The 144,179-nt window shown below is 41.4% G+C and overlaps 1 protein-coding gene across 1 annotated transcript; it reads right to left on the bottom strand.

The window, feature by feature from the left end:
* Window positions 1-28,391: 28,391 nt before the first annotated feature.
* XKR4 (XK related 4) lies at window positions 28,392-110,516 on the bottom strand. Its single transcript, XM_034762935.1, has 2 exons — window positions 110,321-110,516; window positions 28,392-31,328 (listed from the first exon to the last, which is right to left on the bottom strand). Exons 1-2 carry the CDS (start codon window positions 110,442-110,444, stop codon window positions 30,382-30,384), a joined length of 1,071 nt encoding a protein of 356 aa, XP_034618826.1. The 5' UTR covers window positions 110,445-110,516; the 3' UTR covers window positions 28,392-30,381.
* Between the last annotated feature and the right edge of the window lie 33,663 nt (window positions 110,517-144,179).

The raw sequence follows: 144,179 nt of genomic DNA, 5'->3' as shown, positions 1-144,179 counted from the left end.
GTTTTTGTTCAGCTGTGGCATTGTCACAGTCCATTAGATTCAAAGTCAGCACAAATAGGTTACAGTAATTGAAATTTAGTCTCATCAAACACTCCAGATGGCAAAATACTCAAAGCAACAACAAATCACAAAAGCAAAACCAGAATAATATAAGAGACAAGCATACTTTTGGAGTCTATAAAGAAATTAAAGGAGAACTCTTGGGACAGAATTACGAACATTATCAGACAAGCAAAGAAGACCAATAAGAATGGCCAAATGTAATAAAGAATGTTGAAGTGCAGAATACAGCTCATTTAATATGAAGGAGTCTCTAATTGTACTGGAAATAAAAGTTATCAAATCGTTATTCTTTGTTTATATTTCAAAAGAAAAAGAATTAAACTTCTGCCCAAGATTTTGCAATCTGTGTTCTAGGTGCTACATAGAGGAGCAAGACAATGCCCAGGAATAATAACAATAATAAAATTCTTCACAATTGGGATTTTTCTCAGCCCATGTTACAAATATTAACTAATTATTTCAGGCAGTATCCTGTTTCATAGGTAAATATGAATTTGCACTGTAGGGATAGGATTTTACATTTGTATTAAAGGTCATAACGTAGTATGTATCAAATGTATTAATGTATGACTTGAGTTCATCCTGCCAGCCACCCTTTTTAAATAGAAAAAGGAATGACCCTCTGGGGCATTGGTAGGAACGCATCTGACAGACTGCCAGTGTCTGTACTGATGTTAAGGCAGAAACAGACCAGAACAGTCCTTATGACTAATTATGGTCACCCTTCGTTTTAAAATAAGCTGTATTATAAAAAAAATGGGGTTTTGTTTCCTATATGCATGGGTAGCGGTGTAGTCACCCCTCTCCAGCCCTGAAAGGGTTAAAGCAGCCCTAGAGAGAGCTGCAGCTGGGAAAAACTAGGCTGATTGAGGGAAAGCAGCCACAGGTGGGGTCACACCCCAATCAGGCCACAGCTGGCCCTGTAAGAGGGCTGAGGGCCAGAGCCTGGAAGACACTCTCTCTCTAGCTTCTGAGAGCGAAGGACCTGGCTGCTTGTGAGCTGAGAAGGGTACTTGAGGTGGAGCAGGGCTGGGGAAGGGCAGAGGGAACTGGTGAGCTCCAGCCTGATAAAGCCCCAGGCTGCAGGCTTGGTGAAGCCCTATGACAGGGTACTGGGGCTGCAGAGGGGCAGCCCAGAGACAGGCAAAGGCAGCAGGTCCTAACCCCCCTTGCCAATGATTAGTAGTATGCAGACTGTAGTCTGCCCAAGTGAACAGCGGCTAGATGGAGACTGGCAGTAGCCAATGAGGCAAGGTGGGGATAAAGGGTTGGGGGGTCCCAGATTGGGGGTTACTGTGGTGGGCAGAACCCCTGGGCAGAGGGGCACCGGGGTCTGGGAAGGACATGGGGGCCAGCGGCAGGCAAGCCACTGGCTTGCAGAGGGCGCTCTGGGCTGGAAAGAGCTAATTCCTGAGACGGCCAGCAGGAGGCGCCGTGCTGGTGAGTCATCACCCCACCACAGCATTACAAACTGGGCCCTCTAGTCATTTCTTTGTTTTAAGGCTTAGTAAGTAAAAGACAGAATCTTGTATTGTGTCTATGTTAATTAAATTAAAGGAATGTTGGGGGCCTGGGCCACAATGTGAACTGCTTTGACCCCAAAATTTAGTAAGGTTTAATTTACAATGCCTTTCTTGCTCAACATAAAACACTGCTGTTTGTATACCTTTGAAGGTCTCTGTAAAAAACTGTTTATGCGAATAAGGAGTGTATGCATCAGAAAAAAATAAGGTGCAAAGGCCATTGTTGGAGCCAAATAATCAAAAAAGAAAAAGTAACAAAACTTATCGATGCCAAAGAACCATCAACGTGTATCCATGACTGAGGGAAGGCAAATTGACAACCCTGAAAACAAAACAATTAATTAAATCAAAACCAGAACAGAATGACCCTCTCGGAGGTGCTTTGGAACGTTAACATCAAAAAATAATACCAATTAAAAAGTAACTGGTCATAAACTGACACAGCAAAATCCATAAACTTCAACACACACAAAAAAGACTATAAGAACAGGGTGCTTTACCATGGGACTTTGGGTTCATCTTGCCACTACTCCAGGAGCATTGGATTGTGACCGACCAAGCCTGGCTCCCCTCTGTGACCAATCTGACTGGCCACTAGATTGATCCAGACTTTATAAACATCCACTGGCGGGACTGTGTGCATGGTGTGTGTGTGTGTGTGACTGAAAAGCAGATGCTGAGTGCTGTATTCTCAATAAATGCGGTGTGTTGCCTTTCCCCTATAAAAAGTTCACATGTGCTTTGGTTAAGCATAACAGCACTTCAGAAGATTGGGGCTAAGGCACATGAAGGTCAATGACTTGTATTTTCACAAATGTTCTGAGGCAATGCTGGATGCTTCAATTTCTGGGTGTCTAGTCTGAGACAATTAGGGCCAGATTTTCTAAAGGTACTGAGCACCCTAGTCAACTTGAGCTGTAGCACTCAGTACCTCTGAAAAATCCAGCCCTAGCAATCTCTAGGTGGCCATCTAAAGACAGAGGCAACCCAAAATTAGTGGACACGTGAAAATTTAAGCCGATGGTCTTGATCCTGCAACTTGTTCCATGCAGGCAGACTCCTTCACCTCCACAAAGCCTGGGGCCTCACTAACTTGCAGAAAGCTAGAGGTAGGCAGTATCAGGAGTGCTGGGCTCCCAGGCCAATGCTTAGATCACTATGCCTCTCTTTGTTCTGAGGGATAGTCTTGTGGTTATAGAGTAACTCCCTTAGCTGACAGCAATTGTAGGCAGTTATCTTCTTGGTGGGATGTGTACATGTTACACAAACACAAATCCATAGGATGGACCCAATCCAAGGTGAGAATCTTTTAAGTGTTAACTAGGTAGACACCCAAAAGATGTGAATCTAAGAACTCCTTTGTTCCATTTTTGGAAAACAGAAACCGTAATTAACATGAGACCTATTCTTCTTCTGGGCGATGATTAAAAAGTTAGATTATGAATAATATAGGAGAACAAGCTACAAAAATGTGAGGGATATTTTTAGGGATCTATGTTATTGCACATGATGATCTGAAAAAATGCTATCATGCTGTTGTAGCCTTAAATTTTACTAAGCAGTGGAATGAGCAAGCGTATGCCTGATTTATATTTATGTCTTACTTTGCTTTGCTGGAGAGTAGGTAGGAAAGCTTAATCACAGTCATTAGTTACGTCTGCAAAAGATGCTCACTGTCACCTTGAATTTAACAGGGCAAAGAAAAATGTCACTGTTTATTTGAAATAAAAATATAATTTGACATGTTTAATAAAAATAACAATCAGCCAGCCACAAGACAGTGACAGGGAGCATGGCTATTTGAAATTGTTTTGGAGAATGGACAACTTCATAATTGCTTTTGCTGTTCGTTATCCTCTTCTTTGTGTTCCAAAAAATCACAACGTGCAGCAAATGCCATAGTGGTGAAGAATGGAAGATGTTTTCCATGAACTATACTGATTATTTGCTTAATCACTGATAATTACAAGGTTATCTAGACACTAGAAAATTATTGAACTATATCTCAAAATTATTTATAAAACCATGCCAAAAAGCAATCTGTTGTGAGGAACAAATACTGTAGCTTCAAGTGTGGCAAACCCTATTGGGAGATCTGAAAAGCAACAAGAATTATAGCATTTATGAAGTTGCAGCTATGTTTTTTCGAAGACTAGGGTGTCCCTTTGTAGAGACTGAGAGTCTCAGAAGAGACAGGGGGAAAGAGGGTTGGGAGGAGTATTTTGTTGGGGATCAGAGACTTATTGGAGGTAGGGAAGAGGAAATTATTAACCCTTCGTATAAATATGAGAGGCTGCCTCAGGTGAAGAGAGGCGGTTGGTTTGTGGGTGTGTTTTTTTGTTTCTGGGTACTCGTATGCTGCAGCCCGAAGCATAATTTCCAGTTCAGGTAGACGTATACATGCTAACATGTTAAAAATAGAAGTGTAACTACAGCAACTTCCTGGGTACATACTCGGGTGGCAAGCCCGTGCCAGTGCGTGTGGTGCTATAGCCATACTGCTATTTTCAGCACATTAGCTGAGACGAGGAAGTGAGCGTTCATCCACTCAAACCAGGACTTATACCTCCCAGCTGCAGTGTAGATATACCCTTTGTTTGTACTCGTGTGTCTATGCCTTCTGCTGATGTATAACGGGGCATTTTTAGGATGAATTTTGTACCTTCCCTGAGAGGAAATTGTTATGGTGCCCAGTGGTTGTGGCCATTGAAGCATCTGAAGGCCCTGTTGATGGTGGTGGTTGTTGTGGTTCTTCATTCTCTCTTGTAATGGCGAGAGGGTGACAAGGCAGGAAGAATCTGTGATAATCAAAGAGTTTAATCTCAACAACATGGGTTTCACCTGTGGTTAATTCTTGAGAGGCATGGGTGTTGGCAGATGTCAGTTCTTTTGGATTGGTGGCGTTAAATGCAATATGAGTGGTTACCATGTCAGCAGGCCATGATTTAAGTACAGACGAGGCCCCTGACCTTGCATGTAAAAAGAATCCTGATTGGATGACACTCTTGGGCTGATTTTAGTGCAGTCGATACCATCCAGACAATGGGACCATAGTGCTTCCAGATGGCCTTGAGGGAAATTATGGTTCCTCCACTCTATTGAAGGTTTGGTTGGATTTTATAATAATCTTTTATCCTTCACCATCAAGAGGGGAACCTTCTTCTACAACTCAACACTCACTGGTCAACTTTGTTTTGCCTGCAACAGGCATGAAGGCAGATGGCCAGAGCAATGGTGGTGGAGACTTCAGGACAATTCTGACGAATAGCTTTATAAAGACTTTTTGAATTCTTATGCTACAGCAATGCTGGAGGAAAGAGGAGGCCCTTTTTCCCCATCACAGTGTCTGCAAAATCCAGTATTGCCAATCCCAATCATTCAAAAATCATGAGCCAAGCCTAAGAAAATCAAGAGCTTGGCTTAAAAATCATGAGTAGCTCTAATTTCAAATTTGGGCTGATGTTTCAAAATTAAATAGATTCCAATTCTAAATCCAGGAACTGGCAAATCAGTTTCAACTGATTTCATGCTCCACTCCCCCATCTCCTCCTCCAATATTGTCTTGGTTTCAAATAGGTTCAGCTTTGATTAATTGCATGTCCTGTTTCATTTCATTGTATCTCCAAATCTTTGTTTCCCTGGATTTTAGGAGACATTCCATGATCTTGCTTGAATAAGCTGATCTTCTTGGGTAATAATATATTCCTGGGAGAACAGAGATAAAACTGAATTTACATAGGTGCTATTGGCTTTTCATCATGTAAACGTACTCAGCGCCAAGCAGCTCAGCTCAAATCTTGGGGCTGGTTATCTTTACACATTAATTGGGTGTTTCTGTAGGAGGACAGTACATGATCACAGCATATTATCAGAAATACAAATTAAAAATAAATGACTAATTGTTGCAAAGCCCAGTATATAAATACATCTTTGTCTTCAATCTCACATGTAGATACATGTAAGCAAAATGACTGCTCTGGCTTGTAAAAAATAATAATAATAATTAATTAATCAGCACTCCTGTGCTCAGTTTATAGATATTGGTCAGATTCTGAGATCAGCTACTCTGGATTTACGTTAGTGTAGTTGAATATAGCTCATTCTTTGTTTTCCATGACAATGAAAGTATTTTTTTACTAGCATTAGCATGGGAGTTAAAGATGAAACGCTGCACAGTCCTTCCTATCTCATTGTATTTACATATTGCAGAAGTCACTGCATAGATAGGTTTTATAAATATACAACACATAGGCGAACCTAGACATGATGAATAAAAGATAATTTCCAGTCTGTCTTGACTGAAGCAATTGTAAAGTAACTATCACCATAGTATCTATGCACTGCTTCCACTTACAGTACCTTGCATCGAAAGATCTCCAAGTGCTATACGAGAAGTAATTATTTAGACCCCATGACACTTCTGTGAGATATGTATAATAGGTGAATAATTTTGCTTAGGCTAGTTTATGACGGGTTCTTAGATGCATTGCTATATACTTTTTCACTTTTGGTTTGGTTGTTTTTGGCTTCACCCATAAGCATTCCTTGCTACTCCCCTTTAGGAGTGGCTCAGATGAGCAGTGGCATGAATAACACTAGCTCACTATCCTGCTTTTTTTTTTTTTTTTGGCATGTATTTGGGTAAATGCCCTGCAGCCTTTGGTTGCCCCAAAGCAGGGGACAACTTTAACTTCCTTTTATGTGGGAAGTACAAATTAAAAATAGAGGACTAGCGTCATGCTGAAATCTTTTCCCAGGAAGTCTCTGTTCAGAACTTACTATAGTCCCAGGAATGTCCCCTCCTCCTCCCAGGAAGCCTGTCTTTCCCCACGACGAAACCCCAGGCCAGCTGAATGCTTGCCACTGGGTCCAGAAATGGGTGGAAGATGGTGTCATGAAGGCAGCAGCCACCCAGGCCCAAAGCCCCAAAGGTATTACACACCTAATTCCCACTGATTTTAATGGGAGTTAGGCACCTAACTACCTTTGAGGGCGTGGGTTGCACTCCCTTTCACACAAACCCATATACATAGGGTAAGATCTGTATGTAGCAAATCTTACTGATCTCAGTAAGCTCTAAATAATTTCTCTTTATTCTTGAGTCCAGATCATTCCCCATGTGGTAAAACGCTCTGAGACTGTGCCATTGCCATAGCGATAAGGAGGGACAAACTGAGGGGAGACATCAAAGGAAGTAAGAACCAGTTGAAAGAGAGGGCGATGCAGCAAGCCGAAGTTACCAAATAGCCACCTCACGCCTGTGGTTGTCTGTCTCTGCCAAATTTAAGTGGCTAGCTTCCAGAAAGGCATGCTGGGGAAAAATTCCCACACAAGGGCAACTGTACACTAGGGACTAGTCTATTATAAAGGCAGATATTCCTTGGAAAGGGGAGGCTGCTGCATGTTGTGCACCACACGTATTTTGTGTACCAATTGAGCAATCTCTAAGGCAAGCGCCCCTCCTGAGACTTCTCTCATGCAGTTTATCTTTATTAATCCTATGGGAGATGTAGGGTTCTCACCCTGTGCTCACCTGGATGAGCCAAGCGAATCGAGAGGAGGCCAGGGCAGTTAATGAGGAGGCCTTGTGCTTCCACAGATGCCTTTGGTTCCCAGTAGTGGTGGGGAATAATGCAGTGGCTGTGCTCCATTTGTATGATAGGAGGGGGATGGGCATGTTGAGGATCTGTGTGTTGATCTCAAGGTAATGATCTTGGCTTGGGAGTTCACACACTTATGGCGAATTAGTATAATAACCTCAAAAAGTGTTCAAAAAGCAGGGGATTAAAAATAACGTTGGGTTCTTTTTATTGACCTTTTTGAGCCTTTAGGGTGCACACTAGTCACACTTCCAAGCTTTTCATAGTAACCACGTGGGCTAGAAAATTATTTTAAAAAAGCAGAGACTCCCTTGTAAATCACAGGATTCTGGAAGCTGAGGCTTTAAGAAAAAGTCCAAACATCACAAGACTTTTGGTAAGACTCGTGAGGGTTGGTAATATTATTACTATTTTCCTCCATTGTCATTTAGCAATTTTGAAGCTTTTCAAAAATCTTTCCAAATAAGTCAACTCCACCATCCCCTGATTATTTTTTAGGCTTCTTTTCCCCTTACACTCCACCTAGATTGGGCTGTCTAGCTCTCTGCCTTCTTTTATGCAGTGCTTCCAATGACATTTACAAGCACAAACCGTGGAGGAAGAGAGGTAACACGGTTTACTCTATTGGTTAAAGCATATGAAGGCTTGGAGATTTGGGCTCTAGTCCTTTGTTCTGCCATAGACTTCCTGTGTTACTTTGCGCCAGTCTCTACACACCATGCTTCTTTTGCTGGTGTGTCGTGTACCTAAGCACGTAGCCCCTTCTAGCACAGCAAAAAATAACAGTGTAGCTGGTGAGGCAGTGTAGGTGAATAAAGACATGCCTGAAGGGTGCGGCTATGTATGTCAGTACATATCCTACACAGCTCTGTACATGGCCAAGTCATACCTCCCTGTCTACACTGCTATTTTTAGCAGTGCAGTATCCTGCTGCCTTCCCGCTGCTGGAGTCTATCCCCTCAGGGACTGACTCCAGCAGTGAGGAAAGGCTCAGGCATGTGGGAGGCCGTGGAGAAAGTCTCTGCTAGCTCCCTGCTGCTGGAGCCTTTCCCCTCCTCAGGGAATGACCCCAGCATCAGGGAAAGGCTCTCACTGGGGATGGGGGCAGTGTTTCCCCCTGCCTCCCCTTGCCAGCCTTTCCTCCACCAGGAAAGGCACCAGCAGTGGGGAGCTGCTGGTGCCTTTCCCCACTACCTGTGTCTTTCACTGACACATAATTACATGCCACAGTGTGGACACAGTTGGCTTTTTTCTGTGGCATGTACCTACCCGCTGCCAGAAGTGGTCTGAAGTATAGATTTGTAAAACTATTTAGGCACCTTGTGGGATTTACTTGAAAGCAACGAGAGTTAAGTGCCTAGGTGCTTTTGAAAATCCCAGTAGGCACCTAAATATCTTTAAAAATCTGACCTTTAGCCCATTTGTGCCTGAACATCCCCATCTGCAGAATAGGGATAATATCACCTACCTTACACATGTTATGAGGTTTAATTTATTCATGTTTTGAAAGAGCATTGGGACACTTGTATGGAAGTTGTGTATTAAAATAAATTAATATTAATAAATTATTATTAATAAGGGACAGATCTTACAAACCATACTGAAGAAAACTCTCTGACTTCAATGGTCTGTATTCTATTCTCAGTTACTTGGTTTAATTGCAGAATAAGTCCACTGATTTATACAGATGTAACAGAGCAGATTTTGGCCCCATGGGAGCTTTGCTTCAGTGAGAACTGCAAGATTGAGCCCAAACTATGGTGCATTGCCATTGCCCCATCATAAATAAAGTAAGACATGCATTAAAATGAAACATAGTACTTATTAAAAAAGAAAAAGAAGACGCAGGAGGCCTGGTAAAATGACCACAGTGTACTTTATTTAATGATTTTGGTACCTTGTGTTGCAATAAAATAAAAAAAATCTACAAAATCCAAATATATAAAATTTTCAAGTTTTCCTTTTAAGTTTTACAAGAAAAATCAAGTTGTAACCAAGGAAATTTGTTAGTATGAAGCACTACTTTCAAATTCATTTCATCACAAATTGCAACTTACTTAACAGACCAAAAGAACTATGGTACTGTAGTACATCAAATACTTCACACACTGTGTTCTTTACTATAGCACATGTAACCACTGCCACGTGAGACAGCAGTCTCTAGCCAATAAAGACACTCTTCACAATCTGGACTCTAAAGGAATGTTTGTATACATGGAATCTGAATATATATATTTACAGGAAGATTTTTTTAAATAACTATTTTGATTCTTCATTTCAAATAAAATACCAAATACATTTGTACAATGTTTACAAGTCAAAGCACAAGTACTGCCATGATTATCATTCAACTCAAGTCACTGTGCTTGTAGTGGGGGGAATATCTACACTGTTTCATAAACATAAATGTGATTTTTCATAACTTACTTCTGTAATGGTGGCTAAGGAGTAGAAGCACAGTAACACTTATTTAGCACAATCAGTGTATAATGCAACAGTTTACAACAGACAACTGAGAAACTATTGGTTCATTCTGTTCCTTTTGCTATTCATCTGCCAATTGTTACTTTAGTTTTTGTGATTTAAATGGGGTACAAGATAGAGTTAAAGAATACAACTTGAACAGGAAAGAGCACAAATCTTTTAAGGCAAATTAAGCAAATATAAGCAGCTTATATGGTTTTTTTCTGGATTCTTAGATAACACCCCAACAAAACCTAGAAATAAAGTGCATGCCCTACAACCGTCAGCAATTATGTTTTGCTAAATGTCTTCTATAAATTGCTCAACATGGCTTTGTTTGAAACAGCTTTTTGCAAAATGGAAAGAAAACAAACCCTGCAAATGACAAAATGCATGACTTAACATGCTTCAAAACAAAACTGAAGGCAGCTGAGGTAGTTGGATGTAAAATGCATTTACCTAAAATAATCAGCGAACCAAAACTAGGACATTGACAATAAAAATCCCACTCATTTGGAATTAGTTTTATATCATGCAATGATTTAATGCCAAGCAAGAATCTATATAATTTCTAAATGAAAAGGTTCCTAGTATGTTAACCATTAGAATGAGCATGGACTATTCTATTTGAATTTGTGTCGATTTGCATGTACATTTTTCACAGGTCTTTTATTGTCTCAGGGAGCCATTTGTGGGGCTGACATGTGAGATCTTGTCTTCTTCTGGGATTTCAGTTCCTGAATGGCAGAAATATCACAAGCCCACCAGATCTCATGTTATTCGGGTTTCATAATTGGCTCTTTAAACTATTAAAAGTACTAGTGATAAACATACAGAAACACAAATGCTGAGATATTCATGGGTACCTGGATCAGACTGGAAGCTCTTTGGGGCAGGGAAAATCTTTTCATTGTAAGTGTGTACAATGCCTAGCACAATGGGGCATCCAATCCCTGACTGGGGACTCAAGGTGCTACTGCAATACAAATGATTAATCATATTAAATAATAACCATGTTCAGCTTTGTATGAATTCGTGTGAAACATGCACAGACCCAATTAACAAATGTGGCCTATTCTTCTGATTTGTTATGGATCCTCACTATATTATTGACTGAATCCCAATAACCCAAATGATCATTTATGTAACTAATGTTTCTGCAATGTTAGTTCATTGCAATGGCAGTTAGCACAAACTTTCAATCCAAATAAAAAAGTATTAGGAGAGGAGCCTCAGTTCAGTAAAGCACGTAAGCTTAAGTGGCAGTTGAAGGTGCTTGGGACGAGAGTATCTGACCTGCAAGAATATATGTTTTATGCTTCTGAGAATGTTGATCATTTACCTTAGCCATAAATTCAGTACATTAAGGTTTAAAGGTAAACTACACAGGGAGAAAAACACGTTTGTGCCCCTTTTGGTTTCTTTTTGACAAATAAGGAAAACCTGAAACGGGTTCTTTCCCCCCCTGCTAGTTTTTACCTACAAAATATTAGGAATACAGGCCAAGATTTTCAAAGTGTACCTCCATTTTTGTCTGCCTAACTGGAGACACCTTAAAAGACCCTAATTTTCACAATGCGCTGAATTCCTCCCTGCCTCTGAAACTCAAGGCCCTTTAAGGTGTTTCAAATTGGGCTCCCACAAATGGAGGAATCAAAACTCAATTGCTTTTTAAAATTTTGGCCCTAAAGCTTTCCTGCTTTTGCCAGAGGATTCAATGGAATTCTTGAGAACTGGAGTGTGATATAGCTTAGCTCTCAAATGAAAGAGTGGAGTGTTGAAACTTTCTCTCGCAGTTTGTCAGGAGTTCCTTCTCAGTTATTCGGGTTTCATTTTCTTGTGATGCTCCACTAATCTCACTATTTTTTCAGTTCTTCAGCAAATACAGAGAAGTCAAGACTTGATATTTCTAATGTAAAAACAAGCAGAAAAAATCCTTTTTTGGGGGGAGAGGGGGAAGAGAAGAAAATTCCTCAGCTTTCAAATCACAAAGAAGCAAACGGACACCCCTTTAAAATTGACAGGTATCACAAACGGATAAATCAAGGTATTTTTTCCTCCCATGAGACAATCCTGAGGATGAGTCTCTGGTTTTATAGTTTTTCTGTATTCTCATCCATATAAGTATGAATTTGCAAAAGAAAAAAAAATCAACTGCATCTGTGTAGGCTATATTATGTGATCACTTACCAGGCAGTAGATGTTTTCCAGTTGCTATCACTAAGGTCTAGGCACAAAGACATGTATCCAGCTTGACATTTTACTATATTAGAGCCTGCCATTCATTAACTGTGTTGTAAGCAGCCTCTTAAAACAATGCTTCATAATTTCAGTTCCATTCTTTCGCTTTCCACAGAGCCATATTAACGGTTATAGCATGACACTAGGCCACACCGTAAGGCCCAGAACACAAAAGTAGCATCTACCCTGTGAAAAATGGGATCCTTCATTCATCATGGATCCAAATTCTACCAGCGGTAGCCATACTAGAAATGTCAAGATAGATAAAGGGTAGAGAAGCTCAGGCAAGTTCAAATATTCATTTAACCTTGCTCTGGGCAGATTTAGATGGTGGTAAAAATGCTTGGATTCTACAGGTTCCACTGTTGCTACCACCAGTGGAGCTGTGCCAGTGATGCATCACTGGGCCCATTTCTGCCAGTGTAGACAAAGACAAAGAGAGTTTGGAGTCCAGACTGATGGCAGGATGGAAAACTCATTCTTCTAGGGTAGGTCAATGTTCTATAGTATGGGACTAAAATGCCAGGCAAAAAATGGACAGACTCTGCTGAGCTAGAGAATTCTTATCAGGAAGAGAGGACAGTGTTTTAGGGCTATTTATGTTTGAGTTTCAGAATTGAAAGTACACAGTGAAAAGGACCTCTCAGCAATTTTTAAAATTACAGATCAGATTCACTGTGCTAGAGCTTCAGCTAGTAAAAACTGGCATAGCTCCATGACATGCCAGTTTACACCAGCTGAGCTCTAGTGCATGATATTCACTTTGATGCAACACACACACACTGCACGTTACTCCTGTGCATACAAAGCTATAAATGGCGTACAAACCCAACTTTCTTATGTAAATTCAGAGGTCTGGCGTTCAGCTGAGTTTTGGGCATTAAAATGTCAATGTTGCTAGATTAACCCTGTAAAGTAACTGGCTCAGTATTATTCATTGATTAATCAGATGAAGTAATTGTGTATTGCCTTAAAGAAACAGTATATTCCCCAGGAATTTCTACTGTAATGCATTACTGTATTGATAGCTATGTTATTACTCTAACATGTTACCGTACCAATCTAAATTTAGCAAATAACATACAGAAACCGTGCTGGCTATACTACACTCCCTTCTGGAACCACTTATTTCACAAAGTGGGTTTAACTATCACTCTATCTCTCTATAGCCCTTTTCTGGTTCTAGTCTCTTTTTCTACAATTGTACAGACACCCTTAATGCAAACTCTAAACATCTGTTATGCTCATTTGAAACATATTACTAAAAAAACAATTAACTTATTCAGGAATAATAGACAGCAAATGCTGCTTTGCATACAGTAGAGACCACTCCTGGAAGGTGCTTCCATAGACCTCTGAAAAGTTCTTAAGAGGTGCTCAGGGTCTTAGACAACTGAGCCCTTACCGAGAATGGCTTCATTTAAAAAAGAACTCACTGTTGCTTCTGAGCTCAAATGAACTAATTAGAATATGTTGGTTCCATCCGTAATTTTGATAGGGTGGGCCATATTCCATCTCCATATTACTCCATGGATCATGGGTGTAACTGGGAACAGAATTTAGCCTAATTCTGCAAACCAAGAAAAAACAGTGACTTGGAAATGTTTATACTCATGACCCTAATTCCTGTATTATGTTGTTATGCAATGCTCTATTAAAAACATTAATGGGAGCTATGTTTGTGAATTCCCCATGCTTGCATGGGGAGGACAGATCTTTTTACATATTAGCATAGATTTAAAGCATGGTGTTCCATTTCTCCCCCTTGCATTCAGGTTTGATTACAAATTGAAATTACAGTTACATGAAATGCTGGTGTGCCAATGAGATTAATGTGAAAAGGATGATTTCTTTGCTTTTTTACTTGTTATTTTCCAAACCCAATAAAAAGAGGTTTTAATATCAGTAAGTTACTATGAAGGAAGATATTCTTTGTTTGATACATTATTGCTCTTGTGTTACTCACAAAGCCCACTGAAATCTTACATGGCAGGGGGCTATTCTGCCCTCAGTGCCAGCACATAACTTCCATTAGCGTTTAATAGGGTTTAACTTAGGCTTCTGCACTAAGGGTAAAATACCCTTGGGCCCTCCACGCCACTTCGGTCCCATACTGGGTTTGTGGCACAGCCACAAAGTGCACCACAGTAAGAACCTCTGTGCCCACCTTGCGTAATCCAGCACAAAGAGTTATGATGGAGCAAACCAGGGTCAGAGTAGTGGATACACGTTCATGTGATTCCGGTGCCTCCAACGTCCTATGCAAGCAGCGTGGAGGGCTGCAGCTGCTTCGCCAGCTCAGAGGATGACGTTGGCTGTGGGGTGCATGGCCCTGGGTGAGGACAGAATTTCACCTTCAACTTGCTCAACCTTCTCCTACCTACAGCCCATTAATTCAGGTTTTTGATAGGAGACTTGGATTCCTCTTGAAAGAGAAGTTTATGGTTTGAAATGTCATTTTTTTCACAGAAAACATCATCCTTACCAAAAAAAAGTTTTCAATTTTGGTCAAGAATTTTTATTTACTACAAAACTCTGAAGTTCATCCAATAACCATCTCTCCAGCTATTAAAAGAACATCTCTCCCAAAATGTTTCAATTACATTTACAATTGATCCCTTCTTCCATGGAAGAGAATGTAAAATTCCCATTGACTTCAGCACAGTCAGGAATGGAGCCCATAACGAAACCTGATTACTGTCTGGTTTCACCTGTTGGTAAAATTAAAGTGAGCTGGTTTTTTTAAAAGATTTTACTTAGAAAAGCCCATATAAATAAAATGAAGATTTAAAAACAAACAAATCTTTATTGAGGGTCCGATCCAGCGCTCACTGAAGTCAATGGAAAGGCATCCATTTAGTATTCCAGTATGAATTGACTAGTTATACTGTACTTGTCAATTTATTTCAAGAGAATGGTATCTAATATTAGAAGATTGTAGAGAACTACAGGCAGTGGCGGATTAGCCAGTGGGTCAATGGAAAAATAGATGCCCCCCTGCCCTGACCTTCTCCTCTTGCCCACCTGCCTGGTGCTCCTGCAGGGCAAGCCACTGGGCAGGCGCACCAGGCGGACAGAACAGAGCAAGCCCCTGCGACCCAACCCCATTTCCTTGGCAGAAGTGCGGGAGGGCTGGGCAGGAGGGGGAAAGGGGGTTTGCAGGCAGAAGGGATGGGGAGGGGCCTCCACTTGCTCTGGCCAAGGGCCCCACAAAAACCTTAATCCGCCTCTGGCTCCAGGAACTTTTAAAGTGTGGTTCCACACTGAAAAAAATGACTCTAGAAAATTAGCATTGTGAGCTTGCATGTTTATTGCCTCTCAATGACTTCCAGGTCCAAGGTATTCAGCTTACAAGTAAAATGATGGCTCTCTTGGCTGCCACTGCTATAAGCTCATCTTGGGATCTGAAGAATCAAACTGGGTTCATCATCATAAACAAGAGCGATTCTAAAACTAGCATTTCGTTAACAATGCTGTCCAGAATGCATAAGAAACTAAGAATCCAGCTGCCACTGTCCAAATGTTCTTGACCTTGGAATACCGTCCAGGGAAAGCACGGCAATGGTCGTATTGGTAGGGTGCACAGTCACCTGTGAATAATATAGGACGAAGACTGAACAGCAAAAGCTCTAGTCTGTCTGAACTTTATTTATAGGCCAAAATTTGTAGGGCCAGAGTCAGCCGTCCCATTGGATTCAGTGGGAACTATACTCACATCAGTGCTAAATTGGAACCATTGTGAGGCAAGGCTCTATATTTGCTTATCAGATATTATCTTTGTTTACTGAACCTTTCTTTGATGTTCTGTAGTTGCAAAAATGATCTCAGAGACAAAAGACATTTACTATGAACATTTCTCAGCTTCTTTCTTTCTTTCCTTCTTTCAATACAAAATAGATGTGGCGCATAAAGGTACAGTTCTTTTTAAAAACTTGCTGGTTTTGCCTTGGATACAATAACCACGATTACTTCAGTATTTGTAGAATTAACTAAACTTTCCTATACTCATTACCTCAACTACTACAAATACTGAGGTAAAGCTGTCAAAATAACTAAGGCAGCATCTAAAGCAACTGGCAAGTTTGTCAGGGTAACCATGGTATATTCATCAGTAAGTTATGGCATAAGAAAGCAAAGTATTGTCAATGGCATAACCTATTTTCTCATTCTCTCATCGATGTGGGTTTATGTGATATTTCTAACCAGGAGAAGGATATGTAGATTGTGTGTTTTGCAGGAACAAAACCTCCCAAAGAAGTCAAAATAATAACTGATAAATTGCGTGATCTTGTTTTTGTGAATTTGTAAATAAAAAACAGACTTGTGATGACAGCACTGCAAACTTAGAGGAAGATGATGTATAAAGCTGTGGTACCCTGAAGTTAATTGCTGGTTCAGTCAGGGCTGATTCAATTGCTGATTTTATGCAAGCAAGACCTCGTGACACAGAATAACATGCTTTAAAATTCTTCAGCAGTGCTTTCCAGGCTGAGCTGACCAAGCAGCAGAACATCAAAGAGTAAGGAGAAATATCATTAAGGTCCATCTACCCTATAAGACTATAAGGCGACCACCTAACCATAATATGGCCATTACCATCTAACTTCTTATTCCATTGAACTACATAATTGTTATGTTTTGTTATTCTTTTTGGCCTATACATTTGAAAGTGCACGCACACTTGTACATTCTCCTCAGCTGTACAGAAAATAAGCTGATGTAAGTGTGAAAGTGAGGATTGTGCGCAAACAAGATATGTGTGTGTGTGCAAATCCAGAAACTGCAAGCACACATTGGGTACAGCATGTGTAACTAGGAGCATAAAAAATGCACACGCACTTGAAAAATGTTGAGTCTATATTGTCTCATGAAAGGAAAAGACCATTTTAACAGTCTAGCTTAAAATTAAGAGATGGCAGAAGCAACCTGCAACATAACGTGCTCTCTTAGTTTTCTGTAAATCTTTTATTTTTTAAAATTTAACAATAATCAACACATCCACACAAAATCTTTACTGCTAATGAGCATGATTTGCAAGGACAGTGTTATATTTTATTGTTAATAAGCAACCACTGTCTATAGAAATAAATTGACATTTTAAAGGCTATATTTTATATCCTGTCTTTCTTGTGCAAATTAATTAAAAACACATAAAAACCTGGAGATTTCCTCAAATTGAAATTAGCAGGGGGAAGCAGCTGTTGCATCTTAAAAATAAATAACTTTTTGGTATTGGGACCATTTTTTTATTGTTGTTAAGAGAATCTAGGTGCTTCTCTACATTGCCCCTAAGTTTTCGACTATGGGTGTGTGAATAGCAGTGCGCAACAAAGTGCTGCACTGTAACTCCCCCATACGGCTGCCGCAGGAGTGAACTAAAAGGTTCCTAGTTCGCATTAATATAGTCCTCTTCCAACAGGACTACCTTAATGTCAACTGGGAACCTTTTAGTTTGCATCTGCAAGCATCTACATGGGGGAGTTACAGTGCAGTACTTCGGTGCACACTGCTATTCACACATCCACAGAGGTGAAAGTAAGCCGGTCCGGTACGGCATACCAGCAAGAGCCAGTATGCCGGACCGGACCGGACTGGACTGGCTTCCCCAGGCTGGTGATTTAAAGGGCCCAGGGCTCCCTGCAGCTGCCAGAGCTCCAGGCCCTTTAAATCGCCTCCCAAGCCCTGCTGCTGGAGCCTTGGGGTAGCATCAGCAGGACTCCAGCAATGATATAAAGGGCCTGGGGCCTTGCAGCAGCCGGAGATTTCCTCCCGGGCCCTTTAAACTGCCCCTGAGTCCCGGGGCTTCCAGCCGCCTCTGCAGCTGGTAGCTCCGGGGGTGATTTAAAGGCCCCAGGGCTCCCAGCCGCAGTCGGAGCCCCTGGGCCTTTAAATCTTGATTTAAAGGGCCTGGGTATTTAAGGGCCCCGCCTCTTCTGATTGAGGCCATGCCCCCTGCTCAGGACTGTGGCATACCGGTAAGTCCTTTAAGTTACTTTCACCCCTGCACGTCCATAGTCCAAATTGCATGGCAGTGTATTCAAAGCCTAGTTCTAATTAAGGGGACCAATTTGAGAGCTCTAGAGACTGAAATCCACTCTTTATTCAGTGAAGACAGCAGTGCCATCTTCCCCACACTGCTCCACAAATGTGCCTTAATCTTGAATGGAGAGAGCGTTTGTCTTCCTCTATGTCCTTTCAATCTTATGCCTCCCTGCTGAGATTGTCATGATGTGGGTGCGTTTCCACAATAAACGAGAATGAGATGAGACCAACTGCCAATCCACAAATGGTAATGAACATTTTCAGTCACTCTTTTTACAAATTGTATTGAAAACTTACTATCCTACCATTTCAGTGCTTGTGAAAGGTACCAGAATAAGTACTTTGATGAGTAAAGTTCTTTGCTTAGTCACAGAGCAGGTATAGTACAGGCACCGGTAGAGACTTTCCTCACTCTGTCCCATACCAAAGTGTCTACATCCTGATCTGGTGTTACCACTTCTGGGATGAAAGCATATTCTCTCCAGGTCCATTCAATCCTTGGCCTCAGTGCTGAGGTTGCCATGTACTTCTGTTATGTGGACTTTTCTCCACTAGGAACTGATCACTTCACAAAGGCTAATGAACAGTCATGAGCTAGAAATACCTTTTTGGTCATTGTTGAGTTTGGCCATAGTTGAACAGAAGATCTAGTGACAAGGTTATGTATCTCATTCCCAATACCCTGAACCATCCCCACCAATCCATTTTTAATACAACTTCTTACTTGTATGAAACAAATCAAATGGATGAATGATTCATAAGATGAATGATGAGAAATTAGGCAGTATGAATTTATTAACATATTTCTTTTAGCTCTCTCTCTCTCCAGCCCTAGGCACAGTATGGCACAAAGCTAACCGTGGTGTTCTTTCCCCCTAACTGATTAATGTCTGCTTGCAGTAGCTTGATTACTTTATTAAAAGTTACAAATCTGCAAAATTAAAATGTCTCTTGAATTAATTAACTGCAAATCACCTTGAGTAATACTTGACAAGTTCCAAGGTGTTTCTTAAAAATAGAAAAGGGGGAATCAATAGCATCAGCAAATACATGCTGGCACTATGAGCCTATTAATAGTGACGGGTGCCTTCTCTGCTGAGATAAGATTTTTTGTATTGTTCACATAGTGCTGACTCTGGGCTAAACCCTGCCCTGACCAGGGCAGAGAGAGGAAGCACAGAGGACCCTCTAGTGTCATCAGTGAAATGTCTCCAGCTGGCCAGGGAAGTACTCCATGAGGAGCGTTGGGGCGCAGAATGAGCTATGAAATATACCTTGATTTTTCTATGAGCAGGAGCACAGTGTGCCTATGGCTAGTATTTGCTGCTGACCACAGCACATGCATTAACTGGCTGGAGGGGGAAAGGCTACCTCCATGCCTCTGTGTGTTATGCTGTGCAGGCTGGTGTGTGAGCCAGTTTTTCCCCTTGTGCTCTGTTGAGTTCTACTGCAGGGATTCTGCCTTACTATTTGTGCGTGCATGGGTGTGTGCGTGAGAGAGGAGGAGTGTGCTGAGGAGTGCATGAGAGAGGGGGGAGGGATAGCTCAGTGGTTTGAGCATTGGTCTGCTAAACCCAGGGTTGTGAGTTCAATCCTTGAGGGGGCCACTTAGGGATTTGGGGCAAAATCAGTACTTGGTCCTGCTAGTGAAGGAAGGGGGCTGGACTCAATGACCTTTCAAGGTCCCTTCCAGTTCTAGGAGATAGGATATCTCCTTTTGGCCTCTTCTCCCCCTTGCAAGTTACAGCAGTATTGGGACACTTTCACCTTACATATGTATATAATTCAGATCTCATTGGAAAGCCACCACATCTTTTCAACTCTGTCATTAATATGACCATTCAGATGTGGAGCTCATAGGTATTGCCCACGTAAAACTCAATGCAGCAAAGCATTTAAGCATGCACTTTACTTTAAGCATGAGTAATCCCATGCCTTCAAGAAGACAATAGGCCTACTCATGTGCTTAATAAGCTTTTTATTAAATTGGGGTTTTGGTATGCAGAAGCTTGTGAAGGAGTAAGGGCTTTCTTGATATACATAATAATGTAACTGCAAACTCAAGAGTCTTTAGCGAGCATGCCAGTGGTTTCCTCCTTAGCCTTATAATATATGTTTTAATTCTCATCAAACATAGGTTAAGACATATGGGTGCACTGAAAAAAATGCAGAATAAGAGAGAACAAAGACATGGCTCTTTGATATGTTAGTGAGTTGTGACTGAATGGCATTTAGTGGAGCAATGCAGTGTGGAATTGGGCCTCCTAACTTGGCTGGTGCTATTTGTCCTGTTTTCCTTGACTAACCAAATTTACTATTTATATTTAGCACCTAATCCTGCAATCCCTGTATGGGAGTTGTGTACATGCACAGCTTGCAGGAGTATTTATGATCGTTTCACTGTTTTCTACAGGTTAGTGTGCTTTTTTTTTTTTTTTTTTTACTTAGCATATTAGATGATTAAATATAACTGGAGGCATTTTCTATTCCCCATCTTTTTTTATTAAACTACCAGCATTAGATATTGTACAACTGCCTCCCAAAAACACTAAAAGCAAACTATGCTCTCCCTGTTGCAGTTATCGCTTTATTATTCCTTCACTAGACTTAGAATTTAATATAGATAAAAAACAACGAGCTGCCAGAGACTTAGGGCCTGAGTCTCAGTTACATTAAGGGCCCCTTACACTGCAGAAAAGGGCCTTAATGTAACTGAGACTCAGGCCCTGGATTTTTTCCCCACATATTAGACAGTTCGTAAAACAGAAATAATGATAATAATTAAGAAGACAACGATGGCATTGTAAATACAGAAGGAGAAATTCACCCATGTGAATACAAGGCATATGTATTATTTACGTTTTAGGCCGTAAGTGGCACTTAAGTAGTGCTCAGCCTTCTGCGGAGCCCTCTGCACATGAGGGATTCTCACCCAAGCCGAACTGTTTTACTAAAGATTAATCAAAATCCCAGATTAGTATTTTTTAATACTTTAGCCCTGGAAGGCTCAGTATATTTTTTGACCCTCTCAGCACACAGAAACACCAAATGCGCTACAAGAATAAATATGCACAACTTTAAAGACACTGTATGTTTGGGCTAGAGGTCTTTGCAATGTCGCTTTAAGTCAAAGGCTTAGGATGGCTATTTGAACTTTCTAGGAAACCGATGTTTTGTGAGGGCTTGTCTACACAGTGGGGTAATGCACTTTATAGGGGTGTGACGTCGCAAGCACACTAGCATGTTGTACATTAACTGGTCCATGTAGCCCGTGCTGGTGTGCTTTTAACATAGTGTTGTTTGAAACAGCATTATGATAAAGAGCACGAGGGACCCTTATAGGAAGGGCTACACAGACCACTTAATGCACAACATTAAACCCCATAGAGTACATTACCCTGCAGTGTAGACAAGCCCTGACATGTTTTCTCCCTTTCGCACACGCTTTGGATTCTAACCAGGGTGAGATCTTCAGATGGCATATGCCAGAAGCCACTGGAGCTATGCCAATGTGCATTGACGTACTTTGTCTCTTTACACTTCTACAGCATTATTAGCCGCAGACTTATTTCCACTGTGAAAACTATTTACTCTGTAATTTTTGTACTAGTCTGTGTTAGGGGCCAATTCTATTCTTAATAAAGTCAAATGAGACTTTTACCATTGACGTCAGTCAGAGCAGGATTGAACCCTAAGCAGCAACTTCTGCTCTCAGTTGCATTGTGTAACCCCACAGACTGTACACTGTTGGTGTGGGGACAGGACATTGCCACAATGTATACACAATGCGTTCACATTTGTATTTAACATAATCTAAACATATAACGGCATTAGGCTCTCCCAGATAACTATGTTCACAGTACCATCATTTTAAATTTAGCTAAGAAACTCGGGTGTGATCCAGCACGATTCTGAGCACATCCTGCTGTGCGCCCTCAGCGCCCGCTGATTTCCCTGGGAATCGAGGGGGCTGAGCACGTCGCAGGATTGAGCAGTACTTTGTGGGATTGAGTCTTTAAGAATCATAGAATCATAGAATATCAGGGTTGGAAGGGACCTCAAGAGGTCATCTAGTCCAACCCCCTGCTCAAAGCAGGACCAATTCCCAACTAAATCATCCCAGCCAGGGCTTTGTCAAGCCGGGCCTTAAAAACCTCCAACGAAGGAGACTCCACCACCTCCCTAGGTAACGCATTCCAGTGTTTCACCATCCTCCTAGTGAAATAGTTTTTCCTAATATCCAACCTGGACCTCCCGCACTGCAACTTGAGACCATTGCTCCTTGTTCTGTCATCTGCCACCACTGAGAACAGCCGAGCTCCATCCTCTTTGGAACCCCCCCTTCAGGTAGTTGAAGGCTACTATCAAATCCCCCCTCATTCTTCTCTTCTGGAGACTAAACAACCCCAGTTCCCTGAGCCTCTCCTCATAAGTCATGTGCTCCAGCCCCCTAATCATTTTTGTTGCCCTCCGTTGGACTCTTTCCAATTTTTCCACATCCTTCTTGTAGTGTGGGGCCCAAAACTGGACACAGTATTCCAGATGAGGCCTCACCAATGTCGAATAAAGGGGAACGATCACGTCCCTCGATCTGCTGGCAATACCCCTACTTATACAGCCCAAAATGCCGTTAGCCTTCTTGGCAACAAGAGCACACTGTTGACTCATATCCAGCTTCTCGTCCACTGTGACCCCTAGGTCCTTTTCTGCAGACCTGATCCAAAGGCCACTGAAGTTAGCAAAAAGCCTCCCACTGATTTCAGTGGAAGCTGGATAAGGCCCTTAGTGCTAAGGAAGAGGGAAGAGTCCTGGAGCATTAAAATTAGTTTGTTATATCGAATGCTGAGGTCCAGGAGAAAAATAAAATGTTTTCAAATGCCAATTACCAACTAGTTCATCGCCTATAGCGCTTCAGTTTGCCAGAAACACTTCAGTGACTTCCTATAGCACACTCTTTTGCTAGCGAGTGTTTGTACAGTGAGTAAAAAATACAAAAATCAAGGAAGAAAAAAGTGTAATTCTATTACAAATTCTTTGTGTAAATCTATTTCCATTGACAAATGTTCCCATCCAACACTTCGGGAATTGCACAACACAAAGTGTGTGTATATCGCTAGGTACACTTGTTATCCCCCCCCCACGTATAATAAAAAAAAAGAAAGTTAAAACTGTGTGTTTGATATAGTCCCAATGTGAGCCCACTGGTTGTGTAAGAAAAACAAACAATCTTCATAAACAGTATTGTTTAGGGCAAATATTCAGGCCTATTTATTGCATACCCCAGGGAGTGGGTCATTTGCACGCAACTTCCAGGCCATAGGCAGACTTCCCAGTGGAACAGTGACTATTCCACATGCTGCACTAGACTGTACAGGGTCTGTTCACCTTTAAACCAGCCCTTTCTGACCTCTTGCCTGCAAAGCAGCAAAAGTGGGCACATTGGGGCTGGAAAGGAAGTGCATCAGAGCTCCAGCTAACTTGTTCTGCCTGCTGGAAATGCAGAATATTTGCATAATAGCCACCGGTTGGATGTGGAGTTTTTTTTGCTCCCAGACTACGAGTAACTGCCCATGGAATAAGAGACTAGAAGCAAATATCCCTGTACAGGATCTGAAGTAAGGGGATGCAATATACCTGTACAATTGAAGGGCATAGCTATTTTAGGCATAGCTAGTGCTCCTGCTATTGTAGTTTCCACATGTATTAGCGGGTACATTTCAAATGGACCATGTCCTAATCATTTCTGGAGAACAAGGTTTTGGCCAAGTGTTTTTTATGAATAGTGAATTGTTTTTATCTATTACATGTGAATTTTCTATTATTTGTAAAAAGCAACAAAGAGTCCTGTGGCACCTTATAGACTAACAGACATATTGGAGCATAAGCTTTCATGGGTGAATATCCACTTCGTCAGACGCCTGTAATGGAAATATTATTTGGTAATTTATCTTACCAAATCCTAGCAAGCCCCCCCATCCCCAAATGTGATACCCACAACTCTCCTATAATATAGCTAAAATGCCTTGGTCCCAAAATTACCCCAGATCATAAATTCTAGATGTGTGGATGGCACAAATTACTCCATACGTATGCTGGAGGATGCATCTTTCTGTGCCCGTAAAGCTTACCACCAGACATCTCTTTAGCCCCCTTGTGTCTCTCCATCAGCCAGATACTTATTTGTGTATCCGGCATCTTCCCTCCAGGATCCAGACTAGACATGTGGCTTACTAGTGTGTACGAGATTTTCCCAGCACAAGTAAGTAAGTCCTAATAATGAAATCCAAAACATAATTGCAGGCTTGAACTCCAATGTTTACATGAAGTTGATTCTGATAAATTTGTTTGTTCTGTTCCAAAGTGAACCGTACAATGTTAATTTGAAATGACTGAAGTTGGATAGACATTTTTCAAAGTCCACTTAACAGGAATAGATCAACAAATACAAAAACGTAAACCAGACAAACTACAGCTATATTAGTGTCAGCACTGAAGAGAGAAAAATGATTAGCATACTAAGTCTAGAGTACAGTTCTCTGCTGTAGTTGAGTGATATTAAGTCCTGATCTTGCTGCCATCCGAGTCCGCAGCAAAGCTCCAGTTGACTTCAGGATGGAGCTAACAACGCAGACTGAGGGCCTGATCCTTCAAATCGTTACCCACAAAAGTCATCCTTACTCATACAAATTGTCCACTGAAGTCAATGGCTTTGATTCTGATCTCTTTTACATCAATGTAAATCAGGAGAAATTCCACTAAAGACAATGAGGTTACCACTGTAAAACAAGTAAATGAGATCGGAATCAGGTCCAATGGGCTACAAAAGTCTTTGCAAAATTTCAATATCAAAACATAGAATTTAATTCAGTGAGATTATTCCTATAAGGCCTATTTGGATGAACAAGTTTTTGCAGGTTCTATGGTGAAATTTGCATTTGATTGGACAGGTAAATCATCTTGGAAAACAGATCACTGCAGCAGTTTAGAAATGAGTAAAACTGATACAGAATTTCTCTAAAAATTTATTCATTCATACTAATTGCAGTAACCTGTTAAAAAAAAAAAACCCAAAGTGAACATAAAGAAATATGGGAAACAGTGCAAATGCAGAATTCCATATTCAGATCTGTCTGTTCTTAGATTTAAATTGGTCTGTTCTCAGTTTAAATGTCATCTGTTGTAGCAGAATAAAGAGGAAAGGATTCATATGTATAATAAAAAGACATTTTTTCTATAAACAATTGAGGATGAATTTCATAACATGTTGTTTATAGTGTATAAATGGCTGTTTGCCACTTATTCCATTTGGCTTTCTGCTGAGAGCGCAGGCTTCATGTGAGTTAGCCTAATTGCTACAATTAGCAACATTTAAATGGCTCATTGTGTTTTTATATAATTCTTCCCACATTCTGTGCTGTTGTACTATAGAATTAGTAATTACAGCGCTGAGCCTGTTAATTCACGAGCACATGTTGTGATTATTTTCATCATGCACCTTCTGCAGCAGCTCAGCCGAAATAAGCTTGTTTAGATGGATACTTGTCTGTGCATTCAGTTTGGATGAATGCAATTTACTCCGCTTCTTACCATGCACCGGGGGAACAGAGGCAGCACTACAACTCCAGCACTCGGCTGAAGTCATTTCCTTGGCATTGTGCAGGCCAGTGCAAGAGGTGGGGCAGCCACAGGGTAAATTGCAGCATCCCAGCCACATTGAACTGCACCACTTCAGAAAGTGAGCAGCAAAACAATAGCAACTTTGTTAGCTGAAGTAATGATGTAGCCAAGTACCACTCCATGAAGAGTGTTTTTTTTTTTTTTAAGGCTTTTGATGAGCTTTAAGGAAAGATGAACAATGAAGAATCACTTGAAAAGCTTTTTTAGAAACAAATAGGCTAATGGTGAATATTTATGATAACCATGAAAACTAAATATTTATATAACAGACTGCATTTTAAAATGACCAAGAATCCCTTTTCAAAGATCAGTGTTAGTGCTTAAATAACTGGTGTGCAGTTATTTAAATGTTTTTTTCTTAAACATATAAACCTACAAACTTTAAAATGCCCATGTTTCTGGACAGTGTTTAAACAGCTCCATTTCATTTAGATCTACTGGTAAATTTGCACAGCTCAATAGACAAGGCTCATGTGAAATTAATTTCTCACACACAAAGAGACAATACAATACTTTTCCTCCACCAGAGCATAATTTTGAGCTTTCATTTATTTGTGTTATGTCATTTTCCTGTTATTCTGGAATGGAATGTTAAAGAACTGATTTTTGATTACTTCAAAAGCAAAAGCTTAAGTTTTAACATTTCATTTTTCCTATTGCCATCCTACTTGAACTTCCTTGGTTAATCCTAAAACTATAATTTGTGGTAAAAAGAATAGTGCATGTCCATTATTAACTATTCATAAGGCAGTACGGAGGTTTCTGGACTGAGCTGTGTTTAACAGAGAGAACTCCTAAAAAAATGTTCTTACCACTATTTAGCTTGACTGTTCATGGCAAAACAGTCAGTCTATGTAGTTCATTGCAAAGCCAGATTTCAATGTGTTTTCTGATCACTTTCCAAGTATCAGTGATATTGACGAATGTGACAAATTAAGTTTTTGGGGATCAAAATTTGACTTACTATTAAAACACTTCTTTCTCCATGAACACAACTGGATTTATTTCTAGAGAGAGGGTGTGCATGCTACTCTCTATGACAGCATGCATATAGCAATTTTCTATGAGTTAGGACTTGCAATAAATCATTTAAAAATTGCAGGCATTTAAAAATTTGATTTTTTTATAAATAGAAAAAAAATGGTGGTAGAATAGAGAAATTGAACTCTAGAAAGTTAAAAAAAAAAAAAAAAACAAAGCAAAAATCTTGTGATGCAAAATTTGGACTTTGACAAAGTTCCTTTAAACAAAGTGATTCTGTAAGCCTCACCAAAACTTAGACTTAGGATTTGGAAAAGAACTGCACACTGTTTTCACATGTGCAGGTTTTTAATTATTCCAGTAGAAATCAATTTCTAGTATTGTTTTCAAAAGACCTGGAGCTAGATTCACAGGGGGATTTAGGAGTTAAAATGCTCAACATTGCAACACCTAACTTTTAGGCAGCCTGCCAACTAGTGGAATGCACAACCCCACCGTAGGCACTTATTCAATGAATGGGGAGAGTTAGGCGCCTAAAGAAGAGATTAATAGAAGCCAGCAAGCAGAGCGGGGAGCTACCTAAGCTAGCCAGAAGGAAATGCTAAGGAGAGCGGTGGGGCTTCAAAGAGATTTAGGCGCCTAACTCTGGGCAGGAGGAAGGTGCCTATCTCCACTTGGGATTTACAACTGTGAGCCCTCTGCTTGAGTTAGGCACTTAAACCAGATTAGTCCTTTCTCAGGAACAACCCAGGAGGAGGGGAAGGTGGTGGAACAGCTCCAACAGAACAAATTGACAGACTCACCCCAGAATACCCTATAGTCCAGTGGGTAGGGCTCTCATCTGGAAGGGTGGAGACCTATGTTCAAATCCTTGATCTACAGCAGGCAGAGGAGGGATTTGAGCCTGGGTCTCAAACACCCGAGGTGAGCATGCTGACTACTGGTAAAAGTAGGGGGAACCACCTCCTCCACAGGTCATCTTTTTTGTGAGGCTAGGCATACTCTGAACATGCCTACCAGTTGAGCCCTGCTGGGGAGATAGGCAGGGGAATGCCTAGTTTATGAATCCCACCAGGCTTATGATGCCAAGCTGCTCAGTGGTGTCAGAACTGAGGTGAACGTTTGCATGCCCAGCAGAAGAATGTGAGGGGCCTCAGGGACTTTAATGGCTGAAATGTAGGTACTTAGGGATTTTAGCACCTGCAAGACTAAATGGTTTTGTGAATGCCAGTGGGGCCTAAATGCTGGACTTAGCCACTGTGAATCTAGTTCCTGATGTTTCAGGTAAGAAAAACTTGGGGCTGCTAGGTATGTAGATTGACCACTTCTTTTATGTGCTGATCTGGTGTGTGCTTATGGAATGAAAGCTCTATTGAATTTGATTAGACAAAGGACTTGATTCCCCAAAACTTTTTAATTGGTTGTAGCAGCAGTTTCTGCTGACAAATTCAGACTAATGTCTACTGAATAATCAGGTGAACTCCTGTGGAAGGGGGCAATCACTTCTGATAAGATTTCATGTTCTGCCTATCAAATGATCATTTCATTTAAAAATGACCATGCATGCAACTAGCTACTGCTTCATTTGCAAACACCTATGCAAATCTTCAAACCTGGGGGATTTTTCTAGTGACGGTAAAATTTTACTATTTTTCTCTCTTGCAGATTCCTGCACTTCCAGAGATATTTTGTTTTGAGGATTTTGCCCCTACCAAAGAACAACAGATTTTGAACATTTCAGCAATAAAAAAATGATTTAAGTATTGCAAATAGCTAATTGAATGTATACAAAGAAACCATATGCTATGTAACTTCTGTTATTTCATATTACAAATATTATAACAGGAAAGACTGAACTTATCCAGGAACATATACAGCAGTGACTGCACTTAATATACCTGACAGTGGTTAAAATATCAAAATCACAGCTCTTCTCCACCCTGACAATGCTGCTTAAAACAGCAAACCTCCAGTTGTGCTCCACTTTCCTAAAATGGATAGACATAGTTATAGCGAGTCGTTTCTCATGGAAACCCTTTGGCGTCTTCACAACCCACCTATACGTGAAACAGGATTCACTTTTTATGGAATATTCTAAAAGTACCCATGTAGGCTTTCATATGGCATTACACTGCAAAATAAATCCATAACGTGTGAAAAACATGTTTACATCAACCTGTGGAGGCCAGTTGATATAATTTGTGGACCAGTTCTTAAATTCTGTCTTATTAAAGAGAATGAGATGTATTAAAAGATTTGCGGTTTATAAAAAGTAACACCGTTATATACCATATTTTTACTTTACAAAAATATTGAAATAATCCATGAGTTATTCACTCTGCACCAGCTTTAAAAAAAATACTATCAAATTTTGACTTGCACCTTTAATGCAACTGAAAGCACCATCAGGGGATACTTTTAACATAAAGAAGGATACCATTGACTTGATCATACCCTAGGGAGGTATAGTATTTAAAACCCAGAAGCTTGCAGCAAAAACACTCATTTTACAAGTGAGTCAACATCATTTTTAGATAGATATGGAACCAAGTCTTGAATAGTTTCAAGAGGGTTTTCCACATAGCTTGGTTTAATTGTACTTGACTGTATATACTTACTAACAGGTGGCTGAAAGCCTCTAAAAGACATCACTTTCACCTGGGGTGGGGGAAAAAAACAGAGCTGTCTGTACATGTGGAGAACTTGATTGTTCTTTCCTGCTTCCTGCTCTTGTAGGCCTCATGCCATTCATTTTCTGTCCCTCAGGCAACAATATCAATCTTGTAGTTATACAGTGTTTGGCACTAGAAGGATATGGCATGTTGCGTCTCTTATCACACCTGCATACATTCACACACAGAGCCATGCATTCTGAGTCCTGAAACAGATTTAAGTTACAATGTGTTCATATCCTGATGCTTTCCTCTCAGAATCTGAACATGGTCCTCAAAAGTTCAGAGTATGAAACCTACACTTTCCGTGTTCTTGCTTTTCCTTGTTCAAGTTTTTGCAAATTGAACACTGAATCATGATTATCATTTAATTTACATCACTAAAGGCTAGAGCTCCTTGTTCCTGCTGAAAGCCAGAGGTGAGCTGCATAGGATTTCTGTCAAAAGTAACTGAAATTTTAATTAAAATGAATCTTGAATTCTATAGACAACTAGCAGTTCTGTTGGTACTAATGCTTATTACCTGATTAATCAGACTCTAGTTTACTCTCCTTTGATAGGCTTGCAAACATGACACATGTACTTTTTTGATTCAGAACTATTTTGCAAATCTATTCTAAACTGAATGGCGTATCTGCTGGAGACTTAAGGATTATACTCCTTTCATTTTTGCAGAAACCAGAGTTTTTATAACAGCAACATTGCCTGGTACAGCTAAGCTATTTTGACATTTTTTTTTGTCATTAAATAAGCAAATATCAATCATTCATTTCTAAAGTAAAATGCACTACTGGTTAAAGTTGAAAGCTCTCATCAGAATCTTCCTGTTGATCATAAGTATTGTGTAGCAGAGTTTCATAGCAGCAAGGAGTCATGAGCTGGGTCTATTTCCCAGTTGATGTAATAGATTTTTTGAGGCTCTCAGGTGATGCTGTTTTATAAGTGAACTGCAGATAGACTGCATACGGAGGATCAAATGATAATCATGATGATAGCCAGACTATGAAAACTACCGCTTGCTGCTCTATTGTAGTATGCAGTTTAGTTATTGCCACAGCCCTACTGTCAACCCTTAATTTGGACTGTAACTTTGTAGCTTCTTCAAGTCTTTAATATTTTTTATAAAGTAGTTTCATATTCCAAGCGCTCCTGAATAAGGGCATCGTCTTTATACTGTAGCCGTGGAGGAGCGGGGGAACATTCAAAAGCTAAGATAGCCTTCCTCAGGCTTCTGTCCAACACGTGTCTCTCCCAGGCTGGGTATCTGTTCCTGAACAGATCAATTTTAATGACTGACTCTTCAATCCTTGGCGGCCGGGATGAAGGTGTTGAAGGTGCAGTGGGCCTTACTTGGAAGACAGGCACGCACCCATCCCTCTCTGCCAATTTCTGATCCCGATCACTTGTGACACTCCGATTGTTAGAGATAGACCTTAGAGTGTTTGTTGCCACTTCTGGGGGCATAGTGAAGGCAGCGACAGGGTCCTCACAAGCACAGCTTGGCGACTGCCCGAATCTTGGTCCATTGGGATGAAAGAAGGCATAGTACATCAGCATAAAAACAATGCCTGTTAAAAAGCTGCTGAACACCACACACAGTGCTGGTATGGCGAAAGCATCAGAGATCAGTGGGGCCTTGTACAGATACCAGAGAGCACTCAAGGCTGTGTTTTCCAAAAGGATCACAAAATAGTAAATGAAGAGCCTACAACGTGTCCTTCCTTCCTTGACATTGAACCAGCTAAAGATATAGATAATCCCAACAACCATATCAAACACTATCTCTTCCCATTTAGTGATGCAGAACTCTGTTTCACAATGGACGATCCAGAAGGTCATGATACACCAGTGGAGGACTATGAAGATCCCAAAGTACAGCTGGAAAACTGAGGCAAAGAGAGCAAAAGTAATGACCCTGGCTGCAATTGTGAAGAAATGCCAGCAAAACTGGATTATAACAGCCATATAACTGATGGGTTTCTTGTCATCGCGGGAGTCACGGAGGGCTTTCTGGTAGGAAGCCAAAGCCCAAGCCAGGGACACAAGAGATGCTGCAGCTGTAAGACCTAGAAAAAATAGGAGATGCAGTAAAGGGTTAATTAGTGCATTAGAACTTGGTTGGAGCCAGTGAAAATACTGCAGAACCTCCATAATCCACATTGTGCTAAACCACACCCTTCATAATTAACACAAGGAATTCATACTGTCTCCCAATTGCTCAACAATCAGTTAGGACGGATCTCATATTACTGAGATTTTAGTGGACTTTTGAGTTTTTACAAAGTGGACTGCATTATAGTTGTTTGTGTACTATCACGTTATAATGAGTGCAATTAAACTAGAGTTGACACCCTGAACAAAAAATATCCTGTGACACATTATCTGTGCCTTTCCATAATGTCTGGTAACTTGCTAATTCACAAAATTCAGTGATTTGCAATAGATCTCTTTATCAACAGTATGAGTTAACAATGTAAGTTACTATTATTATTATTTTAAAGAACACAAGTTTTCATTGTTTCTAAGAAAACTACATAACAGCTCAGTATAAAATTAATACTTCCTTCTAATTTAATTATTTTTGGTGCTATATGATAAATAAATAATCCAATTGATTAGAATTTGAGACTATGCTTAGAGCTTCCTAAAATATCTGTGATGGGGTGTTCACCCCACACTAGCCTAGAAAAGTTTAATGAGTCTGAGAAGAGGCAAATTAACTGGATATGACACCACTGAGGGGAATTAGATGTCCTAAGTAACCTCTGAATGATGATGGAGCCCATCTGAGAAGGAACAGGCAGGAATAGTATAAAGCCAGGAAGCTGGCAGCAGAAAAGGGCTGCAGTGAAGGATCCTGCAGCCATCCTTTGGATATTAGAGAGGGAAGGAAGGAAACATAGGGGGAGAGGGTGCAGGAAATGGCTCAGGGAAATGGCAGCAAGGGTTAAGATGGTGCAGACTTTGACTGCTGATTAGATGGTCCCCGAGCTGGAACCCAAAATAGAGGGCAGGCCCAGGTGCCCCTACTAGCTACTTGGAAAGTGGCATGGTCAAGGCAGTGGATTTGGAATCTGTCTGAGATGGTTTGTCCTGTGTGAATTTGATACCCCCGGAAAGGGAAAACACATAGTGAGATAGCTGTATGGCCAAGCCATGAAGAGGGAGCAGTCAGACCATGGAGAGACAGACTGCGGGGCTTGTAAACAAGTGATGGAAGGTGGTGTCAGACCTGGAAGGAACTAATCTCAGAGCAGCCAGGTGGAGGCATCCCAGCGGTGAGTAGAGGATCCTGTGACAATATCACTGTCATAACATAACACAAGAACATCCATACTGAGTCAGACCAAAGGTCCATCTAGCCCAGTATCCTGTCTTCTGACAGTGGCTAATGCCAGGTGCCCATTGTCAAATTATGCGCTATGGTTGGTTCAGTTAGTTTGTACTAATTTTTTGTCTAACAATCTAATTTACTATATATGGTCAAACATTTTTCCACTGAAACAGTTTTCTATTAGAAAATGCTGACTTGTTGAATTCAATACATTTCTCAGGAAAGCATCAATTTCATAGAAATTTCCAATGCAAAATTATTGAAACATTTTGAGTAGACTTTAATAGTATGATAATATAAAAATTAAATTGATCAAATCAAAACAAAGCGCTTCAAACTAGTTAATATGAAACAAAATGAAACAGCCTTCTCGAAGTGGAATAAAATGAAGTACTTCAGCCTTATTAAAGTTTTGATAAGAGTGGTTTGATATTTCCAAATGGAAACTTTTGTTTCATGGGAAATTTTGTGATTTCACCTTTGTATTCCAATTTGGGATGAAAGGAAATTTTCAGATTTCAGAATTTCACCCAATCATAATACCTTTTGGTAGAGCTGGTTAAATTTTTTTCACCACAACTTTCTTCAGAGAAAAACGGCATTTAATCAGACATATTTTCATGAAAAAGTTTGGTTTTGGCCAAAATTTTCAGGAACTTTGAAGAACAGTTTTGACAAAACTGTATTTTTTTTCTTCCAAATTATTAATGGCATGAAAAACATTTCCAATTAACTCTAATTTTAGCCTGAATAGCATATTACTCCAGGGATAGCTCATTGATTTCACTAGTGGTTATTCATGGAATGATGTATTCCTCCTCTTGAGGAAGAGGGGCAAAATTTAGCCCTTTATTTTACTTCATCTAAAATCATTTCCAGTTGTGTCTTGGAAGTGGTGGTGTAATGCAAAGCCCAGTTATTGCAACTGATGGATTCACAAAGAACAAACACAAATGGGTTCTTATCCCCTTTAGATTTTGCCCTTTGATTTAAAAGGATTCATTTTCAGAAGAGAACATTACATTGGTTCTTGCAAGCAACCTTCTCTGTCACTGGCAGGGTGTTAATTATGTTGTGAGCTACTGTGAATGCACAACATAAACAGAAGCCATCTCTCACATCTATTATTAGAAAGACATATGTGGTAACAGGGGTTCTCAAACTTCATTGCATCACAATCTCCTTCAGACAACAAAATTGCTACACAACCCCATGAGGGGGGACAGAAACCTGAGCCTACTCAAGCCCCGCTGCCCTGGGTGTGGGGGGTAGGGGAAAGCCAAAGCCCAAGGGCTTCAGCCCCAGGTGGGAGGTCTGTAACCTGAGCCGCACCACCCAGAGTTGAAACTCTTGGGCTTCAGCTTTGGTCCTGGGTTGTGGGACTTGGGCTTCAGCTTTGGCCCCAGGCACTGGGGCTCAGGCTTCAGCTCCGGATCCCAGCAGGTCTAACGCCACCTCTGGTGACCCCATTAAAACGGGGTAGGGACCCACCTTGGGATCCCAATCCACAGTTTGATAACCGCTGTGGTAACCTATCAGATTACTTTGAGGGACAAGTTCAAGATGGGACAAGAGTATTCTAAGATGACTGCTCTGCCAGTTGAGTTAAAGGAACAGCTCTACAACACCCAGTTCTGAAAACATTGAATACTAAGAGGTATAATGTATTGCCACTTCTCTGGTGCCCTCATTGGTTTCTGTGGAATTAAAGCTTTTATTTTTAAAAAGTTTCTAGTTATTATGATAGCTGAGGTTATTATCTGAGGTTATTATGCTATCTCACTGAATTGGTGGAGAGACTGAAATATCATGCCTCTCTTAGTGCTCTCACTGATCGAAAAGGGCTGCTAACTTAGATGCCTAACGATCATATAAAAATTGTCATGGTGTTATCTCTCTCAATGTCAATATATTTTTAAGAAGGACAGAACTGCCCTGGGATTGGGGGCACAGTTTTTGAGTAGAGTATTGCCACTTCTTCCCCTGTTCTGATACCAGGATACCAAAATAGTAATATTATTGGTGGAATCCTCCTTCATGAAGAGAGCAAACAATGAGACTCAGTGAGGAGGGCTGGGAGAAAACAGTATAAATTAATGATGTTTCCTTTTCTGATATGTACATTTGCTTGTCATGTTGGACTTTCTCTCAGTAATCATTTCTATAGGCAACATTAGCAATTGAAAGCATAAGCTCTCATGTTCTTATGGGAATGATTTTAATGCATCTGCCAAAATATAATTAAAGAATGTCACCTTTATAAAATGAAAAGTTTGGAGAGGAGGAGTAATAAGAGACTAATTATTATCACTGAGAATTTCCTCCAATTTTAATAAATACAGTAGTATTGAAAAAGGGTTCCTTAATTTTACTATTGGCATAGGACAGTATAACATATGGGAGAGTTTTTTTATGTTTTCTCTGCAAATCCTTTTTTTGAGGACCACACAATCCCCAAATATCAAGCATATATACCTTCAGTTTTATTTCAGCATATACAAGATCATTCATTAATTCTCACACAGAATTTTTCAAATAAAATACTAAATTCAAGGTCACATTCTCTGCTATTAAGCCACAGATCCTAAAGCTAGGTAGTTCTTTGTTATTTAAAACCTCAGTAATGGGGACATATCGATAGCTATTTTGAAACAAATGTAGAGATACTGAGTAGCTAAAGAAAAAATAGAGTAAGAGCATGTGCAATACAAAAGAACTGAAGATTAGGGTGACCAGATGTCCCGATTTTATAGAGACAGTCCTGATTTTTGGGTCTTTTTTTTATATAGGCTCCTATTACCCCCCACCCGTGTCCCGATTTTTCACATTTGCTGTCTGGTCACCCTACTGAAGATTCAAGTATTTACTATGTCTCATTCTTGTGCTATTAAAGGTGCCGGATAGGGATACAGATGTAAGATGAGACTGTAAACGTTTTATGATGGGGACTGTCTTTATTTTTCTGTATTATATATGGCCAAGATCACTAAGCAATTACTAAAATAATTAACAATGAGAAGAATCATATAAGAAAGAGTAATTTGATACAAATGGCTGCTAATGAAGAAAGAATTCTGTGCACTATCTGTAGCATCCTGGTCACTGAAGTGGCTGCAACAGTGTGAAGACTACAAGCTTGAGTGAAGTTAATTAACCAGTTGCTGTGGGGGGATTACTGACACCTGGGTGGTAATTGCTGGACTAATGAGTTAATTGGCTTAGTAATGGGAGTATATTTAATTGAGAGGAACAGGAAGCAAAAAGGGAAGTTCAGAGGGTAAGCTGAAGAGAGGAGAGAAGCTGTGTGAAAGGCTGGGGGGAGGGGGAACTGTACATTTGTACCTGTGGTACATCCTGCTGTGTGTGGAAACAGGTATTAAAGGTATATTTGGTGGAAAAGTAACAGACTGTGTATTTGTGGTTAGGAATCCATGACAACGGGCTAGGCAGTGCTGCTCACTGGGTAGCTGAAGAGGCACCCTGTGACAAATTCCAATTATTTTAGAAATGAATAGGTAATTCATTAATTGGAACATGTTGATGCATTTGCTAAGTATGGGGGGCATGACTAGAGATCACTGAATCAAGATTTCAAAAGAAGAAATGAGACATTTCTAACCCACAGACTGAAAAATAGATACCAAAATAATAGTGCAGTGGATGTTCTAAAGTGCCAATGAAAAATGCACCAATCAGCAGCAGCTGATTTGACCCTTGTGGTCCCTCTGGTTCTATGATTCTATGATCTTAAGTTATTTCACTAACCCCAGCAGCCCAGGGGGTATTTATTTGTATTTCAGAATAAACAAGTCCTCCTGCTAGATACAGAACAGTCCAAGTTTGTGGAAACTATACTGCATAAACAATTAGGGCTAGATTTTCTTCCTGTCGTCTGCAAGGTTGGTTGTATTTATTTTTTATCCAATAGCGGTAATCCAGTGGGAGCAGCCTCTAGCTTCTATCTGCCCTTCCCGCTCTGGTGACGGTGTGAGAGGATAGGCCCATGCACATGCATGGAACTCATACTTTTCCTGTTTCAAAAATTTCCAGTAGATCTGCTTCCTAAAGGAGCTAGAGATGCCATCAGCACTTAGAGATGAAAAGCGGAATCCTGAGCTCACGTCTTGACATGTAAGTAAGGGCCTAATAATACTGCCCTTGGAATTAATAACAGTGACTTTGGTAGGAGTGGGACTGGGCCATAAAGAACTCTTATTTTGCAATGTCCAGAATTGTGCTAGGCTCCTCACAGTATATATACCCTGGGCAAGACCCCAGCCCTGAAAAGCTTGCAATCTAATGTTACGCACAATGCAATGAAGGGACAACAGTGGAATGGAGGAGGGAGATACAATAAGGTGACATACTTACTCAGCAAAGACATACATGTAGAATGGTTGAATTATTAAGAAAAAATGTCATTTTTTTACTAAAAGATGTCTGACTCACTTTGTGTGGGTGGTAGAAGTGAGTCTTGGTGAACTAGGTCAGAGAAGGCATTCCATGCGTAGGAGGTATGTGGGTGTTTGAGTGGAGATGTGAAAAATGACTAAGTCAGATAACATATCCCACCTACTTATAAATAATAGTGGCGTAGGACTTCCAAGATGAAGACTAGATGTGGAGGAGAATCTGTGCTGAACACAGACTAGCTGCCAGTGTGAACAAGGACAAAATGCAGCACAATTTGAATCTTCAGACTTGACAACACCTGGGAATTATACTAAAAATTCCCACTGGTGGGAGCCCTAGTGTAGATAATGCTTTTGCTGGCTTTACCACTATAAAACATATAGAATTTAATAGTCAATGTTATTCCCTACTATAATAATATGTAGGTCTTACACAGCTTTTCATCAGTAGATCTCAAAACACTTATGAAGGCGGTAAATATCAATCCCTATTTTACAGATGGGAAACTGAGGCACAGATAAGTGAAGTTACCTGCCCAAGGTCATCTAGCAGGCCAATGGCAGAGTCAGGAGTAGAGCTATGTCTCCTGATTCCCAATCCAGTTCTCTCTCCACTAGACTGATACATATTTCCATAGATCCTAGATTTCATAGTTAGGTTTACAAATTCTATAGAAAAGTTAGTGTTCCCTATTACATTCTTATACAACTTTTACCTGTCTTTGTGTTTTCATTATTATGTTTCCACATATTTTATTAAGACTTCACCTTGTCTAACTAGTTTTATTGCTATTTTAAAGGCTAAGGAAGAATATTAACCTCTGAATCTTCACCAAAGTTATAATTGAATACTACTACTCTCTTTTCACTTATGCATGCTGGTAATGCCCCAAGGGTTTCTAAGGTGTTTGCATAACATAATTCTACACTTATTCTTTCATGTAACATACTGGTACTTTAAAAAATAGATTCTATTTTTGCAACTCAACTGGTAACATGTTATGGCAGAAAGAGAAGCAGGAAGTACATTGGTGTTTACAATATTCCTCATCCTCATTTTATTTAAAAAAAAATTAGTATTGCATTTCACTTCTGCCTGAGTTCTATAAAGTTCCACTGGGTGTTGATCTCTGCAGTGCTCATATGCTGCAGAGTGAAGCTTTGAAGAAGGTAATATTTTTAAAATATTGTTTTTATTCTGGATCTTCACCACAAAGTCAAACCAGGTAATTTTGTTTTTGGAAAGAAAGTACTTTTGATCCTTGTCTTTTATAAGATAATCAGGTGTTAACTAGATCTAGATGTTTTTATTTATTAGTTCATTGTAGTTCTGATCTCTATCCCATCTCTGACTTCCAATGGCCCCTGGACTTCCCTGCCTAAACTTCTGTGACCTGTGGTGCAGTTCTTCCTATTAGTCATACTTTACAAGTCCCTTGTGAGACAATTTTTTTGCTTCATGATGGATTCTGAGGCCTGTAAATAGGTCCAGGGGCAGGTTCCAAGTGAGATTCAAAGTGCAGAGTCACAGTTAAGCTCGTGGACACTGAAGGTACATCTGCACTGCAGTTGGATTGGAGAAATGATTGCCAATCACGAAGACATACCCAAGCTAGCTTTGATCTAGCTAGCATGACTACCAATAGCAGTGAACTGTGGCAGGACAGGTCTGAACGTGGGGTGTACTAACAGGAACAGCTGACCTGTACTGAAGCCCATGCTGCTGCAGCTTCACTGCTAGTGGTATTTGTGCTAGCTAGAATAAAGCTAGTTTGGGTATATCTATATGTACTGCAATCATACTTCCGATTGCAGTGTAGACATATCTCTCCCTCTCTTTTATACTAAGGGTATGTCCTCTCTCCATTCCTCTTATTTCTCTCCTCCTCTCTATTGTCTGTCTTCTCTCACCCTCCTCTTCACTTTCTTTCCAACCTCAGTTTTTAAATCATTCAATCTCTCACCCTTCCCCTCTTCCCTGGTCACCTCTGCTTTGTCCACACCATATCCAGTTACTCTTTCCTCCTCTCTCTCCTTTGTGCTTCCCCTCTTAGGTCACTGTCCCCATTTCACGCTTTCTTCTCATATAGTCAGTGCTCCTTCTTCTACGGGACCCCTTTATCCCTTACTTTTCTTCCCACTCAGATCTCTCAGCTCTCGTAATTCTGTTCTTTGTTCCATGTTGTAGAAGCGCCGTCTCAGAGCAGTCCTCCACTCTGTATGACGTGAAGTGTGGGGAGCTGAGTGCCAATCACAGAAGTCCTCCTTCCGTTCTGTGATCATCATGGAGTCTAAAGATGGGGAAAGTCCCACTTGGCCGTCAAGTTCATCCCCCTTTCTAGTATTTTGTCCTGTCTTGTGTGTCAGCTGGTGGGCCTTCTGTCCCTTCCTTTAGGAAATTGTTTGATGGGTTAATATATCTGTCTGAAAAACTTTCTTGGTAGCTAAATTTCCCCTGTAAAACTTCATCACATCAGTCCTAGTCATACTGACTTAAAATACTAAATTTTCCTTCTTTCTTCTAGATGTAAACATCCGCCAAGCATTCGTAGACAGTTATCGCGCCCTTTAGTCATTGCTTAGTCAAACTACATTTTTTAGCTGTTAGTCTTTTATCAAAATTCAGCCAGTCCAACAACCTGACAATTTGTTATTCTTCTCAACTTCTACTGTCCTGGATAATGAGACACTTGAACTGCATAATCTTGTGCTCTGAAGATTCATCTGTGCACCCTGTGTCTACTCTTTCTCTTTCCTGATTTCAAAATTTCGAGAGGTAGTGCCTCCAGAACAGTCCCAGAATCAATCAGTATTTTCCAGTGAACACAATGGATGAACATATAAATCCTTACTGGGTTTAGAGGTACCAAGATAGCTGACCTAAGCAAGACCCTCTGAACAACATCACTTTTCCCAGCCGCCTTGAGTCATTGTAGTTGGAATGCATAGAAGTCTTTCTAGGACAGTGACAGGTCCTCTGAGATACTGTATTAAACTGCTCTGAAAAAGTGTGTCTGCTGTAAATAGATTATAATGCCATCACTGTGTATCATAAGGAACATATGGAGGGAACTTTCAAAAATCAGCCTTTAAACTTGCCTCTCCAACATTACAAATGCAAGTGTTGAGGTATTCACTGGTTTGTGCACACATGCTGCAGTAACATGCGCACAAGGGACTCTGAATTCATGCTAAAACTTGTTTGGTCTTCAGGAACCAAAGACAATTATTATTCTGAAAAGGAAGTCAATATAGCATTTGTATAATTCTGCTTAATGAAGGAAAAACTAGAGCGGTTTATAGTGGTGGTTTTTGTATAGTACATAATGCTATTTGCTTCTAAGTTTCTGCAGCATCACAATTCTCATGTCGGTTTCTGCTGTATCTCTTCAAAGAACTTCAAATACCTTTTTCATGCTATTGATTGTCTGGCTATGCCGAAAGAATGACAGAAGATATTAGATATGGGTTTTATCAGGCCGCAACTTTATTAGATAGATGTCTGGGACTAAACTGGCAGATAAAATGTACAGTGTAGGTACAAAACTTGTATCCCTCCCGGCAGATTCACTGCCAGGACCCTCCAATTCCAGCCAATTTTTTTGGGAGCGGGGTGGCTTCCACCAGCTCCCCCCTTTTCATCCAGGTCCCTCCAGTAATTCCCTTGCCAGGACCTTACCAATTCCAGCCCATTTTGAGGGGGGGGGAATGGCATGGTGGCACAGCTACCCCCTATTTATCTAGGTCCCTCCAGCAATTCCCTTGTTGGGACCTTACCGACCCCCCCGCTTGTAGGAGGGATTAAGGTGGACTACAATGATGTGGAGGTTGGCTCCCTGCTGTACCAATCATAGGAGTCCCCAACTGCCCCCGGCTTGCTCAATTACCAAGCACCTCTCCTTAATTCCTTTTCCAAGCCATTTTTCCATTCTTTTGTGCCTTGAAGCAGCAAATAGGATTGTGAAGCAGCATGGCTCCAGGGGCACGGATAAGGGTGAGCTTGGGAAAACAGGGGGCTGTTACCCCCTGGCCCCAGAGGCAGAGAAGGACAGGCAGAGGCAAATTACAAGTAGGACACAAGGGGGCTGATTTAGCAAGTGAAACTGCTGCTCAGCATCTACTGCAGTCACAAGACAGCACAACTTCAGGCTCATGCAGAAAGGGGACAGTGGAAAGAAGGGGAACTAGCATCCCCCTGCCCCAGGTACTTCCACCTATAGACAACTAGGGTTGTCAATTAATGCCTGTGATTAACTGAAAGCAAAATTAACATGTTAATTGCATACCTGTGGGTGGGGCACGAGGCATTGGCAGTGGGGGGGGGGGCAGCCCCAGGCCACCAGTCTCTGGGTAGCATGGGGCCTGGTGCCCTGTGTCCCGAAAGCAGCTGAAGCCCCAAGCAGGGCTGCAACCCAGAGCCCCCAGCTGTGACCCTATATTTTCAAATATAGAAAATGCCCCAAAATATTTAAATGGTATTCTAATATTGTTTAACAGTGTGATTAAAACTGCAATTAATCATGATTAATTTTTTTAATCTTGCAATTTTTTTTAATTGACAGCCCCAATAGAAACATGTCACAATGTATTTTAACAAATATCTCCCCACCCTAATAATAACTCCAACTAATCACAAGCTAAGTGTTAATGAAACAACTGAAACATGTGGAAAATTAGAGTGGCAGTATAAGGTTAATCTTTCCACCATGCCTTTACTAAGAAGTGTATTCTGTTGCCTGAAGGCAAGCACATAGGTTAAGAGTGAATTTTATGCAGCTAGTATCATGGTTTCTCTCCCAATATTTAGTCACTGGCCTCTCCCTTAGCTCCTGTTTCCAACCTGATCTGATCATTCCTGGCTTCCAAAATTCTCTTGCACAATCTCAGTTGTGGGTCAAGAAGCTCTGTGGTGGTTTTTTTTTTTTTTTTTTTTTGTTCTATTAAGTGACTTACGTTCCAATTTTTGCCAACTGACGGGTATGTTCATATTGCACTATGAGTTTAGCACATACAATTCACAGAATTCCCCTCCTTAACAGAGGGTTCTAACCATGTATGCATTTAGATGCCACCTACTGATGTGCCTGATTTGTTGGGCTCCCATTTGTAGCCTTTTATTTTATTTAAAGTGAATTTAGTAACATGGTATTACACCTCCATGGGTCTGGCTCTGGTGGCTACAGTGAAAGTCACCTCTAGTAGTTGCTTCAGATTTATAGTCTCTGGGAACACAAAAACCAATGATAGTGACCACACATACAGTCACAAGAACACGGTCTAGTCTCTTTTACAAGTTTTATTAAAATTTTCAGCAAAGTTATGAATACCCAAGCATATAGAAATTCTATACAGACCTATACACAGGTTACAGATGTCAGTTATATTCGCATCCTTTTAGACCAACTGTGGGTCAGGACCCCAAAGTGGGTCACGGCCCCCTTTGAATGGGGTTGTCAGGGCTAGCTTAGACTTGCTGAAGCCCAAGCCTCACTACCCAGGGCCAAAGCCTGAGGGCTTCAGCTCTGGGCAGCAGGAGTCAGGTTGCAGGCCCCCTGCCTGGGGGTGAAGCCCTGGAGCCTCAGCTTTGTTCCACCCTGGCCCCTCCAGCCCAGAGTGGTGGGGCTCAGGCTTTGGCCCTCCCACCCAGGGCAGTCCTTTAATTATATCAGTTGGACTTTTTGTTTGGACTAATTCAATCTTTCTGTCTCCCTTTCATACCCTTTCCCATCAACATTTGTTATAGGTTATTATGACATCATATGAACTTGCACCAACTGTAAGATGAGTGTATAATTAGGCCAGGCGAGGGTGAGTGGACCCCTTAGTGGACTAGGGGATTGCAGTGGTGGGAAGGGTAGCAAAGGAAACATATGGGGGGGGGGGAGGAAGGGATGCCTAGAACAGTAGCAGTTGAGGGGGAAGGGAGAGTTGCTCCCCGCAGGGGCAGCGGGGGCTGACCATCTCCCCATACCAGATGACTCCGCTTGAATCCAAACACCACCTGGGATGCCAGACTTCATCACAACTGCCTGCCTCCCTGCCCTTGTGTGTCCTTTTCCTTCCCCATCTCTTTTTCCTTTTATCTAATAAGAGTCTGGTTTAGCTGGCCAAGACTATATTTTGTAACACCCCTCTAAGCCTGTGACCAGAAAAAGGCTAAAGGCAATGTCTTGAACAGCCTGATGCTGGTACGAATTTATCATATCTAGATATGCCTGATAAGACTGTGTGCCATGCCTGTATTCTTGCAGCAATGAGGTTGCAAATGAATGTCAACACCAGAGATAGAACCTGCATTTGATGCATTTACTTTTCTATTTTCTTCTGCTTTGTGTGAATTTGTCTTGTCTAATCCCCTTTCCTAGGAGACAAAACGACAGCTCCAGCCAATCTCAACTAACTTTTTCCCCCCAAAGGAGAGTTACCGTCTTTGTTACCATCTAAAAGACTCTAAAACAAGGGCTGTTTTTGTTTTTTGTTTTTGTTTTTTTTCTTTCTAAAAAACACTCTCCAACTAAAGGGAAAAGGAATGTTGTTAAAATGAAAGCCTTACTTAATACTTTACAGTTCAAATGCTTTAGCTCTTTTTCCTTCTTTTCTGTATTGTTAATAAAAGGTTGCAAGGATTTTAATGGTGTGTTTGCCATGGTTACTAAGTAGGCTGAGGTCTCTGCATGTCAAACCCCAGGCCTTGTTTAACACTGTTTAATGTTGGGCAGTGACTGGGTTATGTTCACACCTTTGGCCCATATATTCCATCTACCTTAATACTACAGTAGCTGCCAGTTTCAGGTGGGTTTGTACTTGGCATAGCTAAGCCATGCCTCCGCTGCTGCTACCCGTGCTGATGCAGCTACACCGCTATTTATACCTGTGCTAGCTGAATGAGCGCTATCATGAGGATATGTACACAAGCGGGGGACTCACATTCCTAGCTGGTAGTGTAGATGTAGCCTAGGATGACAATGTTTCCCCTTACATCTACATTATGTTCCTTTAACTCCATCCTGGTTGGCAATATTATACTGCTCACAGAATCTGTCCAACTTCCATAAACATGCTGCTTGGATATAGTGTGATTTGGTGTGTGTGTGTGTGTGTGTGTGTGTGTGTTTTTTTTTTTGTTTTTTTTTTTAATAATAATTTGCAATTCTAGACCTTTCATTCAAGGATCTGAAAGTGCTCTGCAGTCATTGAGTTAGTCTCACAGTAGCTCTTTGAGGTAGGTGAGTATTAGACCTATTGTACTGATGGAAAACTGACACAGAGAGGATATGTGATTTGCCTGACGTCACAGAGCAAGTCTATATCCAACTCAGGAGTAGAACCCAGGCTTTCTAAATGGGAGTCCATTGTTCTAATCACTGTGTACACCTTTTTCCATTTGGGTATTAGAGTTCAGTATGATTTTGCCATCTTGAATAATTGGATTTAAAAGCAGAATCTTTGGTAAAACTGCCTAACAATTTTAGTGCAAAGCAGATTGCTCAGTTTTCTTTCCACCAGCATAATCAGGCACTACAGTCAGTGAGTTCAGACTGGAATACAGTTTGTCTGCACTGTAGAAGTAAATCCTCTCTGTGCATTTGGATCTTTGCAGGTCTATGTGCTGGTAGATCAGCTTATTAAAAAGACAAATGGCTTTTATATTTGGGAGTTACTGCCACCTGAGTCCAGCTCACTTTACAGAAAGTGGTCAAGCTTGGAAAATAGGTCAGAGTAACTAGGCCAAAATGTTCATGACTTAGCCATCCAGCAGTGCTGTGGTATGCTAAAGTCTGTTTTGCCACAAGCACAAAATTACCGGGCAGGGTGCAGGGATCTGCAGGCTGAGGCCAGGGAAAAGAGTGCTGGGGCCCCAGAGAAATGGCCCAGGGAAATCTACTGTGGAGTCAGAGAGGACGCAGCAAGTGGCGGTCATCTTCAGGGTGCTGGGCATCAATGGGAGCTGCTGGAAGTGGCACGGGCCGAGGGATGTACTCACCACCGCTTCCAGCAGCTCCCATGGGCCCGGAGCAGCGATCCGCGGCCACTGGAAGCCGCGATCGGCTGGACCTGCAGACGGGGCAGGTAAATAAACCGGCTGGGCCTGCCAGGGGCTTTCCCTGCACAAGCGGCGACCCTTGTTTGAGAAACCCTGCTGTAATAGCTACACTGTTTAAATAGCAGTTTAAAAGTAGCATTTCCTGAGTAGGGACTGTTGGCTTGGACACATTTTCCAAGCCAGTTAAAATTATTGGATCCTATTGTGGGCCAAATATGTTTATTATTTTATATATATATATTGCATTAGAACAGAAACCATCATTACCACTAAATTGCTAATTTATTTTTCATAAGTCAAATACCACAGATTTCCCTTACCCCACAAAAATAAATGTACAGTAGGTGTCACCCTGAACTGAATTTTTATTTCAGAGTAATAGGGACCTCAGAATAGCAGTATACAATGTAAGTGCTTAAACTGCCAAAATATACGCAGGAGCATCATACAAATGTTTCTCTGCAGAGTGTATAAACTGCAGCAAGAGGAGAATATTTCAGGCTTGGCAGTTCCCCTGTTGGTGGTCTGTTAGTAAGTTTGACTGGCAGTTACACCATGAGAGATGGCTTTTTTTTTTTTTTTAAACCTCTGGGGAATCAAGGCAGGCAGTCAGTTTTGAGTGACAACCGAAGATAATTTACTTTCAGACTGTCACCCTACCCTGTGTTTCAGACTTAGAACCACCATCTGGTGTGTGGCTTGAAGTAACCAATTTATGTAATAAATGGCTTAATGAGCCATGCCTGCAAACAGAGCTGGGGAAAAAATGTGATTCCCAAACCCTAGGCTGCCAAGCACATGGTACTGACACCTTCTATACAAAAAACCAAACTGCTGTCTCCATCAGCTGTAACAAACATTTATTTATTTTTATTCATTGGAATTATATTTGATGTTTCTCTGGAAGAAACTTATCAAAGCACCATGCATACCTGTCTAATCAGAGCAGTTTGATGGGTGTTCTAAGTTGTGCCACATACCTAATGGTTGATTAGGCAGCTTGGGTTCAAAAAGGGTAGTGATGTCAGCCACGCCTACTTTCCCCCAGCCATGCTCCCTGTGCTGGTGGTGTATGTGGGTAGCTCCTCCTATGGCCACTACACTGGCACAAGGGCTGCTCTGCTCCAGGAGTTAGGCACAAAATAGCCACTGGTTATTGGAGGATTTAAGCTGTAATGTTAAGTGTAAAACCTTTTTTAGAGGCAAGATCTTGACAAAGGGTAAAATTTTAAAAAGCAGCTAAGTGACTTAAGAGCCTCAGTCCCATTTGCAAAAGTAACTTGGGCACCTAGGGGTGGGGTCACAAGGGGACTTCTGTGTCTACCTGCCTAAGTCCAACATTTTGGTGCCATGGGCATTCACAAAACACCTGTTCAGCTGCCATCTAACCTTGTAGATATCTCAAGTCCCTACGAGTCTAAGTTTCCACCATTAAAGTCCCCGAGATGCCGACATTTCAGTGGCTGGCCATGTGCTGATCTTTGTAGTGCTTTACTTCCCACTTGTGAATCTAGCCCTTAGGAATCGAAGTTCAACTGACTTCCTATGAGACTCAGGAGGCATCTGATACTATGATAGAAGTGTGCCTGCAGCATGTGTAGACATACCTGAGCTAGCTTTGATCTGTCTAGCTTGAAGCCATGGCAATACGGGCAGCAGCATGGACTCTACAATCCTGCCCAAGACCCGGACGTGTTCTCAAGTGGTTAACCTTGAAGCTTCACAGCTATTGTTGTTCGAGCTAGGTAGATCAAAGTTAGCCCAAGTATATCTACATGTGCTGCAGTCACTCCTCTGATTGCAGTAGGCATACCCTTAGTCTCCTAAGTGCCTAATTCATTTTTGTAAATGGGGCTTGGGTGCTTTTGAAATTTTTACCATAAATCTCATGACTATCTGCAAATATAGCTACTGATCTGAGACTTTGTTTCTGTGCCTAACTTCTATCCAGTGTGTCCTGATGTAACAGACGAATTTCTATCCATACTTTGCACCATATTAAACGATAACTCCTCAATTATTAATTGTTTAAAGCCAAATCCTGCTGTGATTTGTACAGTCAGGGGAACAGATTCTCTGTCTGCTGCATCTTGTTACAGGAATCCTCCCAGTCAGGGCAATATTCTTCAAGTTGAGATGGTGAATGGATTTTGGAATGTATCTTGCTGATGCACTGAACAGATGCAGCATATACCCTTGCTGAAGATGTATCCATGTCCATATGCCCTCTTCTCCTTTTGGGAGCCACTTCACACTGGGTAGGATTTAGCTCTTAATGTTAAGTATCTGAAAATATGTTGTGCCTATATCTGTTGTAAACTATGTGGAATGGTTAATTGCACAATAATGCTTGCACAATATTTCCCTGCCAGAGATATTGGCAGAGTGATGTGGTCATTTACTATCTGCTGGAATTGCCTAGGTGAAATTTAACCAGCACACGTGAACTTGAAAAGATCATTGCTCTTCTGCTGTACTGCAGCTCCAGTTTGATCAGCAAGATTAAAAAAAATCAAGCTGAGGTAAAAGCATCATCAAGTATGCTAGGAGGGAAAACAACTACTCCTTGAGAGACATGGGTGTTTATGAAAAAATCACCTTCACATGTTGCTGCCTCCTTTTGATCATCTACTCTTTCACCATAAGGGCTAGATTGTGGCCAAAAAAAAAAAAAAAAAGGTGAGAAAGGGGGCAACTACATCTTCCACCCACTGCATGCCTAAGCAAGGAGAAGCCACAATTTTGGTCTGGTGCTGACAGTGTGCAACTACTGCATAATGACCAGCCGTGGCTCAAGACATGAGGATCACCTCCCTTCTATTGGCCAGCAGCAGATAAGTGTGCTACGCATTTTCAAAGAATATCACAGCTCCTGCCCTAGCCTGTGCTCCCAAAGGCAGCCTGTTCTAATCAGAACAGAGACCTCTGTTGGATTCTGTAGCAGTACCATAGCCTCATGAAGTCCAAGAAGAAGTGTGCACTTTTCAGGAATTTTCAAGGTGAATTGTCAAATCCTACACTGAATCATATCAATTTGGCTGTAGTAAGTATAGGCTTCTGATCAGTGGATTGTCAACTATATTTATTTTTAAATTTGTATTCTTATAAGCACATCCAAGATCTATATCTAGAGGTGCCACTACAAAGCTGCAATGCTGCAAGCACTACTTAGTCACATATGGAGGTAAACAATTTTGAAGGATTAAACCTCTTGGACCATAATCCACCCTAACTGACGCCCTGTGAAAGCTGACTGATTTCAGAGGACTACTGTGAATAAGTGCAGGCTTTGTCAGGGTAGAATATCACCACTTGTTTGGATGAACATTTAAAACATAAAACATTTTTTTTTCTTCTGGTAGGAAGAAAAAATGGTAGATCATTATAGTAATGGTAGTAATACGGGCTTATTCACAGATAAAAGGGCTTTCCTGACAAAGACATGATTAACTTCCTCATGCAGCAGTCATGTGTGTTTGAAGACAAATTATTACATGAATATGTAGGGACAATATCCACACTTATAGCAAAAATAATTTAGTACATTGTATGATGCTGTTTTATTAAAATTAATTTTTAATTTTTATTTAAAAATATAATCCACCATAATAATGACCTAGGCACAGGTATAGGAATTCCTAAAACAATTCTCAAGGTACAATTTTCTACAGGCCTAAACTATATCTGAATCTCATAATCATCTTTCTTGAGGAAAAATTATTGGTCTTTTATTCGACATGAAGGTCAAAAGATTCAGGCTCTGTTGGACTTTTCTACCTACTTCTGTTTGCTCACTTTGCTATAGTACATACTACCTCACTGTCTCTCAAGTATGTACGGGTTTAACCTCAGAACGCTCCTGTGAGGCACTGAAATATCACTATGCCCTTATTACAAATAGGGAACTAAGTTGCAGATAGATTAATTGATATACCCAAATTCATACAGTGACTTTATGGGCTGTCTGTGAACTGTATCCATTTCTCACCTAAGTTTCAGGCCACTGCCTGAACTACAAGACTTTCCTTCCTCTAAAGGAGCTAATTCCTGATTCTCCAGACTAGAGAATGCTCTACATCTACCCCTTAAACATAGCTAGAAGTCTATAAATGTCTACAGTGCATTATAACACCATAAGTACACCATAATGAGTTTTAGAAGGAGAAAAAAGATACTAAAACTAATCAACAGATGCTGGCATATCAAATCCTATACACAGACTGATTATATTTTTATCAGATCACAATATTTACTGGGTCCAATGGAAAAATGTACAACTTTATTAACTAGTCCTTGAAGTGAATAAAACAGAAAATAATGTAGGGCTATAGTCTCAAACCCTAACTTATGTTAAGTAGCATCTTTCTCTACCAGTGGCCCCCTTGACTTCAGTGGGAATACTCAGGGACTAAGGTCCTATTCAGTGAAATGTTAACTTTCTGCAGAGCCAGAATGCTTAGCTGGATTGCTGTGCAGCTGTGGAAGTCTGTGATTTTAAACACATACATTTTAAATTATATATAGATAAAAACCATGAAGTTGCTTTTAAATGCAGATCTTTTTATCTATAGGCTTTAGCAGCATGCTAAAAATGCAGAAAAAATCTTAGAGATTTTCAAGAAAGTGTTCCCTGTTTTATTTAAGAAAATGTATGTCCGAAAAAGAATATTTTTTCTTTTATTCAATATCGTTATTACAAAGTCCATTTTCAATAATTTCTGCTTTGATTGGTGATGTTTCCTAAGGGCTCCATCCAAATGCCATCACCCTTCAGGAGAATTTGAGCCTAACTGGCCCTTGATGGTACCGTAGGCTACACATGGGAGCAATCAGGTGCTCCAAGGGGTGCCATTTAGCTAATTAGTAATGGAGCTAGAAAGAGGCTGCTAGAGCAGTATAAAGAAAAAGTTGTATAGCAGGAAGGGGGAGAGAGAGGGAGCTCCTTCTAGAGAAGCTTCGTGGGTTTGCAGGCTGGAGGACCCACTGGATGAGGGCTCATAGGTGACACTAAGAGTCCTAAGCAGCTATCAGGATCCCTGGGGAAGGAAGATAATGGAAAGCTCCTGTCAATAAGCTCTGGGACGAGAGCTGAAGTCTGCCTGTACATGACAGAGCTGATGCCTACAGTTTGAGGCTGGTCCCTGGGGAGGGAGCAGAAAGACCCACAGGCAGTGGAGCAGGCTCCTGAGGGAGGAGCCCCTGACTTAGGATCTACAAAGAGTAGGAAAAACCTCATAGGGAGCAGGTTAGGTTCCTCTGGGGGAAGATAGGACTTATAGGGAGACCCCAGAGATAAACTGCCAGAGGCTATGGGGGTGGGTGTGCTTCTATAACACCAACATAAACAAATGTGGGGTATAACAAGACGAAGACACCAACCTGACAAATTCAAGGACAATTTTCTGTATACTGTGAATAATGTGGTTAAAGTTTTCCAAGAGGAATAAAAATTAAAATATGCCTTTTAGCAGATCCTGTGCCATAGGCAGCAGGGTAGGTATTGTAACCGCCTTAGGGTTTAGAGAGCATGTCCTCTTTAAAACCTTGTCCTGAGGCAGCAGGAGTACTGGTTGTTCCAGGGATGTGGAGAGAGGGAGAGCGACAGGGTATGTGTATCTGTACCTCCAGCCAAGAGGGCTAAAGCCCTCAAAATGTTAAGCAGCTGAGAACCTGTAACCATAAGCCCACAAAAGCTTATGCCCAAATAAATTTGTTAGTCTGTAAGGTGCCACAAGGACTCCTCACTGGTTTTTGCTGATAGAGACTAACACCGGTACCACTCTGAAACCTGCGAGAGACAGAGCAGCCAACTGGGGATGCCTCAGGACAGGAGCCAGGAGGAGCACTGTGCCTGGCAGGAATCACTGGAGAAGGACAAACCAGAGCTGGGCCCTGTACCAGTGTTGCCCAGAGCTGCATGGGGCTGCGAGTACTGGGGCTTGTGACTTTGCATCTGGAATAAGGATGGAGGCTGTCTCTTTGTGTGGGTTTGCAGAGAGCAGCAGAAGAGGGCACTGGAGGTGGTTATTATTGAACGTTTACTGGCACCTAAGACTCACTGCCAGATTGGAACTCTGCTTGGTGTCTGCCCTTTCACATTGTGGTACCACTAGGCCTGTGGGGCCTTATGTTTAATGTAACCCTATTTTACCACTCCCGCTATCTTTCCCCGTTATTTTTCTTTGTTCATCTTTCTGTAAATAAATATTTCCATTTCCTATATTCATTGTACTATTCTGGTGTGTGTGTGTGTTTACTCCAGGGAGTGTGTAACAGGTGCCCCTGGGGTAGAAAGGAGCTTCCCTGCTTCGTTTCTGCACGCACCTTTTTTTGGCCTGAGCTGCCTGCAAAGCAGACTCCATCTTGGCCATGAGGGTGCTAACATTACAGTAGGTACTAACTTTAGGTGAGAAAACTGTATCAAAAGCAGCAGAGGAGAGTATTCCTGCTGTGCGAGGGAGCTATAAGGCAGAGATTCAGAGGAAAGAAGACAGGATACTGGTGGCTGCTGCTAGCAGGGTTTCAATTTGAGAAGGGGGGGAGTTCCAAGTTTCTCCCAGTTGGGATGCCAAAATGAGACACGACTCGTGGTAGAATGTACAGATGATCAAAATTTAATCACATATGATCTGCTGGGCTCCACAGGACTGGCTTCTTCTCAACCGAGATTAGTCACACCCACAAGCAGGACTGAATTAAGGCATAGACACAACAAGCACTCTGACTCCTAGAGACACGTTCAAAAACAACAAAGAGTCTGGTGGCACCTTAAAGACTAACAGATTTATTTGGGCATAAGCTTTCGTGAGTAAAAACCTCACTTCTTCGGACGTTGTGAGTCTGTAATCTCAGCTTTCATTAAAAAATGTGGTTATTGTTCATGGTTGTGAAGGAAAGGCTGAAAACATGATGTGTGTGTTACCTATGCAGCGACATTTGAGTCTGCTAATATGCACCAGCAGAGGGAGGAGAAGCAGCCAGCCTCATACCCACCATTAGAGCAGAATAGGCACCTTGGGTCAGGGTCGGAGCTTGGCTATCCCTGGGCTCAGCAGGATTGACTTTTCCTGGGTGGGGCTCAGATAAATCCCAGACTCTGCTCTTGCCTCTGGCTTCTAGGTTCAGGTCGGATAGAGGAGGGAAAAGGAGTACTACTCTTCCCAACCACCACCTATTTATAGGACCAAAATGAAACGTCAGGCACAGTACATGGTACAGATGCTCATAATATGATCACCCTCTCCTTTCTTCCATGCTGTGATCCTCAGTGAAACAGTTAAGGTTGTCATTTAAATAATCATCATGGAGCATCTGGGTTACTACAACAGTGACATGAAGAGGACATTTCACACCTCTCAGTGTTATTGTTTCAGGTTCTCTGCATTCTCAGGCAAACATCACTTCATTGGTTTATGCTAGTTTCATGGTTGATTTTCTTCACAATCATGTGGGCTAGAGATTTCAATTTAAAATAAAAGTAAACGGAGGTTCTGAAGAATTAGATGCCAGTCTTAAAGACCACCAGGTAGCCTTTCCAATTCATCCCAGTTCAAGTTCTGGCTGCAGCTGCAGTGGCATGAATTTATTTTGTTTTGGGGATTTCTTATTTTCTTCTCTATTGTCTATACAATTATTATAACAGTGCTAATATGCAGAGAGATGAGTTTCTATGGGTGCAGGCTGTTGAACTATGATCATTTAATTTTAAGTCATGGTACTTTAGCAGCATTGAAAAATATTATTTAAAAAGAGTCACAACAAATGAAGAGAGAAGTTAAAAGTCTGAATCTGTTCTTTTGCTCAACCAATTGTTTTGATCAGAAGGCAGAAAGAGGCTATTAGACCTATCCAAAATTTCGCCTTCTGAACATCTTCCATTACTAGACTTTCTGTTCCTGACCCTAACAGTTCTATCTTCTTCTCTGAATAACCACTATGAGTTAAACATAGTGACAGGGCTGTTGGACTGGAAATGTAGAGTTCTAGCACACAAACTGTGTAGGCAATTTAGTTGTGAGTTATCACTGGTGTTGGATCAAGGATTGAGTGTTACGTGCTTTCAGCCTAATTCTCCACTGCCTTCTACATTGGGAAAGTTATTTACATCTATGCAAAGTGGGTGCAAAATTCTGCCATTCTATATTGAGAGTGTTTTAGGCCACCTTTGCTCATATGTAAATGACTACCCAACGTGGAAAGCAATGGAGAACTGGGCCTTTAACCTGTAACTGGATATGTGCCACATTTGCTCAGAGATCCTCCGTCTTTATTGAATTGAAAAATACATAAAGTTATAATTCATTCCCAGTTTTGAAATAGGAAATACACTAAATAAAAGCAAAATAACAAACCCAAAACACTAGTTTGCTTATTCTATTTATTGTTTTATGACCAGGTTGAAACAAAAGTGTACATTCCTTTACCACTTTCTGTAACATTATTTGGTTCAAAATCTGAAAAATCACCATCTTCATACATGAAGGCAGTAGGGTCTGTAGGATCAGGTACTGAGGTAGGATTCATGAGTTCTAATCTGATCTCTACCACTGATTTCATGCATGAAATTCACTTCACCTCTGTGGCTTATTTTTCCCTTCTGTAAAATGATAATAATTTACCTGCCTCAAAGGAGTGTTGAGAAGATTAACGTTAGTACAGTATTTTCAGCATGGAAAGGATTATCTGAGTGCTAAGTATTAATCTTATAAGTGATAGGTTAAATTTGTTTAATTGATTTTAAGCCAGCTCTATGCTATATTAGAGAGGTGTGGTGACTGAGTGGTTAAAGCACCCAGCTGCAAAATGAATACCTGATCCATGGGATTAGGGAAGTCAGCTATGATGCTAGTCACATCATTCTCTTATGTACCATTGGCTATGGAAACGGACATGCCTTAAATCATGAGCCTTCTGTGGCTCAGAGCAGACTGACTCTTTTTTTTTAATTCACTATATTAAAAAGGAACTCCACTCTTTTCTCTGCCTTGCCTCTTGTGAAGTCATCTGCATGGGTGCTAAGTGGGTGTAAAATATTATCATTTTGATTTGGTACTGTTACTATAGTTATTTTCCCCTGTGCAAAGATATGTACTGTGCAATATGCTACCTGATCAAAATAGTAATGTTTCCCACCAATTTAGCAGCAGTGTAAGTGACTAAACAAGATGCAGGGCAGTGGAGAATTAGGTACTTTGTGATTTACCTAGATACAACTGAGTGACTTCAAAACAGATAAAAGAAGAACAGGAGTACTTGTGGCACCTTAGAGACTAACAAATTTATTAGAGCATAAGCTTTCGTGGACTACAGCCCACTTCTTCGGATGCATATAGAATGGAACATATATTGAGGAGATATATATACACACATACAGAGAGCATAAACAGGTGGTCTGACCTGGCCTCTCAGAGTTGGTAAGACAACTCCCACCTGTTTATGCTCTCTGTATGTGTGTATATATATCTCCTCAATATATGTTCCATTCTATATGCATCCGAAGAAGTGGGCTGTAGTCCACGAAAGCTTATGCTCTAATAAATTTGTTAGTCTCTAAGGTGCCACAAGTACTCCTGTTCTTCTTTTTGCGGATACAGACTAACACGGCTGTTACTCTGAAACCTTTCAAAACAGATAGAAGTTCAAGGAATTCTACTTCTTTTATTAACAGATGTTATTAACCACAGTTTTCAAGGACGCTAAGCAAATCTGAGCTGGATTTTTTTAGCTACAATGCATCTATCTCAGATCTACAGAAAACCATGTATAGGGCTTCAAAGGAATGTCACCTAAAAACCCAAAACACTAAATCCTATTCTAAATTCTGAAGAAGGGAAAGTTGCTTCTTACATGGTAAAAATTGTAGTGTGCTGCTTGTATGTTTTTCTGTCCTCTTTTAACATTGAAACCTCTGAAATGACACAGTGTCGATTGCCATGTATGTTTGTATATATATAATTCTTACCTTAAATCTGCAGCAAAATATTCCTTTTTCAACAAGCAAGAGAATTATTACTTAATCATTTTTACCAATAATTAAAGGAGACATCAAGTTTGTGCTGCCTATGGATCATTCTGTACCTGTTAACAGAAGTGCCTTCCCTCATGCTTGTAGCAACACACTTCACAGTCAATAGAACATGTTATTTAGTGAAGAAACACAAACAGCCAACTCTAGATCTCTCTCCAAGTTGAACCATCCTTCTCTGGAAAGAAGCACTCAAGCAAAACAAACCTGGGTAAAATGTTATTACAATCCTACAGTCCTTGTGCATGCAGAACTCCTATTGAAATCAATGGAAGTTATGGGCATTAGAAGCTCTCTCTGCATGATAGAGAGATACCATCCTCATACTCAACAATGTCAGTACATCACTGCTCTCTCTGTGTCAGAAAATTTAGTTATATTTATTTTTAACTACTGTCAGTGCTGACTATGTGATTGGGAGCCCTATATGAGACAAAAGAGCTTACAGTCTAAAATTGGTGGTCCTTATCTTGCATCCCTTCAAATTAATCTTGCATCCCTTCAAGTCAATGGATGCATTTGAACACTGACTTCAGTGTGTACAGGACTGGGCCCTATATCAGTATTAAAACCTTTTCTTCTCCCATAGTAACTTCAGAATGAAGACAGAGGGATTATTTTCCTGTTACATTGCCTCAGGAAGAACACTGTAAATCTCTATTGGAAAATACTTTCAATAATATGTTGATTTTGTATAGCTATTAGCATAAAAATGCAGCTCTCAGTAGCCTAAAACCCTTGTAATCAATTATCTAACATATTTATCTATGAACATTTTATCGGAGCATAAGTCTGTGTAGACCGAGGCCCAAGTTTTTACTGCATGCACATTCTTGTGAACATTTTGTTCACAAGGGACACTTTGCCTAAGGGTAGGAAAAATCATTTAAAAAACTTGATCAAGCTAGAAAAAGAAGAAATCAAATGTAACGGTGTGCTGTGTGCTGATTGGAGGTGAAGCATCCAATAAGTAGATGGACCTGTCATGGCATGGGCCTTTGGAGCATCAAAGATTGTACAAGACAGAAAAGGGAAGCATTTGAAGAGGATCAAGCTGGAGAAATTCCATCTAAAGCCATTTCAGGTTACCCTGTACAGTTTTTCGCATCAAATTTCTCAGCATTAAAAAAATAATTTGTTATATCATAACTAAGCAAACTACAGTTTAATCCAAGGTTGATATTACAATTGAGACTTAGAGTGCTGTTGGACTCTGAAAAGTGGCTGTCAAATGGCACTGTGGAGGTTCAGGGTTTTGTTTTGTTGTTTTCCCTGTCAGTGAATTCATTAACAAGTGATATGAAAGAGCCTTTTCAGTAGGTCTATTGAGTAACAGACTTTTGACCATAATCACACTTTAAAGAGAAATTAAATAAAAATAAATATAAATTGAATAATAAACTATACTCAGCCCTATCACTTAAGAAGTCAGCAAATGATCATGATTGATGAAATTGAAATTAATAATGTTGCTTTCAAATTCTTTCCTTCTTTGTCTGTGAACTACAGTTGCAGAAGTGATTGCTCTGTCGATTCCTTTATTCTTTTCTTTTGAATTTAGTTGAGCTCTCAAAGCTTGGATGAGTAAAGCATTCTGATTTTTTTTTCCTAGCATAAGAGCTAATAAAGCATATGTAATTGATGAATCTCCAAAGGTTTGGAGTTTGAGTTCAATCCAGACTGATTCGATCCAGTCTTTTCCATCTTGGCAGGGAAACAAAGGGTGGCAAGATTGGTGGTCATAGTCCAGGAGCTAGAAAGGTGGGAGAAGACAGTACTAGGAGATGGAAGCATTGGAAACACAGCATAAGAGGGGCAGGAGATGGAAGTGGGAATCAAAAATGGTTGAGGAGGGAGAAAAGAATAGGAAAGACCAGAGGGAGGGACTGGAATGATCTACAGAGAGAGAAAAAGGAAAAGAGGTCTACAGAGATTCCAAGCTGTAGAAAAGACAGCAAACCTGCCAGCCTACCACAATGACACCAGAAGGAGAATTGGGCCTATTGGACACTAGACCAGAGGAGGAGGCTGGCCACTAGATTTCTCTCTAAGAAAAGAGTAAAAGGAAGTTAATGTCTGCTTGCAAGAGGGATGGTTATGTTGAGGAAGGCTGAAGGACCTGGTAGGACCATCAGAATGTCCTCAAATCCCTACAGCTGCTGGGGTTACAAGGTTCCCAAACTCTGGTTTATTTGGACAATTGTTCCTGGAAACATTTGTCATGTATTGGCAATTATGCTGCTGTTGTGGATGTAAGCCCCTGAACAGTCGTGCAGTTGCATTCCCCACTAGCAGTAGGGAATGGTTTTGAAAGGTGCAGGCACCTGTTTTTAGTATGGTCCATGCAACTCAAGTGCCAATTGTTATTTGTTATCACAGTCCTGCTGTGCTGCTCGGAAATTCACCGATTAATTTGCATAGGGAATATAACTATAATGTTATTCTGGAATAGTCACTGTTTTCGTGCTAAGGCCTACTGTGGGCAACTTTTGTTATTTTTTTAAGACTGATTTATCATGCCATATGAACAATTTACACAGTCACATACTATTATGTGTGTTGTGTGAAATAATGTGGTGAGACTATGGATAGCTACAAGTACAGAATACCACTTACCTCAGAAAGTCTTGTCTTAAATTCAGAAAAAGCACCTGACACTTAGAATTTACAACACCATTCATTTCCCATTGTATGACGTCTGAATGATTTACTGTTTGAATAAAAGCCATTATGTACCCTTAACTAAAAGCAAACATTCCCACTATAATAAACACAGCACATTAGTTTTCTTGTAATAAGGAAACAAAAGGCTCTAAAATATTAAATGACCTTTTCCTGCTCTTGCTACATTGGCGGGTGAATGTACTAAGTGACCTAGCCTAGGAGATGTTTTCTTGCTCTCTAATTCCTGAAGTTCTATCCTTTATGACATATATGCTAAGTGAGTAATTGGGACATTCAGTGCCTTTTATAGAGCCCTGCAAATACGCGGATGTCTGCTTTATATCTGCAGACCATTTTTGCGGATCATGGCTTGGATGAGGATGCAAATTTTGTATCCGCGCAGGACCCTCGGCTGTCACCCAGACCTCAGGCTCCAGCTTGGCTCTCTCTTAATCACTCAGCAGCTGGCAGCTATATGTGACATTAGCACGTTGGACATTCTGGGAGTTGTAGTCCCCAGCTTGCTTGGATGGAGGAAGTAAACTACAACCCCCAGAAGGGAGCGTGACCGTGTGTTCCTGCGTAGTGAGTCAAGCGCTGTGTGTGCAAGAGTTGCTGCAGCTGTTTAGGGGTGTCTGAGCCCCCCAATGGGAGGGTGGCACTGCACACAAAGGCCCAGGAGTGTAGCCTCCCTTCCTGGAGAAGGGAAGGAGGTATGGTTGGGGCAGAGCAGACGGCAGGGCAGGAGATCTCTGGGGAGAAGTGGGGGTCAGGGGTTTGGAACAGCCCTGCATCACAGGCACACGGGAGCTGTTAATAGAGCCCTGAAAATCCAGATATCTGACCATTTTTGCGGATCGCCGATTGGATGTGGATACAAAATTTGTATCCACACAAGGCTCTATCTTTTTACTCTGTATGATGCCTCACCATGTATTAAAAGAGGTTTAGGTCATTTTTTAAATCAGTTCTGAAACATTCATAAATATCTGCACTGTATATATCTTTTAGAGAAGTTACATTTATAGCATCTCTGCATTTGCCAGTAATTGAAAGCTATGGCAGCTCTGATTAAAAGGGATATAAAGCATATTTCAGTAAGAGGAATTGTACATTGTTATAATTGGCAAAAATGTAAGCATTGTTCAAGACTATATTTTCATATTTTCTTTATTATTTTACTTATTTAGATTTATAATACAAAGAAATTTCCATCCATGTGTGGGGTGTTCGTACATAATTTAATTTTACAATAATTATAAACCCATTCCATCAGCAAATAAAAATGCCCTGGCATAAATAATAATTAAATACATTCTCTTCAGGGTAGGCATAACAATAAAATCCCTTCAAGCCTCATCCCATCTCCTACACAAATGCATGGGAGCAAAGACAGGCTTTGCAGTGAGCTTAGAAGGTTACTAAATCCAGACCCTGGTGGACCAAGTGGGAAATGTATTCCAAAGTTAAGGACCTTTCACGTTTTTGTTCATGAAGAACATCCTGCTGACAGTGCCCACTCATCTATCGCGGGAGGTCTAGTGTTTCTGCTGCTGTCACCTGTAGAAGGATGGAGTGGATACCCAGGCACCAAACTTACAGGGAATCAGTGCAGATCCCGGAGCATTGGTGTAATATGGTTCTTGCATGAGATGCTACTTAACAGGCAGGCAGTTTAGTTTCTGAGTGGTCTCAAGGTGCAGCCACACATTACAGTCCCAAAAGAAAGAAAGTGCACTTGGCTATTGCCACTATCTGAGAATCCAAAAGCAGCCCTAGGATCAAGTAATAGAACTCAGGAAGTTCACCTATGTTACAAATCAAATCACTTTTCCTCAGTTAGGGACTTCAGTATAACCTTTGTCAACTCCTTCGGCAGCTTCCCTGGACTGACTAACATTAACACAGTCTTATCTGGATTGACTCAGGAAATGCCTCCTAAAACATAGAACAGAAGGGAGTGATAAAGTAGTCCCTGGTAGTAGTCCACACACAAGAACCCTCAGGACAGAAAAGCAATTGCCTGCAGTTACTTGTTTGGTCATCTCAGAAAATAACATCACAACAACTCAAGGGCAATGCTGTCCACCCCATTAGTGTCTGCAACAATACCTTTTGGTGACTGATATCAAAGGCTGCTGATGGATCTAAAAGAATCAGAGCAGAACACTTTCCTTCTGCCATTGCCAGAACTGATAATCTGCTAACGCAACCAATGCAATTTCTCCTCTATACCCAGGTTTACATGCTAATCAAGAACATAAGAATGGCCACACTGGGTCAGATCAATGGTCCATCTACTTCAGATTCATGTCTTCTAATCATGGCCAGTGCAAGATGCTTCAGAGGGAATGAACAGAACAGGGCAATTAATGAGTGATCCATCCCCTGTTGTCCAGTTCCAGCTTTTGGCAGTTAGAGGTTTAGGGACACCCGGAGCATGGAGTTTCATCCTAGCCAACTTCCCTAGTAGCTATCAATGGACCTATACTCCATGAATTTATCTCATTCTTTTTTGAATGCAGTTATACTTTTGGCCTTCACAATGTCCCTTGGCAACGAGTTCCACAGGTTCACTGTGTGTTGTGTGAAGAAGTACTTCCTCCTTCCTTGAGGAGGTCAACAAACATGTGGACAAGAATGATCCAGTGGGTACAGTGTACTTGGACTTCCAGAAAGACTTTGACAAGGTCTCTCACCAAAGGTTCCTAATCAAAGTAAGCAGTCTTGGCATAAGAGGGCCTCTCATGGATCAATAACTGCTTAAAAGACAGGAAACAAAGGCAGGATGGACAGTTTTCAGAATGAGAGAGGTAAATAGTGGTGCCCCGATGGATCTGTCCTGGGACTAGTGCTGTTCAACATATTCATAAATGATATGGCAAAAAAAGGGATAATCAGTGAGGTGGCAAAATTTGCATATGATACAAAATTACTCAGGATAGTTAAGTGAGGAGGTACAAAGGGACCTCACAAAATTGGATGACTGGGCAACAAAATGACAGATGAAATTCAGTGTAGATAAATGCAAAGTAATGCACCTGGGAAAACATAATCCCAACTATACATTCAAAATGACAGGATCTAAATTAGCTGCTACCACTCAAGAAAGAGATGTTGGAGTCATTGTGGATAGTTTTCTGAAAAACATCACTCTTTTCAGTCAATGTTCAGTGGCAGTCAAAAAAAGCTAACTGAAGGTTAGGAGCCATTAGGAAATGGATAGATAATAAGACAGAAAATATCATAATGCCACTGTATAAATCCACGATCCACCTCTACCTTAAATAGTGCATGCCAGTTCTGGTCGCCCCATCTCAAAAAAAGATAAATTAGAATTGGAAAAGGTTCAGGGAAGGGCAGCAAAAATTATTAGGGCTATAGAACAGCTTCCATATTATCTTGTCAAAGGCTTTCTGGAAGTCTGAGTACACTACATCCACTAGGTCACCTTGCCACATCTTGTTGACATAAGAATTCCAATAGATTGGTGAGGTGCGATTTCCCTTTACAAAAGCCATATTGACTCTTCCCCAACATGTTGTGTTCATCTAAGTGTCTGATAATTCTGTTATTTACTATAGTTTCAACCAATTTGCCCGGTACTGAAGTTAGTCTTATTGACCTGTAATTGCTGGGATTGCCTCAGGAGAGTTTTTAAATAATTGGTGTTACATTATTTTACAGTCATCTGGTACAGAGTCTGATTTAAGCAAGGAAGTCTGATATCCGTCAGAAGTCAGAGTTGCCTTGGTATCACCATCTTAATGATCTCTCTTAAAAAGGGAGGTCAGGAACAGGTCAACAGTTACCAAGATTGTCAGCACTAGGTGTTGGCTTCTTGTACAGAGGCCTGACATCAGCTTCCTTAAGAATACAGTAACTCCTCACTTAACGCTGTCCTGGTTAACGTTTTTTCATCGCTACATTACTGATCTATTGGAGAACATATTCATTTAAAGTTGCGCAATGTTTGCTTATAATGTTGTTTGGCTGTGGGGGCTTGGAAGCAGGGTGGGCCAGCAGCCTCCCATCAGCTCCCCTCCACCCCCCTTCAGCGACTCCGCACCCGGCGGCTGCCCCACGTATCAGTAACTCCTGTCTCCCTTCCCATGCCTCTTGCCTGTAACAATCAGCTGTTTTGCAGCATTCAGGAAGCTCTGGGGGAAGAGGGGAAGAGTGAAGACATGGCGTGCAGCCTCCCCACTCCCTCCCCGCACCTCCCACCCGCAACAATCAGCTATTTCGTGGCATTCAGGAGGCTGGGGGGGGGGGTAGGGGAAGGAGCGAGGATGTGGCATGCTTGGGGGGAGGGGCGGAGCAGAGGCGGGAGGAGGCAGGGTGGGGGCAGGAAGAGGCGGGCATGGGGGGGCCTGGGGAGAAGGGGTGGAGTGGGGGCACTTTGGAAAGAACAGAAAGAGGACCAGCCAGATGATCCACCCTCTTACTCTACCACCTCAAACTCAACCAAGCTTCACAATCATCATTGTATTAAATTGTTTGTTTAAAATAGTTTAAAACGTACACTGTATATGTATATAATGGCTTTTGTCTGGTGAAATTTCTTTTCCTGGAACCTAACCCCCCCATTTACGTTAATTCTTATGGGGAAATTGGATTCACTTAATATCGTTTTGCTTAAAGTTGCATTTTTCAAGAACATAACGACAACATTAAGCGAGGAGTTACTGTAGCTAGAGAGCTTTAGCGAGAGACACTGACAGATTCCACCAACAATGGACATGGTATCTCCCTACATTAATCAGGAAGGACCTGGGGCCAATTTACAGGTGATACCTCAATGACCTCCAGAATGCTCTCACTGAAATTCAGGAAAAGGCTGCTCAGTGTTTGTTCCTTTTAAGATATTGTTCTATTTCTATAATGGTCTAGATCTCAGTGATTTGTCCTGAAAAACAACATGAGAATTCCTAACAATGAGAACAACTAAGCTAATGACTACTCAGAGCAGGTCCACTATGTGAGTCTTTGAGGCAAAGATTCCATGAGGGAGGCAAAGAAACTTTTCTTGATGTTCTGTACACCCGCTACACATGGTCTTTAAAAAAAAAAAAAAGTCTTTATTGACCATACTCTTATAAGACTTCTGTTACCAGTGCTTTAGCCAACTCCCCTGGCTCTTCATCTGTAACCATGGTGGCCTGTGAGGAAGGAGCTAGCAGAGATGGTCTGTAGGGCATCTTTTTGTCTTCCATTATCAACTCATTATGACATCCTATCATGTGAAATAACAACAATCACCACTTTCTCCCATCCACCACCACAACTCATCCTACATCACTCCTTCAGGCCATGGACTAAATAAATAGATAAGCCTTGCACCATTTCTTGATGGTCAATAGGCTCTAGTTTTCTCAAACCAACAGAACTGAATTACACAATCAAGTGATCTCGTCTGAGAACATTGTCTCCAGTTGCCCAGAATAAAATTTAGAGCCAACTAGCACAAGTACTCTAGCTGATGTCAACTATCAATTAGGCTGTCAAGCGACTAAAAAAATTATTCATGTGATTAATCATGCTGTTAAACAATAATAGAATACCATTTATGTAAATGTTTTTTACATGTTCAAATACATTGATTTCAATTACAACACAGAATACAAAGTATACAGTGCTCACTTTATCTTTATTTTTTATTACAAATATTTGCTCTGTAAAAACCAAAAGAAATAGTATTTTTCAATTCACCTAATACAAGTACTGTAGTGTAATCTTTTTATCATGAAAGTTGAACTTACAAATGTAGAATTATGTATAAAAAAAACCTGCATTCGAAAATAAAATAATGTAAAATTTTAGAGCCTACAAGTCCAATCAGACCTACTTCTTGTTCAGCCAATCACTCAAACAAACAAGTTTGTTTTACATTTCCAGAAGATAATGCTGCCTGCTTCTTGTTTACAATGGTGCCTGAAAGTGAGAACAGGCACTGTTGTAGCTGGTGTCGCAAGACATTTATGTACCAGATGTGCTAAAGATTCATATGTCCCTTGATGCTTCAACCACCATTCCAGAGGACATGTCCATGCTGATGATGTGTTCTGCTAGATAACGATCCAAAGCAGTGCGGACCGATGCATTTTCACTATCTGAGTCAGATGCCACCAGCAGAAGGTTGATTTTCTTTTTTGGCAGTTTAGGTTCTGTAGTTTCTGCATCAGAGTGTTCATAGACTCATAGACTCTAAGGTCAGAAGGGACCATTATGATCATCTAGTCTGACCTCCCACATGATGCGGGCATAAAAGCTGACCCACCCACTCCTGGAATAATTCTCTCCCTTAACTCAGCTGTTGAAGTCCCCAAATCATGATTTAAATACTTCAAATCGCTGAGAATCCTCCGGTGTTGCTCTCTTAAGACTTCTGAAAGCATGCTCCACACCTCATCCCTCTCAGATTTTGGAAGGCACTTCAGTTTCTTAAATCTTGGGTCGAGTGCTGTAGCTATCTTTAGAAGTTTCACATTGATATCTTCTTTGCATTTTGTCAAATTTGCAGTGAAAGTGTTCTTAAAATGAACAACGTGCTGGGTCATCATCCGAGACTGCTATAATATGAAATATAAGGCAGAATGCAGGTAAAACAGAGAGGGAGACATACAATTCTCCCCTAAGGAGTTCAGTCACAAATTTAAATAATGCATTATTTTTTTAATGAGCGTCATCAGCATGGAAGCATGTCCTCTGGAATGATGGCCGAAGTATGAAGAGGCAGATGAATCTTTAGTGCATCTGGCATATAAATATCTTGCGATGCCTGCTACAACAGTGCCATGCAAACACCTATTCTCACTTTCAGGTGACATTGTAAATAAGAAGTGGGCAGCATTATGTCCCGTAAATGTAAACAAACTTGTTTGTCTTAGTGATTGGCTGAACAAGAAGTAGGACTGAGTGGACTTGTATGCCCTGAAGTTTTACATTGTTTTGCTTTAGAGTGCAGTTATGTAACAAAAAACCTACATTTGTAAGTTGCACTTTCATGATAAAGAGATTGCACTACAATACTTGTATGAAGTGCATTGAAAAACACAATTTCTTTTATCATTTTTACAGTGCAAATATTTGTAATAAAAATAATATAAAGTGAGCACTGTACACTTTGTATTCTGTGGTGTAATTGAAATTGATATATTTGAAAATGTAGGAAAACAACCAAAATATTTAATAAATTTCAGTTGGTATTCTATTGTTTAACAGTGCGATTAATCGTGATTAATTTTTTTAATCGCAATTAATTTTTTTGAGTTAATCATGTGAGTTAACTGCGATTAATCAACATCCCTACTATCAATACATAGCAAGTCAAGGTGGGTGAGGTAATATCTTGTATTGGACTAACTTTGGTTGGTGAAAGAGACAAGTGTTTGAGTGACACAGATCTCTATTTCAGGTCTGGGAAAGGTATGCAGAGTGTCACAACTAAATACAAGGTGGAACAGATTGTTTAGCATAAGTAGTTAACGCATACTGTAAGAGACCATTCAAAGTGAAGTGGCCAGTTAACACTTCTACAGTGATAGGAGAAGAAAGGGGAGGGGAGTTAGTCAGTTACAGATTATTGTAATGAGCCATAAATCTAGTGGCTTTATTAAGACCATGATTTTTAGTGTCTAGCAAAGTTATGACTTTAAAATCCCAGTCTCATATTTTGAAGTTGTTATGTAGGTTTCCTTTGAGGATGATTTCTGCGAGGTCAAACATAGAGTGATTGTTTTATGACAAGTGTTCACCCATGAATGATTTGGTGTTTTTGTCTTTTATCATTTTTGTGTGTGAGTTTATGCGAGAGTGTAGTGATTGTCTGGTTTCACCCACATAGTTGTTATTGGGGCATTTAGTGCACTGTTGTGTGTGGTAGGCATAATGCAGAGAATCAGGGAAATATCTGTATTATTTTTAATACTATCATGTGCACCTCAGTTTACTGGTTTGATATTATCCTGCCTGGCTGAATATAGTTAAAATCAAAGGAGGCTGTTAGAGGGAGCAAACAGGAAACTAAACAATGGAAGCAAAAAGACACCTATACAGCTTCAAGGGAGAGAAGATAACAATGGCTGGGCCATTAATTGGAAAGATCCTATTTTCCAGGCACCAGGCTGAGTTATGCAGCTGGTTTGCCAAGGCTGACAGCCCAAACATAAGGACCATATACTGTTAAAGAGACCCCTAAAGAGGAAGGGAAGACGCTGAAAGGCCAGCAGCAGACACAGAGAGAGGGCATGCTGCAACAGCATAATCTACTCCTCCTAGCCCAGAGGTGGTGGGAACCAGGCAGAATGGAATTTACCAAAGCTAGCAGGGATAGGTTAAGATTTAGATAAGGGGAAACCTCAGATTTATGAATATCTGAGTTACAAATTGACCGGTCCACCACACACCTCATTTGGAACTGGAAGTACACAATCAGGCAGCAGGAAAAAATAAATAAAAAAGCAAGTACAGTACTATATTAAATGTAAACTACTAAAAAAATAAAGGGAAAGTTTAAAAACAAAGCTTTGACAAGGTAAGGAAACTGTTTCTCTGCCTGTTTCATTTAAATTAAGATAGTTAAAAGCAGCATTTTTCTTCTGCATAGTAAAGTTTCAAAGCTGTATTAAGTCAATGTTCAGTTGCAAACTTCTGAAAGAACAACCATAGTGTTTTGTTCAGAGTTACAAACACTTCAGAGTTATGAACAACCTCCATTCCTGAGGTGTTCATAACTCTGAGATTCTACTGTAGGTGTCAGAGTAGCAGCCGTGTTAGTCTGTATCCATAAAAAGAACAGGAGTACTTGTGGCACCTGAGAGACTAACAAATTTGTTAGTCTCTCAGGTGCCACAAGTACTCCTGTTCTTTTTACTGTAGGTGTATAGGTCTTTGTTGTTTTAACGCTCGTCACATGAAGGATGCACTTCAGAGGGACTAAAATTGATGTAAAGCACAGCTTGCCCTGCAACTGAGACAATTAGCACTGAAATAGTGCTAATCTTCAAAGTGCTGTATAGAATAATTAATCCTTGCAACACCAGATACATGCTTAGGCAGGGTAAATACAGTAGCTAAAATTACCACCCTCATTTTATATTGGGTAAAATAAGCCTCAGAAGTTAGGAGATTAGCACAAGGATTCACAGTGACTCAATGGTGGACACAGCACTAGCACTCAAGAAATCCTGACTCAAGTGTTAAGTCTCCAAACTATCCTACTCCCTAACCACTCCTGAATTACATATAGATCACTAGAGATGGGCACAAGGTACCAATTTGGATCTAGATTTCAAACTTCCCAAAAGTTCAGGGATGTTTGGGTCCAGTTTTTGGCTCAATCTATTATAAAGACAAAGTCCAGTTCAGATCAGGTCCAGGTTTCAATTTCAAAGTGGGGTTACTTACGTTCAGGTAGATCTCTCTAAGCCACTAATAACAAAACGTCTGGTTTTTCCTTAATGAATAACAAACAACATAAATTACAGAACCGAACCATTCCATTGGACATACAAGAAACCAGTTCATATTGTAATTTGAAAAGAGTAAAACACTCCCCCAACCTGAAATAAGCAACTGTTCTGATTCTAACTTCAACTTCTAACTCCCATATATCCTAAGTACGCTCCAGACGAATAAAATTAAAGAGTTCTATTCCTGCATCAGTAAAGGAGACATTACTGAATATCAGCTGGTTTGATATGAGACTTCTTTTGCCTCTCATAATGAAAGCAAAATGGGTCATTTTTGAAATATGAGCTTTTGGTTTCAAACATTGATACACTCAAATATAACCCAGATGATTTTGTGTTTGATGATTAAATCTTTATGTGAACATAGTCATATTTAACTAAAACGGTTTTCTCATTAAATCAGATTTTCTCTCTCTGCCAAATAGGAAGGAGTTTTGAATGACAATATCTTTCACTTTCCTAGTCTGAACAAACACACAATAGAATGAGGCTTTGAAAATAATTTACTTATTGTTGTGTCTGGATCTCTATATGAAGTAGTCTTTGGGGTTTCAGCTCTTTTCATTTTAATGATCAGAGACTACTGTTACCTGAAAGATGTACACTTTCTGTTTTGATAGGGCTAAAGCTTCTGAACAAAAAACCATGAAGAAAAAGGCATCTGTAAAATAAAAAATGAATATTTTCTGTCCAAAAGATGTGCTTAAAAGTCATTTAACAACTACAATACATCCCCCACCAGTTATCTAACAATAAAAGCTAAGGCCACCCTATTCTGCATAGCACTAAAGCACATGTCTATCCTTAAACTAAATAAATTCATCCCCATTAAGCAAAAGCATGTAAGGATATTCTTAGAATGTTTTGGGGACAACTTTTTGTTTCAGAAGGTGGAAGATGTAATTGGGGAGCAACTATTTTAGATTTGATTTTGACAAAAAGGGAAGAACTAGTTGAGAGTTTGAAGGTGGAAGGCAGCTTAGATGAAAGTGTTCACAGAATGATAAAGTTCATAATTCTAAGCAAAGGAAAAAATGACAGCAAAAGAATAAAGATGGTGGATTTCAAAAATGCAGACTTCAACAAACCCAGGGAACTGGTAAATATGGTTCCGTGGGAAGGACATTTTAGGGAAATGGTGTTCAGAAGAGCTGGCAGTTTCTAAAACAGACAATATTAAAGGCACAATAGCAAACAATCCTGATGCCAAGAAAAGATGGAAAGAAAGCAAGAGACCAACATGGCTGTATGAGGAACCCTTTAAACATCTGAAGATCAAATAGAAATCATATAAAAAGTGAAAGCAAGGACAAATTGCTAAGAATGAGTACAAAAGAATAGCTCAGGTATGTATAGACAAAATCAGAAAGGCTAAAGCACAAAATAAGTTATGACTAGCAACGGACGTAAAAGAAAATAAAAAGAGGTTCTATAACTACATTAGAAGTAAGAGAATGATGAAGTGAAGTGTAGTCCACCTACTTTGTGGGGAAGGAAAGTTAATAATGGACAACACAGAGAAGGATGGGTGTTTAATGCTTTTTTTTATTTCAGTCTTCACTAAAGAAGTTATTTGTGACCAGATGCTTAATACAAATAATATTAACAAGAAGGGAGAAGGATCTTCTGTCAAAATAGGGAAAGAACAGGTTAAAGAATACTTAAATAAGTTAAATGTAGTCAATTCGACAGGGCCTGATAAAATTTACCCCAGAGTATTTAACAAACCAGCTGAAGCAAACTCTGAATCATTAACAATTATCTTTGAGAACTTGTGGAAGATGGTTAAGTTCCCAGGGGACTGGAGATGGGCAAATGTAGTACTTGTCTCTGGAAAAGGGAAAAAGGAAAACAAAGGAATTATATACCAGCCAGCCTAATTTTGGTATCCAGAAAGACACTGTGACAAATTACTGAACAGTCAATTTGTTCAAATCTGGAGGATAATAGGGAGATAAGTAATAGCCAACATGGATTTATCAAGAACAAATCACACCAAACCAATCTAATTTCCTTCTTTGGCAGGGTAATTGGCCTGGTAGATGGGGGAAGCAGTAGACATGATATATTTGTACTTTAGTAAGGCTTTTGGCACTGTATCACATAATATCCTCATAAGAGATGCAGAAAGCTACAGCTAGACTGTGTGTGGGGGCTGGATCGCTGAGTGGCTGCTCTTTGCTCCCCTCCTCCCCCCGCATTTCTGCCTCTTTGGGGGCAAAGCAGAGAGCCTGGGTGCTCAGCTAGTGGAACCTGCCTGGAAAGCTCTTGTCAATTTCACTTTCCCCCTACAGGTATAAAGTGAAATTGACAATCGCCTCCCAGGTAGACAGCTGGCAAGTGGAAAAGAAGTCCATTTCAGTTCTCTCCGAACAGAATGGTTCTGAAAATCACCTTCATGTGAAAACTTCTGCAGTTCTGAGTTTTCATCCCAGTTCAGGACAAAACATTTCTCAAAAACAGGACTTTTTTTTTGCAAGAAGGGATTTCCACTTTCCAGCCAGATCTTGACAGCCCTGGAATCTATAGCTCCTGTATCCACCACACAGGACTGAGATGAGGAGACAACACAAGAAGTCATGTCTAAGGGCAAGAGGCAGTCAACTTTCCAAGCTGGTTCAGTCCTTGGACTCTATGCTGGACTTGCCAATAAGTGTGCCAATTATATTGGTTGCCATTATGATGTGGATTCATACATTGGATACACTGGGAATCTGATTGTGCCTCCAATACTCATTTGCTATAGGCCACTGAACAGCATCAAATGTATGAATATTTATTTTTAATAGACTAACCATGAGAGAGGAGACAAAATAAGTACACAGATGAAAATATAAGCCATTGCACTTTGGGTCCTTTTCCAGTTTCAAAGATTTCTAGCTTTCCTACAATTTTTCTACTTTTGTGGACTCAGATACTACTGATAAGCAGGAAGCATTCAGCCAAATGTCAATTAAAAGATGGGCCCGATTAATAAAGAATATGGAGAGATTCACAGATACTGCTTAGGGATTCTACATGCTGTAATTTAAAGGGCTGTATTTAGACTCCCTGACAACATATAAATGGGAAACACCATTGTTTAGCAATAGAAGCCTCAGAGTTTCCACTTGTGTGTGTTTGGAAAGACATGGGTTCGTCAGAATCAAAAGATAGTAATTAAAAAAAATTTGAGAAGGAGCACAGGATATAAAACATAGTTGCCAAATATGACAGCTCATATGAATTATTGTAACCTTGACTAGAAAGACACTCTTGTATGTTTAAATTTATATAGCAACAAGGGAGGAACCCTGACACTGCTGAAGAAACAGAGTAGGTTTAGATTTGGTGGAGCATAATCAGGAAGTGATCTCAAAACTGTTGAAACAAGTGCTTTGACAGGTTTGCTAGCAGATGAATTGTGAGTGTAAGTAGAATGTTGTGCTACAGCCCTGACACAACATCTAAACTGATCTGCAGGGACTTGTTCAAACCAAGCTTTTTTTGGAGATCAAAGTAGGCTGGTACTCTTTAAAGAGTATGGCAGGGATGGCCAAACTTACTGGCCCTCTGAGCCACATGCAACAATCTTCAGAAGTTCGAGAGCTGGGATACACTTGCGGGGGTCTGCGGCTCAGGGCTTCAGCCCTGCGCGAGGTGCCTGATGGGGTTCGTGGCTTCAGCCTCACTCCTGCATTCATTTCCCATAACTGTACACACTCATCAGACACCTGCAAGACCAAAATCATTGATGCAAATATCTCAGTGTCCTATTGTGTGCTCAGTTGTCTATTTGGAGTGGCAAGCTGCACAGTGTACACAAGAACCTAGACATGCAAATTGCATTTCTGGGTCAATAGAGGGGCCCCATGGCTTAAAATTTAGCCCTTAATGTCAACCAGAGATATCACTTACATCATGACAGCAAAAGAAATGCTGCATTTTTAGCTCTTTATTTCCACTGAAAAGAAACAGTGCAATACACACGTCATTACTGGCTGCGACAAGCAATTCTCTACCTCTACTTGATGGCATGTCTCAGTCTGCTTGCTTTCATATTTTTATATTTATTTTAATTATTTCTTAAAGTGTATTTATAGGACATAGGAATGATTGATAGATATAATACGCAGTAACTATCCTGTATACAGCATTTGATTTTGTCCTTCCCCAAATGAATAGCTCATTCAATGGAGTGGGGATGAGACACAGGAAGGAGTCTAGTATATCAAATTTTTGTGTGCACGCTATATTGGGAGATTGCTAGGCCATTTAGGAAAAGTATCAAATGAAATAAACAATAGCAGTTCTTAGTGATTATATTGTATCTTCTGCCAAATGATTAGAGTATGGATTACAACATTTCCTTCGGGGATCACCTGTAAGGCAGGTAAGTATTATCCTCACTTTGCAGATGAAGACACAGACACAGAGAGATTACAGTGAGTTGCCCAAGGTCACTTATTAAGTCTATGATGAAACCAGGACGGCATATCCTGTGTCTTAATAAGACCATCTTTCATCACCTTGTTATTTAGCTTGCCAGCTGTAGTGCTATTAACTATAAGCTGTTTGGGGGCAAGGAACCTGCTTTCTTACATGCCTGTGAAGCACCTCATCCAGTCTGTCATAACACCAATCCCTTCTTCTAGCACAGGACTTATGTAGCAATATGAAGTGCAGGCTCTGAGAATGTGTCACTGTCCACCATCCCAAACACTGCCTTTCACTGGAATGCCACTATTGAAGCTCTTCAAGTGAATGTGATCATACCTCCCTCTAGTGGTTGCAGCCTAGTACAGGGGAAAAGGAAGCAGAAGAAATGAAGCTTGAAAGGGAGAAAGATGGAAAGGGACAGCAGGGAAGAAAAAGGGAGAAAGTAAAGAGCAGAGAAGAGAAATGAAGAGCAAAGAGAACACAAGTGGAGAAGGAAAGGAATGTGGAAAGAGAAGAAAGAGGAAGAGGGGGATAGGGAGAAGGGTAAAAAAGGAGAGACGAAGAGCAGAAAAAGGAGAAGGGGAGGGAGAAAAGGACAAGGAGAAGGAAAAATTAAAGGGAAGCAAATGAAAAGGGGTGCTAGAAGTAAGGGAGAAAAATAAGATGAGGAGAGAAGAGGGGAAAAGGAAGATCTTCCTATGTTGTAGCCAACAATGCCACCAGAACAGGAATTTTCATGTGTGTCAGCATGTATGCAAAAACAACAAGGAGTCTGGTGGCACCTTAAAGACTAATAGATTTATTTGGGCATGAGCTTTCGTGGGTAAAAATCTCACTTCTTCGGATGCATCCGAAGAAGTGAGGTTTTTACCCACGAAAGCTCATGCCCAAATAAGCATCTGAAGAAGTGAGATTTTTACCCACGAAAGCTCATGCCCAAATAAATCTGTTAGTCTTTAAGGTGCCACCAGACTCCTTGTTGTTTTTGTAGCTACAGACTAACATGGCTACCCCCTGATACTTGAGCATGTATGCAGTAGTTTAAAAAAATACTAAAGGGTAAATCTTCAGTTGTACTACAACGAGGTGGAAAGTATGGAAGGCAAAGGTGGCTCAAAACTACTTTTCTACCCTTCTGATTCTGGAGATAGTGGGGGGCTGAACTGGCCTTCCGGCTGCTCTAACTTGTGCACCCTTGCAGTGGGCCCCTGGGGCAATATGCTGGAAAGTATGGCCAAACCACTGTGCACTCTAATCTCAACCTCTCTGTCCCAGTCCCCTTCTACTCCATCCATTGCCTCTGTGCCAGAGGAGCTGACATAGAGACGAATAGGCCAGATTTACAGCAGCCAAAAATACCCTCCATCACAAGCAAATCCTTGGCTGCTCATTTGTATTGCTCTGGGAGTGCAAAGAGATGTTAGTTTGAGCCAGGATTAGGCCCAAATTAGTCATTTATAATCCAAACTAAAACATACAAGACTACTTAATGTACTGTCTCTTTATTAATAAAATTCTGGTTTGTGAAATGCACTTTATCAATATCTATATTTGGGTTTTTATACTGCCAATCTCTGTAAGATCCAAGCACTTCATATTCTAATTAATCTGCAGAGTATGGGTGTGGGAAACAAACTGGTATTTTGTGAATGCCTTTATCAAACTATTCCAGGCATACTGTATTACTTACTATATCTCCAGTATGACAGAAATCACAGGCATAACATACTCTGAAAGGAATACCACATTACATGGCTCTATGGAAACAGTTGCATACATACTCCAAGTGCATCATGGGGCAGTTTTTTGACACTCCTATTGGCTGAATTGAAAGTGCCTTAGCAGCTATTATACAAAACAGACACTGTGATATTAGTAATGTTAACTTGTTTTCAGTCGGTAATTTCTGTTGCTGTAACTCTCAGTGGGAGCTGAGTATTTGAAATTGATTGGTCACATAATTGTCTCTCATTTCAGCAGAGCAATCGTTAAAGAATTTTGAGATTTCCCCTCCCCCATCTCATACTTGAGCCAATGCATCTATGTAATGTATTCTCATTTGAGGGACAGAGTCATCTTCATTTTAATAACACTGTACCCAATGCAAGTAAAAAGGAACTATTCTACCTCCTAGAAATTTAAAAATAGATGTAGTAAAATGAATTGATCACTATCATATTGGGGTATTTAAAAATAGTAGCCAGACAACAGGCTACAGAGATTAGCCATCAAGTAATGTAAAAATTGGATATAATAGGCAAAGAAAACCTGCTGTATTTTCCCCCCAGTCTCACTTCCTGCGGACACTGTGCTTTGTTCATTTTTTTGAGGATTTCTCATCTTCTCCCCCCCTGTCTTTTCTGGCTGCTGGACCTGTTTCAGTGAGTCATTCTTTCCATCAAAATCTCTCTCTCCTTTCCCGCCAAATACAGTTACTAAGATCAGAAATTGCACATCTCTCTTTATCTTCAGGCTGTAGGTGGTGAAAGTGTGTCACTGCCTTTGGTTAAGTTTAGTGTGCACACATGTTCCATTTCTAACTTTTCCTATTCAGAAGTATGGATTGCTTTCATACTTATGGGTAAAGTATTGCTTGTAGTTGTTTTCTCTCTCCGTCACATAGAATGTGGCCTAGCATCTGGAGTAAAGCAAAGTCAGGGATACAGAACAATCCTAAAGCATATCAGCCTACTACAAACTTCACTTAATTGACTTTCTGGAGATAGCCCAGCACAATTCCACTATTAGAGTTAAAGTGTAGGTCAGCTTCTACCTGGTGACCTGGTTCATAGATTTTAAGGCCAGAAGGGACCATAAAATCACCTACTGTGAACTCCCATATATGACAGGTCATAGAACTTCACCCAGTTACCTCTGCATTGAGTCTGTGCACAGTGGAGGAAAGGGGAATAAGCTTTTATTTGTATCATTGCCCCTTTTTCCTTTCATTCCAGTAAAAAGTATCCGGCAAGGAAATTAATACTCATGTATGTTAACAACTTTGCAACAGCCGCATTGGTGAGGAATGCTCTGAGGGAAGGCCTTTTGCACCACTTAATCTATGCAGAGGGACAGCATGAGGATCCACTGGTCACACGACGGTACCTGAATGCTTCTGCAACATCAAAAACCATCTCCACGCTGGTCCCATCTTGCAGTTGAGGAAGAAGACAACACTAAAGGCATGTCCAGGACATCCTAGTGGAGTGGCTGTACACTGTGTTTATGTGGATCCAGTGGCCCCAGTACCTTGCACAACTGGCACCAAAGGGGCTGGGGCTACTATTACAGTCCCTTACGTTGGGTCTGAGGGAGGGGATTCTAACTTTGCAAATGCCATGCACTCTACCCACCTAGATCCTGATTGTTAAGTTTGATATGGATGGGAGTGAATTTCACCTGTAGTCGGTGCATTCAGTAGGAATCAAAGTCAAACCTGATCCTAAAATTAAAATATCAAGAAGTGAAATTATGCCATTTTAGAACTGATACTTACGGTATTTGTTATAAATATTACTAGATGCTTTGGGCATTTAGTTGCTGGGTGCCCTAGAAAGACCTATGACTGGAGCTAGAAAAAAAATGAAAAAAAGTTCCATAAACATTTTCTCAATTTATTTACAACCTATATTCAAAACACCAATTCCCTTCTCATTTGTTTTATTATAGGTGCATTGGTGCAACCCATTTTTCATTTCCATGTATGTATGCAAATGAAAATGCCCTAGTGATGGCAGAAAGGTTCACACAGCCAACTTGTCTGCATTAGCTCAGTTTGGGCAGGAGAGTGGTAGAAGGCGCGGGGAGGAGAGAAGAGAAAATACTTGCAGTGCACAGTTCATGAGCACTTCATAGGCTGAAATATGTTTGAACAGTTTCAAACAACAAATTAGTAAAAATCAAGTTCTGTTTTCAAATGGTTGCAAAACAGAAAAAAAAGGAGAAATGTAAGATTGTTAGATATTAGATGTGAATAATAGGTACAATTTTCAAAGTGCTTAAGTGACTACTGGCATGTCCACACAGCCCAGGGTAGCAAGCCCCCTAGCCTGGTCACCAGACTTGGTCTTGTGGGGCACACACCAGCTGTGTAGGCAGGGCTCTGAAGTTTCAGCTTGGGGTGGAACGTGGGCTCTGAAGCTTAGGGAGGGGGGTGGGCTTCAAAAGTGTGACCCATTCTATCTGAGATAGCAAAATATTACTTATTGGTGTCAAATTTGATAGATTATTTTTTGGGGGCAGAGGGGTGTGAATATTCAACAGTTAGCATGTCACATATATATGAAAAAGTTCAGCGGTGATTCCACAGACAGAAATGGACAGAATTAGACACATATGACATGTAAAAAAGGTGCAACTGCAAATATATACACATAGATACAGTATAGATTACTATTTTCACACCATGATAAGGATGAGGGAAGAATGGATGGCATTATGATTACAGGTTTGTACATCTAAGTTTTAATAGAAAACTGTGTGGGCAGTTTTAATGAATCAGAAAGCTGGGTAAACAGAAATTAATGTAACTACTGATTAAAGACATTCAATAGCATGCACACACACATATGTATATATATGCATAAGCACTCACACACACACACATATTTCTGTACAAATACAGATTATGGCTGCAGGTTTATCAGGAGGGAAAATGTCATGGATAGCACGGTTTTCCCATTTATCTGTGATTTGTTTGTGTCCGTGACTCACCCCACCATAGTAGCTCTTGCAGCTCCTATCCCACTGGGCTCAGCCTGGCCCTCCGCCCCAGGCATTGCGACCAGGCATGAAGGGTATCAGCACCGCTGAGGTTTGACCCAGCTGCACCTCTGCCATGATGGAGGGGCAAGCAAAATCTGAGTGGTGCTGCAACCTGGCATGCCAGGTCACGGCACCCGGAGAGGAGAGTCGGACCCAGCCCTGGGGGACACAGGAACTGATGCTGCCTGAGGTAAGCGCAGCATGAGCTCCTTCTCAACCCCAGGGCCCCACCTGGAGCAAGGAGTCAGGCCTAGCGCTGGGGAGAGTGCAGAGCAGGCTTGCTCTCCAGCCCCACACCCCCACCTGGCCTGGGATTAGGGTTGTAGTGCTGGGGTGGAGGGTGCTGCTGTGGTGGTAGGTGCTCCCTTATTTGTCAGGGCATTTTTAAATCAGAAAATCACAAAGTAGTCACTACACACATGACTTTTACTAAATTTATCATGCTTCTTGTCCTATCCTCAGAGGTTAAAGAGAACAAATTTTCTCTCTCTTCCTTGTAACAACCTTTTATGTATTTGAAAACTATTATCATGTCCTAAGTTCCCTGAAAGCTACGTGGCCACATGGCCGTGCAGCAGCCTATTTAGACTGTGCAGGCGCTCAGGAAACCCGCCCAGGGACCTGCTGTGGCTGGGGCGCCCCTCCACTGGCCCCAACTCTGTTGCAGCCCAGGCCTACTGCGGCTGGAGTAGCCCGTCCGGCCCCAGTCACGGCCGGGGCGGCGTGGCCTGGCCCAGCTCTTCCCGGCCCCAGGCGCACATCACCTCCATATTGGTGCACATAACAAAATTCATTCTGCACATGGGTGATAAAAATTAGAGGAAACACTGATCATGTCCCTTCTTAGTCTTCTCCTCTCCAGACTAAACAAACCCATTTTTTTTCAATCTTTCCTCATAGGTCATGTTTTTTAGACCTTTCATCATTTTTCTTTGCTCTTCTCTGCACTTTATCCAATTTGTCCACATCTTTCCTGAATGTGGCACTCAGAATCGGACACAATACTCCAGTTGAGGCCTAATCAGCATGGAGTAGAGCGGAAGAATTACTTCTCGTGTCTTGCTTACAACACTACTGCTAAGACAGCCCTGAATGACATTTGCTTTTTTTGCAACAGTGTTACACTGTTGACTCATGTTTAGCTCATGATCCACTATGACCTGCAGATCCCTTTCTGCAGTACTGCTTCCTAGGCAGTCATTTCCTATTTTGTATGTGTGCAACAGATTGTTCCTTCTTAAGTGAAATACATTTGTTCTTATTGAATTTCATCCTTTTTATTTCAGACCATTTCTCCAGTTTGTCCAGATCATTTTGAATTTTAATCTGATCTGCTAAAGCACTTACAATCCCTCCCAGCTTGGTATCATCCGCAAACTTTGTAAGTGTACTCTCTATACCATTATCTAAATCACTGATGAAGATATTGAACAGAACTGATCCCTGCGGACCCCACTTGATATGCCCTTCCAGCTTGGCTGTGAACCACTGATAAGTACTCTCTAGGAACAGTTTTCCAACCAGTTCTGCACCCACATTATAGTAGCTCCATCTAGGTTGTATTTCCCTAGTTTGTTTATGAGGTCATGTNCCCACATTATAGTAGCTCCATCTAGGTTGTATTTCCCTAGTTTGTTTATGAGGTCATGTAAGGCAGTATCAAAAGCCTTACTAAAGTCAAGATATACCACATCTACCACTTTCCCCCTATCCACAAGGCTTGTAAATCTGTCAAAAAAAAAAAAAAGGGCTATTAGGTTGGTTTGACACAATTTGTTCTTGACAAATCCATGCTGACTGATACTTATCACCTTACTATTTTCTAGGTGTCTGCAAATTGATTGCTTAATTATTTGCTCCATTAGCTTTTCAGTACTGAAGTTAAGCTTCATATTTATACATATTCATACCCACACACAGACTCTCAGATATATACACACAATACAAAAAGTCTCTCTCCAAACGTATCACAACTTACCAGCTCAAGCATAAAATGTATTTGCTTTTACTTGGTACATGACAATAATGAAAAAAACTACATAATATTTTACTCATTTATCAAAAAGTTACTGATCCCATTGCAAGGCTGAGCTAAAAATCAAGAAATTGGCTTAAAAATCCTGAGATCATTTTTAAATCACATTGATTTTGCCTGTCTTCTCATAATGTCACTGTAGGGGGGAAGCTGCCCTATCCCAATTTTTGTATGATCAGCTCAGCTTCAAAATTGAATCATAAATGCACACAAAAAAGTAGCTTCCCTGAGTATTGTCCTAAGGGAAACTTATTTATACGCTCCTATCCTCTGTGGTATGGGTAGTTGCCATTCTATGTTTCCCTCCCGAACTAGACAAGATAGGCAGCTGCCCCAATAACATGCTCCCCTGAAGCTTTCCCCCCAAAATGATATTATGAGAAGAAAGGCGAAATCAATGTGATTAAAAAAATCTCAGGGTTTTAAAGCCTCTTGATTTTTAGGTGTAACTCATGACTGGGGCTTGGAAACACTAGAGCAATAAAGCACACAGTGATCTAGCTGCTCACATTACCAGCCTGCTCTAACCCCATGGTAAAACATCAGTCTTAAGTGAGAAAGTGCTGCATGTGTGGCACAGCAGTAAAGCCACCACCGAAGGACTTTCTGTGCACTCTGTATTTTAGAGTAAGGGAAAGTTCCCTAAATACCAGTGCTCTGGCCTAGGTCTTCTAGTCTCCCTCATTTTTATGCTTTATATTTACGCTGTCCTTTCAATTAAGTCATGGAGTAGGTCAGCAGTGGAGAGCTGAAGAAGTTTTCCATCCCTCCTAAGGTCTTGTGAGTCCTGAGATAATACTACCTTGGCTAGAATGCTGGAGTCAGATGGGGACCAGCAAGATTGTTACCAACTTACCCGCAGGGTCTCTACCACCTTAGGAGCAGCAAAATAGGAATGTCTCCCAAATGTGTACATTTTTAGTAGGATCTCTGACCAAAAGGAAAAGGACTCTGTTCTGTATATTTCCTTCTGTCATGTGTGGAAATATATTTATTACTATGTATGTACAATACTATTGAGCTCCTTTAAGGGAAAAATTGAGGAAATTTTTATTTCATGGCAACAAATGATAATATCCTGCATCATTTCAGACAAAGCTACCTTCAATTATAGTGCAAAATTTAAAACAAACAGCTCACCAGTGGCAGATTAGCCACTGGGCCAACATGGCTCATGCCCAGGGGCCTTGGCCAGTTGGGGGGCCCTTGGAAAAATGGGCGCTCCCATGCCCTGACCCGCTTCGCCCGGTGCTCCTGATGGGGAGTGGGAGAAGCTCCTATGCCCCGACCTTGCAGGAGCGCTGGGTGGGCGGAGGAAGCCCCTGCTCCCTGACCCTAACCCTGCTCCCCGTGAGGAGTGCCGGGCAGACAGAGTGGGGCAAACCCTCACGCCCTTACCCTGCTCCCCGGCAGGAGCACCAGGGGCAGGGGTACTGCAGGCGGGAAGGGGTGGGGAGGAGCCCTCACTTGCTCTGGCCCAAGGCCCTACAAACCCCTAATCCATCACTGCAACTAACTGAAGGGAAATCTAAAATTCCTGATACACATGCCAGCATTATAGCATCATTCAGTGGGGCTACGTTATTTGGACAATCCTTTAGAGAATACTCAATTATCCATCCAAAAGCTTTGCTGGTTCAGCTATTCCATCAAGGATGTATCAAAGGTAGATACACATTCCTATTCTAATTCCTGCTCTAATTTCTATTTTTCATGGATGCTCATGCAGAAGAAAGAGAAAATGAGTGTTCTTGCCTGCAATTTTTATTTCTGATAATGGAGGGCATTCAGTGGTTTTAACAGAGCCTCCCTGTATAGAATCATTCCTTGTGAGATTAAGTTTTCATCTATTGTACCTTTTACTCTAATAATCCTATAATCTAAAATACATTTAAAAAATAGTTTCTACTAGTTAATATAGCTTCTTTGGAATTCATCTCCTGAAGTTAATGAAGGGAGTCTACATTTGCCCTCATTGTGGTGGAGTGAACAGATATGATGCATGAGTCATTTCCAGACCATTGGATTATGAGAAATATTATCATCATTATTTATTATTTGTATTACTGTGGTGTCTAGGAGCCCCAAGCCTGGACCTCCTTGTGCTAGAAACTGGACACAAACAGAACAAAAAGAGAATCTCTTCCCCAAACAGCTTACAATCTAAGTGTAATACTAGAGACAACAGATGGATACAGACAGATTGGGGAATACAAGGAACCAGTGAGACCATATTGGTTAGCATGGTTACTCCAAGCGAGGGCAGTTGTCATTTGTGTTTTTTTAACCAATTCTGTTGGAATAGTAACCACTGCAAATATAATTAAAGGAGAAACTGTCAACACAGTTGAATTTAGTCTGTTGGAATGTCTCCCTTTGGCACCCAAATGAATGGTGGAAATAAATTCTCTAATGTAGTTCACTTGTAAATTTCCCTCTTTTTGACCCTGTACTAGCTCAGTGAGATGCTTTTCCTTCGATGTCCCCTGAAGTGCAGGGTTTATCGCCCTTACATATGTGTTAGCACTAGGTGATAGTGGGGTAAGAGAAATGGTTGGATGAATGGATGCCTGCCTAGGTAGCAGCATGTTTTTTCTTATGTATGGAATTAAAGCCAGCTGCAGTATTGCTGGTCTCTACCCACTGAATTACTCCAAGTTGCAAGGTAGCCCCAGCATCTCTCTGCTCATAAGCTTGGCTGCGGAAATGTCCTGTGCTTTTTCTCCTACAGGTTAGGGCATTTGCAAGTCTCACAATGGAGGGATCATTGGAAGCCAAAAGTGGTTGGATTGAGTTTGTGAGCTGCTGGGAGGCACTACAGTGAAAATGCATTAGACTTGTTGTTAAACCAAATGACTTGGGTGGCTGTTGTCATTGCAGGTGTTTATTATTTTAGCACTTTTCACCTAGGGATAAGCAGCACAGCTCCCCCGTCTCTACTAAAAGCAGAGGGAGATCTTCTTTCCTGAACCCTGTCCTCAGAGCTCCTCATCCTCACTGGTGAGGTGAAGACTCATTCGCTAGGCAGGGGAATCAGAAATGGGAGCATCAGGAAAAACAAGTGCCTACCAGGAAAGTGTCTGGGACTGCTTAGTACTCCTGCTTGCTGCTTACTAGTGGAGAAGCAGCTCATCTGATGAAGGAAAAAAGTTGTCCTAGCAGAAGTCCCCTATCCACATTCTCTCCTCTCAAGAAAGATCTGTCCCCCTGCTGGCTCCTCCTCCTACAGGAACTAGCTTGTTTTCTCCTCTTGAGGAGGGATAGACAAGTAATGCATCATAGATTTTATACAAAATCTGACTTGCATCATAGATTTTATACAAAATCTGACTTTTTGGTTGTCTTAGTATCTTCTAACTGCAGGAGACTGCTTTAGGTATAGTAAAATTTTCTGAGGAAGAATCCTCATGGGTTTTAGCATCAGTACAGATTCTCCAGGGTGATTAAGTCTAAATGACACAATTTATAGAAATGGGAGTGAGGAGCACCAGGAATATATGAGTCCCTTCACAGTGTCAGACACATAAAACACACTTGTGTCTGGCTGGCTATAGGCCTGCCTGGAGACATGAACCCCTTCTGGGGAAATTTCTTCTCTTGTCCCCACTCTCTTCCCCTTAGTGATGCAGAAGAACATAACACTGGGACCTGTGGCAACAGCCACCAAACTGAGGAGCTCCCCTCTTCATCTGACTTACCATAGCCATTGTTTTTCAGTACCCAGGGTGCACTTTAATTATACATGCAGTAGTTATCAGTATAGGTTCCACTACCACCTCTAGGATGCTAGCTCCCTTCCTACACACAGGACCTTTCTCCTTCTGTTCTGTCTCCCATTTCTGGCTGTTTCTCAGACATTTCATTTTGAGTGGTTCACTTTCAAATGAAGCACAATATGGCCAAAAATGAGCTATTTCCCCCCCTCCTAATCTCTCTTCTGCCATTCTCCACTGCTGTCAACACCATCACTACCCTCCCCCTCAGGCAGGCAGTTTGGACTTCTCCCTCTCCTTCACCTCCCACTTCTTGGCCACAAGTTTTGTCACTTCTTCCTCCACAGCAGATACATCTGTCCCCTCCTGTCTGCCTCAACAATCAAATCACTTGTTCGTGTCTTAGTCATCTCTTGCCTGCTCTTCTATATAGCCACATGGCTTCATCTTGCCTGTTCTGCTGATAAACTCAATCTCCTCACCTATGGTTCTGGCCATGGCTTCCCAATGCTCTATCACATTCAAACTTCTTGTTCTGGTTTGCACCCTGCCCCGGCCTTCATCTCTGACCTCATCTCCTGTGGCATTTCTCCCATACACCCCACCAATGATGCGACCCGTAACACTTCCTTTGTATGCATCTCCAACCCTCACCTATGTGCCTTCTTCTATATAGTCTCCTATGGATGGAAGACACTCCCAAACCCTTTTCACTAAGCTGCAATCAGCTCCCCGTTCAAAAGCCTTTCTGTAGGTAGCCAGCCGAGGTGCATGGATGGGGGAAGGGTCCTCCCTTTCAACTTGTGCAGCAGTTCTGAAGATACCCCACCGAGGCTGCTTCAGCCCACTGTCTCAAGTAGATCAGGTAAAACAATTACAGCCCTCCCTGTATGCAGGTGTATGGAGTGGGAAGAGAAGGATTTTCCACCCCCCCATCCCCTGTATGTTGCACAGCAGGGCTTCATGTAGCTAGTGCATGAGGGGGTGCCTCTCACCCATAATACTGGCCCTAACCTCTACATATACACAAGTTGCAAGCAGGGGAAAGGTAGAGAGGCAAAGAGGGATGATTGCCTGGTTACTACAGAAACATGTTATCACTTGTGTCTGCACCACAAAACTACCTGCACCTTTGCTACCCTGTAACACAGCCTTATTTCAAGCTGTGATGTAGCCACATTCAATTTCCTGTTCTCAGGCTTCAGGGTGGGAAAATATATTCACCTCTCTACTTACAAAGTAGAGTGTTTGTATTTCCCACTAGCGTGTGATCAAAGGAAGCCTACGGTGGTTGAGGCTGAGTAGAAACTGAAAAAAATCTGGAAAGCCCATCTGTGCTTGTGCTGCAGCTGGGAGGTACTACAATGACAGTGCACTTGATCTTGTGTTAAACCCTCTGACTGCCTCTGTGTTGACTTTGTAAGTGACTCTTCACCTTAGTTCCTTCCTACAGACCTTAACAAGCTCTAGTCAAAGGGTTTGCAATGCTTCAGACATCTGGCAGGGTCACAAGAGGGAAGACACACATGATAAGGCTATGGAACCATTTACAAGAAATCATGGCATCATAGAACTGTAGGGCTGGAAGGGACCTTGAGAGGTCATCTAATCCAGCCTGCTGCACTGAGGCAGGGCCAAGTACACCTAGACCAGGGATACTCAGACTGTGGCTCATGAACTGAAAATGGCTCTTTAATGTGTCTCCTGCAGCTCTTTGCAACACATGATATTTAAAACACAGTGTGATTTAATTATTAACCAATCAGGATGTTTTTTACTATGTTATTAACCAATAGTAGTCAATAAAATAATAATACTTGGTCAGTCATTTTACTGTGAGAATAATACACACACACACACACACACATTATATAACTAAATATTTTCTGTCATATTGTTTAAATATGAATATTAAACAATGAATTCACACTACTGTGGCTCTTTTGGGTAATATTGATAGCTAATTTGGCTCCTGAATAACGGAGATCAGAGTATCACTGATCCAGACCATCCCTGACAGCTGTTCATCCAACCTATTCTTAGAAACATCCAATGACAAGATTTCCACAATGTTCCTTGGAAGCCTATTCCAAAGCTTAACTATCCATATGATTAGAAAGCTTTTTCTAATATCTAATTTAAATCTCCCTTGCTGCAATCCTTGTAATTAATTACAATAGGGCTCAAATTAGGCTTAAGGCCCTACTGCACTGGGCAGAAAACAAAAACAAAATGTTCAGGTCCCTGCCTCAAAGAGTTTACAATCTATGTTAAGATAAAACCTAGCAGGTTACCATGATAAACAATAGAAGGGGATGGAGGAACAAGATAAAAGTAATGAGACGTGTTTACATAGGCTGCCAATGTACATAACTCACACTTTCCAAATCAGTTACAAGTGTTTTTGTTTGCTTATGGTATTCCATAGAATGGCTCAAAAACTATACAGAGGGACTATTAATTTCCTACTTTTTGGCCTTGACACTCTGAATATCAGCTTAAAATGAACAAAATGCCACGAAGAACTCTCTCAAAACTGTTGCTGCTGGTGGACCACTTGTGAACAGAAGAACAGGTTGCATTCATCTAATAATTTATTTTGCTAGAAATTCTTTGATCTGCTTAAAATCGTAGTTTTGCATCAAAACCACATGAAATGGTAGAATTTTGATATGTCAGAAATTGCCCCAGGTTTTCTGGAAAAGTTTGTGAACTATAGTGAGCCTTTGACTGAACAGTGTCTGAGTTTTCAATGAAATTGAGGAACAGGAGAGTTTAATGTCCTTTGAATTTCACAGTGAAAATTGTGCATGCTCTGTGCACATCTTACTGTGAATGTCTTTGCATATCACTAGATCCACATTTCCCTCGCATGCTGCCAACCCAATCAATAAAACATTGTGGGCTTCATTCTCCACTGCCTTATATCTTGTGTAGTCATTTATGCCTATGTTACGGTGGGTGTGGAACCACTCTCATTCTGGTTCTATAGTGTTTGATACCAACTTTGCATGGTGCAAATGATTCCACAAGGCATAAGACAGTAGAAAACAGGTCCTGTATGTAGCCATGGATGTCCCATATAGGTGAGGTTGTGATCTCTGTAGTTTATTAAATCAGTAATATATGGAAATGGGAAAACCTTTTCCGACAAAAAGAAGTCTTTTTGCGGATACAGACTAACATGACTGCTACTCTGAAACCTTTTCCGACACAAATTTCCATATCTGTTTTCCAGTGCTTATTTCACAGATGTGTTTTTTAACTATTCTATGGGCCAGACCTTGGTGCACCTCCCTCCCCTTTGTACCAGATCAACAGCACAAAGGGAATGGAAAGATGGCTCCAATAACCCAACCAGGGAATCTCTGGATAGCAGAAAGCCAGCATACCAAGCTCCACACCACCTGCTCCTGACCCCAATATAGAGGGTGAGAATGAGCATGATTGCGCATGCTATGGTCCTGTGATCAACTTGCCCTAACTTGTGCTGGAGGCCAAACCATCTCTAGCCAAGCTGATCCCAGGATTGGGTGATAAGGGGCAGAGAGATTTGAGAAAATCACTTATGCCCCTTTCTCTTCCTCAGGTATCCTAAACATTGGTCCAGCTCAGCTGAGAATCTGGCATTATACTTTAAATATTAACTTTCACAGAAGCAGAAAGGGGATGAAATCAGTAAAAATTAACACCCCATGTAATCCCACTGAAATCAATGTCATTTCATGGGACTCAATTGATACAGAATTTGTTTCATTAAGTGGAAACTTGAGATTCCTACATTTCAAGATGGGTAAGTGTGGCCGATACTGACTAGAAACAGTCACTGAATCAGCAATTAGGGACTGCAAAAATGACAATATGCACCAAATGTCAATCCATAAGACCATTGACTGAATGAATGCATTCTCATTTCAGCAGTATCCAGACCATTAGATGATAGGACAGGATAAAAAAAGACTGTAATCAGTGCTTTGTGAGGTGTGCTAATTAGCTGCTGGAGACAAAAAGCTGCAATGAAAGATCATAGTTAAAACTCCCCTTCTGAGGTTGCTGAGCTTCCGTTCGGTGTGCGTGCACAGTGCATTTGGCAGGGACTCTGGGGTAAACCTAGAGTGGATGCATTTGGTGATCAGTGGACTGTGTAATGAAGTAGTGATGCAACACATTTCCCTGTTTCTGGAAGGGAGTCCCTGTGGGTTTGGATGTAGCTAAATCTGACACGGTAAAGCAATTTAAATTAGTGATAAATTTGTTCATATCCTTTCCTATAAAACAGGAAGAATTTTGATGCATTAACATTTTATTATGCCTGTTTTTTTTTCCTAAGCATTTTATTTTTATACAACAAATCTGCCTTAATAGGCTTCCTTTAAGCAGCCCAGGATTGTATTATACTTGCAAAATTTATTAGCAGCAGCAAGAAGATAGCATTTCAACACGCGGTCATGAGGGATCACTGGGCCCAAACAAACCTGTCCTTTGGAAACTCCTCTCAACCTTACAGGCTGCTTTTTCTCTGTAGCTTTCTACCCATGCCTCTCAGCTCATTGTGGCTTTCAGCTACCTCTTAAAACCACTCTGTACTGCTTGCCTCAATGTGTTTTCTTGGCAACATGTTTACTAGCTTTGAGTGAGAAAGCTTTGCCTGGAATCCCTGTTCGCTCTCTTAGTTTTCTAATCTGTAGATAACATCACCAGATTTTTTCAACCCCCTTATCATTCTGAAGACAGCCATTAGCTTGCCTCAAAGTCTTCTCTTGTGAGAATAAGCCTAACCTGTTTAGACTTTCCTCCCAAGCAAATGTTTAAAATAAAACAACTAACGACTCAGAATCTCCAGAGCTGCCCTCTGTTGCTCCGTCTTCAGGCAATTATATGTTCTTTTGAAAAGATGACTAATACTAAAATCAGTAGGGTCCAATTCTACTCTTATTTGCTCCTGTTTTACAGCTGTGTAGCTCCCAATCCAATAGAGCTATTTCTGATTTACACTGGTGTCAGCGAGAGGACAATCAGGCTCGGTATTCTACATGAGGCTCACCCAACACTCTATTACCATAAAAGTAGCAAGATTGATGTTTTAGAAAAATATTTACACGGTGCTCGCAGCCATACCACCTTTAGCTATAATTGCATAAGCAAACAGGGTCAGACATGGTCAATAATTATAAATAGGAATAATTTAATAATACAATGTAACAGAGTTACTGAAAAACCTGTGGAAACTTGGTTCTAATATGCATTTCTCGCTAGATGGCACTGCAGTGCAATTTTGCTTTCCTTTAAGGAAAATGTAACTTTTGTAATGGTTGACTATATTTGTCATAAAGAATGTTAGAGGGTTATGTCAACCTAAAATGGTAACATTTTTAGTGTTTGCTCTCTCTGTCTACAAGTTTCTATAACTTAACCATAAGTGAAGGAGGGCAATTTTCTGCATAATTTGAGGGTGAAAGAAAAAGCATGAATTGAAAATGGGACTTGGAAGAGAAGGGTTTAGCAGCTAGTAACACCAGCTGAACAATCCTTAATTTGCACTGAGTGTATAAAGCACCCAGAGCAACATTTTTTATGTTCCTTGTAATATATGGATTCTGTTGTGTAGGTTTCTTTCAGCCAAAAACTCTGAGGAGGAATGTCTCTATTGTTAATAAAGTTACCCTTGAATCCTATGTGGATCTGTAAAAGTGGCCAATGGACGCATGAAACCGTGGGACACTTACCCAGGATGGCCTGGAACTGTGCAGTTGCCAGAGAGTTAGATCAATGTATCTTAGGGTGCATGTGTATTCTTAGCAAATTGGAAGCTAGAGGGTGAAATGCCCACTTTCAGAGAGCCAGCACAGAACTTATGCATTACTTACATTCAACTTAAGCCCTCAAAATAGGGCTTAAAGAGTGCATAGATCTCATTCTCAGAAATGAATTATGAATATGCCTAAAATAAAAAACCACATTGTGATCCTTGATATAAAAGAGAGGGCTTGGGGGTATGTGCAATTTTGTGATAACATGACAGCTAGAAAGGAAATGCTTGCTACTGATCATGTGAAAAGAACTGCACCTCACCATGAAGGATAAGTGGTTAGAAACAAGCAGGACTCCACTGCAAGTGCAGAGAAAGCACCTTTGTATGAAACAGGCCAGATCATTGCTAAACCAACAGTTACGGTAAAGTCAATGGCAGCTGACTCTGTTTTCAGAGCTCTGTTTATTTATCCTATATGGCACATTTCCTAAGCTTAGTTTCCCACTGTTGAAAACAGATCAAAGAAAGAGAAGCAGTATTAACTGGGCTTAAAGCCTGGAAACTGGAAGGCAGAACTGAACCCTCATAAGAATTAGATATTAATCCTGAGTTCAAGCCTTACAAAAATATGTGGGATTAATTGCAAATATGATCTAGAAGCAAGGCACCCTGAGATTAATGAAACTGTCTGGAGAAACCTTACTACACAGATACACACTTCTGTGCATGGTGAGTAAATATTTGATTATTTAGGGGTAGGTCATATGTTGATTAAATAAGATCTCACATCTACTGACCTATTTGGCAAAAGCTATGAAGTAACATTGTGTAAATTGTGCTGCTCAGAAAACTGCTTGCTTGGTCATCTTTGAGGACATCCAGTACTGGGTCTCTTCTTGGAAAGAATAATTATATTAAGTGCTACCTATGATCCTCAAAGAAAACAACTGCATCTTAGGGCTGGTCTACACTTAGTCCGGACTTCGGACTAAGGTACGCAAATTCAGCTACGTTAATAACGTAGCTGAATTCGAAGTACCTTACTCCGGACTTACCGCGGTCCAGACGCGGCCGGAAGTCTCCCCCCGTCGACGCCGCGTACTCCTCTTGGCGAGCTGGAGTACCGGCATCGATTGTGAGCACTTCCGGGATCGATTTATCGCGTCTTAACCAGACGCGATAAATCGATCCCAGAACATCGATGGCGTGCCTCCGGACCAGCCGGTAAGTGAAGACTAGGCCTTAGTGCTGGCAGATTGTTTACATGCTGGGCACTAGCTTACCCAGTTGCAAACCAGGAAATTGATACTCCGTCAAAAGACCTGGTTTGTTTGAATGTGCTACGATTAGAGAATCCCCAGAACAGGAAGCGGAGGATGATTACAGGCTACCACACCCAAAGAAGACATCTCAAAGATACGTTCTATGGATACTTGTGTAGATGGGAAGTTTCTGGAAGAGAGGGCCACTTGGCTCGTGGTGGAGAAGAGGTCAGACATGGTAGGGCAGGTCCCTAGGCAGTCCCAGACAGGCCTAACATTTCAGGTTTTCAGAGCTTTGTTTATTTATCCTGTATGGCACATTTCCTAAGATTAGTTTCTGATAGACTCTCATCATATAGGCAGTTCAACCAATGGCCCAAGGAAGCAGTTCTGGAAATCCTTTGCAAATGTATTACCTTCTGTAGCTTTTGTATAATTGTCATCCCAGTCAATAACTGAGTAATTGAAATCCTGCATGATCAAAGATATGACCTTCTGACTGCTCGCTCTGCTGATCTACTTTCTCTAACTCTCAAGGTATATAGCAACATTGAGAGTCATCTGACTATATTTATTGCCCTTACCTCTAACCAGACTGCCTCTGCTATGTTAGCGAGAATATATCCTCTCCCTGCAAGCTCAATATCATATTAAAAAATGTGCACACAGGTACTTTTAACAATAGGAAAAAAAAAAAAAAAACAAACACAAACAGGACTTAATTTATCATAGTATCATACAATGGATAATATTTTTAGGCTCAACATCTTTAATTATTTTGAGAAGAAAAAAAAATGTCTACCCACCCATCTTGATTTCAGACCTGCTTTTGTCTCTATTTGGGTGAAGTCCTGGTTCCACTGAAGTCAATGGAAAAACCCCAGTTGACTTCAATGAGTCCAGGATTTCTCCTTTGGTAGGATTTTTATGCTATTAAACAGATTTTGACAATGGCTGAGATAAAAAAAAAGTTTTTCAAAGGTAGTGTGACCAGACAGGGGGTAGGGGGTAATAGGAGCCTGTATAAAAAAAAGACCCAAAAATCAGGACTGTCCCTATAAAATTGGGACATCTGGTCACCCTATTCAAAGGGGCTATTGAACATGCACAGTAATTAAATTTAATTTTACTGTTATATAATATCAAGGGTTGAACTTGTTGAACTTTAACATAATGTTTCCCATAGACATTTGATTATTATTTTTAGATTTTCCAGAAATGTTCAAGGCACTTTACAGAACAAAGAAGAAGAAAAGGTCTCTGCCCCACAGTGCTTGGAATCTAAGCCTCCAGTCTTGCAACAAGGTCTATGTGGTTGGACCCCTGCACCCATATGGAGCCCCAATGAAATCAATAGGGTTCCACATTAGTGTCGAGGTCTGTTTGCACAGATCCATGGCAACACTGGGGTCTAATTTTAGATGTGATGAAACAATAAAAGTTAGCATAAAAAAGTGGGATGGAAGTTAGTAGCGAAGATGTGGTCGGGATAGGGAAGGGTTGCAGTAATAAGATTTTTTGTTTTGGTGTATAGCCACCTTGAGGGTTCTCTTATTTTTTTATTACTGTTATTCATTGCTTGTTGCGTACCCTGAAGTGCATTCTTATAGGGAACTGCAGTATGTAGAAGTTGGTGGCTCAATGAATGGGGACTCAGGGGTTGTTCCATGCATCAGGGAGAGAATGGAAAATAAAATAAAGCTCAGAAGCAATAAGAGGAGAAAAACCAATGGGGCAGCAAATCTGGTATCGTCTGCAGATTTGAGTGGAGGGGCAAAGGAATATGACAGGCTGTCAGCATGTTGGGCATTTTCATGCATTTCCATTGAGCACAGTATAGCTCCAGAGGACATGTAACGTGGTAGTGAGTCACATTTAACAGTATGCTTTTGTCAGATAAGAAATATATATTTTTTAAAACAGACTTGCATTTTGATTATTTAGGTCTATATGAAATTTATCTTATCAGTTTTTGTGGTTAACTGTATTAATACAATTTCTTCTTTTAAGCTATTCATAAGCTTTGGATGGTGAAAACTTTCCACAGATCAATTTGGGAATTTATTGGGTTTCTAGTCATCATTACTTGCTTTTTCTGAGACCAGCCCCAAGTGCCTTTTCTTTTAATCCTTGTCCTGCAATACCCTATGAGTAGCCTGAAAATCAATCACTTTGACCAATCATCATGGTGTTGTTGGACAAATGGAAATTCAGCTAATTAAGGACAGGCTCACCTTGTTGGAACAGACAGGGCCTGTATAAAACCTGCTACCTGACTGCAGAGAGGAGCAGCTGCTGCTGCTGGGAGGTAGGCTACAGTCACTCCCTGAGTGGAGGGAGGCAAACCGGGGGGGGGGGGGGGGGGGAGCCAGATACTTAGGAAGAAGCTCATGAAAGCAGCAGCAACAGGTAGGACTGTACAGGGACTAAGGCTGCTTGTTATAAGGTCTCTGGGCTGGGAACCAGTAGTCAGGGTAATCAATCACAGTTGACAATATACAAAATTGCCCAACAAGGCTTCCTTCACCACCCCCTCAATAAAATCCCATGAAAATCCATGAGCCTTACAACATTCCCTGAAGGGTAGATTTGGGCACTTTAGACTAAATGCCTTCCAGAGGTGGGGATCCCTCATGTAGAATGTTCTGCCAACAGCCCCTCCCTGCTTGCTCAGGCACATCAGACAATTCCAACTGTAGCAAATCAGGATAGAAATTCCTTTTTAGTTTAATTTTTCTTAGTCAGTACAATTAATTTCGTGTCACATTTTTCTGACATTAGATCAGATATGATTCTTAATGCATACTTCTAATACTTCATTCATGCTAGTGAATTAAGGCCAGATTCTGTCACCCTTACTCCTGTTGATTTCTATGAGATTACAAGCAGCATACAGTATTACACAACTGGAACAACGATGGCAGAATCTGCCCCTGAAAGAACACGCGTTTAAAAGCAATGTTAGATTCCAAAACAGTGTAAACAAATTCTCTATTAATGTTGTACCCTCTTGTCTCCCTATATCACGTCAAACACATCTATGCAGGGCCAAGTTCTGCAGTGCTTGCTCAGATGAGTAGTCCTAATGGGGCGACTGAGTACTTGTATAAGTAATGACTGCAAGATTGTTTACCAGTGGGCCGATGCATCATCCTGATGCTGTTCCCACTGAAATCACTGTGTTTTGCTATTGATTTAAATGGTAGCAGGATCTGCCCTCAAATCCTGCTACATGAGCCTCAGGGAAGTCAGTTGGGGGTTTATAATGTGAACATGACCCAATATCCGAGAGAGATTTTAAAGGTTTTCCATTCAGCAGAAGGCGAATTTTAAGCTCCTATGGGCTGATATGGGTGACTAGATATCAGTCACATGTTGTCATTGAGGTGGTTGTTCCGAAAAGCCACCTTTATTCTTTAGTCTGCTTCTTAAAAAGTCTAGATACTGCTCTTATGTATTGCTAGAGTATGAAGTTACAATAACTACCAAAATCAATCCCATCAGGGCTCCAAAAAGGCATCAACGGAAACTTTTATAGTTCTGCTGCAGGATGAGAATTAAAATGTAACAAAAATAACTGCATCAGGTTTAGCAGGTCAGTCTCATACCTGCACTTTGCTAACCCATGACCTACTAGCTTTGCTTATCTGGTATAAAGTACAGACAATGTCTGTTGTGATACTTCAAAACTGGTGGTTCAGTGCCCTCAGATTATCTCACGTTATGACAACAATATCACAACTAATTTCAGCACATTTTAGTTTTTAGTCTGTGTTCTCTGCATTTTTCTAACTACTTTTCTTTTGTTCTTCTTTTGAAATAGCAGGAAACCCAGCACTGAAGAAAATTAATATTGCTTCGTAAGACCAAAATGTATAGACAAGCACTGCAGTCAGCTTTCATTTATATTCCCTGATGAAACCTTGACTCTGACTAGGATATGGAAAGATGCTGCCTAGAGCCCTAAGGAGGTACAACTTATAGACACACATGCAGCTACTTTTCCATCTTTCTGTCTTTCTTTTCTTTTTAAACTTATGAAGATAGAGGGTGAAATGCTAGCCCAGTTGAAGCCAATAGGAGTCCACAATTTCAGAGCTGGGGCACCAGAACCCCTCATGAGGTTGGGGTGGAGTGCCATGGAGAGCACTGATGAATTCAACTAGCTAGGCTGCAGAGTTCAAATGGTCTCAACAAAGCAGACATTCTTTGATGAATAGTTCTCACCGCCTCCTGCATGAGGTTCATCTCTCACTGATGGATGCAAAAACATCTTTGGGCTGAGACAAAGCTCAGAATCTATCAAACCAGTGTACTACCTGTATTGCTATATGGGTCAGAAACCTGGACCCTCTTACAGGCAGACATGGAGCAGCTAGAGGATTTCATATGTGCTGTCAGCACCAAATCCCAAGCATAAAGTGGTTTGCCTTTGTGCAAAATATTAGTCTCACAAAGATTTGGCCTTCCTTCAATCACTCATTATGTTCAAAAACAATATAGCTATATTGCCAGGATGGACAAAAACAGCTTGGCACACCGTGCTCAAACTCTCCATCGATGTGTGAAGGGGTGCATGCCCGACACCTTACCTTGCACTGCCCATGGAGCACCCTACAGATTCATGGATTCTCAGGATTGAGCCAAATCTGGGAACTTCATTACACGATGCCTGGTGCAACACCATCAACCATAGTTCCTCTGGCTGGCACAACGGTCCTTGGCAGACTATGTATGTTGGATGATGATGGAATTTTGCTATTGATTTCATTGGGGACAGGATTTCACCCAGAAAGTCAAGGTTTTGTCAAAGAAAACCCACAAACTACTGCATATACTTACAGCCAGTTCAAACAATGCTGCTGTATAATGCTCACCACACATACTCCTGTGTCCTGTGGTGTGGAATATAAAACTCTTTGCATTGAATAAAAGCATTAGGAACTACATAACGTAAGCTGCCAGATGTCTTCTCCTTCATGGCCTTGCCTAGTTGACACTGCAGATTTCACACCTTATTTTACTTGAAACCACCATCCACTACGCCTCTAGACCTTGCCATAAATATATGCATGCACCACTTCTGGGCACATTATCTAATCTTTCCTCACCTTTATGAGGCTGCCCTGAACAGGAATTTGAGACAGGGAAGTGCACAGTGAATTGTATTCCTTGCAGCCAGGGGCCCAATGTAATGGTTTCAGAGGCTCCTGCACCCAGTTTTGCTTGAAATGTCTCTCTATAACTCAGCAGCTAAAGTGTGTCTCCTTGTCACAGCAGAAATGCTGGCTGATGTCACGTCATCTCACCTCTCTCTGAAATCTATGTTCACAGGAAAATTATTAAATTGTCTTTCAAACAAAAATCTTATGCCTGTGGCAGGGAAAACATGGGGGGTTTTTTGAGTGGGGGGGAGTTAGTGGGGGACAGGAACGAGGAGGACATGGGGACTTGCCAGTGTAGTCGAATAACCCACTAAACTAATGTTTGGCCATTAGTGCTAAATTAGAGCTAGCACTGAATAGACACTGGGAAAATTTTTAGCCACAAATTAACAAACATTTTTGCACTTACTGGATAGGTGCTAATGAGTTTGTATGTAAGTTTTACTGTCCATTCAGAGGAAGCAATCAAAAGATAAATATTAAGTAGATAATTACATAGGATCTTAGTACATAGGATTCACACAAATTCTGTTTATGATTGCCTAGCAGCCAGTACATCTATAGGGCTAGTGATAAACACATTTACAGGCTGATAGCCTCAAGATGCTATTTATTTCAACAACAAAAGAAAATAGAAAGAAAATCAAAACATGTTTATAAGACATCTCTTTTTAGAAGAAAAATATTTTAAGTTGGAAGAATCTTGGATGCTTGAACTGCAGGACCATACATATAAGAATTTAAATATACAAACTCAAGCCCCAGTAATGATTATGGTGCTACCATTTCATAAACAGATTCAAAGTAGCATTATAAAGCACAACATTAGAGCTGGACAAATGCCACAAACAGGTGATTCACAAATGTTTTCATGAATAAAAGCTACGAGTTCAGTTCTCTGCTATTCCTGATGACGTATTATCGGAGTTCACAAATATTCAGATAACTACCAAGTATACATAAAAATATTAACGAATCACAAAAGCTCAACAAGTTGCACCACAAATGCCTATTCCTCTGGAAGATCAGACTGCTTAGATAGTTGCCTAAATATGAATTTAGTTTCCTAACTTTAGGCTTGTGAGTTTGAAAATGTTGGTCAACATGATGGGCTGAAAGTTACTAATGCCAGCGACAGAGCTCAGATTAGCATTCCCAAGCCTGCGCTCTGACCACTTAACTAAATCCTCCAGACTCAAAAACTTGTGTGTCAATTTATTAAAAAAAATCAAACTGCACTGAAGACATTTTACAAACTCTAGTGTTTGTGTAGGTTTGGCAGATTTCAATTTTTATTTTTTTGTAAATTCAACAGTTAGTATTGCTTGTTATTTTAACCTTTCTCCATTTTTTATATATTTTAATAAATGTTCACAGGTTTCACAGTGGTGCTGCATGCAGCTCCCCGAGAACCCACAGGGCGGTGACATCAGGGCAGCTCGGAGCTCCCTGTATACCGGATCAGTGCATGCACAAAGAGTGGCAAAGACTGCAGCCCTGTTGGGGCACAGCAGAGACCCCCAGCCAAGGCCACGGGGTGGAGGACGAGCCCCTGGTTGCCAGGGAGGCCCCTGCTGCTGAACAGCTGCTGCTTGGGGACGTCCCCTGCACTTCCCACCAGTGAATGAGTGGGACTGACAGCAGGGCTACAGAGGGCTCCCTGTGCAACCGTAGTGCTGGCTACACCGGATCATTGCATGCACAAGGTGAGGGGAGGCGGTGCTTGCTGACTGTTTCCCATGGATATATACATTTTTTGTCGCTTTCACTGTGTCAGGTGAAATTTATGTTTATTGAAGACTAACTATTTAAATTGAATCCTGCCAAGCCACTCTATGTGTGAACAGAAATTTTCTATCTGACTGTAGTACCTCCAGCGGAGGCTGGAGGTGTTTTGTTTCATTTTGTTAGGATAACTAGTGTGTACAAGGATATGTGATAGATAATCTCCTACTGGAATTCTCTCCAAGAAGCTGAAGGGATGTTCATGTAAGTTGTTCTGATACTATGCCTTCTAGGAGACTTTGTAATCTGACTCCTACTTCTCTTTTATATGCATTGATTTGTTTGTTTCTGCTTGCAGGCTACATATATTATGTCGGTTAGCCCTTTATTTCTTCCTATATGTCTAAGCCTTCAAGTCAAATTCAAGTTTGGATGTTGGCTTGGATATATGCAGCTGTGAAGATGGTGTCACAGCTGGAAATATTTATGAAAATCTGATCTTTCTAATTTGCATTTTGGGGGAAGTTGTTCAAATAATTTTAGATCTGTTAATCTGAAAGAACTGGTCTCAGGGAATCTGTTTCCAACTATTTGTCCTGAGAGATGCAAGGTTTCAGTCTCAGGATATTGGAATTATGTCAATTTTTTTCGTAAAGTGTCTCCAAAGATTAGTAACATATAAACATAGGAATATTCATATTGGATCAGAACCATGATCCATCTACTACATTATTCTGTCACCCACAGTTACCAACTGCTTCAGAGGAAGGTGCAAGGAAACCCAAAATAAGCAGTTCTCATATAACTTCTCCAAAGGGAAAATTTCTTACTAACCCACAGTATTTAGAGCCTTGCAGGGTGAGGTTTATATCCTCAATGATATCTTGTGGCAATGAGTTCCACAGTCTAATTACATGTTGTGTGAAAAAGTATTTCCTTTTATCAATTTTGGATTTTCTACCTGTCAATTTAATTGTGTGTTCTTTTGTTCTGATATTATAAGAGGGCCAATAGAAGTTGCTGATTTACTTTTTCTGGATCATTTTTTATTTTGTATACTTTTAGCATGTCCCCTTTCATTAATCCTCTCTAAAGTAAACAGTTTCTCTTCATGAGAGCTTTTCCACACCTCTATTCATTTTCATTGCCCAGGTAGGGTCTTTGGTTTAGTGACATATAGCATCATATTATCTGTGGTTAAGGAGATTTTGTTTACTACCCTTTTATATTTATGATTCATAGCAGGTATTTCCCATTGAACATAACAGGGTCTAAATTGACATCAATATTTCTTTAAAAAATGCTAAGAGTTTTTGCCCTTGTATTTCTTCAAGCTTCAGCTAAAAGTGAATTTTTGCAGCTGCTTGAAGTAATTGAAAATTGGAGTTTAGAATTGAAATGCTGACAAAACCTTACCCATTACTGCATTTAGCATACTGCCATACTGCAATCAGCCCTATATTGTGCATTTTTGTGTTGTGAATCTCTCTGATCTAAACATTTGTTAGCTTAAAATATCAATTCAATTTCAATCCATTATGCTCTTCTCAGAACTCCCATCTGGCTTCCAGTGCCATGCTGTATGATGTGCTCCTTAGACACCAAAGGCCTGATTCTCTCCTCACTTACCTTGTTGTAAATCTGGAGTAATGTCATTGAAGCCAATGGAATTACATCATTCTAAAACTGGTGTGAGAGGAGACTAAACCCCAGAGTATGGCTACATAATGGTCTTAATGTATTCTTTACATCTTGCTTCCACAATTTTGCTGCTGTACCAATTTCTGGAGGAAGTGAAATTCAAAGTAAATAAAATAAATACACCCCCACCCCCACCCGCCTTTGGGGTCTTTCAAGAGGAGATGATCCTAGTTCTGTTTTATTCCTGCTGAATCATCATTCAAGACATTTGCAGTCATTTCCAAGACAGCTCCTTAAAACAAAATCGACTTCATACAAATGGAAAATAAAACTGTTTTCTAAAGGAAATGCCAAGAAGAGGAAATAAAATATTTATCACCTGGAAAAAACACTGTTTACTGCAAACTACTTGAGGGTTTCTTGTGATTGGAGTTGACAGTAACTGATTAAAGAGCTGTGTGAGAGCACTCTGGTCACATGATGTGCTTGCGTGAATTGCTAGAACTACAGTGGTTTTTAAAAAAATCCTGTAGTAAGCCATTTTCAATTTGCTGTTAACTTGGGCCCACTTTTCTTGCTTTCTGCCTTCCACTCAGCAAAGACTGTAAAGATAACTGTTACCTTTAAAAGTAGTTATTTTTGGTGCCTATGAGTAATAAGAACGAAAAGCCTTCTGCACTTAGCCAGAGAATAAATGCCAGCACTGCAGTAAGGTGAGTGGCAGGTAAAAGGTCAAGTACACCATGATACATTTGGACTTCAATTTTCTTATGGCTTCCCTTACGCTTCTTTATTAGGCTTCATTACCAACAGTGGTTAAAGTGGGAGTTTAAAAAGGAACTCTCTGAATGACCTTTTGTGTCATAAGACAGCTAGGATACCTGGAAGCTAACTAGACAGTGTATGAGCACCAGGAGGTTGGTGTTACAGTAGGAGCTCTTTCTGCAGGCTGGTGCTTCTCCAACCCTCTCTGCAGTGTTGTCCCTTTACACTCCCTCTCAAACATTTTTAGAGAATAGAAAAGTGAAAACAAAAATGTGTATTTGTTTACTGCGTTTGTTAAAGCCTGAAACGGCCTAAAATTTTATATGCTAAGAGGAAAGACTCCTGGTAATTTAAATGAGCTATGGATCAGTCCCTAGATCATTCTGCTACTCATTTTGCAAAAGAGATCTTTTCCTGATCTAGACCATCTCCCCACTCACCACCTCAATTGCCTCCCTGCTGGGTTCTCAAAGCATTTTATTTTGTGGAGCTCTAGGAAGGGCTCTGCAGAGCTCTGGTGGCACTATCTGAGTATTTATGAAGCACTAGTCACGAATCATTGCCACAGATTATTCAAACTGAAAGCTGTTCATGGGTGTTCTGGGGCTGATAAAATGAAAGAGATTTTATTTCAAGCATTTGACTCAATTATGAGAGAATGAAAGAATTCTTCTGCACCGTGAAGTGTCCGCAAGGTGGTAAGAAACACACAGACTCTGTGCCCATTAAATGTAATAGAATGAGATCAATAATGTTACATTCAGTAGGCTCATACGATGTGATTCTTCCTGCCAAGACTATTTAATTCAGTAGAACAGGATGGCCAACCAGGCACAAAGGCTATGCTATAATGCTTAAATTAAGACTAAAATTGGAAATTGTCTCTTCATTCGTAGCACAAAAGACATTAATGATGTGTTTTTAAATTACATTCATTATGAAGAGTGAGCAGATCATAGGTTTACTGCTTTATTAACAGACACACTGCAAAAGATAGAGGCTACGGAAAAGTAAAATAAAACATTTAATGCCATTATAATTTAGTTAAGGGAACAGAAAACTGAGGAAACATATTTAAGGGATTTTATCTCATAGTGGAGAAATAGGTCAAAGTGTAAGCTTAAAGCAAACAAAGCTATTTTATTTTACTTTGTAAGACCCCGGTCTTTCAAACCCTTACTGATGTAAGTAGTCTTTGCTCATGCAAGTAGTTCCATTTACTTCTATGGAAAGCCTTACATAAGGACTTCCCAACTGTGCAAGATTGGACCCATAATTTGGAAGACATTTTACCCTACATTTTGCACAAAATTCCCATTGCCACTAATGGGAATTATGAGCATAAAATGAGGATAGACTATGACTTGTGGATGTTAAAGTCATTATCCATTTAGGATTTTCCTACTGTAATATGCTAAGACTTACAATATGTTTTATATCAGAGCAGTAGCCGTGTTAGTCTGAATCTGTAAAAAGCCTAGGAAGGAGTACTGCGGAAAAGGAGTTAGGGGTTATGGGGGACCACAAGCTAAATATTAGTCAACAGTGTAACACTGTTGCTCCCTCCTCCCACAAGCAAACATAATTCTGGGATGTGGACAAATTGTAGAAAGTCCAAGGAAGAACAACAAAAATGATTAAAGGTCTAGAAAACATGACCTATGAGGGAAGATTGAAAGCACTGGGTTTGTTTAGTCGGAGAAGAGAAAACTGAGGAGGGACATGATAACAGTTTTCAAGTACATAAAAGATTGTTACAAGGAGGAGGGAGAAAAATTGTTCTTCTTAACCTCTGAGGACAGGACAGGACAAGAAGCAATCGGCTTAAATTGCAGCAAGGCCAGTTTAGGTTTTGGACAGCAGGAAAAACTTCTTAACTGTCAGGGTAGTTAAGCACTGGAAGAAATTGCCTAGGGAGGCTCTGGAATCTCTGTCATTCGAGATTTTTAAGAGCAGGTTAGACAAACACCTAGATAATACTTAGTCTTGCCTTGAGTGCAGAGGACTAGACTAGAAGACCTCTTGAGATACATAAAGGATGAGAATAATTCTGAGAGGAGTGAGCTAAAAGGTGAATAATGAGGAAGACTATCTTGGACTAACATAGGAAGCCAGCCAATAAAGTTCATATCTAAAAGCATTTGGAGAATAGTTGGATGTGTTTAATAAATTCATGTTCTTGCGGCTTTAACCATCTGTTAGGTGACCAATAGCCCAAGAGGACTCAAATCTTTGCAGCATTGAGCAATCTTTGTGTAAGGAAGACTTGTCACCGAAAATTCTCTTTAGTATATTAGACACAAGCAGGTTTCTTTCTGTGTCAAGCATGCATGCCAAATTCTCTCCTCCCCCCCACCCATGAACAAACATACCAATTGTGGAAAATAAAGTGATCCGATTGGCATATGGAGTAAATGGAGCACTAGCTCAGTGATATGCCACTCCCTATTTACCTAAGTAAAATTCTGTGCATACACTACATATACTTCTATATGTACTGTTGCACTCCTGGGACCACTCCAGCTGTATGACCATTGGAGCAGCCCTATTAAAGAAAACAACTCTCCCCACACACCTGCCAGAGAAATATGTTTTTTCCTTTCGCGCAGTGTCTCTATAAAGTACACTGGCCCTGGGTGCAGGACAAGCAGGCTGTAGTCCTGCACCAATGACAAATTAAGCACTGATATCTTTCAACCTATTCAAGTTAGATATAGGAGTGTTATGCTGTGAACAGGGGCAATTGCTATCTTTCTAACGGAATAGGCTGCACTTGTTTCTTGCACTCAGAGGTCCTGAGACATCAAATCTTACAGTCATTAATAAGTATACAGAAGCTTTCTAATGTAATTTTTAGAAGGTTCTTAAGAAAATTATAACTAATTTCCCTCTTCCTTTGAGGCCTGTATAGTAGGATTCAAAGGCCAAAACATTCAAAAAAAGGTGCCTAAAGTTAAGCTTCTAAATCCACATTTAGTCACATAAGTGGTTTGATTGTCAAAACTTCAGTGGGAGCAGCTGGCTGTTTGGTACTTTTGAAAATCAGGCCATTTCTTTAGCTGCTTAAATAATGATTTAGGAGCATAACTTTAGGCATTTATCTTTGACAATTTGGCCATAGTACTTTAAACAGCCAGAAGAAGGGTCACAAAATATAGTTCTAACAAAATCTGTATGAAATTCTCCAAACCATTTTTAATGCTGTTTTTTCTAGTCAAGTAACGTATGCACAGATTACATGGTGATGTGTTATAAACAGAGCTGGACAAAATTCAGAATTTCCCTTCCACAGGGATTTCTGACATTTTAAATAAAAAATGGTTACAATTCAGAATGAAACCTAGAGATGTCATAATTTCCTACCCAAAGGAACTTCAAATAATTTGTTTAGAAAAAAAACCAAACCATTTCCGTTCGATTTTTTAAAAATGAAGTGAAGCAGCTGGGTGCCCTGACTCCTGGGGACTCCCCAGTCTGCTTCTAAGGAGTCAGGGGCAGTTTGGGGAGTCTCCCATTGTGGAGCAGGAAGCCTGGAAGCCATGAGAGCCTTGGCTCCAGCTGGCATCGGCTGACTTGGGCTTGTGGAGCTTGAGCTACGGGGTTGTAAAATTACAGTGTAGACATTTGGGCTCAGGCTCTCTGGGATCATCTCCCCCTTGTGGGGGTCCTAGAGCTCAGGCTCCAGCCTGAGCATGAAGGCCTACACTGCAATTTTACAACCCTGTAGCCTGAGCCCCGTGAGCCCAAGTCAGCTGACATGGGCCAGCCAATGTGAGCCAGCTGCAAGTGTTTAAATGCAGTGTAGACATATTCTGAAAGTCCCCGCTAAAGCTGGGGCTCTAAGGATTTTGAGGCTCCTGACTGCTGCAGAAAGTCCGGAAGCCCAGGGTTCCTCCCAACCCCAGGGCAGTTCACATGGCAGGGCTGCCCTGGAGCTGTGGACCCTGGAAGCATGTGCTCCCTGGCAGCCCACCAGGCGAACTAGCAGGAAATCAGGCAGGTTTTCATTGGAACCCTATCTTTGTTTGGCAAAAGTTCATTGAAACTGTAATGTTTCTGCAAAACATTTTGGTTTTAACAAATCAGCATCTTATGATGAAAACCCGACCAGCTCTAGTTATAACTGGCTAGTATATATTGACATCCATTTGGAATGGCTTCAACAATTCACTCCTGGCTTTGCCAGTCTTAAGTATTATGACCATCCAAAACTCAGGCTGATAAACCTTTGTACTCTTAGCTGACCTTGTGGTCTCCTCAACTGGGCTTAACACAAGCAGGCAGAATCCCCAGAATAGTGACAGTCACAAAAACAGAGCCACCTCTGTTTATTACCGAAGGAGAGTACAGCTGCATCTCCACTTCAGCTTCAGCCCCAGGTGGTGGGGCTTGGGCTAGGGCTTCAGCCTGGGTGGCAGAGTTCGGGCTTGGGCTTCAATAAATTTGTGATTTATTGTTATTGTCTGAGTACTGTCTGTGACTTTTAATAAAAATACCTATGCCAAAATCGTAACTTATTCATCACCTGTGCTTGCTCTCTCTCTCACGCACACGCGCATACTGCTCTACACATGAGTGTGTGGTGATAGTAGTTTATTGTCAGGAGTGGGAGATAATATTTAGATATACACAAAGGAGGCATACAGATCATCCCAAACTAAGTGCTCTGACACATTTATTCCACCATTTACTATCTTTGTCCATGTCACACAATTTACTGAAAATCTGCATTAGATGGTTTTAGGGAAATTTTACAATTGTCGTCTGCACTATTTTGTCTGTCTCTGCCAGTAAAGCTAGGCTGTTTCACTGCAACGGTGCATGACCTTTACAGTGCTGAGGAGGGCATGGCAAGCTGCCCAGAGCCCAAGTGCTGCACCTCATGTCCACATAAATGTACATAAAACTCATAGGATTTTAATCAGAATGATTTTTTATTTATTAAGTACTGTAAATATACTCAATGTTATACACAGCAAATAGAACTATTGCTTTGAGGGATGCAAGGGAAGGAGAATCAATCAAAAGAACAGCACTGAGCCTCCAAACTCAGCTTCTGGCTGTCCAGCTTTGTATGTGAGGCTATGCAAGGGGAAGTGGCCTATGCCCTTAAAGAAGGAAGCTCTGAACTCTATGCCCATTGCCCCACTGTTCCAAGTGCCCAGGTTGTACAGTATAGTGACAACTGTGAAGATTTACGAGACTACACTACCCTGTGTGAAGAGAGAGTTTTAAATGAGAGATGCTCAAAGATAAGCTTGAAGTAGGGAAATATGTGATGAACTAGCTAGTATGTACAGTATGCATATCCCTTCCTTCTACTGGATAAAATCAAGACCTTTCAACTATATGCCATAAGACCTATCCTGCTAACAGTTAACTGAAATACCCCTTCAGCTCAAATACGAATGGCCTGTGTGGCTGGAGAAAGAGGACATGAGTTTTACACCGCTTGCCACTCTGGAGTTCTGAAGGGTGGCCAACTGTGTCACAGTGACAACTCTAGAGTTCCTAGTACTGTTGGCTGAAATGTTTTTTTAGTGGAACACCTTTCCATCAGAAAATGAAGTTTCATTTAAATGTTTACATGGGAACATGTCCATTCCAACAAAATTTCCCAATGAAAACATTTCAGAATGATTCAAAATCAACCCATTTTGGCATAGTGGATCAGTCTTGTCACGTGTTGCTCCGTGGGTTCTTTCATTGGATGAATGCACATTGTTTCAGATGAGACACAGGAAGTGACAGTGTGAATGGCAGCTCTCTCTTACTGGCTGGCTTCAGTCTTTTGGGAACAAGTCTGTGAGATAGAAACTGCATTCTGACGCCGTTCCTGCTGCTACAAGCAATGCTGGGCAATCCGTCTCACAGCTCCGCCCCTCCCTCCCCGCCCACAGGCCCCGAGAGTTGTGTTAGAGAAACTGGCAGACCCCAGTGCTAGGCTGCTCAGAGGCAGCATTCTTCTATGGAGCAGTTCAGGGTTGGAAAAAGAAAGACCAGCAGTCAAGGTTTGGGATGGCTCAATCAAGAAGCTCTTATGGAAGCTTTGCACCATGAACGCTGGGAAGAGAAGGGAACCAGATTGTCAGAAAGAGGAGTCAACAGAATTCACTTTTCCCCAAGGCAGACCGGCTCCTCTGGAAAGGAGTACTACCTGTGGGCACAAAAGAATGCCAGGATGCAGGAGGTGGTGATAGAAGTGATGATGAACAGGAGGAACTTAGCACAACTTCAGTTACTCCAGCAGCACAGGAGGTTGCTTCTATTATAGAATGCCTAGAGACTCTCAGTTTCCTCTAAACCTTGTTTCAAAACTTCAGCCCTGGAAAGGATGTGATTGGTGCAGGCAGTCACAGCTCCCAGGTGCAGGGAAGAGGCACTGTCTCCATCTCTGCTGGACATGGCTCTGGTGGGAAACACTGGAGGGGAAGGCAGTACTCCCACACTGCATTTCTCTCAACAGCAACTGTCACCAGCTACTATCCCCTAACCCCTTCCCTCAAAGTGCATTAAAAAGGCAACTAGCCAGCTTTGGCAGCATTTCAAAGTCCATGCTGGGGTAAGAGCACTGCCATTTGTCATAGGGTCAGTCTGGGCCATGACCCCAAAAGACTGGGGACATCAGGTATTCTGAAACATATGGAACACAGTCACGGGGCTACCCCGCAGCAGCAACAGGTTAGCTCGGTAGAAAAGCAACCAGGCACTGGCTCTACTACAGAGCAGAGGCTGACACCACAAGTGCTTTCCATTACACCGCTACCTCAATATAACGCAACCCGATATAACACAAATTCGGATATAATGCGGTAAAGCAGTGCTCCCGGGGGGGCGGGGCTGCGCACTCCGGTGGATCAAAGCAAGTTCAATATAACGCGGTTTCACCTATAACGTAGTAAGATTTTTTTGGCTCCTGAGGACAGTGTTATATCGAGGTAGAGGTGTATATCGTCAACTAGGTACACCAGCATCACTCAGACCACAGCGGAGTGTGTTTAGAATGGGGCCAAAATACGATCTCAAGCATCCTAGAATTGTGTTGCTGACCACAGCATGTGTGAGGAGGGTAGCGGTGGCCATGCTTCCTTTCATCTTTGTGTGGGGTGAGCTTCTCAGAGGTCTTATGGCTGCAGCTGCCCCCCCAGCTGCCACACACCTAGTGGCTCCTATTTTGCTAACAAGGCAGTGCCAGATGTGTGTGCTGCTGTAACGTTGTCAAAAGAAAACATTTCAATGTTTCCAAAACAAAATATTTCAGCTTATTTTATTCCACAAAAAATATCAAGGTTGATATTTTCATCCCAAATTGGGACAAAACAAGATTTTGAAATCAGGATGGAAATAGTTGCTAGAGCAAACAAATCCATGACCATTTATCTCTAGAGGATATTTGTACACACAAACATTATATTTTATATCTCAATCACATCCTCTGTGCTGTTATGTCATTACTCAGATCACAGGGTACCAAAATGTAAGGAAAATACCACTCTCTGGTACAAGTTTATGTTATCATACCTGCATACTTTTTGTTGTAATAGTTACTGTGGCACACAATTCTTACTTCAAATTCATGGCTCACTTTTCAATTCAAAACTGTAATGACCCCAAATACGTGCTAGTGTTACGTGATCCAGAAATTGCATCTTCTTAACATTTGAAATTGATGATCATTTTTGTGCATAAAGATTCAGAGTTAGTGTTTGTGCAGACCTTGTTGTCTGCAATTTTGTGTGCTCTTTTTCTTGCTCCCTCTTTCTCTCTCGGCTATTTTGTTCCAAATTTGTTACTTTACTAAAGACAGTTGATCAATAAAAAAGAAAATGTGTGGTAGAGGAAGCAGCATCTTAAAAGACAAAAAGAACCAATAATCTGTATCTCGTAACAGTATCACTACAAAACAGATAAATTATATGCATGCTAATCATAATGCCTTGCACTTGCCTACTTAACACACTGTACTTTAAAAATACCTCAAGTCTGTAACCTGAGTTTAGTGCCATATTTCTGTAGCTTGGAAAAAAAGTAACAACAGCTGTATAAAATATTCAACAGCTTTTCTTGTGGTCATTAATGTCTTGATTGTAAAAATACCCTGTTTATGTGCCAAAGAATTTCCAGTGTCATTCACTTCCTACCACAAATTTGTGGTTCATGGCCAAGGTGTACCCTGAGGAGCTGAGAGGAAGGGTTTGACACTCTATCCATCTTCAGGATAATTAGATCCCTTAGGGACAAAGGACAAATTGAGTAATAACAAAACACAAACATCAATCTTCTAAAGAAAAACAACTGTATGTATTGATCCATTAGAAACCTGTAAAATAGGCAACAAGACCACTGAACAGTTAGCCAAAGAGCAAGCCATACTGGTGATGCTTGGGGATTTTTTTAAAAAACAAACCCAGTTCTCGTAGGGCACTGCTGTGAGAAATTATGCTTTACTGATGCGGCTCTACAGTAAGTCTGTCAGCCTACAGCACAAAGCGTTATCTTTCACTTATTTCCTTAATAAGTAAAGAGAACAGAGGAAGGATTTTCACAGCTGGCAGTATATTAGCACTGCATCTGTTTTCGTCAGGGAATACAGTTTTTAAGGTTGTTTTAAATCTTGTTTAATTTTCTTAGTTTTTTTAATGGGGTCTTTTCCCCTCGGAGGATGGGAGAAAAGGGTTGGATGGGAGATCAGAGTCTGTTGCCAGCCCACACTTAGTTATGTATCAGACACCAGAAGGGGTCTCACAATAAAATTCACACAGTTCGCTGATTGCTGGTCTCAGGAACCTTCTTTGCTAAATTGAAGCATTTCAGATATTTTAAGTAAAAAGCATTTACAGAGTATTTCACAGGTTGAATGTCTCCCCACTAGTCACATTTCTCACAGACATCTATTGTTATACCAAAATGAAGGTGAGGATCCCTATATATTAAGGATTTATGAAGATACCCAGTTTACAGTTAATAGTACAATATTCTGGCTATATGTCTCTAAATAAATTTCTCTCACAGACATTTCCTAGAGAGCCAAAGCACAATCAGTTAACAATGTACTTCTTAAAGTGACAGTGCATTCTTCTAAGTGTAAATAGCTTTTTTTTTTATTAAAGTGATATCACCCCATGCCAAGCATTCAAAGCTATCTGAAGTGCTTAGGCAGCAATCAAACAATAGATCACAACCTATGCACTGCCCTTACCCTACCTATCCTCAAAAGAGAGGTTCCCAATTTCTCGACAGACAACAACTCAAGAATGATCTTTACTCTGTCTTGTACAGGGGCAAGCACAGAAGTGGTTCTTAATAATAATGTACATCTGTGACAGTCTGTACCCGTGTTCACCCTTTTTACTGGACTGTGATACATTTTGTATAAAGTAGGCTTTGTGAGGTATCATTTGAAGACTTATAATTTGCTGACCATTACTGTCCAGGTAAAATATGTGTAACGACATTGTATGCAAAGTTGCAATATTCTACTGTATTGCATTACTAAAATGTGTTCCAGTTCTGGGGAGTGGCCACTCTCTGGCAGGAAAAAGGGTGTGGGCAAAAAATCTATATCTCGACAAAGAAACAGCTCAGAGTTCCCATCCACACAGACATTTTGTCTCCTGAACCTCAACTGGAGATGCTTCTTGAAGAAGAGAAAGAACTGTAAGAAGAGAGAGCAGATGCCCCAAATTATTCCTTCCTCTCTGTCTGACCGTGGCATCCACAACACCTGAAGAAGCGACATTGGACTGTAGAAGGGGATCCTGACTGAATGTAGTTCAGCCAACAAGATTGCTGTAATTTGTGGTGAGAGAGCCCTTGGCTTTGAATTCACTTTAGTTTGCTAAGTTAGGCATTAGCTGCATTTTACTTTTATTTTTCTTGTAACCAATTCTGACATTCAATGCCTTGTTACTTATATTCACTTTAAATCTGTCCTTCTATAGTTTGATAAACTTATTTTAGCTAAACCAGTGTGTTTGAACTGAAGTGTTTGGGATATATTTGTGCATATCATTTTCTAAAACAATGGACTTTATATCAGCTTGTATTGCCTAGGAGAGAGCTGGGCAGTACAAGATGTACATTTCTGGGGAAACTCTGGAATGGGGAGTTTGCTGGTGTCGCTCTACAGTGTAATTCAAGAGTGGCTGGCTGCAGCACTCATACACTGTAACTGACAATAACTTACATGCTGGAGGCTGTGTATGAGCAGACCAGGACTGGTTGCTCTCGCAATGAAGCAGTGTAAAAGGTACCCTAGGTTAGACAGCTGAGGTGACACAGATGTTCATCAGTCCAGACTGTACTCTGGGTATGTCATAATATCCTTCCTTCCTTCCCCATGTAGTCTGTGTTCACTGGTCCCCAGGATCCTAAGGTGCCCTCTCCTGGCATGACCTTATGAATTAATGCAACAATAAGGCACAACAAGGCTACAGTAAGAAATGAAAGCTAAGAAGTGGGCAAAAAGAATATTAAATAAGCATTGGAGAAAAGGGTATTTTCATGGCTAATAGGTCTGTATCACTGTACTGCCAATCCATAGAGAAGATCTGCATCTAGGATGCATGGTTGTATTTACTATTTTATAGTAATAAAATTACCTGCTGCACAAAATCAAACCTAAGTAAGAACTAAGCATAAAGCTTCAAGGACTTGGTCTATATGCAAAACCCATCAGTCACACATACTATTTCAGGTACACCTGGCTGAGAACTGATGGCCACACATTTCATAAGACTTTGACATCTCCTTTCCAAAATCATTGCTCTCAGCTATGCCATTTTCTACTTTGCATAATATCTAGATTAACCTAATCACTGGATTTTTTTTAAAAAGTTTGAATATGCCCAGGAATAAAGAGAGGAAAAATAGTGCTGGTTTTATTCTCTCAAGTGGATAATCATGAGGTTATCTTTCTATTTATGGTTGAAAATTTCCCAGGAAAAACTACTTTAGGACAGGGTGCTGGTAAACACTGTCTTGAACTTGGTTTTAACTAAGCAAAATAATTGCTTCAGGGTCTAGCAAGTTCAGCAAGCACAGAATGAATCTTTTCAAACTTTGGATGCATCCATTCAAAACTTAGGAGTAGGCTTGGTCTAGCCACTACATCAAAGTTGGTCCTCTCTACAGAATGCTGCGTGACCAAATAGACCTGGACTGGTAATCTGTAACCCTGCATGTTTCTGATTGCTTAATGCTTCAAGCCTACAACTCTGCATTATTGTTGTTTTCATATAATCAAATGTTTGTGACTTGTTTATATAATATTGAAAACTGAAGTATGAGTCATGACATGTATAACTTTGTTGAGAAAATACTGAATCAAAACCTATACAGACATTCTGATGTTCAGTATTATAATTTCATATATTAGTATTACGCCCACTGCAGTTTCACTTTGTATTTGTACAATCCTGAATTAATCTGCAAATCTACTGTCTTATACAACCACAATTTGAATATGTACTAAACTAAGTGTAATGTGGTGTGCATTAACAAAACAGTTTTTAAAATAGAAAATGCCTTAAACTGGGACTAACTAGTTTTTCCTGGGTGGCGAAAACCATGATTTTACCTGGTAAAAACCATCTCTGATAAATACTATGCCATCCCTGTTTCTATTACAAGGGTGTAGATTGGGCAAAACAGAATAGTAACTACCACTAACCAGGAGTGACAAGAAGTGCTGAAGAAAATAGTGTGTTTTTGACACAGTCATTATTAAAACAGTAATAGAAGTCAGTAGAGAGACCTCATTCTTATGAGGCGAGAACAAAATACACAGTGGCTGGAAAGAACAGAGCATGCATGTCCATAAATGACATCCTCCTAAATGATGAAATTACCTGAAGTGACCCCTTACCTTGGAGAGCCTGTAGAGTACGAGTCTGTACAACAATACAGAGCTGCAGAACCAGCTGTGGTGCACTTTCCAGAAACGTGGCTAGCAAGTGCAGCATACTCACATCTGCATACTCATATACCATTTTCCAATAAAACCGCCATCTGTCGTTCTCTCCACTCTGTCGACTGCGGATACCTAAGTATATTGTGTGGAAATACCTAGAAATAAGAGAGAGATTAAGAAGACACTGCAGAATATTTAAAAAGCACCATTTTTACTCTAAACTAACCCACCCTGTCCCAATATGCTCCAAGATAATGAATGGAGGGGACTATATTCAGAAGGGACACAATATTCTAGTTCATAATATTTTGTTCAGTAGAAAACAAAACAAAAAATTATCTTAAAAAAGCCATTTTTGAAAGCTTACCACTTTTGTCGTATGTGTTAAATGCATTCTATTATTTTCAAAGATAAGGCATTTTAGGTTCAAACATAGAAAAGCTGAGGTCATCTATGGCCTTCTGCAAAACCCATTGAAGTAAATGGAAAGACCTACTAACTTCAGTGAGCTTTGGCTCAGGTCCAAACGCCCTAAACCTGCAACAGGTTCTGCTTGGGCAGACCCTTATGCTCACATAGACCCATACTGACTTCATTGGGACTCTGTGTGGGCAGAGGAGTCCAGCATACATGGAGCTAATTCTAGGATCAGGGCCTTAAAGAGCTGTTGTGCTCATTAGCCCTCTTTTCCGGAGTGAGAGGCAGGATGAATACATTACTAAACTTGGCCATTTTAAAATATTTTTATGGTAGTCTGGATATGTTTTGAAGGGGGGACAGCTACAAATTTCCTTTCCCATGTAGAAGCACTAGCCCCTATTCAGATGGTTTCTATATAAGAGCAGCACCTGCTTGAAGATAACACTCAGCAGTAACCTGAAGATGAACAGAGGTAGATGGAAAACACATGTGTCTACCATAATCTGAGGGAGCAAGAGGACAAGCACCTGGCTAGCAACCAAATAAATGGAAAGCTGCAGGTGTAGGAGGAACTGGTTTTGTTGGAGGCAAAGGGATGGTTGCTGATGGACAGTGAAGCTACCCAGTCACTGAAACCTCCCATGTTCTTTGCAGAGACTATAGCAGCTGCTTGGACACCTGTGCTGTCTCCTGGGTGGCCTTTGATCTGCTGTCAGGAAGGAAACTCTGAGTCTTTTCTACCAGCCACTTCTGTTACCTGCAGGAGAAGGAGAGGATGTTTCATTCTAACAGAGGGCTGGAGGCATGTGCCAGGATGAGGACAGACCTCAGCGGGCAGCTGCTGCAGTATGTGCTGGGGGGTGGGGCAATGCAACACAGGAAGGAGTTCAGTGGCCAAGTGGTTTCTCTGTCAGCAGGCTCTTACCCAGCTACCCCTGTCTATTCCCTCCCTCTCTGCCAGGTTGCTCCTGCTCCCTAATCATTCCATTTATTAGGACAGGAAAGCTTCCCCCCTTGCTGACTGAGCAACACCTGAGAGTGGGCACAGGTGTTCTTCTCCTTACCCCAACGCCAATTTCACTCAGGCAATTTTTGCTACAATGAAACATCAGCATCTTGTCATCTTTATGCAGGTGCTGCTGACCTAATTTCTGCTGCTACTGGTTCTGCCCCTGATAGACCAAACTATCCAAGCAGAAGGAGAGGTTGGGGGAGGGGAGGAAAGAGAAGGGAGTCTACCTACAAAAGGAAAGAAAAAAGTAAAGTTAATTAGTGGTCCCAGAGCAGTTAAGTTACAAGTTAATTTGTTTTCAAACTGACCTAATTTAGCTGTTTACTCACTATGACTCTCTTTGTTTCCAAATTGGAGAGTCAGTTAAACAGTGAGTCCAGCAACACCTCAAATGTTACTGCCTGAATGGAACTTTCTGATATGGATAACAGGGGTGCATCTGGTTACCCACAAAATTCATGCATCCCACTGAAGGAGGAGGTATCTGAGTAGATGTGAGGACTTTATCACATTCACTTTTAAGTGTTATGTATCACAAAATTCAACCAGCCAATCATGCTCTTGTAATTAATAACTATTAAATATTAACTAATCATTTTAATTTGATGAGATAAAACAAACACTGCAACACCCCTCCCACTTTCCACTCCCCACCCCAAAAGCCCCCATAACAAAACTGAGTTAGCACAGCGAGGCAAGGTCTTGATTTACAGGCAACATCCAGCCTCACTTCACTCTCGGGCTCTAACTTCAGCTGCATCTGACAGGATTTCTGAACTCTGCGATATAGAATATTCCAGGCACAGTCACCACAGTGTCAGTTCACATAGAAAAATCACTGTTGTCACTCTCCCCAATTGCAGGGATGGGCAGTGAGTGGAGCTCCAGCCTGCACCCAGTCAGTGTACACCAAACAAACACAGGGACATAGTCTAGAGACATGTTGGTGTGAGTAGAGTTGAGTCTGCAGTACTGGATGCTCCTCAATGCATACCACATGGTGCATGAGAAAAGTGTAACTTAACATTGCCTAAGCTTTGGACTTTGCCGTTGAGTGTTGTAGGTGGGACAAAGCAGTGATTAGCTGTACAGGGATGGCGCAAAGCAACAATAAACTACATGGTGATTGGCTGGCAAAGAACACAATCCAGGAAGGACCAATGAGGCAACAGAAGGCATATGGCAACATCACAGTGATGATCAAGACAGCAACCTTGCCATCTCAGGTGACTTAGAGAAGGCAACAAAACATCAAGGACTATGTGGGCATGAGCATGATGAGATAACTGGAGGCACAATGCAGTATTATGGTAAATGTTGGACAGAGTGAGGGATTGTAGGGTTATTAAAGAAGGTACTAACTGTGATTCCCCCCAAGTGACAGTGACCCCCCACCATAATTTGTCCCCCACACATTAAAATCCAACAGTTTCACCAAGTACAAAAATCTCTTGGGTCTTCTGTTAAAACTTGTAAGCTACTGTCTGTAGAAACCATTGATATCTATCCTGTGAAAGATACTTTATCACTATGTAAATCTTACAAACAAGTTAATTGACTTTGTTCTCGAAGTAATTGATACAATGTAAACAAACGCTATAAGCCGTTAAGTGACTTTCACTTCATTGTAACAGCAAGGGCTGCTAGGAACAATCACCCTCTGTGATTAAAGGGCTGGGAGTCTCAAATGAATTAGCACACACCCCGAAAGTGGTGGAGACAGTAAATTAAAATATGGTTAAGATATGGAATGTATGTTGATGAATGCCTGATGTACATGAATGGTTAGGGAGGTGCCAGCCTAGAAAGGGAGTATCCATCGGCCGAAGAATGTGTCAAGTAGGACCACCAAACAACCTGAGGGTAAACTGGGATCCACCCCATCACCTCGAAGGATGAGAAACACAAACTTTGGACAGTGTGGAGCCACCAGGAATGTGCCACTTTGGACAGAAATGTGCCATCTGCTGATTGAGTCAGCAACAGCAGGATGAAATAGCTCCCATAGACTAACATAGGAATTAATTCCTATAAGAATGGACTCTAAAGACTGATGATTTTGAGTCTCTGGTTCTGCTGCCAACCTCCAGGAGCATCAGGTGCATCTGACATAGACTCGGCTCCCTCCTCATGACCAAGATACCTGGCCAGTAACTTGGCATGAGCAACTTCTAGGCTGGTAACTATAACACCTATACAGAACTTGAATAAATGATTGTGTGAATGAATATATATATGTATGTGTGTGTGTATAAGGAATAAGTAATGATAGGAATAAGTAGTCAAACAACATTGTTTACTTTTATCTTTTGCTTTATCACTATATTTATAATAAATGTGGCATCTTTGCCTTATCCCTCTTAATAAGATCCTGCTGGTTTTTATTCTATTGGTATAACAGGATGACATCAATATAAAGCTCAGAAAAACAAGCAGTAAATGGCTTGATTCCTATATCCAGAAGCAAATTGTTCTGTTACCACAGCCAGTCCACTGGCCGACAAGACACTCTGTCACAATGGCTCCTGGACCAGACTCCAGAACCCTGCAGCACAATACAGTCAGCTGTGTCTCTTGTACACCATTTACTAAAGAAGTATAGCCACCGTTGTCTTCTGCTGCCTCACCTCTCTCCACCTATGCAAACGCCATCTCCAGCATCCCTGTGGTAACATCATTCACTCTCACTTTTGGAATCGCTAATAGGAGCCATCAGCAACCTTCCTTTTACAGTAATGGTGTGCTCCTAGTGGCAATACCACTTGCTGTTCTACATTTGCCTTATGACCAGTAATTTATGAGTACTTAACAACATAATTCCTTCCACTTTGCACTTTATTGTGCAACATGGGACAGTGAAGTAGGTGATTGGATAGCCCCCCCCCATATTTAAACAAGAATCAGAAACAGAAAATCTGGGGAAGATCACTATTCCTTTCTTATAGATTAGAGGCCAAGTTTTAAATGAGGCCTCAACTTGGACTGTCTACTGGCCAAACTAATTACAGGCAGAAATAAGCATTTACACACATAACTACTATTCCTGATTTAGGGGTACAATAAGGTAGTTAGACATCTAAAAATGATCCCTTGCATTCACAATTATATCAGCAATTGATGTAATATTCCTGGATGTGGCTTTATACTACCAATAACTGGAATACAATCCTTTTATTTTTTGTCCTGCAGTAGCACCTAGAAGCTCCAGTCATAGACCAGGGTCCCACTGCGCCAAGTGCTGTACAAACATACAGTAAAAAAGACTGTCCTGGACCCAAGCATTTTGCTGCTTTGTTTGTTGTGTATGTCTATCCTGTTTGTCTGTGTATCTGACATGGATCAGTGATTTTAGTGGTTAGTAATTAAGCACCAGAAAAGGTTCACAGTTGAGTAAAGATATTCATAATATAAAATGGTTTTAGTCAACCCAGAAGAGTCTACCTGCATCCAGAGATATGAAAGCAGTATATATCATTTAATAATTAATTATCATTATTGCAGTAATTCATAGAGACCAGAACCAGGTTGGGAGACACATTATGTTAGGCACCATAGTCCTTTCCCCCAAATGAAAGTGGCACAAATAACAGGCTGGGGGCAGAGTGAGAGCATGTTTAGTGTAACAAGGTCACCAAATCCCATGATGTTATCTGAAGGCTTGTGGTGTCCCATGATTTTCTTAATGCCCCAGCTGCTAGCATCAAGTGATTGTATGAGAATCTTGGATTTCATTACAGAAAAGGTTCTAGCCATCATACTTGTGGAGAAAAGCTTGAAAACATGAACTGACTATGACCTAAAGGCTCAGAAACCAAAAAGAACCCACATTTACTTTTTTTAAAATCAAATCTCATGATTTTTTAAGTCAAATGCATGATTTTTGGGCTTGACTCATGATTTTTAAAATGCTTGGGGTTGGTGATATTGATATAAACAAGCGGCAAGATGAGATAGAGGTATGCATAGCTTGCCACCTGCATAATTATTAGATGGCATCATATATATGGAATAATTTTCTTTTTACCCTTAAGGCAACAGACAATGTTCTTATCCCAACAAAGCACTTGAAGAGTCCTAATTTATTTTGGTTCACCAAATATACAGCCCAACAAACTGATCACTGATTAAATGTGACCCTGAAGGACTTATGTTTGGGGCAAGATATTGGCCTGCATCATCATTCCCTCATACTAAATGTGGGACAGAGGAGAACTCAAAAACAAGCAGGAAAGTAGGATAGTCCTTGCATTGACCCCCAAAAAATGTTAAAGAAGAAAGAGACCTAGACCAAGAAGACCTGTGCATCTGATGATCTAGAAAGGTATATTTATGGGCTGAGGAAATTGTGGCTTTCACTCTGATATGAATACTGCCCTCCAGCACTGCCCCCCACAGTCAAGAGCCCTTGAGTTATTTGCCACATCATATGTGCACAAATTAAAGTTGCTACCCCTTGGCATAAACTCACACACTTACATTTGAAATTTTTTGGGTGACATTTTAATTATGTGACTAAAGTATGCCCAAGTGTGCATTTAATTTAGATGTAATAGAGTAATTATAAGATAATACCAAGTACTTATAATAGTGCTTTCAACTACAAAGTGCTTTACAAACATTAATTAATTAACTGGGCTGTACATACAGAAGCTTGCAGGATTCAATCTATTTGACCAACCCCTTGTTGTCAGAAGAAGATACAGTACTTATTCAAGAAAGGCAGCCTGAGGTGAACTCTTGATGTCCAGATTGGGGAGCAGGTATCTATTTTTTATGCACAGGCATAACTCCCTCCTTCCTCCCTGATTTTAGGAATGCTGGATCTGGTCCTAAAGACACCGGTGAGACTTTAACCCCCACTTCGGCCCCTTTACACTGCAAACAGGGGCCGGGGCAGCATCAAGGCAACCTAATAGCACTGTTTCTGGCTGTGGGATATTTCCCCCGGCTGCAGGCTCTATGGAAGACTGCTTTCTGCGGACCCTTTTGCAAGCTTGGGGCAGAGTGGGAGGGCAATTTGAGGCAGTGCTGCAGCCCACATGTAGCACGGATAGGCTGTCATAATTTACGAAGGCTGTCCTGGGGCAATATCCTGGCCCCACTGACGGTGATGGGAGTTTTGCCATTCATAGATTAGATTCTAGGACTGGAAGGGACCTCAAGAGGTCATCGAGTCCAGTCCCCTGCCTGCATGGCAGGACCAATACTGTCTAGACCATCCCTGATAGACATTTATCTAACCTACTCTTAAATATCTCCAGAGATGGAGATTCCACAACCTCCCGAGGCAATTTATTCCAGTGTTTAACTACCCTGACAGTTAGGAACTTTTTCCTAATGTCCAACCTAGACCTCCCTTGCTGCAGTTTAAGCCCATTGCTTCTTGTTCTATCCTTAGAGGCTAAGGTGAACAAGTTTTCTCCCTCCTCCTTATGACACCCTTTTAGATACCTGAAAACTGCTATCATGTCCCCTCTCAGTCTTCTTTTTTCCAAATTAAACAAACCCAATTCTTTCAGCCTTCCTTCATAGGTCATGTTCTCAAGACCTTTAATCATTCTTGTTGCTCTTCTCTGGACCCTCTCCAATTTCTCCACATCTTTCTTGAAATGCAGTGCCCAGAACTGGACACAATACTCCAGCTGAGGCCTAACCAGAGTAGAGCGGAAGAATGACTTCTTGTGTCTTGCTCACAACACACCCGTTAATACATCCCAGAATCATGTTTGCTTTTTTTGCAACAGCATCACACTGTTGACTCATATTTAGCTTGTGGTCCACTATAACCCCTAGATCCCTTTCTGCTGTACTCCTTCCTAGACAGTCTCTTCCCATTCTGTATGTGGTGAAACTGATTTTTCCTTCCTAAGTGGAGCACTTTGCATTTGTCTTTGTTAAACTTCATCCTGTTTACCCCAGACCATTTCTCCAATTTGTCCAGATCATTTTGGATTATGATCCTGTCCTCCAAAGCAGTTGCAATCCCTCCCAGTTTGGTATCATCCGCAAACTTAATAAGTGTACTTTCTATGCCAATATCTAAGTCGTTAATGAAGATATTGAACAGAGCCGGTCCCAAAACAGACCCCTGCGGAACGCCACTTGTTATGACTTTCCAGCAGGATTGGGAACCATTAATAACAACTCTCTGAGTACGGTTATCCAGACAGTTATGCACCCACCTTATAGTAGCCGCATCTAAATTGTATTTGCCTAGTTTATTGATAAGAATATCATGCGAGACCGTGTCAAATGCCTTACTAAAATCTAGGTATACCACATCCACAGCTTCTCCCTTATCCACAAGACTCGTTATCCTATCAAAAAAAGCTATCAGATTGGTTTGACACGATTTTTTCTTTACAAATCCATGCTGGCTATTCCCTATCACCTTACCAGCTTCCAAGTGTTTGCAGATGATTTCCTTAATTACTTGCTCCATTATCTTCCCTGTCACAGAAGTTAAACTTACTGGTCTGTAGTTTCCTGGGTTGTTTTTATTTCCCTTTTTATAGATGGGCACTATATTTGCCCTTTTCCAGTCTTCTGGAATCTCTCCCTTCTCCCATGATTTTCCAAAGATAATAGCTAGAGGCTCAGATACCTCCTCTATTAGCTCCTTGAGTATTCTAGGATGCATTTCATCAGGCCCTGGTGACTTGCAGGCATCTAACTTTTCTAAGTGATTTTTAACTTGTTCTTTTTTATTTTATCTGCTAAACCTCCCCCCTTTCCATTAGCATTCACTATGTTAGGCATTCCTTCAGACTTCTCAGTGAAGACCGAAACAAAGACGTCATTAAGCATCTCTGCCATTTCCAAGTTTCCTGTTACTGTTTCTCCCTCTTCACTGAGCAGTGGGCCTACCCTCTCTTTGGTTTTCCTCTTGCTTCTAATGTATTGATAAAAAGTCTTCTTGTTTCCCTTTATTCCCATAGCTAGTTTGAGCTCATTTTGTGCCTTTGCCTTTCTAATCTTACCCCTGCATTCCTGTGTTGTTTGCCTATATTCATCCTTTGTAATCCGTCCTAGTTTCCATTTTTTATATGACTCCTTTTTATTTTTTAGATCATGCAAGATCTCGTGGTTAAGCCAAGGCGTTCTTTTGCCACATCTTTCCTAACCAGTGGAATAGCTTGCTTTTGGGCCCTTAATAGTGTCCCTTTGAAAAACTGCCAACTCTCCTCAGTTGTTTTTCCCCTCAGTCTTGATTCCCATGGGACCTTACCTATCAGCTCTCTGAGCTTACCAAAATCCACCTTCCTGAAATCCATTGTCTCTATTTTGCTGTTCTCCCTTCTACCCTTCCTTAGAATTACAAACTCTATGATTTCATGATCACTGTCACCCAAGCTGCCTTCTACTTTCAAATTCTCAGTGAGTTCCTCCCTATTTGTTAAAATCAAGTCTAGAACAGCTTCCCCCCAGTAGCTTTTTCAGCCTTCTGAAATAAAAAGTTGTCTGCAGTGTAGTCCAAGAATTTGTTGGATAGTCTGTGCCCCGCTGTGTTATTTTCCCAACATATATTTGGATAGTTGAAGTCCCCCATCACCACCAAATCTTGGGCTTTGGATGATTTTGTTAGTTGTTTAAAAAAAGCCTCATCCACCTGTTCCACCTGGTTAGGTGGCCTGTAGTAGACTCCTAGCATGACATCACCCTTGTTTTTCACTCCTTTTAGCCTAACCCAGAGACTCTCAACACTTCCGTATCCTATGTCCATCTCTACCTCAGTCCAAGTGTGTACATTTTTAATATATAAGGCAACACCTCCTCCCTTTTCCCCCTGTCTATCCTTCCTGAGCAAGCTGTACCTCTCCACACCAACACTCCGATCACATGTATTAACCCACCAAGTTTCAGTGATGCCAACATTGACTTAATAGAGTTAGGATTTCACCTATAGTTTGCCTCACAGTATTGTAATAAGCTGGCTAGTGGTGTACACATCACTTCCCTCTAATGGATGATGATAGAGCTGCTCTACTGTGTGTAATAGGCACTGTTCTGCTAGCAATAATTCCCCTTTAACACAAATAGCAAAGGCCTGATATTTTGAACCAGGACTGAAAATCCAAATTCTAGGTGCTCATGGATGTGTTACAATATGAAATGCCATCAATTTTTCTTATGCTTGTAGGATAGAATTTTGGGTAGCTTGCTACAGATAGTTTGCCAGATCATCATTTTTCAGTGCTCTGAGCCCCAATCAAACAACCCTCCACCTTGTTTGCGGATGGTTGATCAGAAATCAAGATGTCAGATTTCACAGAAATTAGAGAGAAGAGCTCTATTCAGTTCCTTTTCATTCTGATTCTGAAAAAAGTGAGCCAGTCAGTGCAATTCCAGTCAGACTATAGCACTGAGTGTTTTCTACTCTAGATTTTCACCATAATGAAACCATTTATCTGAGGGTAATACATGCAGAACTCTTCTTCTCGAAAGAACGCTTCAGTTTGGAAGTGTCAAATAGTATATTGCTACCATGTGCTTAATCTGAAATGTCTTTAGGAAGATACAGATGACTGAGACAACATTTGCATTCTTTGGAAAAATGGAAATGTACTGATTTCATGCTTCATAGAGTCCATATTTGTGACAATTGTCTGTCAGCAGAGGACATTTGCTTGTGTTACATAATCTACTGAAACACTTACAGGAAGATCAAAATCATTAATGGCCAGTTGTAGCTATTCTAGACATTTATTTTGATGTCTAATTTGCCTCCTGGATCAAACAGTACATTAAACAATTTATCCATATAATAAACAGCTGCTTTTTCTACTGTTTGAGAAGTATGGAGAGTAAGAATCTCTACAGCAACGCTTAAAAAATAGTAGAATAAATAGCAATTCAAATAAGTGGTATTTTCTTCTGTTGCCTAGCTACCAGAGGAAACTTTACTATATTTTTACCTCAACAATAGCTGCTGTTAAATAACAAGATATTTTGCTTTTAATGTACCTTTTTATTGGGTGTGTCTGAATATTGAAAAACAAAAACAAAAAACTTGGTTTCCTTACCAGGAATATGCTAACGTTTTTCTTTTTGTTCTGGAGAATAGAGTAACTCTCTTCAGTTTTTATTCCTATATCTCACAAGGAAGGCTTCAGTGGGTGATTTTTAATTTTCATTCCAAATTATTTTTCATTAGGAACATTAATGTTTAATGTGGAAAAGGAAATTGAAATAGATTCTGTAGCAGAGGAATGTTCCGAATTTGCCCAAGGGTCATGCTGGCAATGTGCCAGCCATTAGAAGTCTGCACTTAATTTACCTAGAAGTAAGACTGCAGATGTCCTTAACATTAATATTGTGTTTTGGCCCATGAAGACTACAGGTCCCAGCGTGAAATGTTCCAACTTGAACCAAGTAGACCATGATCTATCTTGAGATACACCTCCATGTTAAAGACAAAGACTTTGTGGCAAGAGTGAAGCATCACAAAGAGTCACTTTCTTCTAACACCAAACAAGGAAAGTGCTATTATCCCTAAAATGTGCCCTCTGTTTCTCTCTCTGCTTTCCCATAGAGCCTAAAACAGGCCTGCACAACTCGTAAAGCGGCGAGGGCCATATTACTCCAAAGAAAACAGCTGAGGGCCGTAACCCCCTTAGCGCCGCCAAGCCCCCTACCCCCAGCACCGCCCGCCCCACGGAAACAAACCCTCCTTCCCCAGCGCAGCCCCACCGAAACAGCAGTATTGAACCTCGGTAATATGTTATAACGGGCCCCTAAGTTAGTATAATTAAGGTAAAAGAAAAATGTCTTTTTGCTAGAAGTAGAATAAGATCTTCCCCCCACTTTGTAATTAATTGCCCTGTTGAATGAATGAGGTGTGAATGAGGAAGGTGTGGAAGGCAGGCACCTCCAGACAGCTGCAACCCTTGGAGAGGGCAGGGCCGGCTCTAGGATTTTTCCGCCCCAAGCAAAAAATTTTTTGGCCGCCTCCCCTTTCTTTTTCGTGCCCCTCTGCCCCTGGCCTCACCCCAACTCCACCCTTCCAAACCCCTTCCCCAAATCCCCAGCACTGCCTCCTCCCCTGTCGTGCCACATTTCACCCCCCCCCATTGCTTCCTGCGGGCCCCCTGCGACCTCCCACCCTAGCTCCCCCAGGTGCGCCACCGCTCCGCTTCTCCCCCTCCCTCTCAGGCGAGGGAGGGCGGAGAAGTGGAGCAGTGGCGTGTTCAGGGGAGCCGGTGGAGCAGAGGTGAGCTAGGGTGAGGGGGAGCAGGAACTAACGGGGGGGTAGAGGAACCGCTCCCCGATCCAGCTCACCTCCGCTCCACCACCACCGCCTCCCCCGAGCGCCCACCGCTTGGCTTCTCCTCCCTCCCAGCCTTGCTGCGCGAAATAGCGGTTTCGCACGTGGCAAGCCTGGGAGGGAGGGAGGGAGGGAGGGAGAAGTGGAGCGGCGGCGCATTCAGGGGAGCAGGCGGAGCGGAGGTGAGCTAGGGTGGAAGGGTGCAGGAAGTAACGGGGGGGGTAGAGGAATCACTCCCCGCTCCAGCTCACCTCCGCCACCTCCCCGAAGCGCCCCGCCACTTGGCTTCTCCTCCCTCCCAGCCTTGCTGCGCAAAACAGCTGTTTCGCGCGCGGCAAGCCTGGGAGGGAGGGGGGAGAAGCGGAGGGGCAGCGGTGCACTCAAGGGAGCAGGCAGGAGCAGGCGACAGCAGAGCGGAGACGAGCTGGGGCGGCAAGGGCACTTTTTCCCCATGCCCCGGAGTCGGCACCTATGATGGCCGGCGCCAGAATGCCGCACCTAGAAATGTGCCGCCCCAAGCACCTGCTTGCTTTGCTGGTGCCTGGAGCCGGCCCTGGGAAAGGGGATGGGAGCCAGACCAGATCAGTAGAACAGGTCAGCCACCGACTCACCACTGGCCTCCTCAGCCCCCCTCCCCCGGCTCGCTTACTCACCTTCCGCCACTGCCTGCTCGCTCGCCTCCTCAGCCCCCCCTCCCTCACCCACCACTTGCCTACTCACCCCCCACCCCCCACCCACGGGCCACACAGTGAGCCCACCTACTCAACCTCCGCGGGCCACACAGTGAGCCCATGCGGGCCTCATGCGGCCCCCGGGCCGCATGTTGTGCAGGCCTGGCCTAGAACATTCCCCAGCCACCTCATTGACTGGCTTCCAGATAGAGATTTCATGAATAATACACACATTCTCACGGGTGGACACAGGCAATATTAAAGCAGTATTCCATGAGCTACATTTGGCCTGCTGGCTGCCATTTGAGCAAGCCTGTTGTGACCCATTACCATACACATTTTACCTTTTTTCTTCATAATTGTTATGTACTAGTAATAGGCCAAACCCTGGACTGGTAATCCTCTAGATTGTTGGGTAGGGCAATAGTATGGGGAGGCATTACACCTGTGTAAGTCATGCCACCTCTCAGGGATGCTGGGGAGAAAATCTCACTGCCTCATTAGAAGGGTGCAACTGCATAGAGTGACCTTGTGTCTGGAAACAATCATAGAATATCAGGGTTGGAAGGGACCTCAGGAGGTCATCTAGTCCAACCCCCTGCTCTAAACAGGAACAATCCCCAGACAGATTTTTGCCCCACGTCCCTAAATGCCCCCCTTAAAGATTGAACTCACAACCCTGGGTTTAGCAGGCCAATGCTCTAACCACTGAGCTATCCCTCACCCCCCAACGAAGATATCCATTCTCAGGGCCTGTCCTGATGTCCCTGGCGGATTCATATAACAGTTTTGTCCACTTTTTTAAAACTCCCAGATATATTCTGGCCCTCTGCTGAGCTGGCAAGATTTCTCCCAAGACAACTCTGTGCATTGGTACCTCCCCAGGAGGCCCCCACACCAAGTCTGCCATATGTTGCCACCTAACCAATTTGATTTCCAAACAAAATTGGGCCTGCAAACCCATCCCCTCCCACAGTGCCTCAGTGACTGCATTTTCAGAGTCTAGTCATCCAAAGCATGCACTCCACTCATCCCTCAGGATCCCTGCCAGCTTTGTCTGGTGGTCAGTGGCATCTTTAGCTGGCCCTGATTCCTCACACCGCCAATTGCTGCCAACCAAAATATGTCTGCCTCCTTTGTGGGTGCAATACTTGTGTCAGCGTCTTCCTCTTTAGTGTACCTGTGCAGAACCAGCCAGAGCTTAGCTTCAATGAACCAGTTGGGCTGGTGTACTGAGGATGGTGTACACAAGGATGATTTAATGTTAAAATTTGGTTCAGCCACTGAGCTAAAAATGCCTATAATTCCCAATGACATTGCCTTGGTACTCCTTAAGAGTCAACTTCAGCACACTCCCAGCACAACCTATTAGGAGTCATAACTAAAAAACCCAGTTAAGTAAGTGAAAAAAACCCAGGCATTCACCCTACAACATGAATTTGACTAAGCAAATGGAAAAAATGCCACTGATGCTGCTGTACAGCTAGTTCTCCTGTTCTAATCAGGGGGAACACCAGGGTTTAGATATGCTTATAGAGTGACTGAAAAAGCACAAGGCTGATGCTGCCCATGAGCTGCTAAACAGCTGAATAGAGCGGGGTGAAATTTTTCAGCTGAAATCTGTTTGTGCATGCACATGGGGTGGTGGGGAGGTGCAGATTTGGTGACACTGAAATATTTTCTGAAGTTACATTAATTCTGCAAAATTATCTCAGTCAAGAAAACCTAAATAAATAAATAAACCTAAATAAATACAAAAAGTTTCACTTTGACATTTTCTAAATGCTGCCTCCCCCAAAACTCCCATTGGCTGGGAATGGGGAACCGTGGCCAATGGGAGCCTCAGGGGAGGTGCCCACAGGCAAGGACAGCGCATGGAGCCACTTCCGGGAGTGGTGTGGGGCCAGGGCAGGCAGGGAGCCCGCCTTAGCCCTGCTGCGCGCTGCTGCCACCCCAGAGTCACTCCAGGTAAGCGTGGCCAGGCTGAAGTCTGCACCCTGAACCCCTCCTGCACCACAACCCCCTGCCCTGAGCTCCTTCCTGCACCCCGCACCTCTCCTGCACCTCAACCCCTTGCCCTGAGCCCCTTTCTGCACACTGCACCCCTTCCCACACCCTGCACTCCCTCCCGCACCCTATCCCCCTGCCCCAGCCCTACATTCATGGCCCTGCATGCAATTTCCCCACCCAGATGTGGCCCTTGGGCCAAAAAGTTTACCCACCCCTGCTTTAAGGGGATCAATTTGCCTTTTGGGAGAACTCAGTCTCTCAAGCTCAGAAGCATGCACAGGACTGGGAGCTATGGCTCACCAGGGTCCAACAGAGGCTCATTATTAAAGCAGGGAGGAAAAGCCTGGAACACCACTTACAAAGCCCAGGAGTAGCAGTATTGGTACCAATACTGGAGATTGAGACTTAGTGGACTAGAGCAGAGTGGTCCAACCTTTTCTGTGCCGTGGGCTGGATGCAAGTTGTGAGGCACCTCCACGGGCCCCTGAGCTAGAACATTTTTATTCCCATAGATCAGTTGGATTTAGGGCTGTCAAGCAATTACAAAAATTAATTGTCATTAATCGCACAATTAAAAAAATAATCATGATTAATCTCACAATTAATTGTGCTGTTAAACAATAATAGAATACCATTTATTTAAATATTTTTGGATGTTTTCTACATTTTAAATATGTTGATTTCAATTACAAAACAGAATACAAAGTCTACAGTGCTCATTTTATATTTATTTTTGATTACAAATATTTGCACTGTAAGAACAAAATAAAATACTTTTTTCAATTCACCTATTACAAGTACTGTCATGCAATCTCTTTAGCATGAAAGTTGAACTTACAAATATAGAATTATGTACAAAAAAGCTGCATTCCAAAACAAAACAAATGTAAATCTTTAGAGCCTACAAGTCCACTCAGGCCTACCTCTTGTTCAGCCAATCACTCAGACAAACACATTTATTTACATTTGCAGGAGATAAAACTGCCCGCTTCTTGCTTACAACATCACCTGAAAGTGAGAACAGGCGTTCGCATGACACTGTTGTTGTCAGCGTCGCAAGATATTTATGTGCCAGATGTGCTAAAGATTCAAATGTCCCTGGATGCTTTAACCACAATTCCAGAGTACATGTGTCCATGCTGGTGACGGATTCTGCTCAATAGCCATCCAAAGCAGTCTGGACCGACATGTTCATTTTCATCATCTGAGTCAGATGCCACCAGCAGAAGGTTGATTTTCTTTTTTGGTGGTTCGGGTTCTGTAGTGTGTTAGCTGGCAAATTCACTCTTGAATTGAATGATGTACCAAATTCTTCAAACAGGCAACACTAAAGTGCACTCTACAATAAGTTCTGAATAATAGAAGCACCAAAAATTAGACAGTCTGGAATTCTGTGAAGTAGGTTTTAGCCGTTGGGTTGGCAAGTGAAATCATATGAACACTGCCTGTGGATATCACAGTGGGTAGCTACACCCATGCTGTTGCCTAAATGTTTATAGACTGTTTAGGTGGAATATCAGCCCCCTGCTAGGTTCAGCACATTGCTCTTAGCATTCTGTTTACTGAACTTTTACATCAGATGGTTGAGTGACATTTTTTCCTAAAAAATAAAACCTGAAAGCACAGATAGCTGTATAAATAAAAAAAATTAAATGTACAGGGATGTATTCCCCCCTAAATTCTTGTTTCTGTCTTTTCAATCCAGGAATTAGAAAGGGCAGGCAATTCCCACTACAGTGTCTTTTGTTGTTGTTGTGGTCTGGCAATAGATAATTCAGATAATGAGCCAGATAGCTCCTGCCGCTCCTATGTGTGAGATTAGATGCCAGGACTCAAGAGTGACACAGACCAAGTCCAAACACTGGTATATACTAGTGTAGTGAGGCTGAGAGTGAGAGGGAAACAGGTATGTATCGAAGGAAATGCATTACAACTAGAACTGTCAATTAATTGCAGTTAACTCATGTGATTAACTCAAAAAAATTAATCACGATTAATCACACATTTTTGGATGTTTTTCTACGTTTTCAAATATATTGATTTCAATTACAACACAGAATACAAAGTGTACAGTGCTCACTTTATATTATTATTTTTGATTACAAATATTTGCACTGTAAAAACAACAAACAAAAGAAATAGTATTTTTCAGTTCACCTCATACAAGTACTGTAATGCAATCTCTTTATCATGAAAGTGCAACTTACATTGTAGATTTTATTTGTTACATAGCTGCACTCAAAAATAAAACAATATAAAATTTTAGAGCCTACAAGTCCACTCAGTCCTACTTCTTGTTCTGCCAGTCACTGAGACAGACAAGTTTGTTTACATTTATGGGAGACAATGCTGCCCACATCTTATTTACAATGTCTCCTGAAAGTGAGAACAGGCACTTTTGTAGCGGCATTAAAAGGTATTTACATGCCAGATATGCTAAACATTCATATGCCCCTTCATGCTTCGGCCACCGTTCCAGAGAACATGCTTCCATGCTGATGACACTCGTTAAAAAAATAATGTATTAATTAAATTTGTGACTGAACTCCTTAAGGGAGAATTGTATGTCTCCTGCTCTGTTTTACCTGCATTCTGCCATATATTTCACGTTATAGCAGTCTCGGATGATGACCAAGCACATGTTGTTCATTTTAAGAACAGTTTCACTGTAGATTTGACAAAACATAAAGAAGGTACTAAAGTGAGATTTCTAAAGATGGCTACAGCACTTGACCCAAGGTTTAAGAATCTGAAATGCCTTCCAAAATCTGAGAGGGATGAGGTGTGGAGCATGCTTTCAGAAGTCTTCAAATAGCAACACTCCCTTTCTGTTAATTACTGTTTCCCTCATGTTCTTTTAGAGGAGAGTGTGTTTGAAGAGGGGAAGGGGGTTGGTAACTGGAAAGGACAGTCACCTTTACCAGGGTACAGACACGGGGGCAGGTTCAGCAGAAGGTCACACACACATTGCAGTCACTAGGCACCCTGGTCAGTCTTGGAGGTGGTTTTCATGTTCTGTGTGGGGGGGCTATGTGAGTTTGTGGCGGGGGAGGGCGGTTACAGATCTTATGCAGTGGTCCTTAGCCTGGATGACAGAGCCACACACCAGGGGATCTGTAACCACCCTCCCCTGCCACAAAGTCACATAGCCCCCCTACACAGAGTCTCGGAAAGGATGGGTGGCAGGCTCCGTTGAAACAACCAGTCCACCACTGCGGACCGCTCTAGGAGCAGGAACCTGTCATTCCTCGAGTTTAGAAGCGTCCTTTCCATCACTATACCTGCTCCCCACCACAGTCTGCGTCCCAGTTTCAACACTTTACCACAAAATCCTTAATAAAGAAAACGGTGTTAATGAACAAAGTTTCATTTATTTTATTTTTAAAGGTGTGTTGGAAGGGGGGAAGGGGGTTGGGAACTGGAGAGGATAGTCAACATTAACTGGGTAAAGAAACAGGGGCAGGTTCAGCTTCTGTTTAAACAAACGTAATAGTCACAGGTTACCTTGCTCACTCTGGAACCTAGCTTTCAAAGCTTCCCGGATGCACAGCGCATCCCGCTGGGCTCTTCTAATCACCCGAGTGTCTGGCTGGGCGTAATCAGCAGCCAGGCGATTTGCCTCAACCTCCCACCCCGCCATAAACATCTCCCCCTTGCTCTCACAGAAATTGTGGCGCACACAGCAAGCTGCAATAACAATGGGGATATTGGTTTCGCTGAGATCAGAGCGAGTCAGTAAGCTTCTCCATCTCCCCTTCAGACGTCCAAAAGCACACTCCACCACCATTCTGCACTTGCTCAGACAGTAGTTGAAGAGTTCTTTTTCACTGTCCAGGGCGCCTGTATAGGGCTTCATGAGCCAGGGCATTAGCGGGTAGGCTGGGTCCCCGAGGATCTCTATAGGCATCTCCACATCCCCAACAGTTATTTTGTGGTCCGGGAAGTAAATACCTTCCTGCAGCCGTCTAAACAGACCAGAGTTCCTGAAAACGCGAGCATCATGAACCTTGCCCGGTCATCCAACATTGATGTTGGTAAAACGTCCCCTATGGTCCACCAGTGCTTGCAGCACCATTGAAAAGTAGCCCTTTCGGTTAATGTACTGGCTGGCCTGGTGGGCCGGTCCCAGGATAGGGATGTGAGTTCCATCTATAGCCCCACCACAGTTTGGGAATCCCATCGCAGTGAAGCCATCTATGATCACCTGCACGTTTCCCAGGGTCACTACCTTTGAGAGCAGTAGCTCAACGATTGCATTGGCTACTTGCATCACAGCAACCCCCACGGTAGATTTGCCCACTCCAAAGTGATTCGCAACTGACCAGTAGCTGTCTGGCATTGCAAGCTTCCAGAGGGCTATGGCCACTTGCTTCTGGACAGTCAGGACTGCTTGCATCCAGGTGTCCTTGCGCTTCAGGGCAGGGGACAGCAACTCACAAAGTTCCAGGAAAGTTCCCTTACGCATCCAAAAGTTTCGCAGCCACTGTGATTCATCCCAGACCTGCAGCACTATGTGGTCCCACCAGTCCGTGCTTGTTTCCCGGGCCCAGAATCGCTGTTCCACACCATCAACATGACCCATTGCCACCATGATGTCCACGGCGCGGGGTCCCGTGCTTTACAAGAGGTCTGTGCCCCTCTCAGACTTAATGTCCTCACTGCGTTGCTGTAGCCTCCTCTCCCGATTTCTCAGCATCTGCCTCTGAAAAAGGTGGATGATAAGGTGCAAGGTGTTGACAACGGCCATAACTGCAGCGATGATCGCAGCGGGCTCCATGCTCGCAGTGCTGTGGCGTCCGCGCTGTCAATCACCAGAAAAGTGCGCAAACTGATTGCCCGCCAGCTCTTTCATGGATGGAGCGCGGGAGTGACGGTTGAATGACGACAGTTACCCAAAACCACCCTCGACACATTTTGCCCCAGCAGGCATTGGGGGCTCGACCCAGAATTCCAGCGGGGACTGCGGGGACTGTGGGATAGGTGCCCACAGTGCACCGCTTCCAATGTCAACGCTTGCCCCATTAGTGTGGACTCACAAAGTCGAATTACTGTCCTTAGTGTGGATACACACGTTCGACTTTGTAATATCGGTTCCACAAATTCGCTTTAAGTAAAATCGAACTACTCTCATAGTGTAGACATACCCTTAGAGAAAGCACCCAATGAGTTCAGAATGAGCCTTGCCTGAGTAAGAACCTCCAGATTTGTCCCAACTCAAGCATTACAAAAGGTGAGTCAATTCTCATGTCTTGGCAGTAATGTGCAAGCCCATGGGGACATGAACAACATAATGTCATCAACTGGCAGAGTGGCAGCTGAATTCACCAACTTAAATGTAATTTCATCATTGAAAATCTACAACTTAAAAACCAAACTTCAAATCTTCAGCTCAGCTGGTATATCCACCTCAGCATATGGACGTGAAAGCTGGAAATCTGCCAAAGGTACCAATAGACAACTAAATGCATTTGAAAGCAAATGCCACAGGAAAATAGTAGGTATTAAATTGAATGAATTTATAACAAATGCCAGTATTCATCAGAGAGTTCAACAACCCCTTATTTGCAAAGTTACCCAGAAAAGAAGATGGAAATACATGGGATATGCATTAAAAATTAAGCCAGAGCATCTGCTGTGGCAGATGTGCCTTTGGGCAGCTGGAGGAACACACAAGATGGACCAACCGAAAAAATCCCTCTGTAAAACAGTATTAAAGATAGAAAATTTACAGAACTTAACCATGTAGTGAATATGCAAAAGTGGCTCAGGATAGACAGCAATGGTGGAGCCTTGTTTATGTGTTAAAGGGGAAGGGTTCACACTCAGATGTCCTGTGTAGTTGTCCATGTGGGAGTCCAGTTAAAGGTATAACTGAGAAAAGGCCATCCTTCCCAAACTGACCCACTTTACCAGTTTCGGTTTGTCTGTAGAGAGAAGTTTAAAGGTGTGAATTTAAGTTGGTTCAATTAAACCAGCACAAACCTAGGGTGGACGCTTGTTTCAGTCCGAGGGGCTTATTTTGGTGTTTGGGTTCAATCTAAACTGAAACAAGCCATTCATGCTAAAATAAGACTGTCCACCAATTTAAATAAGGCCTAGTCAATACATAGTTTTGGTATAGGCTTAACTATTTTAGTTAGGGGGTTAATTTTTTTAATTGAAATAGTTATACTACTAAAAATCCCTAATGTGGATGCAATTATATTGGTATAAAAGTGCCTCACATCAATATAGCCTATTCCCCTCCCCACACAGCAATAGTTATATAATAATATAATATATGGAGATATACCTATCTCATAGAACTGGAAGGGACCCTGAAAGGTCATCAAGTCCAGCCCCCTGCCTTCACTACAAGGACCAAGTACTGATTTGGCCCCAGATCCCTAAGTGGCCCCCCCTTTCATACTCCCCACACCTTAGAGCACAGTCTGCCCAGCTGCCATTGGCTCACAGGTGACAAGAAGAGTTTTTCACAAAGCACAGAGAAGAGTTAATGTAGCTTGGAAGAACATTACCCAATCTTTGTGTTGTATTTTATCACATACAAAAAATGGGCACCTATACATACTGCATAGAATGACTGTTCCCTAGTTCCTCCCTGGCCACATAGAGCTTCTGTGGAATGGGGGTTTGTATGGCCAGGTGTTTTCTTCCCCTATGTTCTACCATCCCACCCCCCAGCGCCTGGACCACATTCCTGGGATTTTCTCCCTTCCATGGTCTGCTGCAGATGAGTGTATTTAGGCCAAGGAGAGATTACTAAAAGTTAACTCTACTGAAGACCTGCATGGTAGTGTTAAAAGACATAACATTTGCTGCAGCTAGAGGTAGCCATTTAGATTTAGCAAATGCTATTTTATTTATTCAGGCTGAAAGGTCAGTATTATCTTGCCAGCTTTAATTTTCTGCATTTAAAATGTCACCCCAAACAGTTAGCTTAGGTAACATTTGTGCTTGCTACATATCTTTTACTCTTTCTTATGTCAGATAAGGTCTTTTATGTCGAAAGAATGCTAATGGAGTTTGAGAACCAGTCTTTGAGAAACACTATTTAAGGAGGTGAAGCACCTTTTAAAGACTACTCTCTCAAATCCAAGGGGTTTTGAATTCTCGTTTTTCTAAGTGCTGTGACATGTCCTCTTCTGCCACCATCTCGTTGCCATCTTGATTTGTCTTTTTTATGCAAGCAAGACGGTTAGAATGACCTGAAAGAAGATTTTTTGCCACTAGCCTCCATGTTGGTAGTCACAATTATTTGTGTCTGTGTAGATAACTGGACTTACTGCTGGAGCACCCCTCATGGCTGGGCATGGTGTGGAAAGCTCTTTTCTCTCTAGCACCCCTGTTGACAGTTGCTCTGCCTCTCTTCCTCTAACTCAGCCTTCTGGACAGGTCATAATTTAGCCCCACCCCTTTTGGGATAATAGAATGGCCAATAAATAAAAGTGCAATTCCTCGAATCAGTTCTTTGGCTCCAAATCAGGGAGAGCAGGGAATTAAATCTGGGTCTCTCACATCCTAGTTGAGTGCCAACTATTGAGTACTGGGCTATTGGCTATTCTTGGATGGGTCTCTCTCTCTCTCTTTTTCCAGAAATCTTCATGACAAATTTTTGTCAAAACCAATCTTTTCCTATGAAAAGTTTAGGCTTCACCAAAAACTGTTTTGCTGGAAACTTCATGACCAACTCTAATGATGATTATTTCTGCCTTTGCAGTGTGAATATGTTGAGCCAACCTGTAGAATGGCATGAAGTTCTGGATCAAGTCAGAGGCCGTAACTTGCCCTTTAAATTTGCTTTTGAAATTAAGTTTGAAAAAGCCAGTGGAAAAGCTATTCCTGTGCAAAAGGGTTCCTTTTGTATCAACTTTTGTAAGTATTTTAACAAATGCATTTATCTTTTCTTTTATTCCTGACTGTGGTTTGAACATACAGGTCAATGTGACCTTACAACTTCCTAGGGAAAAATTAGTTGCAGAGAGATGGCACACAAAATAAAAAAGACACTGACATAAATCAGCAAATTTCTGGGGTATCTGCAAAATAGATTTGCCATTTCTTGGCATGCTGTGCCCTAATCTCCCACCTTTGCTGCAGCAGCATCTGCTGTGATTTTTTTATCATACATTGGGTGATCCAAACTGAATGTTATTATTCAAAAAATGCACTCCACTCATTAGCATGTATCTGATTTAACTTGGCTCCAGATGACCTTGTTGTGATAATGAGATTTTAATACATCTCCACAGAATGTTTAAAATGTCCCACTTCCAAAGATGATATTCCTAAAAATGGGAAGTGAAGACTAATGCACATACACACACACACACTGTTCCATGCTATTACAGATCGGTTTGGCAGCAGCTTGAATACTTGTAGATTAACTCAATTTAACAGATGTAGGCCCAGGTTCAAAGAAGCTGTTTTGGAGAGATGTAACCTGGCAGGGAATGGAAGTACAGCTATAAGTTGTTGCAGTGTTGCTAGTAGTTTTTTCAACTAACTTCACCAATGTGCTGAGGTGAACTGGGACATCCCCAGGCTGTCCTCGGCACACCCCCTTCCCAGCCAGTGCAGCCCACTTTTGGGGATATGAATTTTCCCTATGATTCCCAGCCCACCTGCCACTCAATGAAGTGTTTTACACCCTTTCCATTGCTGCAACTTACTGACCACCACTGGGGACCTCTGCCAGGGTCAACACTGTGGGAAGGCTGAATCTGGTGCCTAGCGCTGAATTGCCATGGAATGGCTTGAGGAATTTGACTAAAACAACAGCAGATTCAAATGCAAAACCCCCATTGGTTAGTTTGTTATCCACATTAATGTTAGTTTTCTTGCACCCCTGCACACCATTGCTCCAGCCAGACACAGGAGCTGAAGATCCAAGTTATCCCAACAAGGGCTCAGACTCCATGAGCAGAGCATGACTAGGAGAAGGAGGTACAGTACTAGAACTATCACAAGAAGTTCTTTCTCTTGACATTTCCAAATGAATGTTAATGACACAAAAGGTTTGGCTAAACTTCATCTAAGCCTCCCAAGTTTTGGCATGCCTATCCAAAGCAAACCCCTGGAGTTTCATCCACTACTGAGCTTGTTGCTTTGGTCTGAGACATAGCCTGGTGGCCAGGGGAAACATTTGTAACAGAGGGAAAGAAATGCCGTAATGGTTTGTAACAGAGGGGAAGAAATGCCGTAATGGTTAAGGCACTGGGAATCAGATCTGTTTCTATTCTTGGCTCTGCCACAGACATTCTTTGTGAACTTGCCCAAGTCACTTAAATTACATGTTGGCTGAAAAATGATAAGATATTAACTCTTACACTTCATAAACTAACCACTATCAGCTCTGTGTTAGGAAGAGGCTTCCTTCCATAAAAAGATTACAGCATATATGTACATTAGGGTTTTACACCTTCTTTTGAAGCATCTGGTATTAATCTCTGTTAGAGTCAGGACTATATGGACCACTGGTTAGATTCATAGATTCCAAGGCCAGGAGGGACCCTTGTGATCATCTAATCTGACCTCCTGAATAACACAGGCCATAGAACTTCTGACGTTGTACAGCAATGTCTACATTCCTTCTCTCTCTGTGCATCTGTCTCCTCACTTCTAAAATCGGAATTGTAATATCGACTCACCTTGTAGGGTGTGTTTTGAGGCTAATTTATTTAAGGTTTGCAAAACACTGAGCTCCTTCAATCAAAGATGCTATCTAAGTGAAAGATATTACTATTATGTTTAAAATGTCATGTTAACAGGCAGATGTTTCTTCGGAAGATTATTTCACAGAAGCCCTCAATGTGTTTGAATGTAGAAACTTTAATTACCAAGTTGTCAACATTCAAAAATAAAGAAAAAGAAAATAATCACAGAATGGGAAGTGTCCAGAAAGACAGGAAAAACAGAAGATAATTAAAAAAAAAAAAAAAGGGGGGGGGGGGAATCAAAAGAATGAAACGAAGCTATAGAGAGAAGGTCCTTTCTAAAATGAAATGGAACATCTTATTTTTTATATTTTCTTTAGCGAACCTCCTAGCATCCAAGGACAAATGGATTATCCTGAGACAATGGAACAAAACCCCATCATGCCCCTGAATTTTAAAAACTCATTTTTACTCATGTTCTGCTTTAGTAAATGAATGAGGCCTAACAGCACTGATTCCTGTTCTTCTAAAGTAACTGTATCCAAGTGAAGACTGTACGGATTTAATTTCTGTCCAAAACAATAATTATTTCAGAGGAGACACTGGTTATGGATCTAGCCTGCATGGTTCCTCTCACCTTTCAGCAAGTAAGGGTACAGTACCTTATCTACTCCATAAAATCCAAATCAATCTCATGCAGTTTCTAAGGAAGACTATTTCCACTGCACGTCTCTCCCATCTCTCTCTATGCCACACCAAGAACATTTTCTGACGCCTCTCTTTTACTTCATTCAAAATCTATGGTTATTAAATGCACCCTGGCCAGCTATTCTTTTAAATTAGCATCCCCCATAAGATTTGATATCTTTCTGAATTCCCCCAAGAACCATTCCAGCCATAATCTGCACTTAATATTGAATCTGTACCAGAGACATTCATTAGCTATGAACAGTATAAGATTTCCTTTATGCACGCTTTCGTTTCATTCAGCCAAAACCACTATAGCTCTTGGCTGTAGGAAACAACTTTGGCTTCTTCCCAATAAAATCAATTGTTAAAAAAGTCCAATGTATTCAAAAATGGATTAGTTACAGCTTGGATCCCAGTCCACACCATATAGATTTTGTACATTCTGCTGTAGATCTTTTTCAGCCTTGATGTCTAATTTTACATCAGCACTTTGGTTAAAAAATACAATAAATAGAATACAACACAATAAAAAGTTGTTTATAATATATGCTAGAGAAAATATGAATTTGTCTCCTTTCCAGAACAAGTTATGGAAATTTTGCACAGAAGTGACATAATATTTTTGAAGTTGGAGGGGGTGATTATTGAAATCAGGATTTAGCTACACATTATTTATATGTTTTAGAATTTGACTACTCTTGTCCTTGGTAATTGGCATTCTGCATCAGTGGTCACAGACCCTCTGGGGTAATATTGTGGGTGTATTTTTTTGTTTGGATTAGCACTCAGATGCTATGTCATAAAGTCCATTAAGAAATAAATCATTTGCAAACCCTGTACATTATAATAAAGGTTACTTAAAACTAGTTTAAGTTGAAATCATAATAAGCAATGAAAGGGATAGTAAAGGTTAGCTTCACATAAAAAGCTTAAACTGATCAATAACTACTGATGAGAGTGGGGGGGTCTTGGGCATTGTAGATTTATGAACTGAGTCATTTGTCATCGTACGCCTTTAATGAATAAATCAGGGTAGCAATGGAAATGTGTTTGTGCTTAGGAACTTTTCCATATAGCATAAGGAATGTAGTTACATAGGAATTCTTGAACCTTCCTTTTTTAAAGAAAGTGAAAATCCCATTAATTGCATGCAGTTTGGCTATGCTTGTGCATAGACAAAGCTGCTAAAAGCAACATCATAGTCATGTAGATCTCTCTGTTACTCACAAGTTGATGTAGATTTGCATACGCTGCCCAGTGTGCAGCTGATGAACGTAAAATGTGTGGTATTGCTCAATTTGACTCCTGTAACTACAATTAAAAGCCTCATTTAAAATAAATACATACATGAAAACACCTCTCACCCTTCTTTTCCAAGGTCTCAGTAAATAATTTTGGATATTTTACATCAGCAGTTTCCAGCTTTTCTTTGTGGTTACCCTCCTTGCAATGGATGTGCAAACTGGCACCTCATTTCATGTCCTCTCATCAGGGCCAGCTCCAGGCACCAGCTGAGCAAGCTGGTGCTTGGGGCGGCAGATTGTTGGAGGCGGCATTCTGCCCAATCCTAGGGCGGCACGGCCGCTTTCTTTGTTTGTTTGTTTGTTCTTGTTCCGCTCCGGCCGCCCTGTAGGGGGCAGTGGCGCGGAGAACCAGAGTGCCCTGCAGGGCAGTCCTCTTCCTTCCCTCCCCGCCGACCGGAGCGGAGCCCTTGCTGCAGGAGGGGGCGCAGTGGGAGGGGCCGCGTGACAGCGCCCCTGCTGTAGCCCTGGCCACCCCCTTCTCTCTCTCTCCCGCCCACTCCCTCCCCCTCCCCCCACCAGCTGGTCTCCCTGCACCCGCTGTCTCGGCGAGCGCACGGGGGACAATCAAACTTTCAAAGAAAGCCGCCGTGCCGCCCCAGGATTTTTTTTTTTTTTTTTTGCTTGAGGCGACCAAAAAGCCAGAGCCGGCCCTGCCTCTCATCCGGTGCATGCCCCAGCACAGTTCGGCCATTTTTTGATTTTTTTTTTTTTAAGTCTGGTTTCTGTCCTTTTTCACTGGCATTTTATTTTTGTCTCTCTTTTTTTGCTCTGTTTACTGTGCCCATTACTCTAGTGACTCTTCCTTGCTCCTCCTCTGGCTCTCCAACTACATCCCATTCACTGGAAGGCTACAAGCTATGCAGAGTAGCGTGTGGGAATTCAGCTGTGTCTTCACAAAGTCAGGCATATGTGCTCTCCCAGCGGAGTGTTACAGAAGCAGAAACGAGAAGCATGGACAGGCAGGCAGCTACCTCAGCTTGACATCCTATGTCTGTGAGCAGCTCCTGCAGCAGCCTCTATTACAGACCACTGAAGAAACAAGGAGGAGAAGAAGGTGATTTTCAAGGATGCACACCTTCCATTTCTCACACAACTGCAGAAACATATTTGCAGTATGAGATGGGATGGCTCAAAAATGACTTCAAGACCACTGCTATTTAACTATGTCCTGTAGTTTCCTTAGACATCCCCACCCCACCCCACCCTTGGGAAGCAATCTCCAGTTTGTACAACATTGCTGCAGTGAATAGACCATAGGCCAGATTTTTCCATGTCACTGGCATCACTGACAGCAGCAGAAGTTCAGCATCTCTAAGAATTAAACCACTTGTATTTCAGTGGCTAAATATGGATTTAGGTGCTTAAATTTAGGCACCTATGTTTGAACATTTTTGCTGTCAGTACAATTCCACCAACATCAAACCAGTGTTAGAGTAGAATTAAGGCCAGACCTCTACACTTTTGACTCTATACTTAATTTCTTGCTCTTCCATCTGAATTTTTATTGTTCCTCATGACTGTGCTTAAAGTTGCTGACTTCCAGATTATCACTGTCCTCTCTCTATACTTTCTAAATCATAAGAATTTAAGAAGACATTCTGAAGCCTAAATCTGAGTTGGAATTCTATTTCTGAAAGACCTAGTATTGCTCCAGAATCTTGTTATCTCAACAGGGGATCAATCTGTGACCTTTTTACATATGCATTCCTGGTCATTATCCCTCATTAATGCTCTGAATTCTCATTCAGACAGGATCCCAATAATGTGGTTTCACAGTAGTATATTTGATTAGTCTTCCAGTCCACATAAAAGTCTATTACAGTCAATTAGGTAGATGGATATAAAAATAGATAATTCAAGAGAACAACTGCATTTTAAAGATCATCATAGGAATACAGTAGTTGTTAAGCAAGAAGATTAAAAGTGTTACTACACTAGCCCCTCCCCAGACAGCTACAGGCTCAGAGTGAAATTAGGTAGCAACAGTAAAATATCATTGAACTACACATTATTAAACGAGGTGGGCTTTATTTCTGAATTTTAAACACCACTATTTTGTGTGGTGAAGTCACTGAAATGTCCATTCAGTGAAATGTCCTAATCACAAGTCCCCATTCAACCCTGGAATTACAGAACTGCATCAAGGATACAAAAGGCCATATTTAGAATTAAGGAAGCACAATATATGGATATGGTTGATAATTTAGTTGTCTATTTAAGATGTCAAGTTCACATTTTCAAGGTTCACTATCCTAGGGCAGTATTTGCAATGATTTAAGCTCTTAGGGAGGTCAAAATGTATCTGGGTCAATCTCCCATGTTTGATTTATAGTAAGAGTAGGAAAAAATCTGCTATTTTGTTCACTGTCATAGATTCCAAGCCCAGAAGGGGCCATTGTGATTATCTAGTCTGCCCTCCTGTAGAGCACAAGCCATAGAACTTTCCCAAAATAATTCCTAGAGCATATTATTTTAGGAAAACACCCAATTTGGATTTGAAAATTGTCAATGATGTAGAATCCACCTTAGCCCAGAGTAAGTGGTTCCAATGGTTAATTACTCTCACTGTTAAAAAAATTATGCCTTATTTCCACTCAGAGTGTCTAGCTTCAACTTCCAGCCATTGGATCATATTATACCTATGTCTGCTGGATTGAAGAGCTCATTATCAAATATTTGTTTCCCATGTAGGTACTTATACATTGTAATCAAGTCAACCCTTAACCTAAACAGATTGAACTCATTGAATCTATCACTGTAAGGCAGGCTTTCTAATTTTTTTAATCATTCCCCTGGCTCTTCTCTGAATCCTCTCTAGTTTATCAACATCCTTCTTGCTTTGTGGACACCCAAATTGGACAAAGTATTCCAGCAGTGGTCGCACCAGTGCCACATACAGAGATAAAATAGCCCCTCAACCAACAGTTGAGATTCCCCATTTGTGCATCCCAGGAACCCCTGAGCCATTTTGGCCACAGCATCATGCTAGGAGTTCACATTCAGCCAATTATACACCATGACCCCCAACTATTTTTTCAGAGTCATTGCTTCCCAGGATAGAGTCCCGCCATCCTGTAAGAATGGCCTACTTTCTTTGTTCCTAGATGTATTCGTTTACATTTAGTCATATTAAACACATATTATTTGTTTGTACCCGATGTATCAAGCAATCCGTATCACCCTATATCAGTGATCTATCCTCTTCATTATTTACCACTCCTCCAATTTCTGTCTCATCTGCAAACTTGATCAGTGATGATTTTATGTTTTCTTCCAGGTAATTGATAAAAATGTTAAACAGTATAGGGCCAAGAACATATTCCTGAGGGACCCCTCTAGAAACACACCCACTCGATGATGATCCCTGTGTACAGTTACATATTGAGACTTATCAGTTTCAATTCATTCTACGTGTGCCATGTTAATTTAATATCATTCTATTTTTTTAACAAAATGTTATGTGGTCCTAAGTGAAATGCCATATGGAAGTCTAAGCATATTACATCAACATTATAACTTTTATCAACCAAACTTGTAATGTCAGCAAAAAAAGCTATCAAGTTAGTTTGGCAGGATCTATTTTCAAAAAGCCCCTGTTGATTAGCATAATATATATTCCCCTCCTTTAATTCTTTATTAGTTGAGTCCAATATCACTTGCTTCATTATTTTGCCTCGGCCTGTCAGACCCTTTTTAAATATTGGCACAACATTAGCTTTCTTCCAGTCTTCTGGAACTTCCCCAGTGTTCCAAGACTTATCAAAAATCAACATTAATAGCCAAGCATGTTCCTCAGCTAGCTCTTTTAAAACTCTTGGATGCAAGTTATCTGGTCCTGCTGATTTTAAAATGTCTAATTTTAGTAGATGCTGTTTAACATCCTTCTGAGATACTAATGGAATGGAAAAAATGTTATCATCATCATCATATGATATAAATACATCATGTTTTTCCCCCAAATACAGAACAGAAGTATGCATCCTAGAATACTCAAGGAGCTAATAGAGAAGGTATCTGAGCCTCTAGCTATTATCTTTGGAAAGTCATGGGAGACGGGAGAGATTCCAGAAGACTGGAAAAGGGCAAATATAGTGCCCATCTATAAAAAGGGAAATAAAAACAACCCAGGTAACTACAGACCAGTTAGTTTAACTTCTGTGCCAGGGAAGATAATGGAGCAAGTAATTAAGGAAATCATCTGCAAACACTTGGAAGGTGGTAAGGTGATAGGGAACAGCCAGCATGGATTTGTGAAGAACAAATCATGTCAAACCAATCTGATAGCTTTCTTTGATAGGATAACAAGCCTTGTGGATAAGGGTGAAGCGGTGGATGTGGTATACCTAGACTTTGGTAAGGCATTTGATACGGTCTCGCATGATATTCTTATCGATAAACTAGGCAAATACAAATTAGATGGGGCTACTATAAGGTGGGTGCATAACTGGCTGGATAACCATACTCAGAGAGTTGTTATTAATGGTTCCCAATCCTGCTGGAAAGGCGTAACGAGTGGGGTTCCGCAGGGGTCTGTTTTGGGACCGGCTCTGTTCAATATCTTCATCAACGACTTAGATATTGGCATAGAAAGTACGCTTATTAAGTTTGCGGATGATACCAAACTGGGAGGGATTGCAACTGCTTTGGAGGACAGGGTCATAATTCAAAATGATCTGGACAAATTGGAGAAATGGTCTGAGTTAAACAGGATGAAGTTTAACAAAGACAAATGCAAAGTGCTCCACTTAGGAAGGAAAAATCAATTTCACACATACAGAATGGGAAAAGACTGTCTAGGAAGGAGTACGGCAGAAAGGGATCTAGGGGTTATAGTGGACCACAAGCTAAATATGAGTCAACAGTGTGATGCTGTTGCAAAAAAAGCAAACATGATTCTGGGATGCATTAACAGGTGTGTTGTGAGCAAGACACGAGAAGTCATTCTTCCGCTCTACTCTGCTCTGGTTAGGCCTCAGCTGGAGTATTGTGTCCAGTTCTGGGCGCCGCATTTTAAAAAAGATGTGGAGAAATTGGAAAGGGTCCAAAGAAGAGCAACAAGAATGATTAAAGGTCTTGAGAACTTGACCTATGAAGGAAGGCTGAAAGAACTGGGTTTGTTTAGTTTGGAAAAGAGAAGACTGAGAGGGGACATGATAGCAGTTTTCAGGTATCTAAAAGGGTGTCATAAGGAGGAGGGAGAGAACTTGTTCACCTTAGCCTCTAAGGATAGAACCAGAAACAATGGGTTTAAACTGCAGCAAGGGAGGTCTAGGTTGGACATTAGGAAAAAGTTCCTAACTGTCAGGGTGGTTAAACACTGGAACAAATTGCCTAGGGAGGTTGTGGAATCTCCGTCTCTGGAGATATTTAAGAGTAGGTTAGATAAATGTCTATCAGGGATGGTCTAGACAGTATTTGGTCCTGCCATGCGGGCAGAGGACTGGACTCGATGACCTCTCGAGGTCCCTTCCAGTCCTATAATCTATGAATCTATGAATCTATGTATTTAACTCTTAGGGATTTTCTGCATTATTTTTGAGAATTCCACCATTTCCATCTATAATCCTACCATTGTTAATATTCTTTTTGTTCCGAATATACTTAAAAAAATTTCACCTTATTGTCCTTAACTCCTCCAAGTGCTCCGCATCCCCACTCCTCCCCCCCTCCCTCCCAATGCCTCCTACATGCGGCGGCGGAGTTGACCAGCTGGGTTGCTGGTAGGCAGGAGGCACTGAGTTGGAGGGGGGAAACTGGCTGCTGGTGAGTGCTAAACACCTGCTAATTTTTTTACATGGGTGCTCCAGCCCTAGAGAATCCATGGACTTGGTGCCTATGAATTGCTCAATACAAAATCTAGACTGTACAAGTGCAGCACATAGGTGTAAGGGACCAGTGCGTAGGCCGTCTGACCTAGTGGTCACAGCTGGTTTGAGGTCTGCCCACAAGGTAGTCATTGGAGGAATCACAAGGGCCAGATTCTGTAAGCAAGAGTCCGGGTCAGAGTCAGGCCATGGTTGGAGATCAGAGGTAGTATCAGGCTAAAATCAAGAGGCAAGAGTCATGGCCAGAGTCTGGCTGGAGTCGGAGACTGGAGATCAAGCATTGCAGCAGGCCAAAACCTGTGTGGTTGCCCAGACAACTTCCTGGAGGCAACCCCCAAGGTTAAATAGGGTACTTGGTCAATCAGAGGGCCGCAGCATACCACTGTATTTGCAGATTATATTCTTATTATCCAAGTAAATTAATAAGTAAATTGATAACCCATACATTTGAATGAGTAATTCAAATTGTTTCTTCTACTGTGAATCAGTGGAGGTCCCACTGGGATCTGTTCTTGGCCCTACGCTATTTAAGATTTTATCAATGACCTGGAATAAAATCATCTCTGATAAAGTTTGCAGATGACAAAAATTGGGGGAGTGGCAAATAATGAAGAAGATAGGTCACTGATTCAGTACAAGGGACATGCACAGGAATTGAAATTTGACCCCTTTGTGAGGGGCACATTATGTGGCCCCCCCCAGGAGCTTGTTTCTCCCTCTCCCCTGGTCCCAGGAGGAGCTTGCTGTCCCCCATTGTCCTGGCAGGAGCTTGCTCTTCCCTCTCCCCCAGCCCGGCAGGAGCTCGCTCTTTCCTCCCCCTGTGCCCTGGCCCCAGGAGGAGCTCACTCGCTCTTTCCCCACCCTGGCAGTAGCTGAGTCATCCCTGCCTCCGCTGCCCCAGGGCCAGAGAAGTTCTGTATCCCCAATGATTACTGGGGGGGCCTGTGCCTTGGCTTGTTCCCCCTTGCGCATGCCCTGGTTCAGAACTCTCTCGATGGCTTGGTAAACTGGCCACAAGCAAACAATATGTATTTTAATATGGCTAAATGTAAACATATACATTCGGGAACAAAGAATGTAGGCCATACTTACAGGCTGGGGGACTCTATCCTGGGAAGCAGTGACACTGAAAAGGAGTTGTGGGTCGTGGTGGATAATCAGCTGAATATGAGCTTCCAGTGCGACGCTGTGACCAAAAGAGCTAACATGATCTTGGATGCATAAACATGGGACATTCAAGTAGGAGTAAAGAGGACATATTACCTCTGTATTTGGCTTTGGTGTGACCGCTACTGGAATACTGTGTCAGCTCTGGTACCCATAATTCAAGAAGGATGTTGACAAATTAGAAAGGATTCAGAGAAGAGCCATGAAAATGATTAAAGGATTAGAAAACATGCCTTATAGAGGTAGACTCAAGGAGCTTAATCTATTTAGCTTAACAAACAGAAGGTTAAGGAGTGACTTGATTACAGTCTAAGTACTACATGGGGAACACACATTTAATAATGAGCTCTTCAGTCTAGCAAAGAAAGATATAACACGATCCAATGGCTGGAAATTGAAATGAGACAAATTTAGACTGCAAATAAGGTGTACATTTTTAAAGGTGAGAGTAATTAATCATTGGACCAATGTATCAAGTTTCCTGTGGATTCTCTATCACTGACAATTTTAAAATCAATATTGCATGGGTTTCTGAAAGATATGCCTTAGGAATGATTTTAAGGAAGTTCTATGGCCTGTGTTATACAGGAGGTCAGACTAGATGACCACAGTGGTCCTTTCTGGACTTAGAATGTATGAAGCGAGGATCTAAGAATTTTGCACATGTCCATGCTGAGTTTCACCATCAGCTGTGCTACACAGATACCTCCCTATCTTTGTAAAGTCCTTCTGTAGTTACCCACAATCTTCTCTAGTCTTGACAAGCCTCAATAATAGTAAATCATGCCAGCTTAT

This window comes from Trachemys scripta, chromosome 2 (genome assembly GCF_013100865.1).
Source record: "Trachemys scripta elegans isolate TJP31775 chromosome 2, CAS_Tse_1.0, whole genome shotgun sequence".
Taxonomy (NCBI): Eukaryota; Metazoa; Chordata; order Testudines; family Emydidae; genus Trachemys; species Trachemys scripta.
The sequence above is the reverse complement of the archived record's forward strand: the minus strand, read 5'-3'. Positions and strand labels throughout refer to the sequence as shown.

What these genes read in the sequence shown, in the direction of transcription:
- XKR4 (XM_034762935.1), bottom strand. Translation starts at nt 110,444, where the DNA reads ATGGTATATGAGTATGCAGATGTGAGTATGCTGCACTTGCTAGCCACG. An exon ending in TACTCTACAGGCTCTCCAAG is followed by an intron (nt 31,329 to 110,320) that starts GTAAGGGGTCAC and finishes TATTTTTTCTAG; the next exon opens with GTCTTACAGCTGCAGCATCT.